This window comes from Muntiacus reevesi, chromosome 5 (genome assembly GCF_963930625.1).
Source record: "Muntiacus reevesi chromosome 5, mMunRee1.1, whole genome shotgun sequence".
In the NCBI taxonomy this organism is placed as follows: Eukaryota; Metazoa; Chordata; class Mammalia; order Artiodactyla; family Cervidae; genus Muntiacus; species Muntiacus reevesi.
Window position 1 is genome coordinate 54,291,150 of NC_089253.1, and position 144,179 is coordinate 54,435,328.

General features: G+C 37.4%; 2 pseudogenes; one reads left to right on the forward strand and one right to left on the reverse strand.

The window, feature by feature from the left end:
* Positions 1-5,860: 5,860 nt before the first annotated feature.
* On the forward strand, positions 5,861-53,861 carry LOC136169336 (complement component receptor 1-like protein; annotated as a pseudogene).
* Positions 53,862-64,613: 10,752 nt separating this feature from the next.
* LOC136169337 (chromobox protein homolog 1 pseudogene) lies at positions 64,614-65,214 on the reverse strand (annotated as a pseudogene).
* Between the last annotated feature and the right edge of the window lie 78,965 nt (positions 65,215-144,179).

Consider the following 144,179-nt stretch of genomic DNA (forward strand, 5'->3'; position numbering starts at 1 on the left):
CAAAGCTATAAGCATATTAAGAACAATGGAGGAGAAGTGAGAGTTCAATGTCAAAAAAAAAAAAAAGATAGTCACTTGGAAGAATCAGAGAGTAAATGGATTAGGTAAGTATAGTAAGAACATCAGTCCACATTACAAAGGTCCACTTGAAATGAGTTGTCATTAAACTAAGACTAGTCCTCATGGACATATATATATATATATATATATATATATTTTTTTTTTTTTTTTCCAGCCACATTCAGTTTCATGAGTACAGGGGCAAAATTGTGGAGAAATGAATCTAAGCAAGATTGTTCATGTAATAAATACAATAAAGTGGAAGAAGGGCAAGGTAACTGAGGCAGTATGCAAGATAGTTTTTATAATGATGGACCATGGAATTGAATTGAATCTGGTCAGGATGAAAGTGAGGATACTAAGGGGGTGTGAAATTGAAAGAAAAGATAAATGGATTTTAGGTACTGAGAGATACCAAGATTGTTGGGATCAAGGTACTAGAGATGAACTAGAAGGATAGGATTGGTGGTTGGACAGTGGGATGGCCAAAATTATGGAGGATCTGTATTTGCTGATGATGCCAGGGTCTAAGATATGGCCATGGGCATAAGTGGCAGAATAGAGGAAAGGAAGAGGTTGTTGAAAAGAGACAAGGTATTTGGAAAATACCATCACTGTGAATAACACATCACTGAGGATTATGACAGAGTGGTAGAGAAGTTTGCCATGAGGTAGGAGCTAAAACCTTCAAGGAAAGAGGGAAGAAAGCAGATGCTAAGAGACTAGTGTAAAAAGAAGTGGTATTGAGTGGCATATTCTAATAGCTTGTGATGGATGTAAGCCTGGGGAGTTGAATCTTCTATTCCTTTTTCCACAGCCTATCTGGCTTCTTCTTCCATTGCTCCATTGAAAATATCTTGAAAGGATGATATCAAATCCTTGAAAGAGTGGTATTAAAGTATTAAAAAGGAAAGTATTAAACTATTAAAAAAGACACAGATGTAAAGAACAGACTTTTGGACACAGTGGAAGGAGAGGGTGTGATGATTTGAGAGAATAGCATTGAATCTTATATATTACCATGTGTAAAATAGAGAGCCACTGGGAATTTGATGTGTGACTAAAGAAACCCAAAGTCGGTGCTCTGTGATGACTTGACCTGTTGGGATGGGGAAGAGAAAGTGGTGGGAGGGGAGTCAGGAGGGAGGCAACACAGGTATGCCAATGGCCATTTCATGTTGATGTATGGCAACATCACAGTATTGCAATTATATTCCAACTAAAATAAATTTATTGATTAAAAAAATAAAAGGGGGCTTGTGATGTGATGTGATCAAAGTTGATTTTATCACAATAGAGCCTTAGGAGGGAGTCTCAGTAGACACGAATGGAAGATGAAAAACATATCTGGCCTTTGGGACACTGCCCTTCTTCACCTAGTGAGGGTAGGAATGGAGACTTTAATAAAAGGACTAATGAAGTAAGACAGTATTTTGGATTGTTTGTGTGAACTAAGGCTGTACATGCTGAGTGATTGCAGGTTTGCTGGACGGTATGTATGTGGGTCTCCAACAGTGAAGAGATAATGAGTAAAGATTAATTTCCAACCTTGAGTGTCTTTATTCCACCATGAACCATATCTATGCACAGAGGAGAGAAGAGCTAACATATTTACTGAAATATCTGCTACAATGTTTTTTCGATCCTCCTACCCCTCCTCCCTCTTTACAACATTTGATATTTGAAATCACTTCACTCTCCATATGACTTGCTCTAACTCTGGCTTCAAAAATAAATGACTTTTGCTTCTACTAATTTTTAAAACTGGGGTTTTTGTCTTGGTCACCACAGAGCTCCAAAAATTCATGACTAAACCTATATTTCCACATAACCAGTTTTATTTGTAATTCTGTGTACTTTATTTTATGCATTTATAAAAACAATTCTGAGAAGAGGTCCTGCTTGATCAAATAGGCAAAGGGTCCATAATACTCAAAAATGTTAAAAACCTCTAGTTGATAAGTTGGACAAAAAAAGGCAAATACTGTATGTGATCATTTGTGTATGGAATTTAGAAAATAAAGCAAAAGAATGAATACAGCAAAACAGAAATAGACTCACAGATATAAGGAACAAACTAGTGGTTTATTTATAAGGAACAAATCAGTGGGGAGAGGGAGAGAGGAGGGACAAGACAGGGGTAGGGGATTAGGAGGTACAAATCACTATGTCTTAATACATAAGGTATAAAGATATTTTATACAGCACAGGAAATATATTGAGCATAGTAATTCTCCTACATATGAACAAGTTCTGTTTCGAGAGTATCTTCATAAGACCAATTTGTTCATAAGTCCCATAAAGTTAGCCTAGGTAACCAACTAATAACCTTCTGTCTAGTATTGCACTGTAATAGGTTTATAATACTTTTCACAAAAAAAAAAAAAAAAAGAAAACACAGAAAATAAACATTTAAAATCTTACAGTATAGTATCTTGAAAAATACAGTAGTACCAACTACACCACTGATGCTTTTACACTTGCTTCTGGACATTCTGGGCTTGAAATAAGGATACTGTACCATTGGACTCTATACCATACTGTACAGTAAAGTACACAAAAAATGCAACCACTTCTAGAGGATGCATGAACATGACAATGTACACCAGACAGGTGGGCTAACTTACATGATTGGACATGTAAATGCATGTTTGCATCTTTGAAAGTTCACAAATTGAAGATTCATATGTAGGGGAATTACCATATAGTAAATATTTTATAATAACTTTAAATAGAATATAGTCCATAAAAATTTGAATTACTATGTTATACACCTGAAACTAAAATAGTATAGTATATCAACTATATTTCAACAAAAAAAAAATTTAAGACCTCTGGATGAATGTGGTTCATATGTTTCTATCCTGATCTATTGTTTATTGTACATTTTCTTCCTTAACAGATCCAACAATTCCTGAGATTTTTTTATTGTCTTCCATCCATTTCCTTTACAAAAGTCCTCTTCATGGGCTTTTCTAGAAGTCTAGTTTTGTAATCAACAAACTAACTATGTTCTCAACTTTTTTCTAGAATATTCTCACATCTTCTGGCCCTCACTAAACTCCATTTATTCCATGGCTACAACTTTCTCAGTTAAAAATCCAAAAAATCTTCAATATTCTACCCTGATCAGGGTATCCCCCTTCCTCCATATTGGTTTCCTGATACTGCTATAACAAATTACCTTGAATCTTGAAACAGTGCATATTTTAAAAACAGTTCTGGAGGCTAGATGTTAAAAATGAGTATTACAGTGCTAAACCAAGGTGTTGGTGGGACTGACTCCTTCTGAAAGTTCCAGGGATAAAGCTGTTCCTTGCCTTTTCCAGATTTTAGAGGTAGCTAGCATTCCTTGACTTGTGATGGCATCACTCTAATTTCTGCTTCAGATGTTGCCTTTTCCCACTCTGTTCTGCTGCCTTACTCTTATAAGAACTCCCTTGATTATACTGCCCACCAAGATAATAGAGTATAACCTCCCTACCTCCAACTCCTTAAACTAATTACACCTGTAAAATCCTTCTTGCCACATAAGGTAACATAGCACAGGTTGTGGGGAATAGGACAGGGACATTTTATGAACCATTATTCTGCCTACCACACACCCCCATTTCTCTCACCTTTGAATTCTTACTTGTCCCTCCCCTGTACTTTTTATTTCAATAAACAGCTTTATCATTCATTTTGAATCCTAGAGCTAACTATTGATTCTCTTCTTTCCCTTACCAGTAATTTTCAGAAATTTGCCAAAATCCAATGCTTGAGCAAATTTTGTTCATTCTATCTCCAATATCCTTCTTAATCATCTACTTTAATCCCAGTCGTGGTTACCACCAAATCTCATCCTGATGATGGTAAAAGCCTCCTTGTTGGTCTCTCCATCCACTATTGCTTTACTCCTATCTAGTCTCTATACTACAGACAAAATTATACTTTTATTTTTTAATTTTTGAACTTCTTATTTTGTATTGAAGTGAAGTGAAGTGAGAGTCGTTCAGCCATGTCTGACTTTTTGCAACCCCATGGACTTGTCCATGGAATTCTCCTGGCCAGAATACTGGAGTGGATAGCCTTTCCCTTCTCCAGGGTATCTTCCCAACCCAGGGATCGAACCCGTGTCTCCCGCATTGCGGGCGGATTCGTTACCAGCTGAACCACAAGGGAAGCAGAATACTGGAGTGGGTAGCCTATCCCTTCTCCAGGAGACCTTCCCGACCCAGGAATCAAACCGGGGTCTCCTGAATTGCAGGCGGATTCTTTACCAGCTGAGCTACCAGGGACATAGCCAATTAGCAAAGTTGTGGTAGTTCCAGGCGAACAGCAAAGGGACTGAGCCATACAAAGGGACCCGATGCATCTCCCATCCAGGCTGTCCCATAATACTGAGCGCAGTTCCATGTTCTATCAGAGTCTTGCTGATTATCCATTTTAAGTATAGCAGTGTGTACAAGTCCATCCCAAACGTCCTAAGAATCCCTTCTCCTGCTCCAACCAGAAGTTCCTTCTCTACGTCTGTGAGTCTCTTTCTGTTTTCTAAGTTCATTTGTATCATTTTTTAGATACCATATATAAGGGGTGTCATATCAGAATCATACTTTTAAAAATGCAAATTTGATTAAGTCACTCTCTTTCAAAAGATCTTTCAATGGCTTGGTGTATCTCAATTCAACAAGAAATTGCTTCTTCATTTTCTGTACACTGTGCATGTTGCCTACAACAGACTCTTCGGCAGAGTGCAGGCATTTCTTTAGCTGACCTACTACCCACGCGGATTCTTGAGAAGGGGAAAAATCGTGCAGGGGTGTATGAAAGCGAAGCTGTGAGAATCCACCGCTTCTGTCCCGAGCTGCCCACCCTCACACGTAGAACACATCAAGGAGATGAAAGCTCTGCCTAATTTTCCTTCTGCACCAGGATCTCTAAGGTGTTCCTTGGGAGCGAGACTTGTTAGAAGCAATGCAAACTCGGAGTAGACAAGACCTCGCTCACCAAGCGGAAGTTGTGGTCAACAGATTTTTGTCGGGAACCTTCGCTGCACTTCTCAAACCCTGGGAGCGGCATCCGGTGTGTGGTCCTTGCCTCCGCTGCACTTTCCCCGACTTCGATTTTCTCCGTGATCGCCTCTGGTTACTTGGGCGCTTGGGACGGATGGGCAATCTCCTCTCCGTGGAAACGGGACCCTCTCCGGCTGCCGTCGCCCGGATCTCCGGCTCGGGAGGAGCACTCCGGGCGGTTCCGGCGCTGCTCGCGCGCCCGGCGGCCGGGGGTGAGGTGCGCGGGCGCGTGTCTCTTTCCAAGGGCTGAGCGCGCGAGAAGGCAGGTCGGCTCTGGGAATCCCCTCGGTTCCGGGCCCCTGGTGGCGCTGCTCCAGTTCCTCTCTTCGCGGGGCTTATGCTGGGCCCCGTGCAGATGATGACCGACTGCCGCACGGAATTCCTTGCGTTTGCCTTATTTGTACAGAGACTGTCTATAGCGCGGGTCATAGGGAAAGAAAAGGGCATTGGGGGATTCGACAGAGGTGAGTTCTAACCTTTGAAACGTGAGGAAAGTTATCTCTTGTGTTTCTTCGTCACCGATCTCTGCACCTCATGGAGTTGCTGCCTAAATAGCATAACGCGTGTCAAAGTTTTAAACATAGTGCCTGCCACTTAATTTCTGTCCTCATTACTTCAGCCCTTTGTACACGAGGGTGTTTGGACAAGCAGTCCCGGGGTGCCAATTATCACCTGCAAAGGGCCTCGCATCTGGTTATATTCACCCCCCACCCCGTTCCGCACCTTAAACCACTGTCATCATTAACATGCCCTTACAGAGCACCTGTGCCAAGACAAATGCCAGGTGCTTGGGCTCAGAAGAGCGAGCGGAGCTGCAGAACCCTCACCAAGTGTAATGACTGCAGGTAGGAGTGGAGAGCAATGTTTACATATTGTCCCAGTTTAGTCGGGTATTTACAACAAAACAAAGCCTATTATAACTGTTATGAAAATTTTGAGGTGGCGTCCTCCCTTCTTTCCTTTCACTTCAAATAGGTAAACAGAGATTAGAACCCTTCTTATTTTTGGCTTCCCTAGAAGTCTTCTGAGTTGGTTCAGCTTCACAGCGACATCTTGGTTGAAGTGACAGTCTTTTTCGTTTTTGTCGAGCCTCTTCTTGACAACTCAGTCTGCTCTTTGTCATCTCTAGGCATTTTGCATTCAATATTTGATCGTGCCTTCCCTTCTAAGAGAGGGAAAAAAGAAGGAAAACTATTTCCGCAGAAATTGTTTAATATTTTATCTCTTTCGACGCCATAGGCTTCCCTGGTGACTCAGTAAACAATCTGCCTGCAATGGGGGATACCCCAGTTCAATCCTTGGGCGGGGAAGACCCTCTGGAGAAGGGAATGGCAACCCACTCCAGTGTTCTTGCCTGGAGAATTAATTCCATGGATAGAGGAGCCTGGTGGGCTACAGTCCATGGGGTTGCAAAGAGTCAGACACGACTGAGCAACTAACACTTACTTAGATGTCATAAAGGAACCTGTCAAGTGAAGAAATGGGATAAAACCTAAAGCTTTATTTTCAGAAGAGAAGCATGCCAAGAAATTTAAGCAATCTGTATTTAGAATTTTTTGTGGACTTTGTGGATACCTGGTCCTCTTCTTATTGAAATGTTGCTATAGCTTGTCTGTGTTAATTAAGTTTACCATTATACTACACTCCCAGACACTATTAATTGCAAAAAAATGTTTCACTAGGATTATTATAATAACTTCAAAATGTGAAACAGCCTAAATTATCTAGCAGTCTACTTGCTAAAGAATTCAGAAAATGATGGTGGAATGCTGACAGTGTACTTTGGAGTTTGTAAGAAATGGAAGAGAGAGCTGTGCCTCCAAGATGTGTGCATAAAGTAGGGTGGCGGGATTTTAGGAAATCTTAACTAAAAGACCAGGGTTCTGGTTTGTCCAGCCTCTGATACTTACTAGCTGGAAACCTTGGACCAACAAGTCAGTAACAGCCCTGATCTCAAGAGTCCACATATATACAATAAACATAATTAATATTCTGCTGAGAGGGTTAGTGTGAAAATCAGATGACTTACTGTATGTGACAGTGTTTCATAACCTGAAAATCCCCACGGGGATCTACAAAACCATGACTAAAAAGTCACACAAGAGTCTGAGGGCCTTGGAGTGATTGAAAAGGGAGAGATCTCAGCTCCAGTGATCTTAGGCAGAGTGGAAGAAGCATGGCTTTAACAACTCTTGAAGAGTGAATCCAAAAAAAAAAAAGATTGTAAAGGATGTTTCATGATTATATTTATTTTATGTAAAAATTAGCATAGCACAAGGCTTGCTAGGACTGTGTTGAAGATAGGGCCGACTCTGGCACCCTCGCTTGGTCCTCAGGTCTCACTGTTACCTTGTGTAAAGATGCAGGTTAGAAAGGAGTTGGCTTTCTATAATTCGTGACTTGTTTCAGTTTACATATGCTCAGATGAGTAGATTTGTGGCTTGTGTTACCTGGTTTTATCTAATATAACTTTCATAATTGGACAAGTAACTCCAACATTTTCCTCTATAGAGATAATGAATAAAATAATTCTAATAGGGCCAACTCAAATAAGCAATTGAGTGGCATGGCTGACCATCCTCTCCACACAGACACTAAGAGGAAGAAATCCTGTTGGTTTAATCATGAAAAGTGATTAAAATTTGACAAAAGTTGACAAAAGTGAAAAAATCTAGAAAGTATTAAGGAGATGAGTTGAAATATAGCTTTACATTCAATATATATTACATAGCATATATAATTATTATATATAGCTTATATAATAATTGTAAATAACTTGCATAATTATTGATATTAATATAATTAAATTATATTAGTATAATTAAACACAGATATAATAGCTTTATTATGTTATATAATACATTATAATTTAGCATCTACTATTAACTTCTTATAGTTTGTATACATAGTTTATATATAACATGTTAATCTATATAATGTATATTATGCATACTAAATATTATATATTATTTAATACCAAACTATACCAAAGTATATGTTATACCATATAGAAAATACAATATATATTATACATTATACCAAAGTATGTGCTGCATAATATTAAATGTTATATAGTACACCAAATGCATAGCATGTAATATACATCATAAAATATATAAATATATTTAAATATAAAATAAATAAAAATGCTTAAGTGCATGCTCTTTTTTTTTTTTTAAATAATAGAATTACTTAAGCAAAACATTTTCAGGTCCCTTTATAAAGAGCAGAATGTGAGGAATGAGGAACAGAGTATACTCTAGGTTCACAGCTCATGTTTGAACAGACATGAAAGAAATAGTGGGTAGTTTGTGCTTATAGTACAGAATGAATCAACCTGCCTCAAATAGGTTTGAATCAGGTGTATTTCAAAGTGGACAGTGACACCCAAGACAAAAATAACAATGAAATGACACTATACACCCACTAGAATGACTTAAATTTTAAAAATTGACTATACCAAGTATTAGCTATAAGGCAAGCTGCAGTTATCAAACATTCTTCATTGTTAAAAGGGTACAACCACTTTGGAAACAAAATTTTGACAGTTTCTTAAAATGTTAAACACACACGTATCTAAGTATTTTACACCTAGGTATTTACTCAAGAGAAATGAAAGCATATGTTCACATAAAGACTTGTTCATGAATTTTTATAGTGGCTTTATCTGTAATAGCCAATAACTAGAAACAACACACATGTCCTTCAACAGCTAAAAGGGTAAACTAAGTTAAGGTGTATTTTTACAACTGAATGTTACTCAGTAAACAAACAAAACCACTTAAATTTTTATGTATAACAATCCAGATGATTCACACAATATTTATGCTTTGTGAAAACTAGATAAAAATAAAAAGTACAAACTGAGTAATTCAGTTTATCCAAAATTCTAGAAGTCAGATCAACTTGTGTAACAGGAAGCAAGTTGGAGTTTGCCTAGAGAAGGAGATAAAGAGATGAATGGATTACAAAGAAACATTAGGACACTGTAGATAGATACTGTGATGGAAAAGTTTGTTGTCTTGACTGTGGTGACCATTTCATGGTGTATACATATGTCGAGTCATCAAATTGTATGATTACTGTATGTAATATAGCTTAATGCATGTTTGCATGCATGCTAAGTTGCATCAGTCATGTCTGACTCTTTTTGACCCCATGGGCTGTAGCCCACCAGACTTCTCTGTCCATGGGATTTTCCAGGCCAGAATACTGAAGTGGGTTGCCACACCCTTCTCCAGGGGATCTTCCCAACCCAGGGATTGAACCTGCATCTCTTTTGTCTTCTGTATTGGCAGACAGGTTCTTTACCACTAGCGCCACCTGGGAAGCCCAATATATATTAATAAAGCTATAAAAAATTTTTTTTAAACTATGGTAGATGTTGAGTTTATAGTTTATATTAATATGTTTGTTGTAGGAACAAGCCATAATTTGAGGGATGGGCAATGAAGAAGGGAAAAGAAACTAAATCAAACTTTCTCAGGTTCATATATTCCTTTTTATTTGGGATATTATCCAAATTTTCAGGCTTCCCTGATAGCTCAGTTGGTAAAGAATCTGCCTTCAATGCAGGAAACCCCAATTTGATTCTTGGTCATGAAGATCCAATGGAGAAGGGATAGGCTACCCACTCCAGTGTTCTTGGGCTTCCCTGATGGCTCAGCTGATAAAGAATCTGCTTACAATGTGGGATACCTGGGTTGATCACTGGGTTGGGAAGAGGCCCTGGAGAAGGAAAAGGCTGGACACTCCAGTATTCTGGCCTGGAGAACTCCAGGACTGTATAGTCCATGGAGTTGTAAAGAGCTGGACATGACTGAGTGACTTTCGCTTTCACTTCATCCAAATTTTCATTTTTAGTTATTACACATGCTATACCAGAACTCAGGTATGGGTTTTAGGTAATGAAAATAAAGGTCATAGCAAACACCCTCTTCCAAAACACAAGAGAAGACTCTACACATGGACATCACCACATGGTCAACAACAAAATCAGATTGATTATATCCTTTGCAGCCAAAGATGGAGAAGCTCTATACAGTCAGCAAAAACAAGACTGGGAGCTCACTGTGGCTCAGATCATGAACTCCTTATTGCCAAATTCAGACTTAAATTGAGGAAAGTGGGGAAAACCACTAGACCATTCAGGTATGACCTAAATCAAATCCCTTATGACTATACAGTGGAAGTGAGAAATAGATTTAAGGGACTAGATCTGATAGAGTATGTGATGGAGTTTTGTGACATTGTACAGGAGACAGGGAGCAAAAGCATCCTGAAGAAAAAGAAATGCAAAACAGCAAAATGCTTGTCTGAGGAGGCCTTACAAATAGCTGTAAAAAGGAGAGAGGCGAAAGGCAAAGGAGAAAAGGAAAGATATACCCATTTGAATGCAGAGTTCCAAAGAATAGCAAGGAGAGATAAGAAAGCCTTCCTCAGCGATCCATGCAAAGAAATAGAGGAAAACAATAGAATGGGAAAGACTAGAGATCTCTTAAAGAAAATTAGATACCAAGGGAACATTTCTTGCAAAGATAGGCTCAATAAAGGACAGAAATGGTATGGATATAATAGAAGCAGAAGATATTAAGAAGAGGTGGCAAGAATACACAGAAGAAGTGTACAAAAAACATCTTCACAACCCAGATAATCATGAAGGTGTGATCACTCACACCCACCTAGAGCCAGACATCCTGGAATGTGAAGTCAAGTGGGCCTTAGAAAACATCACTATGAACAAAACTAGTGGAGGTGATGAAATTCCAGTTGAGCTATTTCAAATCCTGAAAGATGATGCTGTGAAAGTGCTGCACTTAATATGCCAGCAAATTTGAAATGGTCAGCACTGGCCACAGGACTGGAAAAGGTCCGTTTTCATTCCAATCCCTAAGAAAGGCAATCCCAAAGAATGCTCAAACTACTGCACAATTGCACTCATCTCACACGCTAGTACAATAATGCTCAAAATTTTCCAAGCCAGTCTTCAGCAATATGTGAACTGTGAACTTCCAGATGTTCAAGGTAGTTTTAGAAAAGGCAGAGGAACCAGAGATCAAATTGCCAATATCCGCTGGATCATTGAAAAACTAAGAGAGTTCCAGAAAAACATCTATTTCTGCTTTAGTGACTATGCCAAAGCCTTTGACTGTGTGAATCACAATAATCTGTGGAAAATTCTTCAAGAGATGAGAATACCAGAGCACCTGACTTGCCTCTTGAGAAACCTGTATGCAGGTCAGGAAGCAACAGTTAGAACTGGACATGGACCAACAGACTGGTTCCCAATAGGAAAAGGAGTACATCAAGGCTGTATATTGTCACCCTACTTGTTTAACTTATATGCAGAGTAAATCATGAGAAATGCTGGGCTGGAGGAAGCACAAGCTGGAATCAAGATTGCCAGGAGAAATATCAATAACCTCAGATATGCAGATGACACCACCCTTATGGCAGAAAGTGAAGAAGAACTAAAAAGCCTCTTGATGAAAGTGAAAGAGGAGAGTGAAAAAGTGACTTAAAGCTCAACATTCAGAAAACTAAGATCATGTTATCACTTCATGACAAATAGATGAAGAAACAGTGGAAAAGGTGGCTGACTTTTTCTGGGTTCCAAAATCACTGTGGATGGTTTTTGCAGCCATGAAATTAAAAGACGCTTGCTCCTTGGAAGGAGAGTTATGACCAAACTAGATAGCAGATTAAAAAGCAGAGACATTACTTTGCCAACAAAGTTCGTCTGGTCAAGGCTATGGTTTTCCAGTCGTCATGTATGGATGTGAGAGTTGGACTATAAAAAAAAGCTGATCACCGAAGAATTGATGCTTTTGAACTGTGGTGTTGGAGAAGACTCTTGAGAGTCCCTTGGTCTGCAAAAAGATCCAACCAGTTCATCCTAAAGGAGATCAGCCCTGGGTGTTCATTGGAAGGACTGTTGCTGAAGCTGAGACTCCAATACTTTGGCCACCTCATGTGAAGAACTGACTCATTTGAAAAGACCCTGATGCTGGGAAAGATTGAGGGCAGGAGGAGAAGGGGATGACAGAGGATGAGGTGGTTGGATAGTATCACCAACACAATGGACATGGGTTTGGGTGGACTCTGGGAGTTGGTGATAGACAGGGAGGCCTGGTGTGCTGTGGTTCATGGGGTCGCAAATAGTTGGACATGACTGAGCACTGAACTGAACTGAAAGGAAAGGCATGCCATTCCAAGAATAGTTCATTACATTTGCTTTGTTGTTTTATTTATTTATTTTTACTTTTCTTATTAATTTTATTTATTTTTTAAAAATTATTTATTTATTTTACTTTACAACATTGTATTGGTTTTGCCATACATTGACTTGAATCCACCATGGGTGTACATGTGTTCCCCATCCTGAACCCCCCTCCCACCTCCCTCTCCATTCCATCCCTCTGGTTCGTCCCAGTGCACCAGCCCCGAGCATCCTGTATCATGCACCGAATAACTGGTGATTCATTTCACATATATAATTTACAAGTTTCATTACAAGTGCCATTCTCCCATATCATCCCATCCTCGCCCTCTCCCACAGAATCCAAAAGACTGTTCAATACATCTGTGTCTCTCTTGCTGTCTCGCATACAGGGTTATCGTTACCATCTTTCTAAATTCCATATGTATGCGTTAATATACTATATTGGTATTTTTCTTTCTGGCTTACTTCACTCTGTATAATAGGCTCCAGTTTTATCCACCTCATTAGAACTGATTCAAATGTATTCTTTTTAATGGCTGAGTAATATTCCATTGTGTATTGCTTTAATGTTTTAGATCTCTGTCTTCTTGTGAGCTTTTCTGTGACATTCAGCCTCTCCTAGTAAACTTTTGGCACCAGAACCTCCACTTGGAATCTCTTCCCTTGTCCAGAACCAATGGATGAGGTCACTATCAAAATTACATTCATCCTACATACAACTAGAGAAAAGGTGAAGGCATCATATTTGAAGTCACATGAGTTGCTTTTTAGTTTTTGGTAGTTTTGGTAGTTTTTTCCTGTTTGTCACAGTGGTTCTCAAAGTGCTGTTATCTATCAAAATCACCTGGGAAGCTTTTTAAAAAGATAGTTTCTTGGGCCATTACCCACACCTACTGAATCACAGCTTTTAGGGATATAGCCTGATTTCTTGACCTTTTTTAAGTTTTTTGAGGTAATTTGTCATTCATCTATTCTTTGCAGTGAATATGTACTGACTGCTTATAACTGAGTGCTAGATCAAATATCATGGAGTTTCTTGCCTTTATTATATGCATGTCTAATATCTATTGAGAGACATAGATATGTTTAAAAGCATATAAACCTAAAAAAACAACTTAAATGATATAAAAGGAAAAGGAAAGGGTCTAATTAGAAATTATTATGTGATGGGGCAGAGGGAAATAGCTCAGATTTGAAATCCCTGGGAGGGTCAGGGAAGGCTTCAATAAGGAAGCAGCATTTTAGTTTATTTTGGAATGTGTTATCTTGTGTTGGGGCATAGCTGATTAACAATGTTGTCATAGTTTCAGGTGAATAGCAAAGGGACTCAACCATATATAAGGGAGCAGCATTTTAGCAGACATCTGGAAGAAGAGTGAAAGTTACAGTGAAGATCAAAGCAATCACATGGAGGGAATAAAGAACAAATAAATAACAAATAAATAACAAAATAAAGAACAAAAAGACAAGACAAAGAGCAAATATCTTAAAGAAGAGGTAAAAGGGTTTTGATGGGAAGGATTATAGCTCAGTCAGAGGACTAAGATGATACAAGATGAAGAAAGAAACATGGACAAGGACACTCTAGCTTAACAGCTGCTATTTAATAAAGAGAATGTGTAGTAATAGATATAAAACTGTCTAATATTAGAAAAAGATAAGTAAGAAATGTGTGCTTTCTTGGCTCACCATCCTTTGCTCAGATAGGATACACAGATTAAATCCCTTAATTTTGATAAAAGCCATTAAATAGGAAAAAATGTATCATAGCAACTATGCAGACCTAATGGCTAGTTCAATCCAATTTCTTCAGGAAGTCTCATGTTTGTCAGTGGTTTGGTGGGAACCATGAAAGAACTAATGGGTTTCAAAGATTAAATCTTAGGCTGAATCTAGAACACACTCATTCAGGAGAACTCTGATCGCTGGTCACCAAGGTCCTTCAGGACTTTTCCAAGGTAAGTTTATCCTAAATTACCTCTGTACATGTAGGCAGAAAATATACTCTTGGAAGCAAAGTGAGCATGCCCATTTTGCAGGAAATATCTTGTTAGCATTTTCCTTTTTCAATAGATTAACTATAACAACAACTTACCAAGTATCTTCCATATCTAAGATACTACTAAATGCTTTGCATCTTTGACTTTTCCAGAAAAATTACTAGGTAAATACTATCATCACTATGATGAAGATGAAACTCAGGCTCAGAGAAATTTAAGCAGCTCATCTGAGACCTCAGCTAGTAAGTAGAAGACATTGGGTTCCAGGCCAAGTCTCTACAAATTCAAACCTTTTAATACCATGTGCCATTATCTTTTGTATTGGTTTCTTATTGCTGCTATAAAATGAGTTACCACAAACTCAGTGGCTTAAAACAACAGAAATTTATTCTCTTACAGTTCTGGAGGTCAAAATCTACAATGGGTCCATAGCATTGTGTTCTTTCTAGATGCTCAAGAGGAGTTTAGGTTTCTTTGCTCTTTTTTATCTTCCAGAGGCAGCCTACATCCTTTGGCTCATGGCCCCCTTTCTCTACGTTTGAAGTCAGTAGTGTCCCGTCTTCATATCTTCTGTCTTCTTGATGCTTCGCTTCCTTCATATAAAGACTTTTGTGAGTAAATTTAAGACCCATCCAAATAATCTAGGATGATCTTCCCATTTTAAGGTTTTTAAGTGAGTCACATCTTCAAAGCACTGTTGCCATAGTAGGTAATGTTCACAGTTTTCAAGGATTAGGACATGGATATCTTTGGGAGCTCATTATCTGGCCTACTGCATATTTCCACACAGATTTTCAAACTCTTAGCTGAGGGAGTCCATTCCCATTAGAGCCCAGGTTAGCAGAAAGTGGTAACAGTCTAGTAAACAGCCTGTGTTGTGTACATTGATTATGACTAGAGTTAGTTTAAAATGTATGTAGAATTTAAATACATGATAATGATAGCACAAAAGACAGGAGGGAAGTAAATGAAGTTAACATTTTCTGTGGTTCTTGCATTGTTGGGGAAGTTATAACTGTTAATTACCTTTCCTATGTTCAGGATGCACATTACCTTTAAATAACATTAAAATTAAATTATTATTATATTAATAATTTAATAATAAAGAGAAATGAGTAAAATAATAAATATAATTGATAACAAGAAGGCAACAGAGAAGAAAATAATGAATATAGAAACATAGGACAAATTAAAAACACATAGTAAAATGATTACTAGAATCCCAAATATATCAATAATTATATTAAATACAAACAGACAATTCCATTTTAAAGATGAAGATTGTCATAGTACTGCATTTCCAAAACTGTGGACTGAGGTGCCATGGAGGCCTTTATAAATTCACAAGGGACCTATGGAATATTTTAAATGTTCAGTGGAAGCACAGCAATATTTTATATCTCTCACATATTTTGCAAATTGCTAGCTCAGAGTAGCTCCCAGTTATGTTGGATTGCAGTAAGTTCTATTTGATGACATCAAATCTTTGCAAAACTGGATTTTCAGCAATGACTGTGATAAAGAAAAAGTACCAAGTGAAAGTTAATCTGGAATCAGAAATTAAGTGGTGGTTTGCAATCTGATTTCAAGGTTTGCCAAGCTGAGCAATTAAGAATTATGGTGGACACAAGACTTACTGAACTGTTTGGGCCTAGTTATTTAGTAAATAAACTGTTAAGTATTTTTCTTTTGGCTAGGCATGACGTGAAAAAATTACTAAGACTCTAAGAGCACTGTGAACTTAATAAGTTTGGGGACTCTATCATAATTAGAAACTATAGAATAGCATTGACACATGTATATTGCCATATGTAAAGTAGATGACTGGTGTGAGTGCGATGTGTGAAGCACAGCACACAAAGTCGGATGTATGGTGCTCTGGGACAACCCAGAGCGGGAGAGGGTAGGGAGGGAGGGGGAAAGGGGGTCAGGATGGCGGGACTCATGGGCACCCGGGGGTGATTCAAGTCGATGGATGGCAAAAACCAGCACAGTATTGTAAATAAATTATCCTCCAATTAAAATAAGTAAGTTACTTATAAAACAAAAAACTATAGGGAATTCCCTGGTAGTCCAGTGGTTAGGACTCTGTGCTTTCACTGCCTGGGCCCATGTTCAACTCCTGGCTGAGGAACTAAGATCCCACAAGGCAGGCCAAGCAGACTGCCTAAATAAATAAAAATAAAAAACTATTTGTTTCATACAAAACAAGTAATATACATGTTCACAGACAATGAAAGTGAAAGTTGCTCATTCGTGTCCGACTCTTTGCAACCCCATGGACTATACAGTCTATGGAATTCTTCAGGTCAGAACACTAGAGTGGGTAGCCTTTCCCTTCTGCAGGGGATCTTCCCAATCCTGGAATCGAACCCAGGTCTTCCACATTGCAAGAGGAGTCTTTACCAGCTGAGACACAAGAGAAGCCTCAGAGATAGAATGAATGAATATAAAAAGACGGAAAAACATGCTATGCAAAAATGAACCCAAAGAAAGCTGATTTGACCAATGTGGTGTTATGACAATCTTCATCTTTGAATTATCATTCTGTGCTTTTATTTAAAATAGTGATAGTAACTTCCCTGGAGGTCCAGTGGTTAAGACTTGACCTTCCAATGCATAGATGTGAGTTTAATTCTTGGTTAGCAAGCTAATATTCCACAAGTCACATGGCCAAAAAACCAAAACATAAAACAGAAGCAGTTCAGTTCAGTTCAGTCTCTCAGTCATGTCCAACTCTTTGTGACCCCGTGGACTACAGCATGCCAGGCTTCCCTGTCTATCATGGACCCCTGGAGCTTGCTTAAACTCATGTCCATCGAGTTGGTGATGCCATCCAACCACCTCATCCTCTGTCATACTCTTCTCCTCCTGCCTTCAATCTTTCCCAGCACCAGGGTCTTTTCCAAGGAGTCAGTTCTTCACATCAGGTGGCCAAAGTATTGGAGCTTCAGCTTCAGCATCAGTCCTTCCAGTGAATATTCAGGACTGACTTCTTTTAGGATGGACTGGTTGGATCTCCTTGCAGTCCAAGGGACTCTCAAGCGTCTTCTCCAACACCAGAGTTCAAAAGCATCAATTCTTTGGTGTTCAGCTTTCTTTATAGTTCAATTCTCAAATTCACAGATGACTACTGGAAAAACCATAGCTTTGACTAGACAGACCTTTGTTGGCAAAGTGATGTTTCTCCTTTTTTAATATGCTGTCTAGGTTGGCCATAGCTTTCCTTCCAAGGAGCAAGCGCTTTTTAATTTCATGGCTGCAGTCACCATCTGCAGTGATTTTGGAGCCCCCCAAAATAAAGTCTGTCACCGTTTCTACTGTTTCCCCATCTATTTGCGATGAAGTGGTGGGACCAGATGCCATGATCTTTGTTCTGAATGTTGAGTTTTAAGCCAACTTTTTCACTCTCCTCTTTCAATTTCATCAAAAGGCTCTTTAGTTTTTCTTCACTTTCTGCGATAAGGGTGGTGTCATCTGTGTATCAGGTTATTGATACTTCTCCTGGAAGTCTTGATTTCAGCTTGTGCTTCCTCCAGCCCAGTGTTTCGCATGATGTATTCTGCATATAAGTTAAATAAGCAGGGTAACAATATACAGTCTTAATGTACTCCTTTCTCAATTTGGAACCAATCTGTTGTTCCATGTCCGGTTCTAACTGTTGCTTCTTGATCTGCATACAGGTTTCTCAAGAGGCAGGTAAGGTGGTCAGGGATTCCCATCTCTTGAAGAATATTCCACAGTTTGTTGTGATCTACACAGTCAAAGGCTTTGGCATAATCAATAAAGCAGAAGTAGATGTTTTTCTGGTATTTTGTTGCTTTTTTGATGATCCAATGGATCCATTGAAAACAGAAGTGATGTTGTAACAAATTCCATAAAGATTTTAATAATAGTGCACATTAGAAAAACAAAACAAAAATTATAGGTATGTTGTTGTTCAGTCACCAAGTCATGTCTTACTTTTTGTGACCCCATGGACTGCAGCATACCAGGCCTCCCTGTACCTCACCATCTCCCTCAGTTTACTGAGGATTAAGTCTGTAAACTTGTTATTTGTTTGTTATTTGCCTTACAAGTAAAGTAGAGAAAATATAATTTGAGGCAAGATTTATTACTAGAGATAAAGAGAGATATGTTCTAATAATAAAAGAGTCTATCTACTAGGGAATATAATTTTAAAATATATAAAGGTACATAAGTATGCCTAAATAAAAATGTTAAAATATGTATAGTAAAAAAAGAGCAGAGTTAGAAAAATAAGACAAATGTACAATAGACAGAACATTATCTGGTAGAATAAGCAGACCCCCACAAATCAGTACGTATCCAGAAGATTTAAACAAATATGATTTTGCCTCACTGATACACCTAGAGCACTGCACCCGTTATCACAGACACACATTTTTTATAAATATATACACATACAGTTGTCTCAGTTGATCATATACTAAGCCACAAAACAAACTCAATTAACCTCAAAGCTTGGTAATAAATATATAGCCAAAGACATTTCCTCAAATGTGTGTAAATTCTACAAAACTATTCTAAGTAAACCATGGGTCAGTGAGGAAACAATGGTCATCATCAAATGTTTAAAGTGAAGAAAAGCACATTATAACTCATGGAACACTGTTATACTGTTAAAAATACTGCTTTCTTTTTTTTTTTAGAAACTATGAACAGCTGAAAATTTAAAAAATTATAAGTAATTATCTCTGGCTTCCCAGGTGGCTCAGTGTTAAAGAATCTCCCTGCCAATGCAGGAGATGCTGAGAGTTCAGTCCTTGGGTTGGGAAGATCCCCTGGCAAGGAAATAGTAACCTATGCCAGTATTCTTTGTGGAAGATTCCATGGACAGAGGAGCCTGAGGGACTCCAGTGCCTGGGGTCACAAGAGTCGGACATGCCTGAGTGACAGAGCACATGCACACACACACACACGCACACATACATGAGGTTTTAAGGTATAGTAACCGAGTCCAATATTTAAAATATGCATTAAAATATTACTTCATATTTGTTGAGTTTTGTGTACAAACCAAGTGCTAAAATTTCTTTGTGCTGAATAATTCACTTGGCAACAAACTTTCAACAGTGGTTACTGCTACATCTATGAAACACATTGGAGAGAAAAAAGAGAAGTTATACTAGAAGTTTCTCCACTAACTTTGATGTCAATGTGGTCTTTCTCTCTGGGTCAATGCAAAGCCCCAGTGGAGCTTCCATTCACCATACAGTGCTGATGGACAAAGATGAGTTTCCTGTTGGGACAACTTTGAAGTATAAATGCCGCCTTGGTGATTATGGAAATGTTCTCTATCACCTGTCTACAAAACTTTATCTGGTCAAGCCCTGAAAACAACTGTATACATAACAATGTATATAGGGATTTCCTTTATCTCTATCTGGATTGAAAACTGCTCTGTATTAGTCAATAATCCTTAAGATCTGATCAACTGTTCAAATCTTGAAACGTAGACACAAGTCTTGGTAACTTTGCCTAAAGTATAACAGATGTAAGATTTATTTTTGTAGGTTATATCTTCCTACTGTTTGAGTTCCTACCATGTTCAATACAAACTCATTTCATGGGAAATGACCATCAGAAGGCATGACAGGGAAAATTTGCTAGGGGACGTCCCATTTATACAACTGAAACTAAGTAATGAATGACTCAGGAAAGGAAAGAAAAGTGTAGGTGGGGAGAGAATCCCAAACTTCAAGTCTTTTTATTTACACTGGTTGAATTACAGAGTAAGCATTTTAGTAATAAACAAAGTTTACTTTTTTTTTTTTTTTTTTTGACAGGCAAAAAATATGAGGATGAGACAGATCTGGAAGTGAGGTCTTTTGGAAAATGATGCTTGGTAGGCACCTGATTCTGAGGCAGTCTTGTGAGTTTCCCAAGGTAACAAATCTGTGGAACTATAAATGCCTTTCAGTAATCTATGGCCAGGTTGAGACCTTATGTATTAATAGAAGTTCAGAGTATTTTATACCCAAGTTCCCATGTTCTGCTTCTTTCCCATAGGTAAATCATGTGGATCTTTTCTAGAGCTCATAAATGGCAAAATGAAGATCAACAAAGACACTCGGTTTGGATCAACTTTTAATTATTTTTGTAATAAAGGATGAGTTGGCAGTAACATTGTTTGGGATAACAGTTCTAGAACTGTAACAGTAGTCTTTAAATAATAGTCTCAGAGTCAAACTACTTATTCATTCAAAATATAACTTTAAGTTTTCTAAGTAGAGATGGTGACTTGAACCCAGGCATTTAACTACCCTTGTAATGACTAAACAAATATTTGAAAAAAATAGGAAAAAGCCGTATCCAAGATAGAAATTGGAGGGGTGAATGTAGTCTTTTCATACTAAATTAATGTACCTAAAGCAGAGTGAAATATTCACTAGATGAGATGGACGAGGCTTCTAAAAATGCAAATGAAACAAGCATACATACATTCTTAAAGCAATAAGATTTAGAAATGTTGGAATCAGGAAAAAGTAGGAAAAGCCTCTTTATTTGGGATGATGGAGTAGATGTGGTGGATGGGCAAATCTTAATTGTTATAGAACCCCTACAAAAGTGTACACTATGCAGGTATCTTGCAGCGGACATACTCTTGGCTTATTGTTGTGGGAGACAACCAATTTAGGAAAGAGAAGGAAGACCTTATATCTTAAGTTCTGGTCTGCTTTTATTACTTATTGCTTACTTACAATACATACACAATAACACAAGTGAAACATAAAAATAGTAATAAAATGAAATGAATTTCAGTGCATATGCCACTAACCTTAAAAACATCACTAGTCCCTTTGATTACTAAGTACTTGAGTACTAAGGAAAAAATGAAAGATATACCCAGTTGAATGCAGAGTTCCAAAGAATAGCAAGAAGAGATAAGAAAGTCAGTCTTGGTGATCAATGAAAAGAAATGGAAGAAAGTAATAAAATGGGAAATACTAGAGAGCTCTTCAAGAAAATTAGAAATATGAGGGGAACATTTCACACAAAGATGGGCTCAATAAAGGACAGAAATGGTATGGGCCTAACAGAAGCAGAAGATATTAAGAGGTGGCAATAATACACAGAAGAACTGTACAAAAAAGATATGAATGACCCAGATAAGCATGATGGTGTGATCACTCACCTAGACCCAGACATCTTGGAATGCAAAGTCAAGTGGACCTTAGGAAGCATCACTATAAACAAAGCTAGTGGAGGTGATGGAATTCCAGTTGAGCTATTTCAAATCCTAAAAGATGATGCTCTGAAAGTGCAGCCCTCAATATGTCAGCAAATTTGGAGAACTCAACAGTGGCTGCACGACAAGAAAAGGCCAGTTTTCATTTCAATCCCAAAGAAAGGCAATGGCAAAGAATGCTCAAACTACTACACAATCACACTCATCTCACACGCTTGTAAAGTAATGCTCAAAATTCTCCAAGACAGGCTTCAACAATACGTGAACTATGAACTTACAGATGTTCAAGCTGGATTTAGAAAAGGCAGAGGAACCAGAGATCAAATTGTCAACAACTGCTGGATCATTGAAAAAGAGAGTTCCAGAAAAATAGCTACTTTGGCTTTATTGACTACATCAAAACATTTGATTGTGTGGATCACAATAAACTATGGAAAATTCTTCAAGAGATGGGAATACCAGGCCACCTTACCTCCCTTATGAGAAGTCTGTATGCAGGTCAAGAAGGAACAGTTAGAACTGGGCGTGGAACAATGGACTGGTTCCAAATCGGGAAAGGAGTACATCAAGGCTGTATATTGTCACCCTGCTTATTTAACTTCTGTGCAGAGTACATCATGCGAAATGCTGGGCTGGATGAAGCACAAGTGGAATCAAGATTGCCAGGAGAAATATCAATAACTTCAGATATGCAAATGACACCACCCTTATGGCAAAAAATGAACTAAAGAGCCTCTTGATGAAAGTGAAAAAGGAGAGTGAAGTTCAGTTCAGTTCAGTCTCTCAGTCATGTCCGACTCTTTGCGTCCCCCTGGACGGCAGCACTGCCAGGCTTCCCTGTCTATCACCAACTCCCGGAGTTTACTCAAACTCATGTCCATTGAGTTGGTAATGACATCCAACCATCTCGTCCTCTGCTGCCTCCTTCTCCTCCCGCCCTCAATCTCTCCCAGCATCAGGATCTTTTCAGATGAGTCAGTTCTTCTCATCAGGTGGCCAAAGTATTGGAGTTTCAGCTTCAGCATCAGTCCTTCCAATGAATATTCAGGACTAATTTCCTTTAGGATGGACTGACTGGATCTCCTTGCAGTCCAAGGGACTCTCAAAAGTCTTCTCCAACACCACAGTTCAAAAGCATCAATTCTTCGGTGCTCAGCTTTCTTTACAGTCCAACCCTCACATCCATACATGACTACCGGAAAAACCAAAGCTTCAACTAGACGGACTTTTGTTGGCAAAGTAATGTCTTTGCTTTTTAATATGCTGTCTAGTTTGGTCATAACTTTTCTTCCAAAGAGCAAGTGTCTTAATTTCATGGCTGCAGTCACCATCTGCAGTGATTTTCAGTTCAGTTCAGTCGCTCAGTCGTGTCTGACTCTTTGCGACCCCATGAATCAGTGCAGTGATTTTGGAGCCCCCCAAAATAAAGTATCTCACTGTTTCCATTGTTTTCCCATCTATCTGCCACGATGTGATGGGACCAGATGCCATGATCCTAGTTTTCTGAATATTGTGTTTTAAGCCAAATTTTCACTCTCCTCTTTCACTTTCATCAAGAGGCACTTTAGTTCTTCACTTTCTGCCATAAGGGTGGTGCCATCTGTGTATCTGAGGTTATTAATATTTCTTCCAGAAGTCTTGATTCCAGCTTGTGCTTCATCCAGTCCAGCATTCCTCATGATGTACTCTGCATATAAGTTAAATAAGCATTTTGACAGTAATTGGCCTTGATGTATTCCTTTCACAACTGGAACTAATCTATTACATATTCAGCTCTAACTGTTGCTTCCTGACCTGTATACAGATTCCTCAAGAGGCAGGTCAGGTACTCTTGATATTCTCTTCTCTTTAAGAAATTTCCACAATTTGTTGTGATCCACACAGTCAAAGGCTTTGGCATAGTCAATAAAGCAGAAATAGATATTTTTCTGGAACTCTCTTGCTTTTTCGATGATCCAATGGATGTTGGCAATTTGATCTCTGGTTCCTCTGCCTTTTCTAAATCCAGCTAAACATCTGAAATTTCACAGTTCATGTACTGTTGACACCTGGCTTGGAGAATTTTGAGCATTACTTTACTAGTGTGTGAGATGAGTGCAATTGTGTGGTAGTTTGATCCTTCTTTGCCATTGCCTTTCTTTGGGATTGGAATGAAAGCTGGTCTTCTCCAGTTCTGTGGCCACTGTTGAGTTTTCCAAATTTGCTGGTATATTGAGTGCAGCACTTTCAGAGCATCATGTTTTAGGATTTGAAATAGTTCAACAGGAATTCCATCACCTCTGCTAGCTTTGTTCATAGTGATGCTTCCTAAGGTCCACTTGACTTTACATTCCAGGATGTCTGGCTCTAGGTGAGTATGAGTGATTACACCACCGTGATTATCTGGGTCTTGAAGATCAAAGTTAGCTTAAAACTCAACATTCCAAAATCTAAAATCAAGGCATCTGGTCCCATCACTTCATGGCAAATAGATGGAAAAACAGTGGAAACAGTGTCAGACTTTATTTTGGGGGGCTCCAAACTACTGCAAACGGTGACTGCAGGCATGAAATTAAAAGACGCTTGCTACTTGGAATAAAAGCTATGACCAACCTAGACAGCATATTAAATATCAGAGACATTACTTTTCCAACAAAAGTCCATCTAGTCAAAGCTATGGTTTTTCAAGTAGTCATGTATGGATGTGAGAGTTGAACTATAAAGAAAGCTGAGTGCCGAAGAGTTGATGCTTTTGAACTGTGGTGTTGGAGAAGACTCTTGGACTGCAAGAAGATTCGACCAGTTCATCCTAAAGGAAATCAGTCCTGATTATTCATTGGAAGGACTGATGTTGAAACTGAAACTCCAGTACTTTGGCCACCTGATGTGAAGGACTGACTCCTGGAAAATACCCTAATGCTGGTAAAGATTGAAGGTGGGAGAAGGGGACAACAGAGAATGAAATGGTTGGAAGGCATCACCGACTGGGTGGAAGTGAGTTTGAGTAAACTGTGGGAGTTGGTGATGGACAGGGAAGCCTGGCATGATGCAGTCCATGGGGTCGCAAAGAATCAGACATGACTGAGCAAGTGAACTAAACTGAACCTACTTCCTTTAATGCTGTGTGCTCTTTTCTATTTTCTTCCCTTCCCCCTCCAAAACTTCCCCAGAAATAACCACCATCCTGAGTTTTGTGTACCCCTTACATTTGTTTTTTATTTCTCTCATACATAGTCATAATCATTATAATTTTCATTATACATAATTTGAACTTTATATAAATGACATAATTTGTATGTACTTTTCTACATCTTGCTTTTGCTTTAATGTTTTTTTTCTGACATTTATTCAGGTGATTGTGGTTAACTCAATTTCACTTAGATTGGTACTCCCTTATATACATACAATACAGTTTATTTCTTTGTTCTTTTTATTAGATATTTGGATTATTTCTAGTTTGTTTTGCTTTGTTTTGTTTGGTTTTTATAAGCATCCTTGATATAAACATTCTTATATAGGTTTCCTAGTGCACATGGGCAAAAGCTTCTATAAAACAGTGGTTTTCAAACATTTTATCATGATCAACAGCTAAAAATATATTTCTACAGTACATACACACACACATAGAAACATCACATACACATTTATATAAATTCAAGTGTCACACAACTATTCAACATTAAACTAGAAATTTTAGCCAGGACAGTTAGTGAAGAAAAATAAATAAAAGGCATCTATATTGGAAATGAGAATTAAAGCAATCTCTGGAATTAAGACAGTCTGTGTTTGGAGGCTTGATCAAGATGGTGAAGTAGAAAAGTCCTAAGCATGCCTTTTCTTACAGGCATACCAAATCTATAACTACATATAGAATAATTATCTCTGAAAACTAATGGAACAGATTTTCAACAACTAAATATATATATAAATATATTTATATATATATTATGGTTATATATATATATATATTTATATATTTATAAAAGGCCACATTGAGATGCAGAGGAGGAAAAGAGATGTGTTCTCATCAGAACCCACATCCCCAGTACAGTGACCAACGGCCAGAAGAAAATCACAACCGTGGGGTTCCCCCCTGAGGAGTGAGGTGCCCAAGTCTCACATTGAGCTCTGCAGCCTGTGTCATCTGCACCAGAAAGAAAATTACCATGGTGTCTGACTTTGAAAGCCAGCAGGCTTGTGTTTGGGAGATCCAGAGGGCAATGGGAGTCTGCTCTTAAAGGGTTCACTTGTTCTGAGTCCCACACAGACAGAGCAGCAGTTTAAGCATGACTGGATTTTATGAGAAGGTGATTTATTGTCTAATTTTAGGGCACTAGGGGATGTGCCAGAGGTACATGTACCAGGGGATGAAAGTGCTGGGAGGTGCCATTTTTTTTTTCTCTCCTTCCATACAGCTGGCCCAGTACTGGTATTCCTTTCTGCCACTCTCTGTAAACATAAGTAATACTGTGTGCCCTATCCCAACATTCCAGTCAGAATCTGCTCTACCCAACCCTCCAGCCTCAACCAATTCCTCTAAAGATGCTCCCACCCCATCCTACCCATTACTTGTCTCTGGTCAGGACAAGTGCCTCTCCAAAGTGACCCACATTCTGGGGGCCTAGTCCCTCCCACCAGCAAGTCTACAGTAATTGCAACCAGGCCTCACAGACACCTGGGCTGGGGATCAGTCCTTCCCACCAGTGTGTTTGTAGAAGTCATGACCTAAACACAACAGAAGGATGCAGGTATCCCATGCAGGGGATACTCTTGAATGCCTGGCTCTGGTGACCAGAAGGGACTATGTCACTGGACTCTACAGGACACCATCTACATAAAGCCACTCTTTCAAGGTTGGCACAGGTAGCTGATGTCTCTAATAAATAAAAACAAATTCAGAGAGGTAGGCAAAATAGGAAACAAGGGAATACCTTTCAAGTGAAAGAACAAGACAAAAGCCCAGAAAAAGAACTATACAAAATGGAGATAGGCATTTATCAGATAAAAAGTTCAAAATAATAGTCATAAAAATGCTCATCAAATTCAGGAGAAGAATGGATGAACATAGTGACAATTTCAATAAAGAGACAGAAAATACAAACAAGAAACATCAGAACTGAAGAATACAATAACTGAAATGAAAAATTAATGAGAGGGACTCAATTACAGAATAGAAAATACAGAAGAAGAGATCAGTGATCTGGAAGACAGAATAGTGGAAACAGACCCAAATTTGTAAAAGAGGGAATCATGTGATATGAAGGTATCATGTAGCGTTTCAAAGCAGTAAGCAGACTAGTATTTTTTAATAATATTTAATACTTACTGAGTTTTATGTACCACAATAAATTTCATATTGATCAAAGAAATAAATGTTATACATGACTCCTAGATAAAGATAAATAAAAAGGAATAAATGTATCAAATTTAAGAATATTCCAAGTTAATGGGTTTATCTCAAGCAAAGGCAGAATTCACTGAGAGATTAATAGAATTGACACATATACTATTACTAAAAACAAATGAAATTCAAATAAAAAAAAATGGAAAGTCCTTATAAACAAAATATGAATATTTAAATAGAGAAATGATCAAAAGATACAAAGTGGCAATTAACAAAAGAAAAAGGTATAAATTGTCAATACATGTGGAAGGGTCTAGCCTTGCTATTAATAGAATACAAATGAAAATAGCAATAATATCCTATTTGACCACTTATTCAATACAAAAGTATTTATTCAGAGCCCACAAATATTAAGAATAGCAATAAACAAAACAGACAAAAATCCCTATCTATAGCTGCTATTGATGAAGTTCAGTGTAATGGGTATTGACATAAACTTCTAGTAACAGTACTGTTATTGTTTACTGTTAAGTCAAGTCCACTTCTTTGCGACACCGTGGACTGCAGAGGCCAGGCCTCCCTGTCCTTCACCATCTTCTGGAGTTTGCCCAAATTCATGTTTGTTGCATCAGTGATGCCATCCAGCCTTCTCATCCTCTGATGCCTTCTTGTGCTCTCGATCTTTTCCATGATGAGGGACTTTTCCAATGAGTCATTTGTTGGCATCGGCATCAGATGACCCAAACACTGGAACTTCAACATCAATCCTTCCAATGAATATTCAGGGTTGATCTCCCTTAACACTGACTGGTTTGGTCTTAAATTTAGCACAATTTAAGCAATGTACTTTTGCCAAGAAGTTAAACTTATCAGAAGAGCCTATGTGTGCTGTGCTTAGTCGCTCAGTTGTGTCTGACTCTTGCAACCCCACAGACTGTAGCCTGCCAGACTCCTCTGTCCATGGAATTCTCCAGGCAAGAATACTGGAGTGGGTTTCCATTTCCTTCTCTAGGGCATCTTTCCCACCCAGGAATCAAACCTGGGTCTCCTGTATTGCAGGCAGGTTCTTTACCAACTGAGCTATGAGGGAAGCCCTCTGAAGGGTCTAAAAGAGTCTAAAGGTTTGGAGAGGTTGGAAAACATCCTAATATTCACAATAGAGGATTATTTGAGTAAACTGTCATCCATTTCAGGTGATGGAATATTATTCTACAATAAAATATTGGGGAACTGATCATAGTATATTTGCTAGAGTTTGCAAGAAGGATTCCAGTAAGCAATTCACTTATCTTTACCACCAAATTTCTGGACCAACTGAGGAATCAGACAGATGGAGCTCAAATTATATCTTTATTGCTGAAAGGGATTGGTAGAGAATATAACTTTAGGTCAGGGATCAATGAACTAATTTTTAAAATCCCACAATTAAATGTACTTTCCTGTTCTCAGGCACAGCTGAACGACAGTCAGCTTCCCCCATCCACCCCCACTCACCACAGGGATAGGAGAGGCACTTTAGCATATGGCAGGGAAGGAACCAGAATGCATCCTCTCTGCAGGCACGAAGAGTGGGAGTGTGATGCAAGATGAAGAAGTTTGAAATTAATTGCCCTCATCTTTCTCCCAAACTCACCAACCTGAGAACTCATGATGGACAGGTAGAGACAAAGAGAGAACCCAGGAGTGTCAGTCTCAATAAGGCCCCAAAAGGAAATCTGAAGAACAAATGTAGGTGCGCTACCCGGCAATATTGTGTATAATGAAGATGGTTTTAGGATAGAGGTTATATTTAAAGAAGGTGAGACTCCAAACAGCCTGTTCTATGTAAGGCAAGGAGACAAAGTTGCTTGTTATTTCAGAGAAGGAGGAGGAGAAAGACAAGTGAGGGATGGAATAAAATGACTGATGGCATTCATTTCCCAGGGTAACACTCTCTAAAACTTGCCCAAAATGCAACAACAAATGCCTTGCACAAGTGGATTTGGGGGAGAAACCCACAAAATCCTGGGCTTTGCTGCTAGATGAAATGTAGTACAGAACCCAAAGCCAGCAGGGACAGACACAACAGAGTGGAAGCAGAAAGAAGTGTGGGGAAATAAGTCCTAAGACACACAGACATCATGTGGGTGAAGGAGAACTTTCACACAGCCGTGAAATATCGGTCCCAGGCAAGTTTAACCACAACCACCTGACAGCTAACATTCATGTTACACATGTATTTCTTCACATAAGAGACTGAAAGAACTTCCTGTAAGTTCTGAACCCAAAGTATGGTGCACAGACCAGCAAGGTCAGCATCTCCTGGAATCTTGTTAAAAATGCAAAATCTTCATACCCACTGAATCAGAATTACATTTTCACAAGTTCCCCTGGTGATTTCCATGCAAATGAGAATTTTGAGAAGCTCTTCTCTAAACCATTAACTATGCTGTAAGATAGATTTTAGGTAATTTTTTGTCATTACTGGAATTTTCTGTGTCTTTCAGTTTTTTCTACAATGACTGATTATCAACTTTTATAAATGGTTTTTAAAGACCTGTTACTGAACTTCTAGTTCCAGCTTCATTTTTCCCTGCTTCTTTCTATACATATGAATAAATACCCTGGAAACTGTTCAACATACAACCATAAGAGAACCACAAAAGGTGAAAGAAAGTGGGTTGGTTAGGGGCACCAGACCATAAAGAATGATCCTGTGGTGAGTTCCCTGGTTTTTCCTTTTACCTCTCAAGATGAGTGCTATAGAAGACTGTAAGCCAGAATAGTCAACAAGCAGAGAGAGAGAAGCCTACTCTCCCATTAAAGGACTGGAGGAGGGGAAGCACAGCAGGGATGTAGTGAAGAGACCCATACTTAGGGATAGCATTGGCCCAGTCTGCCTAGCAGCATGGGGAGAAATCAGGGATGGGAAAAGTCTGTCCTTCCCACGTCCCACCCATCAGAAACAGCAGGTCTCAGTCCACCAGCAGCCGTGTCAATAGCAGAACCTGGGTGACTGACATATCTCATACCCTACAACATCAGTGAGTTAATTCTCTGCTTCCAATGGTAGCACCAGGAGAACCTGGTTGGTGAGACCTAGACTTCAAGATAGCAGCAGGGAGACTCCTCCACTCACATCAGACATGCCAGAAGGCCCAGGGTGCCAGCCTTCCACACTGCAGCAGAAAAGAGACCAGGGTCAGTATCTCTTGACCCTATACCCGTGCTAGTGCACCACTAATCCAGCAGCAGAAGATGAACCAGCCTCAGGGTCTCATGATCCTCCATATGGTGGGAAAAAGTGCCCAGACTCAAGTCTCCTGGGCTTCTGCATGCTAAGATGTTCCAGTCATGTCTGACTCTGTGACACTCTTTGGATTGTAAACTGACAGGCTCCTCTGTTCATGGGATTCTCCAGGCAAACATACTGGAGTGGGTTGCCATTCCCTCCTGCAGGGCAACTTCCTGACGCAAGGGTAGAACCCAAGTCTCTTATGTCTCCTACGTTGGTGAGTGTGTTCTTTTCCCCTAATGCCACCTGGGAAGCCCTAGTCTTCTACCCAGCAGGAAAAGGCAGCCTTATTAGATGCTTCCCTCCCCTGGCACTAACACTGGTGAAGGGGGAAGCCCACCCTTAGCAAGTAGCCAGAGAGCAGGCCAGAGAATTTACTATCTCAAGGTTTCAATATCCCCCATTCCACACCCAGCAACAACAGACAGCCCAGGGAAACACTTTTATTCTTACAGGCAGTATCAGCAGAGATACACTGAGGATTTAAGTGGGAGCCAGAAAAATAAAGCAGATCAGAATACCATTGCAAGACTTAGAAAACTCAAACTAAATTGGAACTAAATCTCATAAAAGTAGTCCAGAATCTACACACTAACCTAAAGAAGATGGTTGCCTAATAAAATAGGTTTAAATAAGATCAAGAATCTTATAATATCCAACATGTCTAGGATACAGTAGAAAACCGTCATGTTAAGAACCAGGAAGCTCACAACTTGAATGAGAAAAGATATCAACTGATGTCAATAACAAGATGAATTAGATGTTGGAACCATTATAAATACTTTAAAGCAGCCATCACAAAATTATTTCAACAAGTTATTATAAACCCTCTTGAAAAAAAAAAATCTTTAAAGCAGCCAGAGAGAACAGACACCTTATCTTTAGGGGAACACCAGTTGGAATGAGAGTGATGGCATTTTCTTATCTGAAAATGTGGAGATAAGAGAGATTCGGCACAACTTATTTCAACTACTGAAAGAAAAGAACTTACCACATGTGAAATCTATGTCTGTAAAAAATGTCCATTGCATGCCTGAAAACTGCTATTTCTGCCTCTATCTCCCATCTCACACACCCGTCTTCCTTCTGTGTCCAAATTTACCTCTTCTTCCTGAGGACACCAGTCATTGTGGGTAGGGCCCACCCTAACTGAAGCCTTAACATATTACATCTGCAAAGATCTTATTTCCAAGTAAAGTCACATTCTGAGGTTTCAGGTGGATGCAAATTTGGGGGCACACTGTAAAATCAAGTATAGACACAAATATATATTTCACTGAAGAGAATATACAGGAATATATATTCATATATATATGAAGAGAATGTACAGGAAAACAAGCACATGAAAAGATATTCAACTTCATTAGCCATTAGGAAAGTGCAAATTAAAGCAACAATGGGACAGCATTGCACATCTATCTGCATGACTATTATAAAAACAGTAAAAATACCAAATGCTAGCACGGATATAGAGGAAATAGATGACTCATATATTGTTGATAAGAATATAAAATGGGAAATTCACTTTGGAAAACGTAAATGAGCTATCAAACCATGAAAAGAAAATGGAAGAAGCTTACATGTATTTTACTAAGTGAAAGCAGCCGATCTAGAAAGGCTAGCTACTGTATGGTTCTGTTTATATGACATTCTGGAAAAGGCAAAACTGTGGAGTAATAATATGATTTGCAGAGACTGAGGGTAGGGACAGATGAATCAGCTGAGCTCAGAAGATTTTTAGAGCAGTGAAACTACTCCGTGTGATACTACAATGGTGAGTGCATTTCATTATATACTTATCCAAATCCATAGATTGTACAACACCTCTGAGTGATAATGATGTATCAATGTAAGCATCCATAGCTCTGAGGGAGTAAGTGAAAGTCCCTCAGTTGTGTCTGACTCTTTGTGACCGCATGGACTATACAGTCCATGGAATTCTCCAGGCCAGAATACTGAAGTGGATAGCTATCCCCTTCTCCAGTGGATATTCCCAACCCAGGGATCAAACCCAGGTCTCTCACGCTGCAGGGAGTTTGTTTATTTGTTTGTTTTTGCTTTTTTTTTTTTTTTTAATCAGCTGAGCCATCAAGGAAGCTTGCACAACTCTAGTGGAGATGCTGGAAATGTGGGAGGCTATGCATGTGTCAAAGCAGGGAGTATATTGTAAATTCCTGTACCTTCTGGTCAGTCTACCTTCAACTGCTCTTAAAAATAGTCTACTAAAAATTGCATAGATATAAATACATATGGAAGCATGTGCATTCATACACACAGATAAATACAAATAAAATGTATATTCTTGCCTCCTTTGTTGAAGATAAGGTTTCCATATGTATGTGAATTTATCTCTGGGATTTATTTTGTTCCATTGATCTATATTTCTGTCTTTGTGCCAGTACCATACTGTCTTGATGACTGTGGCTTTGTAGTAGAGCCCGAAGTCAGGCAGATTGATTCTTCCAGCTCCATTCTTCTTTCTCAAGATTGCTTTGGCTATTTGAGGTTTTTTGTATTTCCAAACAAACTGTAAAATTATTTGTTCTAGTTCTGTGAAGAATACCGTTGGTAGCTTAGTAGGGATTGCATTGAATCTATAGATTGCTTTGGGCACTATACTCATTTTCACAATATTGATTCCTCTAACCCATGAACACGGTAATTTCTCCATCTATTTGTGTCCTCTTTGATTTCTTTCATCAGTGTTTTATAATGTTCTATGTATAGGTCTTTTGTTTCTTTAGGTAGATATACTCCTAAGTATTTTATTCTTTTTATTGCAATGGTGAATGGTATTGTTTCCTTAATTTCTCTTTCTGTTTTCTCATTGTTAGTGTGTAGGAATGCAAGGGATTTCTCTGTGTTAATTTTATATCCTGCAACTTTACTATATTCACTGATTAGCTCTAGTAATTTTCTGGTAGAGTCTTTAGGGTTTTCTATGTAGAAGATCATGTCATCTGCAAGCAGTGAGAATTTCACTTCTTCTTTTCCTATCTGGCTTCCTTTTATTTCTCTTTCTGCTCTGATTGCTGTGGCCAAAACTTCCAAAACTATGTTGAATAGTAGTGGTGAAAGTGGGCACCCTTGTCTTGTTCCTGATTTCAGGGGAAATGCTTTCAATTTTTCACCATTGAGGATAATGTTTGCTGTGGGTTTGTCATATATAGCTTTTATTATATTGGGGTATGTTCCTTCTATTCCTGCTTTCTGGAGAGTTTTAATCATAAAGGGATGTTGAATTTTGTCAAAGGCTTTTTCTGCATCTATTGAGATAATCATATGGTTTTTATCTTTCAATTTGTTAATGTGGTGTATTATATTGATTGATTTGCAGATATTAAAGAATCCTTGCATTCCTGGGATAAAGCCCACTTGGTCATGGTGTATGATCTTTTTAATATGTTGTTGGATTCTGTTTGCTAGAATTTTGTTAAGGATTCTTGCATCTATATTCATCAGTGATATTGGCCTGTAGTTTCTAACAAGTGGTGCTGGGAAAACTGGTCAACCACTTGTAAAAGAATGAAACTAGAACACTTTCTAACACCATACACAAAAATAAACTCAAAATGGATTAAAGGTCTAAATGTAAGACCAGAAACTATAAAACTCCTAGAGGAGAACATAGGCAAAACACTCTCCGACATAAATCACAGCAAGATCTTCTATGACCCACCTCCCAGAATATTGGAAATAAAAGCAAAAATAAACAAATGGGACCTAATGAAACTTAAAAGCTTTTGCACAACAAAGGAAACTATAAGTAAGGTGAAAAGACAGCCCTCAGATTGGGAGAAAATAATAGCAAATGAGGAAACAGACAAAGGATTAATCTAAAAAATATACAAGCAACTCCTGAAGCTCAATTCCAGAAAAACAAATGACCCAATCAAAAAATGGGCCAAAGATGTAAACAGACATTTCTCCAAAGAAGACATACAGATGGCTAACAAACACATGAAAAGATGCTCAACATCACTCATTAACAGAGAAATGCAAATCAAAACCTCAATGAGGTACCATTATACGCCAGTCAGAATGGCTGCTATCCAAAAGTCCACAAGCAATAAATGCTGGAGAGGGTGTGGAGAAAGGGAACCCTCTTACACTGTTGGTGGGAATGCTAACTAGTACAGCCACTATGGAGAACAGTGTGGAGATTCCTTAAAAAAAACCTGGAAATAGAATGGCCATATGACCCAGCAATCCCACTCCTGGGCATACACACCAAGGAAACCAAATCTGAAAGAGACACATGTACCCTAATGTTCATCACAGCACTGTTTATAATAGCCAGGACATGGAAGCAGCCTAGATGCCCATCAGCAGACAAATGGATAAGAAAGCTGTGGTATATATACACAATGGAATATTACTCAGCCATTAAAAAGAATACATTTGAATCAGCTAACTGGAGCCCATTATACAGAGTGAAGTAAGCCAGAAAGATAAATACCAATACAGTATACTAACGCTTATATATGGAATTTAGAAAGATGGTAACGATAACCTTATATGCAAGGCAGAAAAAGAAACACAGATGTATAGAAGAGACATTTGGGTTCTATGGAAGAAGGCGAGGGTGGGATGATCTGAGAGAACAGCATCGAAACATGTATATTATCAAGTGTGAAACAGATCGCCATTCCAGGTTGGATGCATAAAACAAGTGCTCGGGGCTGGTGACTTGGGATGACCCAGAGGGATGTGATGGGGAGGGAGGTGGGATGGGGGTTCAGGATGGGGAACACATGTAAATCCATGGCTAATTCATGTCAATGTATGGCAAAAACCACTACAATATTTTGAAGTAATTAGCCTCCAACTAATAAAAATAAATGGAAAAAAATTGATACAAATAAAACAAAAAGTATGATAAAATTAATGAATCATATATATGTCAATATCCAGGTTTTAACATAATACCATAGTTTTGCAAGATGTTACCAATGGGAAAAAGTGAGTAGAGTGTACCTGAGATATCTCTGTATTATTTCCTACAACTGCATATGAATCTATGATTATCTCAAAATAAAAAGGTTTTCTTTTGAAGTTACTATTAAGTTGCTAAAAAGAGGGTCTTCTTACCAAAGATTTCAATGTTCTAACCTAAATAATTCACAGAGTTTTTTTCTTTTTTTTTTCTTATTTTTTCCCTAACTCATCTATCTGGTTCATGTATGCGTAGATTTAAAAGTAATTAAAAAAAAGAACTGACACAAATATCAAAGGCTCTCTCTGTTCCACTCCTGGCTGTATGTAGAAGATTATCAAATATCTAGATACATTTACTTACAGACTGTTGGTGGCTTCTGGCACTGAATTTGTCATGACTTTTCCTGAACTGTGACTTAGCTGATATCACCCTACAATTCCCTCTTCTCCAGGAGAGCCAAGAAGGCCTAGGGTGGATGTAAAGGCTTCAGACTGTTAAGATGGATATAAAAATTCTGGATTCCTCTTTTAAAAAGAGGCATGGGTTTTATCTCTCTTTCTTTCTCAACATCATGAAAGGGAAGAAATCTGGTTATTATTTACTCAGTTGTTTAATGTATTTTGGGAGACAAATTTATTAAATGAAAACATTCTCTGAGGGTCCCCCTAGCCAATGAATACAAGGTTACATTTTGATTCATTCTGTGTTCATTACATAGCACTAAACAATAGTAGCAAGAGGAGAATTGTGGACTCGAGTTAGAACTTCACCATTTTTATCCCAAACGTCATGATTAGAAAATTAAAAACAAACAAACAAACAAACAAAAACAAACAAAAACACTTTCAGAAATAATCTTTGTGAAGTCAAAAGCCAGAAGAGTCTCCATGGTTCTCTGTCTCTGTGGCAAACAGATAGAAGGAGAGGCACCCATAGTGGAAGGACTGCAGCCTTCCTTTCCTCCATTTGTTGTCTATTTGTGTTTATGCGAATTTGCAGAGCAATTTAGAATATTTTCATTTTTGAAGATGTTCCGAAAGACATTAAAAAAACTGAAAACAATCCTGAAGACGTTAATAAAGACAGCACAATCACTGCTTCAACGTCACAGCGCTCCAGGTTTCTCCAAGAACTTCCGCAACTGTCACTCTTTTCATCTGATCTCTATTTGACCTATTTTGTTGCTTGAAAAAAGTTTGTGCCATAGTCTCTTATATATTCAATAAGACAATGTTTTCAGCTACATCAAAGAAACACTTGACTGTTATTTGACATTATTCCTCTTAACCTTTAGTAATATCCAATCTTACTCTCCACCAATTTTCATGAACAATTCAGCCCAACAATCCATGACTACAGAGAACTTCAGTTGAAACAGAAATAAATGTCATCAATTTTTCCAAATTGCGTGGCAAACTTTGGACAGCTTTTGGCACACTAATTGAGAATTTTTGCCTTTAACATTTATGATATGAAATAAGTGCTCAACTATTTTTATCTTGTTTGGATTTCCTTTGATTCTAATTTGATGAATTTTATTTATCTTAGATGTATATAAAAATGTGCCTTAAGCTAATAAAGAAGAGATATCTAATTTAGAAGATCTGATAAAGAAAATTTGTTATTCAGTCACTCAGTCATGTCCGACTGTCTGTGACCCCATGGACTGCAGCATCCCAGGCTTCCCTGTCCTTCACCATCTCCCGGAGCTTACTCAAACTCATGTCCATCGAGTCAGTGATGCCATCCAACAAACTCGTTCTCTGTTGCCCCCTTCTCCTCCTGTCTTCAGTCTTTCCCAGCATCAGGGTCTTTTCTAATGAGTAGGCTTTTCGCATCAGGTGGCCAGAGTATGGACAGAGTCATCTCCTAGATAGGTTGATAAGAAGTCCAGTGTTCCTGAGGAGGAGAAAGGGGTCGAGAGCCCTCAAGAAGGAGAAAGAGGTCTGGGGCTCTCAAGGAGAAAAGGACAAATGTTCTTTTCTACATTGTTTTGTCTTAGTCAATATAACAATGTATCTTGTTTAAGGACATGTTTCTCCTTAACAAGAACTTTCTGACTAATCCTGTCATCTTAAAATGTATATTATGAAAGTGGGTCTGGTAAGATCTTTCTATTGTTCATTCTGATCTTGTTAATTTAAGATGTATGTTGTGGAAGTGAGTCTGAAAAAAATATATAAGGCCTTGATAAGACTAGCTGGAGGGCATTCTCTGTCCCCCTTCTGATATCCATGTCAGAAGCTTTCTCTTTCCCTTTTCTTACTTTAATAAAACTCTGCTACACAAAAGCTCTTGAGTGATCAAGTCTAGTTCCTGGTCCTGAAGCTACATCTTTTGGAGATCATGAATCCAACATCATTCACCGTAAGCTATCAGTACTGGGGCTTCAGCTTCAGCATCAATTCTTCCAGTGAATAATCAGGGTTGATTTCCTTTAGGATTGACTGGTTGGATCTCCTTGCACTCCAGGGGACTTGCAAGAGTCTTCTCCAACACCACAGTTCAAAAGCATCAGTTCTTCAGTGTTCAGCTTTCTTTATGGCCCAGCTCTCACATCCATGCATGACTACTGGAAAAACCATAGTTTTGATTATACAGACTTTTGTCAGCAAAGTAATGCCTTTGCTTTTTAATACACTTTCTATGTTAATGTCCAAATAAAGGCATAAGATTTGAGAAAGTGAATAGTACTTTGATAAATGAAAATTGTCCTTCTGAATTTTCCATGATTGCAGTTTAAGCAGGATTAAGTTTATTTATAGTATTCATTATTCTTTGTCTCTAGATACCAAATAGAGTCAGTACTCTGCTGCACTCATCATCTCTGGCAACTCTGTCACCTGAGATTATAACCCACTGATTTGTGAGAGTGAGTTAAATATTCTTGTCTGTTACTTTACCAATAGATTCTCAATTTCTCCCTGGAGTTATAAAAAAAATCTTAATTGATTTTTTGCATCCTGTCATTCAGATAGCTGAATATAATTATAATGGTCTCAGAAATACATCTGAGGTCCTGGCAACTGTTTTTTAAAGTACTTCTTTATTCTGGGTTGTGCCTTTCTGAACCTAGGGACTTAAATGCATAAAAGCCTTCATATTTCATTTTCACATCAAATAATTTGAAATTATATTTGTTCTGCCAATCCCAGTATAATAACCACTTTGCATAGAAAATTAGTAAAAAAAATTTAAACTTATACTCTTCAAGGCTGATGAAGCTATGGAGTAGTTTGCTTTCATGTAACAAAGGTTTAACACACTTTCTTGAAAGGCATAATGTAATATAAGCCTCAAAAATGAGCTTATATTTTGACCTACTACATATAATTTATGTTGTTGTTCAGTCGCTAAGCTGTGTCTGACTCTTTGTGACCACATGGACTGCAGCACACTAGGCTTCCCTCTCCTTCACTATCTTCCAGAGTTTGCTAAAATTCATGTCCATTTAATTGGTGATGCTATCTATATAACTATCTCATCCTCTTATGAGATTCTTTGCAACCATTTTAGACTATAATCTGCCAGGCTACTCTGTCCATGGTATTTTTCAGGCAAGAATATTGGAGTGAGTTACCATTTTCTCCTCCAAGGAATCTTCCTGACTTAGGGATTGAACCCATGTCCACTGTGTCTCCTGCATTGCAGATGGATTTTTTTACCTTCTGAGCCATAGGGGACCTTAGAATTTATACATAGGAAGTAAAGCAGATTGTAAAATTTTTATTGCAGTATACATTATAGTGGCAAACACATTAAACTAACCTAAATGCATTGCATGGTTCAAATTATGGTTTGGAAATAACCTACTGCAAGGAAAGAGACTTATTAAAAATGACTACAGAGAGTTCCCTAAGAAACATAAAATACCCATGCATAATTAGAAGAAATACCTCCATACATTGGAATTTTATTCAGTCATAACAGGATATCATGAAGACACACTTAGTAATATAAAGATGACTATTATATAAAAATAGTATATTTAGATCTATTTTCATATTTTCATCTCTACAGTTTTGTAACTTTTCCTATATCCAACCCTGGCAAATGGCTTTAAGCCTCCTTGATGAAGGGTAGTGAGGAAACTTAAGAGTACACATTTTGCCTGTGTAGCTCATGCTTCCTCAAGAAGAGCTAGTCAGTCTCCCATTTATTGAAGCTGCTCTAGGTCTCTACATTTGTTCTCAAGTCATATAATTGATAAATAACGACCACTTTCTTTTGTGCTGGTTCAGTCAGACTTCTGTTCACTACATCTAGATCTTCTCTAAAGCTCCAGTACTTTGGCCACCTGATGCAAACAGCTGACACATTGGAAAAGACCCTGATGCTGGGGAAGATTGAGGGCAGGAGGAGAAGGGGGTGAAAGAAGATGAGGTGGTTGAATGGCATCACTTCCTTAATGGACATCAGGAAATAGTAAAGGACAGGGAAGCCTGGCATGCTGTAGTTCATGGGGTACCAAGACTCAGACAGGACTTATTGACTGAACAACAACACAATCTTCTCTGCTCATACAAATCAAATAATACTTTAGACCACTACACATCTCCTTCAGTTTTAGAGATTCCATGATCAATTAGCCAATGCAAAGATCTTTGCAGAAAAATCATTCTGATTTCTGTTTCAATTGTCTCTGGTAGCTAAGTGCTACCACTTGGCCTCTATGATCCTGAAGTCCATTCATCTCCATTCAGAGAACCTCATTTAATAGCTACCATTCCCACTGTCATTCCTGTCCTACAGAGAATAGCCAGCACAGAGTTCCTCAAGAATTCTGAAACTTTTACATAAATGTGTTTCCCAAAGCCTTAGATAAAAGGTCTCACTTTCAACCTATGTGCACCATGGAGATAGGGAGTAGATAAACAGATCTCCATGGGGTCGCAAAGAGTCGGGCACGACTGAGCAGCTAAGTGCACGCACACAAGTGATAAATCCACTCAGGTGTTCCTAAGTCCCCACGCCGCAGGATATCTTCCCCTACAGTACAATGATAATGTCCCGGCATTTCAGTTTCATTCTGTTAAGCCACATTCAAGCTAACATATTGAATTCGTAATCTCAGTTCTTTTGGTGTATTTTGTTCTTCTCACAAGTCATAAGCGTTATTTCTCCTACTCTCCCTGGTCCTACCAGGGCTCAAATCTGGTTAAAGGACTAGAAAAAGTGCAAGGAGGTAGGGGTAGGTTCTGAGGAAAATTAGCAGTCCTTGCAATTTGGGTTGCCAGAGTTAGCACATAAAAATACAAGATGCCCAGTTAAATTTGAATTCAGAGAAGCAGCAGATATTTCTATAGTATAAATATGTGCCATGCAATATTTGGGATATACTTTATACTTAGAAAATTTTCATTATTTTTTCTGAAATTCAGATTTAACTAAGTATTCTGATTCCATGGCAACACTTTTTCAGGAAAGAGGAAGCATCTCTCCTTAGACCAAGGAGGCATGGCTGCTCCTTCTAGCAAAGGAGGCTCAGTAGAATTTCCAGGTTCAAGGTGTTCAGTTTAATTAGAATTTTTCCATATATCTCATCTCAATTTTCAGTCAGTCCTCCTTCTTCTAATCAATGACCAAACTTTAGTGTAATACACTCTGTGAAGCTGTGAATTCAATTTGTATTGCAATTCACTCCCAGTATTATGTGGTGTATTTGGTTTTCAAAAATCTTGGTCCTGTGGCTACAGGATACAAGTGTTTCTTTTAGGGTAGATAGAGAAGCTTTCCTATCCAAACCTTGAGAGTAATTGAAAGCTTTATAACTCAGCATTTTCTTTCTCTTTAGTTCGCTGATGCACTTAGAGGGAAGCAACCAATCCCATTATATGCCTTCCCTCAAATGTTCTAGGACAACAGCCACTTGGTCACCACAAATCTTGATTCTATTGATTATAGGTGTCAGTGGTTGTTGACTGAAATGATTTCCCCCTATACTCCATAAACTACAGGTGTGCCTCTTTCTTGGGCAGCTTTAATTCCTTTAAATCTAATTGTATCAAAGAACCAATCCCAGACTCTGCTGTTACTCTGGGATAAATTTTGGTTCAAATATGAAAGCAGAACTATTATCCTTATTATGCAACAAGAGATTTATTATGGAATTAAACTTTATCCAGTTGCATGAGGAGTTGGTCTAAAAAGATTAGAGAAGTCACTAACCAGCTGTCTTGGGGTTGAAGCTTTTAGCAAACTAAGCACATCTTACAGCTGGGATAGACCTGGGAAGAGGGCTGGTGTAGAAATCTATGAAAGGTTTTTGTTTTTCCTGATTATTGCTTCTGTAAGCTCACAGTGAAGCAACTGAGAGTGGGATGGAATCACTGTAGGTAAGCAGGACAGCAGTTGAAGTGAGCTGGGTGTAGAAATAAAGAGAGCAAGAACAAATGGGAACCTGACCATTTGTTCTATGCATTTATCCCCTTGCCTCGTCTGACCAAGAATGACCTTCAGAGTGGAATGACTGTTGCTTCATTTCTGCCTCAGAATTTCAGGCCGACTTCTCAAGCTCTAACCCCAATCTAGAACCTTCCAGGCAAAGTAAGTCTGGGAAAACCAGCTCCAATTTGGCCTGAATGACATTGCAGAAAAACACTAGATAACTCTAAGTTTCTTATTTCCCTCCCTCCTCTTACTCCTACGTCTTTCTTCTCTTTCTCTGTCCCTTCCTTCCTTGCTCTTTCTTTCTGTTTTGCTGTTGCTTTCCTTTCTTTCTTTGTTTTTTTTTTTTTTTTTTTTTTTTTTACAATTTTTTGCCATGCCACATGGCTTCCAGGATCTTAGTTCTCCAACCAGGGATTGGACCTGGTCTCATGTCAGTGAAAGCACTTAGTCCTAACCACTGAATGTCAGGGAACTTTCCTCCTTTCTTTCTTTCTTCCTTTTCTCTCTCTCTTTCTTCTGTTAGGTTGTTAGAATAGGAAACAGGAGTCCAAAATGGCGGTGGCTAAAAGACAAGGAAGGGAAAAGTCCGCGAAAATAGAACAAAGGAAGGTCCAAGGACCAGAGTGAGGGCACTCCTGGTTAGCCCAGTTTGCATAGGGCAGGCCCAGGGGGAGGAAAAACATAAAAGGAGAAGCCAAAGCGCTGTCTCCTTTTCTCTCCCCTTCTCTCTCCCACATGCGTGTGCTCTTTCTCCCCCGCCCCCCACCATCTCTCTCTCTCTCTCTCTCTCTCTCTCTCTCTCTCTCTGTGTCTGTCTCTCTCTCCCTCCTGCACGCTGGCATGCTCCTTCACTCTCTTCTCTTCATGTCTGTGGGTCGGCATGCCCTCACGCTTCGAGGATGGATTCTCCTGCTATCTTCTAAATGAAATAGAGCTGTAACACTGATTTGTCTAAGAGTTACAACATGGTTTGTTCAAGACCTGAGAGCTGTGATGCACCGAGGACTCTAATGTCCGTCGCTCCAAATGTTTGTTGTGATGAGACAGAACCAAGGAGCATAGACTCGCCTGACAGTTCCCTTCCCTTCCTTTTGTCCCTTCTTCCCCACCATTCTTTTTTTTTCTGTCTCCTTCCTCCCTCGCTTCCTTTCTTTCTCTCTTTTACTAGGTAGGACTACTAGTATGTCTCACACTGATGGAATCCTTGTCTTATTCCTCATCTCAAAGGGAAAAATTCAATCAAATAATTCATTATTAATCTGATATTTGTTGTAGACATTTTGTAAATAGCCATTTAGATTATGAAAGTTCCTTTATATTTTATATTTTTCATTGCTAAGAATTTTTGAAAAAACTGATTCAAATTCCAATTTTACATTCTTGAAATAAATCAACTTGGTCATAATATTTTATAATTTTTATTTGTTGTTTAATATGCTTTTGTAACACATTTTATATATATTTGAGGCATAATTCACATTAAAAAAGTCTCTTGAAGAATAGAGTTCAATGATTTTTAGTAAAATCACATTTGTGTAACCAGCACCATTAATTTTAGAACACTTTTATTACTCTATCCTTAATATCTTTTAGAGAGAGTAGACTGTAATTTTCTTTCTTGTAATTTTTTATATCATATTTCAGTATTAAACTTATGATAATCTCATAAAACCATCTGGTAATGTCCCATGTATTTGTTTTCCTGTAGAATTTAGGTGAGAATGGCATTACTTCTCTTTTAGATGTTTGAAAGAATTAACCAGTGAAGCCATGTGGCCTGGAATTTACTTTGTTATATGATCTCCTCCCCCCATTTTTTTTACACGATGTAGACTTTTTATTGAAGTTTAACACATATAAAGTAAGGCATACAATCTTTTTTTCCGTCTTTTATTTATTTATATTGCTTGGAGGCGAATTACTTTACAATATTGTAGTGGTTTTTGCCATACATTGATATGAATCAGCCATGGATTTACATGCGCTCCCCATCCAGAACCCCCCTCCCACCTCCTTCCCCATCTCATCCCTCTGGGTCATCCTAGTTCACCAGCCCTGAGCACTTGTCTCATGCATCAAACCTGAACTGGCAATCTGTTTCACAATTGACAATATACATGTTTCGATGCTGTTCTCTCAGATCATCCCACCCTCACCTTCTCCCACAGAGTCCAAAAGTCTGTTCTGTACTTCTGTGTCTCTTTTTCTGTCTTGCATATAGGGTTATCGTTACCATCTTTCTAAATTCCATATATATGTGTTAGTATACTGTACTGTGTTGAATGGCATCACTGACTCTATTGGACATGGGTTTGAGTAAATTCTGGGAGTTGGTGATGGACAGGGAGACCTGACGTGCTGTGATTCATGGGATCACAAAGAGTCAGACACGACTGAGTGACTGAACTGAACTGAAGTGATACTGTATTGGTGTTTTTCTTTCTGGCTTACTTCACTCTGTATAATAGGCTCCAGTTTCATCCACCTTATTAGAACTGATTCAAATGTATTCTTTTTAATGGCTGAGTAATATTCCATTGTGTATATGTACCACAGCTTTCTTATCCATTCGTCTGCTGATGGACATCTAGGTTGTTTCCATGTCCTGGCTATTATAAACAGTGCTGTGATGAATGTTGGGGTGCATTTGTCTCTTTCAGTTCTGGTTTCCTTGGTGTGTCTGCCCAGGAGTGGGATTGCTGGGTCATATGGCAGTTCTATTTCCAGTTTTTTTAAGGAATCCCCACATTGTTCTCCATAGTGGCTGTACTAGTTTGCATTCCCACCAACAATGTAACCTTAATCATTCAGTTCAATGATTGTTTATACAGTGACACACCCGTGTAAATAGCATTCAGATAAGATATAGAACATTATCAACAGCTCAGGCTCCCCCTATTGACTTTTCTCAATTATTATCTTCCCAAAGTAACTATTATTCTGACTTTTATCACCAAAGGTTAGCTTTGCCTCCTCTTAAGTTTTATGTAAAAGGGGTCAAAAAATGTTTATTCTTGTGTCCAGCTTCTAATCAGTGTTATACTTAGGAGACTCATCCTTGTTGTTGCATATAAGATTAATTGTATCTTTTCTATTACTGTATATTTTATTGTAAGAATTTAATTAATTTGTAAATTTAACTGTTTAAATATCAGCAGATTTCTTGCATGTACATATGGAAATCTATACAAATTTGCAAATCCTTGTATATGTCCAAATCTATACATGCAAATCTGTACAAATTTTTAAATATTTCTATATGTGGAATTGATGGGTATAAACCTATTCAGTTTTAGTAGATACTGTCAAAAGATTTTATTAAATGGTTATACAAATTTACACTTCTATCAGAAGCATATGAAATGTCCAGCTGCTCCACATCCTTGGAAACTATCATGACTATGTGTTCTAATTTATCACTCTGCATCTATTGAGATAATCATATCTATTTCTCCTTTGTTGATATTTTGTATTGTACTGATTGATCATTAGAAAACTAAAATAGAGTTACTAGAATAAATCCATCTTTCTAATAATGTGTTATAAGTGAATATGTTGTGTATGGTGTATTTGTGTGGTTGCTAATATTTTTACTGCAATATTATAACATTGGATTGATATTTTAAAATTTGTCAATAAAAATTCTATTTTGACCATTATACTATCCTTTATAAATACTGCTACATTCAATTTCTTAATATTATGTTTAGAAAATTTGCATTTATGTTCTCAAGAGGTGTTGAACTCTAATTTTTTTTTTTTTTAATGCCATTGTCAGTTTGGGGTATCAAGATTATGCTTGTCTTAGAAAATGTTTTGGAAAGTATTCATCCTTTTCTATTCTCTGGAATTATTTATGTAATGTTAATATTATTTTTCTTTATATCTTTGGAATAATTCAGCAGTAAAGCAATCTGGATGGGAGTTTTTGTTGTTAGGTTTTTAATTACTGACTTAACTTCTTTACTAGCTATGATCTTTTAAGATTTTTAATATCTTATTTAATAAGCTATGACAGGTTATATTTTTCAATGAATGTATTCATTTATATTTGCTAAGCTATTGGTATAATATTGTTTATTATAGCCTCTTATTATGCTTTAATATCTATGAGATATGTAGTGATATCCCTATTTTAATTCTTGGTAATGATAACATTTAACGTTTACTTTTTCTTGATTATTTCTACTGAGTTTATCAATTTTACTAAGATTTATTGAAAAATAACTTGTAATTTTCTATAGTGTATAATTTTTTTTATTTTATTGATTTATGATTTATAAGTTCCTTTCTGATACTTTCTTTGAGCTTAATTTGGTATTCTCTGTTCATTAATTCTTGATATACAAGCTTAGATACATTTCTTTTTTACTTTCTTTTTACAAAAGGTACATTTAAATATATAAATTTTTCTCAAAAATTTCTGTATTTGCTTCCCACAATCTTTATATTTTCATTATTACTGTATGAAAAAATTGCCTAATTTCCCTTTTGATCTCTTCTACTATCAATAGTTTATTTACAGTGTGTTACATAATTTGCAAACACTTGGAGATTTTTTATTCATTGTTCTTTTCATTTAATCCTTTGAAATTTATTGAAAAATGTTTTATAGCCCCAAATATTGACAGTTTCAGAAAAATGTTATGTATACCCTAGAAAAGAAGATGTAGTTGTTTTCTGACATTTTCTATAACTTTCTCTTAGGGAAATATTATTTACTATGCTTTTTTTTCTCCCCTTGTATTCTCAGTTATTGAGAGGAATGTGTAAAATATATGTTACCTTCCTAGGACTGCCAAAACAAATTACCACAAATTTTGTTGTTGTTGTTCAGTAGCTCAGTCAGGTCTGACTTTTTCTGGCTCCAGTGGACTGCAGCACTCCAGGCCTCCCTGTCCATCATCAACTGCTGGAGTTTACTTAAACTCATGCCCATTGAGTCAGTGATGTCATCCAACCATGTCATCCTCGGTCATCCCCTTCTCCTCTCGCTTTCAATCTTTCACAGCACCAGGGTCTTTTCAAATGAGTCAGCTAGTTGCATTAGGTAGCCAAAGTGTTGGAGCTTCAATATCAACATCAGTCCTTTCAATGAATATTCAAGACTGATTTCCTATAGGATGGACTGGTTTGATCTTCTTGCAGTCCAAGGGATTCTCAAGAGTCTTCAACACCACAGTTCAAAAGCATCAATTTTTCAGTGCTTAGCCTTCTTTATGGTCCAGTTCTCACATCCATACATGACTACACGAAAAATCATAGCTTTGACTCTACGGACTTTTGTCGGCAAAGTATGTCATTACTTTTTAATACACTATCTAGGTTTGTCATAGCTTTTCTTCCAAGGAGCATGCATTTTTAAATTTCATGACTGCAGTCACTGTCGGAGATTTTGGAATCCAAGAAAATAAAGTCTGTCACTATTTCCATTGTTTCCCCGTCTATTTGAAATGAAGTAATGGGAAGAAAGTAGGGGTAACCACTAGAACATTCAGGTATGACCTAAATCAAATCCCTTATGACTATACAGTGGAAGTGAGAAATAGATTTAAGAAACTAGATCTGATAGACAGAGAACCTGATGAACTATGGACAGAGGTTCGTGACTTTGTACAGGAGACAGGGATCAAGACCATCCTCATGGAAAAGAAATGCAAAAAGGCAAAATGGTTGTCTGAGGAGGCCTTATAAATAGCTGTGAAATGAAGAGAAGTGAAAAGCAAAGGAGAAAAGGAAAGACATTTCCATTTGAATGTAGAGTTCCAAAGAATAGTCAGGAGAGATAAGAAAGCCTTCCTCAGTGATCAATGCAAAGAAATAGAGGAAAACAACAGAATGGGAAAGACTAGAGATCTCTTCAAGAAAACTAGAGATACCAAGGGAACATTTCATGCAAAAATGGGCTCAATAAAGGACAGAAACGGTATGGACCTAACAGAAGCAGAAGATATTAAGAAGAGGTGGCAAGAATACACAGAAGAACTGTACAAAACAGATCTTCACAACCCAGATAATCACGGTGGTGTGATCACTCACCTAGAGCCAGACATCCTGGAATGTGAAGTCATGTGGGCCTTAAGTAGCATAACTATGAACAAAGTTAGTGGAGGTGATGGAATTCCAGTTGAGCTCTTTCAAATCCTGAAAGATGATGCTGTGAAAGTGCTGCATTCAATATGCCAGCAAATTTGGAAAACTCAGCAGTGGCCACAGGACTGGAAAAGGTCAGTTTTCATTCCAATCCCTAAGAAAGACAATCCCAAAGAATGCTCAAACTACCACACAATTGCACTCATCTCACACACTAGTAAAGTAATGCTCAAAATTCTCCAAGCCAGGCTTCAGCAATACGTGAACCGAGAACTTCCAGATGTTCAAGCTGGTATTAGAAAAGGCAGAGGAACCAGAGATCAAATTGCCAACATCCGCTGGATCATTGAAAAATCAAGAGAGTTCCAGAAAAACATCTACTTCTGCTTTATTGACTATGCCAAAGCCTTGAATGTGTGGATCACAATCAACTGTGGAAAATTCTGAAGGAGATGGGAATACCAGACCACCTGACCTGCCTCTTGAGAAACCTGTATGCAAGTCAGGAAGCAACAGTTAGAACTGAACATTAAACAACAGACTGTTTCCAAATAGGAAAAGGAGTGTCAAAGGCTGTATATTGTCACCCTGCTTATTTAACTTATATGCAGAGTACATCATGAGAAACGCTGGGCTGGAAGAAGCACAAGCTGGATTCAAGACTACAGGGAGAAATATCAATAACCTTTGATATGCAGATGACAACACCCTTATGTCAGAGAGTGAAGAGGAACTAAAAAGCCTCTTGATGAAAGTGAAAGAGGAGAGTGAAGAAGTTGGCTTAAAGCTCAACATTCAGAAAACTAAGATCATGGCATTCAGTCTCATCACTTCAGGGCAAATAGATGGGGAAACAGTGACTGACTTTATTGGGTCCAAAATCACTGCAGATGGTGATTACAGCCATGAAATTAAAAGACGCTTACTCCTTGAAAGAAAAGTTATGATCAACCTAAATGGCATATTGAAAAGCAGAGACATTACTTTGTCAACAAAGGTCAGTCTGGTCAAGGCTATGGTTTTTCCAGTAGTCATGCATGGATTAAGAGTTGGACAATAAAGAAAGCTGAGTGCCAAAAAATTGATTCTTTTGAGCTGTGGTTTTGGAGATGACTCTTGAGAGTCCCTTGGACTGCAAGGATATCCAACCAGTCCATCCTAAAGGAAATCAGTCCTGAATATTCATTGGAAGGACTGATGTTGAAGCTGAGACTCCAATACTTTGGCCACCTGATGCAATGAGCTGACTCATTGGAAAAGACCCTGATGCTGGGAGGGATTGGGGGAAGGAGGAGAAGGGGATGACAGAGGATGAGATGTTGGGTGGCCTCACCGACTCGATGGACATGGATTTGGGTGGACTCCAGGAGTTGGTGGTGGACAGGGAGGCCTGACACGCTGTGGTTCATGGGTTCGCAAATAGTTGGACATGACTGAGCGACTGAACTGAAGTGAACTATGGGGAGGACCAGAACCCAAGTTTACCTGATTCTAGAGCTGGGAAAAAAAAAAAAAAAAAAAAAAAACTAGTCTATATATGTCAAGGAGTGAGGGGTTTAGTGCAGGTAATAAGTGTTAAAATGGCAGGAAGAGCTCAAGGAGGCAGGAAATGTTACCAGAGCTCAGGAACCTGCTATTTCCTCTGCACTAGCTCACAGGTGCCTGAAACTGTCAGTGAGCAGGTATTTCCTTCAGCTGCTCATGCTGCAGAAGCTGCCGCTGCTGCTGGAAGGTAACAGGTTGTGGAGCATGCAGTCATTGCTACTGCTGGAATTAAAGCTGCTGCTACTAAGAAAGGGCCATCAATTGCCACTTCCTGTGCCCATCTACAAGGTGACTTCTATCATCTTCCTGCCTTTTAATTCAGTATATATGCCTCCAACTGCCAGCTTAACCAGTACACAGCTGGCAAGAAAGACAATCAATTTTAGCTTTCAGGCTTGTAGCCTCAGCAGTCAAAGGAGAATACAGAAGTGTGAGGCTTAGTCAACAGAGATTTAACAAATACGGTACTTAAATATCACACCACAGTGCACTTATTAATCAAGGGAAACGAGGGACTGATTAGCCCTGAAATTCGATATTACAGCATCAGAGTATTTACAAAGTCCTTAAAGGGGTAATTTATTCTAGTGCAATGCCCCATTTTATTCTTGAGAAAGTTAAAGTCTAGGTAGGGAAATTGACCTGATTTAAGCCAAACAGAAATGATTTTTCACATTACTACAGTTTTACATAATTTAAGAGTTTCAAGTGTATTCTGATTCTGGGTTCAAACCAACTGTATATAGAGACAGAGACTCAGATACAAATTACAGTTTGGAATATGCAGTCTTATTGTGAGGACTGTAGGCTTTTTAGAAGATTTCATTCAGATTATATCTCATTGGAATGAAATGAATTGTTGAGGAGGACTTGTCTCTATAGAGTGCAGAGAGGAGACCGATTTTCTCTGCCAAACCATGGCAGGTGGACACTGCAGACTTGGAAAGAGATGTCTGAATTTTGTTGGTCACAGCATAGTGTGATAAATGACTGGGCAATATGTTGGATGAGATTTGGGCACAAGCATTTCTTACTGCCAAAAATGTGGATGTAAATTGGTGATGCCTTTCTAGAAAGGAGGTATGAAGATATAAAAATCCATCAATCTAACAACCATGTACTGAGTGAACAGTGATATTAATAGAACATACTGTGGATGGGAACTGCGTGCTATGTTATCTCAGGAGTGTACTTTAGATGGAAAACCATGAACCGAGGTTGTCTCAGTTCTAGTCACTGTTCTGAAGTGTATCAGTTCTTTTAACAAGAGTCTCTCTCTCTCTCTCTCTGTTTAAATTTGCCATCAATAAAATGTTAGTCTACCACAACTGTTAAAACATATAGACATGATTATGAGTCTCTTGGCTAGCTCATCAATGAGGAGAAGTTATTTTCCCACAATTAAGAGCACTTTGTTTCTCTTTCTTCAGTATGTCAGCCACCTCCAGAAATTCTGCATGGCAAAAACACTCCAAACCACAAGGATGACTGTTCTCCTGGACAGGAGGTGTTCTGTAGCCTGGCTATGATCCCAAGGGTCTGCTTCTCTGTGCTGAACATCCTAGGGAGACTGGAGCCCGACAGACCCCCAATGTGCCCCTACTCTCTGGTTTGCAGACCAATCTCTTTGTTCCTCATAGGAAAATCCCATTCCTGTGGTTTTATTATTATCTTTTTTTCCCTAGTGAAATCTTGTGCTGACTTTCTGGACTAACTTCCTAATGGAAGTGTACTTTTTGTGCTTAATTTCCACCTTGTAGCCAAAGTATCCTTCATTTGTGATGAGGGGTGAGTGTGAGCTGATTGGCCTGCTGAATGCTGAAACTGAGCTTCATATAAAAAAAGGGTTTAGTGTGATTTTGAAAAAAAAAGGAAATATTCAGGGATACTAAATTTGGGAAGTGTATATGGAAAATAAGAGTGAGGAACAGGTGGAACTAATAACATGAGATATGAAGGAAAACCTGAAACATAAGTTAAATGGCAAGTTCAAAAACACAAGTACAGCTAATAGTTATGAGCATATATAGGTGACACATTAAGTGAAGAAATCATACTCTCCAAGCATAAAAGAAAAAGAGCAATTTTCAGAGATCCAGAAAAAGATTGTTATGTGGGAAAACTTATTAAAAATAACTGAGACCATTTAAGAATTGTTTCAGAAATCTTTTAACCATCAAAAATAAATTTTATAGTAGGAATGGAAGTATAATCATAGTTCATTCAATCATATGTCACCTGGTTAGTAATAGGCTAAGGGCTCTAAAATGGGATTATGGTGGTTGATGTTAATGTTTTAAGTAAGGTCATTTGCTTGTTTATCAGAATATTAGGCCTTTCACAGAATGCACATCTCTACATGGGAAGTATAAGCCAAGAGCAATAAAGTGCCTGATCTCAAAATTCCAAAGAATCCTTGCCAGCAGCCAAATACCAGCAACTAATAAATTTAGGAGCCATGAGGGCCCAGTCTTACCTGGTGGCTCAGTGATAAAGAATCTACTTGCAATGCAAGTGATGCAAGAGTCATAGGTTTGATCCTGGGTCAGGAGGATCCCTTGGTTGAGGAAATAGAAACCCACTCCAGTATTCTTGCCAGGGAAAAATCCCATGGACAGAGGAGCCTGGTGGGCTACAGTCCATAGGGTTGCAAAGAGTTGGACATGACTGAGCGACTGAACACACACACACACACACACACACACACAAGGGTCCAACATACATTGAGAATTTTGGAGGATTTTGTACCAGAATTATTTCCAATCTCCTTTCATTTTTGCTCCCAGGATATTCACATTTACTCTTTTGTAGCCCAACATGCTGTTGTGAACTTTCTACATCACCACCACAAATATAGAGATGAAAGAATAGTCATTGTTCTCTTTCCAGTTATTTGTTGCTTTATTAATCCAAACTGGGGGCTGTTTTACTAGCTGTTCCAGTGCCTTCAGTTGGAGGATGTTTTATTCTAATAATGACTATGAGACGATTTATCAGCATTACCATGGGATGCTTAGAGAGAGACTGATTTCTCTGAGTCTGGATCCAGATTCAAGGAGATGGCAGCTATGCTACAAGTGCCTTCTTCATCTTAGGCTGGGTCTGTATAATGTGACCATTTAACTGTGCTTTGCTCTTATCCCTCACCGCTCCGGAAGCTGTGACTGTTCAAGACTGATGTGGCCTCTGCACCCCTGCCACCTGCTGGTTTCGCATCCTCAAAATGACGAGATTTTTGCAAACAAAATGGCATTTTGGTTTAAAATGTTCCTATAGTCACAAATATTTACTTCCTTAGATTCCAATTAAAAGGCAGTTCTGCTAGTTACTGTGTCTTGGTTGGAATGGAAAGCCTTTGAAATGGCAGTGCTTCAGTGAATGTGCATAGAAGGGATAACACTGAAGGCCAATCTCTCCCTTTAATCTGTTTGTAATTTGACTCCTGGCCTCTCCAGCAGTTATTTCTCTATTTTCTAATTCTAATTATGACAAGTATTTTCTTGTTTTATGAGTATTTTATTGTGATTCAATTTGTTGTAATTCACTTTCAAGTGCATCATATGTTTTGGGAACCCTCTGATCAGGCTCTGCCATTTAGAATTCTTTGTTTGACATGACAAATCCTGCTGTAGTTTGCCTCTAAATCAGGAAAGATTAGCTAATGTGAAGCTTTGACCAATTTCTTTTTCCTTTCTTTTGTTTAATCTCATCAAAGTACTCTATGGTTTTTGCATTGCTAATATACAAGTATAAACCATTCATTCATTTAATTCAATTTATTGAGCATATATGCTGTGTTTGATGTTCTTCCAGGGACTGGTGCTATAGCAGTGAACAAAATGAGCAAACTCCCTGTCCTGTGTTATTTATACTTAAGTGGAGAGGTGGCACAAGAAAAAAAAAAATTACAGTAATTTTTATGGAGATGGTAGATCAGAGCAGTGAAGGAATAAGGGGAAAATGGGGAACAGCATTATACAGGCTGAGCTGTTTAAGACTCCTTAAATTCTTGGAACTCATATCTAGGTAATTATGTTGAAAGATTCAGAAACAATAATCTGATTAAAACATGAGTCTCCAATATGCAATGATTAGATGATTAGTATATGTAGAATACATATGTAGAAATCTTTCCTGAGAATGTAAGCTCCTGGGAGGACAAGGAATTTATCTGTATGCTTCACCATTTTATCACCAGACCCTGATGAATGACTGACATAAAATAAGTACTCAATTAATATACATTGAGTAAATGAATGACTTATCCTCCAAGAGATCATTTTGCTTCTTTAAAAGTTTTGGTACTTAAATAAAGGTGTAAATTTCTCTTATTCAGAATACTTAAAAGCCTGGAAGATTTAGGATAAGCAAATTCTTTTATATAGTTTTGATTAAAAATTGAGATTGAAATCTCAGTTGATCTAGTCCTTTCTGTGTTTTTAGGTAGAACCAGCCATAGCATCCTATGAATGCAGATTACCTCTGGTGAAAACTCTTCAACAAAACCTACCTTTTACCTTCTTCACAGAAATTTTCTGTCCACATCAACCTGATATCCTTAGTTGGAGACATAGAAGAAAACCTCTGGAAGTCTTTCCTTTTGGAAAAGAAGTAACATATGTGTGACCTGCACCTAGAAAGGGATGGGCTTCAGCCCCACTGGGGAGAGCACCATCTGCCGCACCAGTGACAGTCAGGGGAGAGGAATCTGGAGAGGTCCTGTCCCTCGTTGTGCACTTCCAGCTTAGTGCTCACTACCCCACATTCCAAAAGACTTCAGAATATCTAAATAAGACTCTCCAAATTTCCGTAATTACAAGGTGGTGTTTATTTGTGCACTTGGCAAAATTAAATGCTAGACCAATAATAAATAGTTTTAAGAGACATCGACATGTAAGATTCTGATGATTTTGGTTCTAGTCACTCAGTCGTGTCTCTCTGTGAACCCATGGACTATAGCCCACCAGGGTCCTCTCTCCATGGAATTCTCCAGGCAAGAATACTGAAGGGGGTTGCCATTTCCTCCATCAGGAGACCCTGACCCAGGGATCGACCTAGACCTCCTGCATTGCAGATTGAGGAAGCAGGAGTTGTGCTATACAATACATCCTTTTAGATGATTTTATTTGTATATAGCCCTGGCGGATCTTGGTTGCAGCATGAGGAATCTTTGTAGGGTCAGGGGTATCTTTTGCTGTCATGCAGAAGCTCTTTCGTTGTGGAGCCACGGCTCAATAGCTGCTGTGCTGGGCCCCAGAGCACAGGGTTTCGCTAGCTGTGATAAGCAGTCTCTCTAGTTGTGGCACGTGGGCTCCAGAGACACATGCTCAGTGATGTTGGTGTTCAGCCTTGTTGTTTCACGGTGTGTGGATCATAGTTCCCCAATCAGGGATGGAACCCGAATCCCCTGTATTGCAAGGGTGATTCTTAACCACTGGACCACCAGGAAAGTCCATCTAATTAGAATTAGAAGGAAAATGTTGTCAAAGTATAGGAACTGAAAGGAAATATCTTTGAACCTAAATTGGCATAAACTGACCATCTTCGTAGATTTTGGAGAGAAACACAAATCAGCAGAAAACAAAGTCTGCAAAATTGCTATTAATAGCCTATTTGGCTGAAGAGCACTGTGCATTCCCTGTGAAAATTGGGCTACATTGTAAACTAAACACAAAGATTGTTTTAGCCAATATGGGCTATGTGTGTGCATGCTCAGTCGTGTCTGACAGACTGTAGCCAACCAGGCTCCTCTGTCCATGGAATGCTTCAGACAAGAATACTGGAGTGGGTACCAATTTCCTTCTCCAGGGGATCATCCTGACTCAGGGACAGAACCTGAGTCTTTTGCATCTTGTGAGTTGGCAGACAGGTTCTTTACCATCTGAGACAAATTCTAAGTGAAGAGAAGGCTGAATTACTTCTTAGCTTCACACTAATTTCAGCTGTTGAAGTTTTCCTTCTCTGGTGAAAAGGAAAAAAAACAAAAAAACAGAGAAATATAAACTCAATCAGAAAATGCAAAAGAGAGTGTGTTTCTAAGGAGTGGAGAAGGTTTCCTAAGGTAATCAACACAACAAAGATATGAACATTCAGAAAGCAAAGACAGAAGGAGACAGGAAATTTTTGAAGTGACTCTTTCACATAACATATTCACTGCTAAGATCTCTGAAAGAAAAGAGCAGTTCTTGAAGGAAACAGGCCAAGAACAGACACTCAAGTCATTTTTGTCCTCACTCTTCTCCAGAAACACCATGGTTTCAACTTGGGGTTTTCTAATGTTCAGCTCAGTTCAGTTGAGTCACTCCGTCGTGTCTGACTCTTTGGGACTCCATGACCTGCAGCATGCCAGGCCTCCCTGTCCATCACCAAACCCTGGAATCCACCTAAACCCATGTCCACTGAGTCAGTGATGCCATCCAACCATCTCATCCTCTGTCATCCCCTTCTCCTCCTGCCCCCAATCTTTCCCAGCATCACGGACTTTTCAAATGAGTCAGCTCTTCGCATGAGGTGGCCAAAGTTTTGGAGTTTCAGCTTCAACATCAGTCCTTCCAATGAATATTCAGGACTTATTTCCTTTAGGATGGACTGGTTGGATCTCCTTGCAGTCCAAGGGTCTCTCAAGAGTCTTCTCCAATACCACAGTTTAAAAGCATCAATTCTTTGGCGCTCAGCCTTCATTATAGTCCAACTCTCACATCCATACATAACCACTGGAAAAACCATAGCCTTGACTAGACTGACATTTGTTGACAAAGTAATGTCTCTGCTTTTCAATATACTGTCTAGTTTGGTCATAAATTTCCTTCCAAGGAGTGTGTTTAATTTCATGGCTGTGATTACCATCTGCAGTGAATTTGGAGCCCAGAAAAATAAAGTCAGCCATTGTTTCCACTGTTTCCCCATCTATTTGCCATGAAGTAATGGGACTGGATGCCATGATCTTAGTTTTCTGAATGTTGAGGTTTAAGTGAGCTTTTTCACTCTCCCTTTTCACTTTCATCAAGAGCCTTTTTAGTTCCTCTTCACTTTCTGCCATAAGCGTGGTGTCATCTGCATATCTGATGTCATTGATATTTCTCCTGGCAATCTTGATTCCAGCTTGTGTTTCATCCAGCCCAGCGTTTCTCATAATGTACTCTGCATATAAGTTAAATAAGCAGTGTGACAATATACAGACTTGATGTACTTCTTTTCCTATTTGGAAACAGTCTGTTGCTCCATGTCCAGTTCTAACTGTTGATTCCTGACCTGCATACAGGTTTCTCAAGAGGCAGGTCAGGTGGTCTTGGTATTCCCATCTCCTTCAGAATTTTCCACAGTTTATTGTGATCCACACAGTCAAAGGATTTAGTATAGTCAATAAAGCAGAAATAGATTTTCTTTGGAACTTTCTTGCTGTTTCAATGATCCATCGGATGTTGGCAATTTGACCTCTGGTTCCTCTGCCGTTTCTAAACCCAGCTTGAACATCTGGAAGTTCACGGCTCACGTATTGTTGAAGCCTGGCTTGGAGAATTTTGAGCATTACTTTACTAGTGTGTGAGATGAGTGTAATTGTGAGGTAGTTTGAGGATTCTTTGGGATTGCCTTTCTTAGGGATTAGAATGAAAATGGACCTTTTCCAGTCCTGTGGCCACTGCTGAGTTTTCCAAATTTGCTGGTAGCACTTTTTTATTGAGTGCAGCACTTTCACAGCATCATCTTTCAGGATTTGAAATAGCTCAACTGGAATTCCATCACCTCCACTAGCTTTGTTTGTAGTTATGCTTCCTAAGGCCCACATGACTTCACATTCCAGGATACTCAAGGCCAAATTTGCCTGTTATTCCAGGTGTTATTTGACTTCTTACTTTTGCATTCCAGTCCCCTATAATGAAAGGGACATCTTTTGGGGATGTTAGTTCTAAAAGGTCTTGTAAGTCTTCATAGCATTGTTCAACTTCAGCTTCTTCAGCATTACTAGTTGTGGCATAGACTTGGATTACGATGATATTGAATGGTTTGCCTTGGAAACGATCAGAGATCATTCTGTTGTTTTTGAAATTGCATCCAAGTATTGCATTTAGGACTCTTTTGTTGATTATGATGGCTACTCCATTTCTTCTAAGGAGTTCCTCCCCACAGTAGTAGATATAATGGTCATCTGAGTTCAATTCACCCATTTCAGTCCATCTTAGTTTGCTGATTCCTAGAATGTCGATGTTCACTCTTGTCATCTCCTATTTGACCAGTTCCAATTTGCCTTGATTCATGGACCTAACATTCCAGGTTCCGATGCAATATTGCTCTTTACAGCTTTGGATCTTGCTTCTATCACCAGTCCCATCCACAACTGGGTGTTGTTTTTGCTTTGGCTCCATCCCTTCATTTTTTCTGGAGTTATTTCTCCACTGATCTCCAGTAGCATATTGGGCACCTAGCGACCTGGGGAGTTCATCTTTCAGTGCCCTATCTTTTTGCCTTTTCATACTGTTCATGGGATTCTCAAGGCAAGAATACTGAAGTGGTTTGCTATTCCCTTCTCCAGTGGGCCACATTGTCAGATCTCTCCATCATGACCCGTCCGTCTTAGGTGGCCCCACAAGGCATGGCTTAGTTTCATTGAGTTAGATAAGGCTGTGGTTTGTGTGATCAGATTGGCTAGTTGTCTGTGATTGTTTCCTAATGTGCCTGTTTACAAATACAGAGACCTAGTTTCGATTCACTGAATTAACAGCAAGAGGCAGTCACCTAAATTCTGAGATTTTTTTTTTTTCCCCACCAGATTGAGGGCAAATGGAGAAGAGGGAGTCAGATGAGATGGTTGGATGGCATCACTGATGCAATGAACATGAACTTGGGCAAGCTTCGGGAGATGGTGAGGGACAGGGAGGCAAAGAGTCAGACGTGACTGGACAGCTGAATAGCAACAATCACCTGTACTGAGATGGCAGCCATCGTTTTATCAGGTAGACTTTCTAGACCGGAGATCTGCCAGACCATCTTCATGTTCATTTGGCCTTTGGTAGTCGTGGTTTAGCCACTAATTCATGTCCGATTCTTGCGACCCCATGGACTAGGAACCTACCAGGCTCCTCTGTCCAGTAGGTTTTATTTATAAGGGGGAACTCCTTGAACTAGAATCTATTTATACCTAATATTCAAGTTCTAAGTTAAAAAAGAAACTGGCAATACAGATCAAAATATATCCTGTAAAGGATAAATAAATTGAAATATATTGAAAATAAATCAAATTTTAATATTAAGGGAAAGTATTTAATTATGTTGAAGAGATGAGAAATTGGTTTGCAGATCTTCAGACAGAATTGTCTAGGTGCAAAATTGTATCTAGCATAACTTTCACTATATGAAAAAAAATGGAAAGAGAAGAAGAAGAGAGCTCAATAGAAACTAAAGGAGAAATTATCAAAGCAAAGAGGAAATGATTTCTATTTTTCAAAGTATATATACATTTTTTGATTTCCTTCTAATTGAATACAAAGTGAGTCTTTACTCATTGAGCCTAGAGCTATAGGCACAGGGTTTTAAAGCTAAAGCTAGACTTTGATTCAACATACACATCAAACAATATTTTCTTATAATAACTGTTGATTTGTTGGTGGTGGTAGTTTTATTTCGAGGAGATGACATTTATTATCGTATTGTTTTGCAATGACCTTCCTAGGAATCAGACCTAGAAAGCTAGTGATTGCTTCAAAGTTTCAGAAAACATCTTGAGTTCTGCATTCATGCTTATAAGTCCTCTACTGGGGTTTTGATGCACTGAAGTACACAGACACCAAACCAGGTGGAAGCTGGGCAGAAACACTCTCCCTGTCTCCCTGAAAATGTGAAACATTGAATGGGAGCTGTCTTTTACAGCAAATGATATAAATAGAAGGTCCAGATAGCAAAATAGACTTCCAGATAGTTTGTTTTCTAATGGATATGTGCTAATGGAAATTTCCCTTCAAAGATCACAAGAACATTATCTTTCCAAAATAAAAGTTTATTTTGTGTGACCTCAAATCTAATACTAGAGAAAGAAGAATGGCATTAGGTATATATTTTTTTAACTCTTATGTTGTTTACATTTTGGTCCCTAGGTCACTGTAATGCCCTAGGTCATTTCCAATTTGCCAAATTGAATATCCAAACCAATGAAACAGAGTTTCCCATTGGGACATCATTAATGTATGAATGCTATCCTGAGTACCACAGGAAATCATTCTCTATCATGTGTCTACAAATTTTCACATGGTCAAGTGCCAAAGACGTCTGTAAATGTGAGTAAACCCATCTTTGGAGTGTTCCCATGGTGTCAAAGTATCAATAAGATCATATATATTTTTCCAAATTTTAGTGATAAGGGGATTTTGTTAAACATGTGCAATCAGGTGGATGTAAGAGTTGGTCTTACAGGTTATCTCTAATGATTTGCTTAAATGCTTATTTCATAAGAAAGTTTCAAGAAATATTTGCAGGAAAGCTCCATTTGCTACAGGGAAGTAAATAATGAATTACTCAAGATAAGGAAAAACATATTTCAGGGGATGCAAACTGTTTGAATAACTGGGAAAGAAAAATTACACTGGTGGGACATAAGTCCACAAATAACTTTATATTTTAATAAGAGATTAGAGGCAAATCTAGAGTTGAGATCTTTTTGAAAGTGATGCTTAGTGGGTGGCTAATTCTGAGGCAGTCTGGCGAGGTTCTGTAGGATGTAAAAATCTATAGAGCCATCAGAATTCCATGTGCTCTTCTGAAAGTAATAGACAGATGGGAATAACTTGTTATACACTATCAAAAGTTCAGATTAGTCTACCTGACTCCAATTCTGTTTGCTTCCCAAGGAAAATCATATTAAACTCCTCCAGATCCTGTGAATGGTGTGGCTCACAGAGATATAGACACCCACTTGGATCCAGAGTCAATTTTTCTTGTAATAGAAGGTGATTTGCAAACAACAGCTCTTGGTTCAAGAGTAGCAGGGCAGAAATTCTACTTTCTGGGCATATCTCAGCAAGGAGGACTAGGCTGTTTCCATCTGCTCTTAACCAAGTTGAAGACAGATTTTCAATACCTAATTGAAATGAATAAAGGTATGATAAGATTTGAGAAAAAAATCTGTATCCTTGCTGGAAACCAGAGCAGTGCATACAACGAAAGTCAGGTATTCACTAGGTAGAAAGAGAAAGAGAAGATCGTGAAGCAACTGTGTAGAAGGCAGATCTTAAAGTTGATGTCCTGCTTGTTTGCTAGGGCTGCAATAACAACGTGTGACAAACTGGGTAGCTCAGATCAACAATAAATTTTATTCTTGTACAGTTTTGGAATCTAGAAGTAAAAAATCAATGTGTCAGCAGAGCATGTTCCCTCCAAAGCCTCTGAGGGAGGATCCCTTCTTGATTTTTTTTGGATCATGGTAATCCCCCCTTGGCCTTTTACATCACTCAGGGTTTTGTCTCCATCTTCCCATAGCCATCTTTGCTCTGTGTCTGTACCTTCACATGACTCTCTCCTCTCTCTGTGGGTCTTGATGTCCAAGTTTCTTTTTTTTAATAAGCACTCCAATCTTTTCAATTAGGGTCCATCCCAATGACATCATATTAATATGATTATGTCTACAACTACCTTATTTCCAAATGATGTCACATTCACGGGCATTGGGGGTTAGATTTTCAACACACATTTTTAGGGACCACTATTCAACCCACAGCAGAGATCCTGTGAAAATGTCAGGCCTTATGTTTTCTGGGCAGCAGTCCCACCTTTGGTGCTTATTATTGCTTAGCATATGGTACAATCTCAATCTCACTCCCAGTGGGAGCTGCTGAACTAGTTAGAGAAAACTGGTGGATCTATACTGTCCTGATGAACACCCCAGAATAGCTTATGGCCTTCAGCAACATTGCTAGCAAAGGCTTTACCGATCATAGAATCTATAACCCCACAAAATAAAATTAGGATAAATGTAAACACTTCTTTCTCCAAGTGCAATGTATACATTCTCTGACAGTACCCTGTGTGTGTTAGTGAATAAGAGTGACCCTCTAATTGGTATAAAATAAAAACCATTGATCTTATGATATTTTACAGATTTGCATATGAACAAAAAACACAAACGTCAGACTAAAAAAATCTGAATAAACACACTGAATATTGTAGAATATTGGAGACTAATAAAAAAAATCAAATTCTCCTAGAATTAAGCAAAAGGACAAAGAAGAAAAGAGAAGCTATGTATAAAAGAGTAATATGATTCAAAATACATGTAACAAAAGTTCCAGAAGGGAAAACAGTAAGTCCATACCTAGCCATTACTAGAGAATATTCTGTATCTCAGAAAAATGAGAAAAAAAATTGAGTGCAGATGGAAAATTAATAAACATAATATCTGCAAAAGAAATTAGTATACATTGACATCACATCAATCCTTCACAGCACTAATTTGCAGAAGATAGAGTTTCTAATGTTTTATTAACATCTAGAGGCTACATATGTACATTAAAATATAAGCAAGGACCCAAAAATAACACCTGAATACTTTCCAGGAAGCATACTTCCTGGGATAAAGAAAAGATAAATTCATGCAGTCATAAGTATTTTTAAAGGATAATGATGAGTACTGGTTATATAGAAAATTGACAAAAACAAAACTGGCAGAAACAAATTTCAAAAAATGTTATATTTTCATCAAAGTTATAAAAGTAAATACAATAACAGAACTAGTTGTTAAATAGTGAAACTTTGCAACATAATCATAATTTTAAAAACCATTTCTAAAGTCATACACTATATCCATAAAACTAGAAAATGAAAGTAAAAAAAAAAAAAAACAAAGAACACTTTTATTATATAAAAGATGGATTGTTGCTGAGGTTCAGTCACTAAGTCATGTCCGACTATCTGAGACTCCATGGACTGCAGCACACCAGGCTTCCCTATCTCTCATTATCTTTCCAAGTCTGAACAAGCTTATGTCCATTAAACTGGTGATGCCATCCAACTATCTCATCCATGGTCACCCTCTACTCTTTTTGCCTTCAGTCTTTCCCAGCGTCAGGGTCTTTTCCAATGAGTCGGTTGTTCTCATCAAGTGGCCAAAGTATTGGTGCTTCAGTTTCAGCTTAAGTTCTTCCAATGTGTATTCAGGGGTTGCTTTCCTTTGGGGTTGACTGGTTTGATCTCCTTGTTGTGCAAGAAACTCTCAAGATTCTTCTCCAGCACCACGATTCAAAAACATGAATTCTTTGGTGCTCAGCCTTCCTTATGTTCCAACTCTCTTGTACATACATGACTACTGGAAAGACCATAGCTTTAACTAGATGGATCTTTGTCAGCAAAGTGATGTCTTTGCTTTTTAATATGCTCTCTATGTTTATATAGCTTTCTAATCAAGAAGCAAATGATTTTTAAATTTCATGGCTGCAGTCACTATCCGCAGTGACTTTGGAGCCCAAGAAGAGAAAATCTGTCCCTGCTTCCAATTTTCCCCCCTTTTATTTGCCATAAAATGAAGGGGCCAGATGGCACAATCTTGTTTATCTGAATGTTGAGTTATAAGCCAGCTTTTCATTCTACTCTTTCACTTTCATCAAGATGGTCTTTAGTTCCTCTTTGCTTTCTGCCATTACAGTGGTGTCATCTGCATATCTGAGGTTATTGATATTTCTCCCAGCAATCTTTCTTTTTTATAAATCTATATAGCTTTATTAAGACAAAAAACTGACAGTGTTGATATGAAGTTTACATTTAAACAAAAGTTTTCACAGAAACCTAACACATGTGGTGCAGACGGTAAAGAATCTGCCAGCAATGTGGGTAACCCGGGTTCAATCCTGGGTTGGGAAGATCTCCTGGAGAAAGAAATGGCACCCCACTCCACTACTCTTGCCTGGAGAATCCCATGGACTGAGGAGCCTGGTAGGTTACAGTCCATGGGGTCGCAAAGAGTTGGACATGACTGAGAGACTTCACTTTTCACTTTTCAGTTTTTTTTTTTCTAGATGCAGGTCTAGATGATGTCAAGAACTGATGGATCTCATGATTCAAGACAGAGTTTTGGATTTTAGTTAATTCTTAGGATTAAAAATTTTGTTTTGTTTTAAAGTGAACCACTGCCCCAGTATGAAAATTAAATCTTCTCCTGAGACCAGGGCTTTTGAAATCATTCAACTCTTGAACTTGTGCTGTCAGTGACTGAACCCTGCCACAAATGGTTTCAAAGTTCAAAAAATAGAGGTTCCAAGAGTTTTCCACCTTATGATCAATGGCCCTTGTCTTTCCCTACTCACCTCCCTCCTATACCACTCTCTGTCCTTCCCTAAATACTTCACCAGTGGCTTGGATGGAGAAGCTGATATTTATAACTTCAAAATAGGAAGAGAAAGGGTCTTGTCAATTTCATGAATTAGCACCTCTAAGACAGAATGATCTGCCTGTGTATACACTCCAGTAAGACTTTTCCTCCTCAATCAGTTTCCATCCACCAAGTTGCAGCTTTGGTAGCTTCTTAGTCCTTTGTTTGGAACAGCATTAATCTCAGGCAGGGAATACCTTGGCTTCTAAGTTTCAGGCATTCACAGCTTTTAAACAGTCTTTCACACTCATTTAGGTTGCCAATGACATTTTTTTGAAGGGATACAATATTATGGACACAGAACCCACTCATCATTAGTTGTTCTTTCCTTTGTTTCACCGTTTCCCCAAATTTTAACAAAAATGATACTAACCCATCTCCCTTCTTTCCCACCCCATCCCACCTACTCCAAATAATACACCAGTAATAGATAAAAAGTACACACATGCTGTGCTGTACAAATGCAGTGTTAACACTGTCGGGAAGAAGGCTGTGTGGGTTCTGGAGATGCTCTTTGAAGATCTACAGTATCTCTTGCTCTCCCATATCCCATTCTGCATTTTGTCCTTCATAGGAGGCCCTTTGCTTTTTTTCTTTTTTTTTTTAAGCAAACTTCAGAACAGGTTGCCTTGAAACACTGATGCTCCTTCCTCTCCACCAGGATGGGTGTGCAAACTATACAGCATGGAACAGCTTTTTTTTTTCCCCCCATTTATTTTTATTAGTTGGAGGCTAATTACTTTATAATATTGTAGTGGTTTTTGTCATACATTGACATGAATCAGCCATGGATTTACATGTGTTCCTCATCCCGATCCCCCCTCCCACCTCCCTCTCTACCCGATTCCTCTGGGTCTCCCCAGTGCACCAGGCCTGAGCACTTGTCTCATGCATCCAGCCTGGGCTGGTGATCTGTTTCACCCTAGATAATATACATGTTTCGATGCTGTTCTCTCGAAACATCCCACCCTCATCTTCTCCAACAGAGTGCAAAAGTCTGTTCTGTACATCTGTGTCTCTTTCTGTTTAGCATATAGGGTTATCATTACCATCTTTCTAAATTCCATATATATGTGTTAGTATACTGCATTGGTAAAGCACTTGGGCTGCTGTAGGGCACAGAAACTGTACTGGCTCTTCAAAGGACATCTTCTCAAAACAAGTAGAATTCCTTATTTCCCCACTTTAAACTGATAGTCAGATGTGACAGGGGCTGGTATTCAAGAGAGTTAATTCTTGTCATTTTTTTGTCAACATCCTCTGAGGGGCAAGAATGCCATGTCAGCCTTTCCTCAGAGGAAGGATATGACAACCTGTGGGCACTTGACATTGGCTTCCTGGCAGGGACCAGGTCAGCCTCATTAGAGTTCATTTCATCAGGAACGTGAGTTCCCCACTGGAGTCTGTATCTCCAGTCATCCACTCTGGTTCCAAGGCTTTCCTGACTCTCTTTTTTCTTCTCTGGTTTGCTCTCCTCCCCCTCATCTTCCGAATCAGAACCGGCTTTGTGCTTGCCTCCTACTGATTTCTCTGTCTCGTGTGCTGTTTTTTGTGACTGCAGAAACTCAGCAGTGAGGTCAGGGCAATCCGGGCTCTCTTCTGGCTCCCACGTGTTATCCTCACCTGAGAACCCTTCCACTTTAGGAGACACTCCACTGCCCTTTGCCACTCGATGGTCTAGAACTTTTCCACCACTATTCTTCCTCTTCTTTTAGCACCTCCTCCACTTTCTTCTTGTTCTGCTTTTTCCCCATAGTGCCCACCAGCTTTCTGGTATAAAGGATGCTGCTGCTTGGGTCTTGCATTCATCAACCCTCCCTACGTTGGTTCAAGCGTCCAGACTGTCCCATCAGTCCTCTTCCCAATTTACTATGTTTCCTCTCCAGCCCAATCCCCCAGCCATCCACCCAACCCACGTAGCATTGTCTTGGTCTACTCAGGCCAAAGAGCTGCCTTCCTTTTCCCAGCAATCTTGATTCCAACTTCTAACTTCCAATCTGTCATTTTGCATGATGTACTCTGCATATAAGTTAAATAAACAGGGTGACAGTACCCAGCCTTATTATATTTCTTTCCCAGTTTTGTACCAGTTAGTGTTCTATGTAGGGTTCTAACCATTGCTTCTTGATCTGCATACAGGTTTCTCAGAAGACAGGTAAAATGGTCTAGCACTCCCATCTCTTTAAGGATTTTCCAGTTTGTTGTGATCCATAGTCAAAGGCTTTTACATCGTCAATGAAACAGAAGTAGATATTTTCTGGAATTCCCTTGCTTTTTCTATGATCCAACAGATGCTGGCAATTTGATCTCTGATTCCTCTGCCTTTTCGAAACCCAATTTGTACATCTGGAAATTCTCAACTCAAGTACTGCTGGAGCCTAAGCTTGAAGGATTTTGAGCATAACCTTACTAGCATGTGAGGTGAGCACAATAGTTCATTAGTTTGAAAAATCTTTAGCCCTGCCCTTCTTTGCAACTGGGATGAAAACTGACTTTTTCTGGTCCTGTGGTCACTGCTGAGTTTTTCAAATTTGCTGACATACTAAGTGCAACACTTTAATAGCATCATCTTTTAGGATTATATCTCAGTGGGAATTCCATCACTTCTACTACCCTTAATGATAGAAATGCTTCCTAAGGCACACTTAGTTTCACACTCCAGGATGTCTGGCTCTAGGTGAGTGATCACATCATTGTGTGTGATCTTTAAGACCTTTTCTGTACAGTTCTTCTGTGTATTCTTGTGACTTCTTCTTAATCTCATCTGCCTCTTTTAGGCCCTTACCATTTCTGTCCTTTATTATGCCTGTCCTTGCATGAAATATTCCTTTGATATCTCCATTTTTCTTGAAGAAATCTCTAGTCTTTCCCATTCTATTGTTTCCCTCTATTTCTTTGCATTGTTCATTGAAGACAGCCTTCTTATCCCTCCTTGCTCTTCTCTGAAACTCTGCATTCAGTTGGGTATATCTTTCCCTTTCTCCTTTGCTTTTCACTTCTCTTCTTTCTTAATACATTTGTAAAGCCTCCTCAGGCAACCACTTGCCTTCCTGCATTTCTTTATCTTTGGGATGGTTTTCCACACTACCTATTGTACAATGTTATGAATCTCCACCCATAATTCTTCAGGCACTGTCTACCATATCTAATTCCTTGAATCTATTTGTCTCCTCTACTGTATAATCAAAAGGGAGTGGTTTACATTAAACCTGAATGGCCTAGTGGTTTTCCCCACTTTCTTTGGTTTTTGATTTTGCTATAAGTAGTTGATAATCGGAGCCACAGTCAGCTCCCAGTGTTGTTTTTTTCTGACTGTATAGAACTTCTCCATCTTCAGCTGCAAACAATGTAATCAATCTGATTTCAGTATTGACCATCTGGTGATGTTTGTTTGTAGAGTTGTCTCTTGTGTTGTTGGAAGAGGGTGTTTGCTACAGCCCATGTGTTCTCTTGGCAAAACTCTGTTAGCCTTTTCCCTGCTTCATTTTGTACTATCAAGCCAGATTCACCTGTTACTCCAAGTATCTCTTGACTTCCTACTTTTGCATTCCAATCCCCTATGATGAAAAGGATATTTATATATTTTGGTGTTAGTTCTAGACTAGACCTAGAAGGTCTTCTAGGTCCTCATAGAACCATTCAACTTCAGTTTGTTTGGTGTTAGTAGTTGGGGTATAGACTTGGATTACTATAGTGTTGAATAGTTTGCCTTGGAAATGAACCGAGATCATTCTGTCATTTTTGAAATTGCACCCAAAAGTGTGCATTTTGTAGTCTTGTTCATTATGAGTGCTACTCCATTTCTTCTATGGATTTCTTGTCCACAGTAGTAGGTTTATGGTCATCTTAATTAAATTCACCCATTAAATTAAATTAAATCCCCACCCATTCCCCATTCAACCATTAGTTCACTGATTCCTAAGATATCAATATTTACTCTTGCCATCTCCGGCTTGACCACATACAATTTGCCTTGATTCATGGACCTATCATTCCAGACACGGATAGACAATATATATTTGGACACCAAAATGGAGAAAATAGGTGAATACCTGTGTCGTTTGTGTAAATAGCACACATGAAATAAATTCCTAATGGAAGAAAAAATGGGTTATCTATCTTCCAAATTATTAGAGCAACTAAAAGAGGTACCTATTTGCTTCAGGTAGGAAATAAGAAAGAAAAGAGAATACCATGGATAGTATCTGTCACTTTTGCCAGAAATAAGCCCTTTTATTGTTTGGGGGCAAATCTGCTTTTCGTTGCTACATGCTTACCATTGACTGTTATTCAGGAGCATAATGAAGTGATGACATAATCAAGGTAAAACATATCATTCAGTTCAATATATTGGTATGGTTTAAAATCGTTGTTGAAAAACAAAATTTTCCAAGTAGGATCAGAAAAGTATCACAAATCTTGTTGCATTTACAAGAAACTTGCCGAAACTAAAATGATATAGCAGTGTTAGTATACAATATATTCAGAACATGCAAAAAAATGAGGGGAAAGTGGCAATTCTACTGTAAGAAAAAACAGATTTTAAGGAGAAAATTTTCAGAGAGTTCTATCTACAAAAGGATTGTTTTATTTTGGAACTGGGTACAATCCAAATGAAACCAAGAAATTAAGAAGCAGAGTGAGCCATAGGAAATTAAAGATGAAATATTTCTTTAATTATGAGAGGATAGAAAAAGAGAAATAATAAAAGCCAGATAAAATACATGGAGTTCAGTCTAGTTCTTGAACTTTTTTCAGACTGTAGCCTTTCACATTTGTCATGGAGATATGCATGCTGAGGAAGTTAATGGAGTGTGTACAACATAGTTTTTTTTTTTTTTTTTTTTTTTAATCTTTGCCTCTAGCTATCAACTCATTGGTCCATCAGATGCTGAATGTATTCTCTCAGGCAATACTGTCTTTTGGGATTTGGAGACACCAATTCTGAACATGAGTTGAAATCCCTAGCCCATTTTATTCCATGCTCTATTCTAGAGCTTCCCTCTTGAATTACAAATAAATTACATTCCTTTTGGCAATAGTATCTCTCCATATTTGAAGAAAACACTCGCATCCTTAAAGGTACTCACAAAGTCCCTAGCATCTAGTTCCTCCTGTTTTTTCCACATTCTGGGGTATCATTAATTTTAAACAGTCTTGAACTTTTTAAGAACAGCCCCCAAACTCCTCTTTTGTTGGTTGAACAGCTTCCAGTTTGATACTTATTCTCTCCAGTGAAGGAAATGAATCCAAGACTAGTGAAACTGTCTTGCCTCCTCTCTGTCAACTCTTAATCCCAACACATCTGTTCAAGCCCTGGGCTCTCCCTGCTCTCTTATTCTTTGTCTAAACAGTGACATGATATCTCTCCTATGAGCGGTTTGAAATATGAACTCCTTACACTTCAAGACATATAAAGGAAGAAGTACTTTGCACATTAACAAAGGGTATAAAGAGGATATAAGTCTGGGTTTGGTGATAATGTAAAGATAATAATGTAAAGAAATCAACATTCTCTCTCAACTGGTAGTAGCATGGTTGGTGATGAATTTTCTAACAGGCCAGGACACAGTATATATCAAAAAGCCTTAACTGTATGCCTGTTGTTAATCCAGAAATTCTACAATCTATGACTTTAAGAAATCGCCATGAGTTTTTACAAGGACAAGTTTTATCTCCATTATTATTTTATGATAGTGAAAAAGTAAACAGCATTGAAATATTATGCACATTCTAAACAATGTCTGGAAATGATCTGCTAGAAGAAATAACGCACATGTTTTAATAAAAATTTAAAATATATGTGTATGGCTGTGTCCCTTCACTGTTCACCTGAAACTACCACAGCATTGTTAATTGGCTATACCCCAATATAAAATAAAAAGTCTAAAGTTTGGAGAGAAAAAATAAATAAATAAAAATGAGACTTCAGAAGCAACCCTTAAAAAAAATGAGGAACTTCACTAGACGAGAGAGAGAACTATTCCAAATGTAATCAGACAGTATGATTGTACTCTTAAACAGTCCTCCGGTTCAGTTCAGTTGCTCAGTCATGTCCAACTCTTTGTGACCACATGGAGTGCAGCACTGCCAGGCTTCCCTGTCCATCACTAACTCCTGGAGTTTACGCAAACACATGTCCATTGAGTCAGTGATGCCATCCAACCATCTCCTCCTCTGTTGTCCTGTTATTCTCCTACCTTCAGTATTTCTCAACATCAGGGTCCTTTCCAAGGAGTCAGTTCTTCACAACAGGCGGCCAAAGTATTGGAGTTTCAGCTTCAGCATCAGTCCATCCAATGAATATTCAGGACTGCTTTCCTTTAGGATTGACTGGTTAGATCTCCTTGCAGTCCAAGGGACCATCAAGAGTCTTCTCCAAAAGCACAGTTCCAAAGCATCAATTCTTCAGTGCTCAGCTTTCTTTCTAGTCCAACTCCCACATGTATACATGACTACTGGAAAAACCATAGCTTTGAGTAGATGAACTTTTGTTGGGTAAGTAATGTCTGCTTTTTAATATTCCTTAGGCGACAAATATATTCTAAAAGTATGTTATCTGTATGTGTTTGTCTACTTAAGATTACACATTAAATATATTTGATATGTAAATAAGACTGCACATTATGTAATATGATATAATAGTTAGCAATGTTTCTTTCTAGATAATGGACTTAGCATTGATATTTATTTAAATTTTATAAATTTTCCACAGTAATTATGAAAATTTTTTGCAGTATAAAATATTTTCTCAACCAAAAATAAGCAAATGTCTGCTTTAAGATATTCATGCCAAATGTGATAGAAATATTTTATATGCTCTTGAATGATTTAAATTAACTAAGAATTGTCTGTTACTTAAATATTATGTGAAACCTGCTGATAGCCTTATCTGTGTTTCATATCTTTTCAGCAGTAGTTTTTGATGTAATTTTTTCCCTCTTTTTATATGCTACCTCATCTTGAGTCAATACTGGGAAAATATATTTTTATTTCTAACATCCTTATTTTGAAAATTAAGCAAAGTGGAAACATTCAATCATTTTTATTATTCTGAATCTGTAATTGTTGTGTTTGTCCTGTATAATGCTGTGTATTTGTGCTTTATCTATTTTTATTAGTCATGCTAGAGCTTTTGATTTTTATATATTTGATAATCTATGCTATATGTTATACATATTAAAAACCAATAGAATAAATCCAAATGCTCTCTACAGAGAGAGAATTAAATTTTAAAAAGTTAAATAACATACAAATTCTCACCTAAAATAAGAAGTATGTGGATTATAGTAATATGTGGACCCATTTATTGAAATAGCAATACTTAGAAGATCAGAGATCACAATATTGAGGTTACCTAATCTGCAATCTTGTAAAAACATATCTGTACATTAGCAAATATTATACAAGTGCAGAAATGTTCTCAATATTGACATTTGATCACTTTTTAAGCTAGTTACCCAAATTTGTAATTAAATATAGCAACAACAACAACAGAAAAACCCCCATGAAGTTTTAACTTGCCTCTCTGTTTCCTAGACATCCTTAAGGGCCACCCTCAGCCATCATCAGTGGAAATTTCATTAGCCCCAACAGAGAATATTTTTGATGCAGAACAGTGGTAACCTACCACTGCAATCTTGGAGAGAGTAGGAAAAAACTGTTTGACCTGATGGATAAGATGTCAATATACTGCACCAGCAAAGACAATCAAGTGGACATCTGGAGTGGACCTCCCACTCAGTGCATTGTACCTAATAAAGGCACACATCCAGTCATTGAGACTCGATGGACATGAGTTTGAGAAAGCTCCAGGAGCTGGTGATGGGCAGGGAAGCCTGGTGAGCTGCAGTCCATGAGGTTGCAGAGTTAGACATAACTGAGCGACTAAATTGAACTAGTCATTGAAAATGGAATAAAGATGTCTGAGAACAAAAGCTTATTTTCCTTACATGAAACTCTGAGTTTTAGGTGTCAGTCTGGCTTTACCATGAAAGGACCCCCCAAGGGGGCTAGAGTTGCCCAGTTGCTCCAGGGGTGAGTCTGACTGAGGCTGTGAAGGGCCTAGGAATGTCATTAAGTTATAGGAGGGTTGGGAGATTCATGTTTGCTCTGGGGTATGGATGTACGGTGAGCAGTGAGAGTAAATGTGGGGAGAAGAAAAATGAAATTAAGAAAACTAGTGCACTTATGTGTAAATGCTTTCATTTTTTGAAGCAAATGCTTAATGAATCAAAGAAGGATTTATTCAGGGACTATCATATTGGGGAATTCTCAAGGCAAAGTATCAGCGCAAATATCTCTCAGTTGTATTGAAGAATGATGTGGACTTTCTGGTCAGCCTTGTAACAAATAATCTTGAATCTTGAGCATTGCTTTAGTAACATGTGAGATAAGTGCAATTGTGTGGTAGTTTGAGCATTCTTTGGCATTTCCTTTCTTTGGGAGTGGAATGAAAACTGTCCTTTTCCAGTCCTGTGGCCACTGCTGAGTTTGCCAAATTCATTGACATATTGAGGGCAGCACTTTCACAGCATCGTCTTTTAGGATTTGAAAGGTTGTTGCTGAACGATAAGATGAGTTTTATTAAAGTATAAAGGAGATAGAGAAAGCTTCTGACATAGGCATCAGAAGGGGGCAGAAAGAGTACGCCCCTGCTAGTCTTCAGCTGTATGTTATATAGTCACTTGCCGTCTGTTAATGAAAAGAAAAGAATGTCTTAAAATTCAGAATGGCACCAGGCCCTTCATCCATAAGTTGCATTTTGTGAAAATTTTGGCACCAGATAATTCATCCCAGGCCATAAAATGATTGACTTGAATCTTGTAGAAGGGCAGATTACCACACAAATAGTTTCATTTACATAGATTAGGGGAACAATGCCTGAGTATAACATATTGGTTTGTCAAGTAGTTTGAGTCATTTGGTGGAACTTAGAGTCTGGGGTAAATGCATAGCACATTAACATAGTTTTAAGATAAACATTTCCATAAGAAAAATGTATTGGTTAACTCAAGGTTTGAGAATAGTTAGCTTCAGGTGAAACCAGGTGTTATGGCAACACAGCATTTTAAGAAAAACCTCCTTTTAAATTTGTATAGAGAAGAAAAAAAAATATCGCGAATTTGTTTCCTCCTGCTTCTTAAGAGAGATAAAAATGTCTGACACCTGCAGCCTATTTCCTCTGTTTGGAGACCCCTAACCTTCGTACCTGTTACCCTGTCAGATTTGAAATAGCTCAACTGGAATTCCATCACCTCGACTAATTTTGTTGAAATAGTGCTATTCTTTTATCCACAACAGCAAAATTAGCTTCGACATTCAGAGATTAAATAAATTATCTAAATTATGTGCTGCTACTGCTACTGCTGTCACTTCAGTCGTGTCCGACTCTGTGCGACCCCATTCCTGGAATTCTCCAGGCAAGAACACTGGAGTGGGTTGCCATTTCCTTCTCCAAAATTATGTGCTACTAAGTGGCATACCCAGAAATAGAATGCAGTGTGTCAGCCCCTGGAAGTTGAATCCTCTTGTTCTGGAAATATTTTTACTTTCACAGAAAGAAACTGGCTTATGAAAAAAGATATCATAGCCTCAGAATAGTGACAAGAATTTAGAGATTGTCTGTTTTGGTCCATTTCCTGCATTACATCATTAGGAATCTGAAATAGAAGGTGCAAGTAACTTGCTCAAAGATAAACAGATTTTTCTATTCATCTTTAATGTGATACATGTTAATTGAAATTCAAATATGTCCTAATGCCCTGAACACACACTGAAAGGTCTGTGTATGGAGGCAGCTACATTTTGACCTGACTGGTCTCTAAAAAATTTGTCCTCTCATTACAATGATGGGCTTAATTAGGGTTTTTTGTTCTCAATACCTGGTTTTGTCTTTATATGCCACAATAGCTGGCATAAGAAGAACTTGTAGAAGTGGATTGGTAAATGTTGTGGTTGATACAAGGGCAGAGAGGGATCTTATGATTTTTCCACAAACTCATATTAGCCTTGTACAACAAATGAGAGGGCACTGGGGAGGACAAAATTCTAGATATAATATAGATTGTTGCTACACTTTTGTCATAGAAGTGCAAAAAAAGAAAGAGTTAGGGGAAATCTGTCAAAAGACAGGAAACCTTCCCTACCTGTAAGAAGAAGGTATAAATTGGGTTGAATTTCTAGAATATATGTGAGTGGGTTAGCCAATACTAATATTAATACTAATAACTCTATACTGGATAGCCAACAGTGAAAAGAAGAGACAAAGTAAAGGGTTCCAATAAGGTCCCTAATCTCCAGATATAATACCTCAAATGTCCAGAATACAGTTGAAAATCACTCATCATACCAAAAGCCACAAAAACCCTAACAGAAAGAAAACAATCAGCAGAAGACAACACTGAGATGACATAGATTGAAATTACTGGATAACAGTTTTTAAAAATCTAATCCAATTGATAGACCTGGAAAATAGATTAATTTACTAAAAGACCATACAGGATGGCTCAATAATATATTGCAAATGGCAGAAGGATAAATAAATTTGAATATAAGCTAACTTTGAAAATAGTCTGAAAGGAAAATGTACAGAATTTCAAGGACCCATGAGAAATAAGATTCTAAAAGCAAAAATAAAGAAAATAAGATAAAAGAATAATGGCTGAGCCCCCTGTACCTGTGATGACCTAAATGTGAAAGAAATCCAGAAAAGAGGGGATATATGCATATGTATAGCTGATTCACTATAATGCAGAGTAGAAACAAGCACAACATTGTAAAACAAATACTTTTAAAATTATTAAACACAAATAACAGCTGAAGTTTCTCAAATAGGGCATAAGGTATAAATCTATATACTAAAACTGCTGAGTGAATTACAAACAAGATAAATCCTAAAAACTAATGTCAAAATACATCATAATCAGTACCAAACTCTTTTGATGATTAAAGCTTTGTAGTACAGTCTCAAGTCAGGGTGTGTTATTCCTCCAACTCCATTTTTGTTTCTGAAGATTGTTTTGGCTCTTTAGGGTCTTTTGTGTCTCCATACAAATTTTAATTTTGTTTTGTTTTGTTTTGTTTTAGTTCTGTGAAAAAATTTCATTGGTAATTTGATAGGCATTGCATTAAATCTATAGGTTGCCTTGGGTAGTATAGTCATTTTGACAATATTGATTCTTCCAATTGAAGAACATAGTATATCTTTCCATCTGTGTCTTCTTCAATTATTTCATCAGTGTCCTGTAGTTTTCAGATTACAGGTTATTTGTCTCCTTAGGTAGGTCTATTAGTAGGTATTTTATTCTTTTCCAAAAAAGACATATAGATGGCCAAGAGGTACATGAAGATATTGAATGTCACTAATTACTGCTGCTGCTGCTGCTACTAAGTTGCTTCAGTCATGTCCGACTCTGTGCGACCCCATAAATGGCAGCCCACCGGGCTCCACTGTCCCTGGGATTCTCCAGGCAAAAACACTGGAGTTAGTTGCCATTTCTTTCTCCAATGCATAAAAGTGAAAAGTGAAAGTGAAGTCGCTCAGATGTGTCTGACTCTTCCCGACCCCATGGACTACAGCCCACCAGGCTCCTCTGCCCATGGGATAAAATTCAAATCGAAACTATAATACAATATCACCTACCATCAGTCAGAATGATTATCATAAAAAATCCACCAACAATATGCTGGAGAGGGTGTGGAGAGAAGGTAATCCTCTTACACTATTGGTGGGAATGCAAATTGGTACAGTCACTATGGAGAACAGTATGCAGGTTCCCTAAAAAACTAAAAACAGACGTACTCTGTGACCCTGCAATCCCACATCTGGGCATATATCTGGAGAAAAACATGGCCCCAAATGACATTTGTTCCCCAGTATTCATTGCAGCACTGTTTACAATAGCCAAGACATGAAACATGGAATCAATCAAAATGTCCATCAGCAGAGAAATGGATCAAGAGGATGTGAGATATATATATATATGGATTCCCTGATAGCTGAGTTGATAAAGAATCTGCCTGCAATGCAGGAGGCCCCAGTTCGATATCTGGGTTGGGAAGATCCACTGGAGAAGGAAAAAGCTACCCACTCCAGTGTTGGGGCCTAGAGAACTCCATGGACTGTATAGTTGATGGGGTCATATTGTCATCCTGCTTATTTAACTACTATGCAGAGTACATCATGAGAAATGTGTACCTTAATAACTAATACATATAAAATGCAATATTAGTCAACCATTAAAAGAAGTGAAATAATGTCATGTGCAACAATATGGACAGACCTAGAGAGTGTTACACTGAGTGAAGTTAAGTCAAACAGAGAAAGAGAAAAATCATATGATATCCCTTATAAATGGAATCTTAAATGATATAAATGAACTTATTTACAGAACAGAAACAGATTCATAGGCTTAGAGAAGGAACTTACGGTTGCTGGGCTGAACGATGGGGGAAGGGATAGTTAGGGAGTTTGGGATGGACATGAACACATTACTGTATTTGAAATGGATGACCAAAAGGACCTACTGTATAGCCAGGGAACTCTGCTCCATGTAATGTGACAACCCGGGTGGGATGGGAGTTTGAAGGAGAATGGATATATGTATATATATGGCTGAGCCCCTTTGCTGTTCACCTGAAGCTAGCATGGCATTGTCAATTGGCTATACCCTAATACAACATAAAAAAGTTAAAAGAGGAACATCAAAATCAAATTGCCAGAAATTTCAGGGAAAAAAATCTCAATAACTCTTGATAGATATTATGACATGCTTTTTTAGAAAAAGTGTTCAAACATCAGCATCAGTAGAGTTTTCACCCATGACCGTAGAGCCAGGAGGAAGTGACAACAGCTTTCCAATGCTGGATGAAAAGAACCGGCAACTCCAAATTCTATAATGAGTGAACTATACTTTAGGAATAAAAGGAGAAAGAAAGTCATTCCTGGGCAAAAGAAAACTGAGAGAATCTTTCTCCAGCAGACCTGTACTTGAAGAATTCTTCAAATAGAAAGCAAAACAGAAAAAGGAATGAGATTTTAGGAAGGAAAAAAACAATGGAATTGATTTTTTAAAAAAATATGGGCAAATATAATAAGTCTATTATTTCCCTACTGATTTTATTAGATTATGATTGTGCAAAATTATCATTTGGTATGGTGCTCTATGGATGTAGAGAGAATACTACAGATGTTTATGCTAAAATCTTGGGGAGAATAAATAAATGGAAATGGAAGTAAGCTTCCCACATTTCACCTGAAGTGGTAAAATGTCAGCAACAGTAGGGAGTGATAAGCTACCTTTGTGTATCTTAATAACTAATGCACTACTAATAAAATCATGCAAAGTAACACAGATATATCACAGTTAAATTATTTTATAATGTTCAGAAATTCACAGGGAGTACAAGAAAACAAAGTGGGATTGAGAAACAGAGGAAACACATATAAAACCACAGTAAAATGGCAGACATTATCCCTAAAATAGTTAATAGTTACTTTAAATGTAAATGGTCTAAATAGATCAATTAAAAGACTGAAAATGGCAGGGTGGACACATAAACAAGTCTCAGCTGTATGCTGTGTACAAGAAGGTCACTTCAAACATGAAAACATGTCAAGTGGAAGACTACAAAAAATACACTCCAGGCAAAAGCTAACTTGAAAAACTAAAAGTGGCTAATGTATTTCTTGGTTGGATCCCCTCCCTTCCTGAACTCTAAACACTGAAGTGTCCCAGGACCAAGATTCAGACTCTTTATGTTTATGTGTACACTAATTCTCTGAATGAGTCCAGCTAGTTACATATTTTTAAATATTACCCATATGTGAAGATCCCCAATTTATGTCACATTCTGTGACCAGGTCCTGGCTGCCTATTTCATGTCTCAAAGCAGAATTTCTTGGGCTATATTTAAAATGAATGGGCTCCAATTTCTTGGACTCCAATTTCCAGCACTGGAAAACTCTTGTCACTTCCTCCTGGCTCTATGATCATGGGTGAACACTCTATTGATGCTGATGTTTGAGTACTTTTTCCAAAAAAAGTGTAGCATAATATCTATCAAAAGTCAAATGTACTTATACAAGTCAAATGTATCTTTAACATATTTATTCTTCAAGAAGTAACTGTCTTAATATTTAAGATAAGAAATGTTCCATGATGCCAACTGTACAAATCTCGCTAACTCTTTCATGTGAAGTGAAGTGAAGTGAAAGTTGCTCAGCCATGTCTGACTCTTTGCAACCCCCATGGACTATGCACATTTCATCAAATTCTTCAGGCCAGAATACTGGAGTGGGTAGCCTTTCTCTTTTTCAGGGGATCTTTCCAACCCAGGAATCAAACCCAGGTCTCCTGCATTGCAGGCAGATTCTTTACCAGCTGAGCCACAGAGGAAGCTAAAGAATATTGGACTGAGTAGCCTATCCCTTCTTTAGCAGGTCTTCCCAACTCAGGAATGGAACCGGGGTCTCCTGCATTGCAGGAGGATTCTTTACCAACTGAGCTATCAGGGAAGTCCAACTCTTCCATAAAATAAATGTCAAATACTTATTCAGTTCACAATATAACTAGATTTTAAGCACCATCTTTAAATAAATTAATTAAAAAATAAAATTATTACAGAAAAGTTACTTCATCATATATTTATAACAGATTTTTGTCCCTAATATGTATTCTAAGTTGATAATAGGGATCCATAAGATACTTTACCTTTGCACTGAGGTGGTTTTGCCCAAGTTCAGTTTAAACATATCACATCTATCTCCCCCAAGAGGTCATAATTCATGATGCATTCATAACATACTTTCTCACCACTCTGATATCTAGATTCCTGATTTTGTATAATATCATTTTCCACTTGAGGTGGATTCACACAGGAAGCATCTGAATAGAAAGTGGGAAAAAAGTATCTCTAATATAATGATCATCATGAAAAGCAAGGAGGAAATGGGATGTCAAATATATTCCATGGTCATTTAGATTCAATAGTTAATCTGTCATGAAAGACTGCTAGTTTTAATCAGTTTACATGTAAGATTAAGGGAAAGGAAATAAAGCAATGTTTTTCAGTATGAATTAAGTTTCTGTATCTTAAATCTCTCCCTTATTCTCCACTAGAAATTTGATACACATTTTTTAGGCCAGCGAAAATAAGAGCTTTTCTAGACATCTCTTTTTTAAGGATAGTAACATAATTATAAAGTATATAAATTCAATTTGAATTTATAAGCCATAAGAAAAACATAATAAAAAGATCATTTGACATTAGGATTTGGTTGCATTCATCCTGTTTAATAGCTGTAACTTAGTACAGTCACTATGGAGAACAGTGTGCAGATTCCTTAAAAAACTGGAAATAGAACTGCCATATGACCCAGCAATCCTACTGCTGGGCAAACACACCAAGGAAACCAGAACTGAAAGAGACACATGTACCGCGGCATTAATTGCAGCACTGTTTACAATGGCCAGCACAAGGAAGCAACCTGAAAGTCCATCCGCAGATGAATGGATAAGACAGCTGTAGTGCATATACACAATGGAATATTACTCAGCCACTAAAAAGAATGCATTTGAATCAGTTCTAATGAGGTGGATGAAACTGGAGCCTATTATACAGAGTGAAGTAAGTCAGAAAGAAAAACACCAATACAGTATCAGTTCAGTTCAGTTGCTCAGTTGTGTCCGACTCCGTGACGCCATGAACAAAAGCACGCCAGGCCTCCCTGTCCATCACCAACTCCCGGAGTCCACCCAAACCCGTGTCCATTGATGCCATCGGTGATGCCATCCAACCATCTCATCCTTTGTCATCCCCTTCTCCTCCTGCCTTCAATCTTTCCCAGCATCAGGGTCTTATCCAGTGAGTCAGCTCTTCATATCAGGTGGCCAAAGTATTGGAGTTTCAACTTCAACATCAGTCCTTCCAATGAACACCCAGGACTGATCTCCTTTAGGATGGACTGGTTGAATCTCCTTGCAGTCCAAGGGACTCTCCAGAGTCTTCTCCAACACCACAGTTCAAAAGCATCAATTCTTCAATGCTCAGCTTTCTTCATAGTCCAACTCTCACATCCATACATGACCACTGGAAAAACCATAGCCTTGACTAGACGGACCTTTGTTGGCAAAATAATGTCTCTGCTTTTTAATATTCTGTCTAGGTTGGTCATAACTTTCCTTCCAAGGAGTAAGTGTCTTTTAATTTCTTGGCTGTGGTCACCATCTGCGGTGATTTTGGAGCCCAGAAAAATAAAGTTAACCACTGTTTCCACTGTTTCCCCATCTATTTCCCATGAAGTGATGGGACCGGATGCCTTGATCTTAGTTTTCTGAATGTTGAGCTTTAAGCCAACTTTTTCACTCTCCTCTTTCACTTTCATCAAGAAGCTCTTTAGTTCTTCTTCACTTTCTGCCATAAGAGTGATGTCATCTGCATATCTGAGGTTATTGATATTTCTCCCGACAACACTAACACATATATATGGAATTTAGAAAGATGGTAACGATGACCCTATATGCAAGACAGCAAAAGAGACACAGATGTAAAGAACAGACTTTTGGACTCTGTGGGAGAAGGCGAGGGTGGGATGATTTCAGAGAATAGCATTGAAACATGTATATTATCATATGTGAAACAGATCACCAGTCCAGGTTCAATGCATGAGACAGGGTGCTCAGGGATGGTGCACTGGGATGACCCTGAGGGATGGGATGGGGAGGGAGGTGGGAGGGGGGTTCAGGATGGGGAACACATGTACACCCTTGGCTGATTCATGTCAATATATGGCAACAACCACTACAATATTTTAAAGTTATTAGCCTCCAATTAAAATAAATAAATTAATTAAAATTTTAAAAAGAGCTGTAACTTTAGGCCCTTAGAAAAATAAACACAGTAAGTACTCTTTAGAGATTTGATTAAGAATTAACACACTCTGAAGATACCATAGTTGAAGGGAGAAGATGATTAATTAAAAGATCCAAACATAAGATATAGAAAAATAAGTGTAAATTTACAAAACTACTCTTTAATGATATTAATGAGCTTAGTGGCAAATGCTTAAGGACACCCTAGTGAGTGATGTGTAATTCCTCAGTGAGATTAAGAGCATGTAAGGTACAAGAGGCTATTGCCACAACTTCTAGACTGAAATGTGCACAGAATCCCTTGGGAATCATTAAAATAGTGTCAGAATTGCAGTCCCAGTGGTTTTGATTCATCAGATCTCAGTGAACCTGTGAATCTGCTTGCATATCCAACAGTTTACAGAATATGCTGGGATTGCTGTGCCTGGACCGTGTACTGGGCTATAGAATTATTGGGCTGTAGATATAATTCCACCAACAGTGCACAAAGACTCCCTTTTTGCCACATTTAGCCAATGAGTGCTATTGTCCTTATGATATTAGTTATTGTGACCAGTGTGAAGGGACATCTCACTATAGTTTTAATATACATTGTCTTGAAGATTAATGATGTTGAGCATCTTTTCACGGGTCTGTTGGCCATCTCTATGTTTTCTTGGAAAAATAATCTATTTAGGTCTTCTGGCCATTTTTTTTTTTTTTTTTTAGTTGAGTTGGTTTAATTTAATTTATTTTTTCTGATGTTGAATTGCATGAATTCTTTGTATAATTTGAATATTAATTGGATATATCCTTTGCAAAATATCTTCTCCCACTCAGTAGGCTGCTGTTTTCATTTTATTGATAGTTTTCTGTGCTATGGGAAAGCTTTTTAGTTTGATGTACTCTCGTTTGCTAACTTTTACTTTTGCTTCCCTTGCCTGAGGAGACATATCCCCTCCAGATCAGTTCAGTTCAGTCACTCAGTTGTGTCCAACTCTTTGCAACCCCATGGACTGCAGCACGCCAGGCTTCCCTGTCCAGCACGAATTCCTGGAGCTTGCTCAAACTCATTTTCATCGAATCGGTGATGCCATTCAACTATTTCATCCTCTGTTGTCCCCTTCTCCTCCCTCCTTCAATATTTCCCAACATCAGGGTCTTTTCAGATGAATCAGTTCTTCACATCAGGTGGCTAAAGTATTGAAGTTTCAACTTCAGCATCAATCCTTCCAATGAAAAATCAGGACAGATTTCCTTTAGGATTTAGAGGTTGGATCTCATTGCAGTCCAAGGGACTCTCAAGAGTCTTCTCCAACATCATAGTTCAAAAGCATCAGTTCTTCAGCACTCAGCTTTCTGGTAGTCCAACTCTCACACCCATACATGACTACTGGAAAACCCATAGCTTTTGTTAAACAGACTTTTGTTGGCAAAGTAATATTCTCTGCTTTTTAATATGCTGTCTAGGTTGGTCATAGCTTTTCTTCCAAGGAGCAAGAGTCTTTCAATTTCATGGCTGCAGTCACCATCTGCAGTGATTTCAGAGCCCCCCCAAAATAAAATCTTTCACTGGTTCCATTGTTTCCCCATCTATTTGCCATGAAATAATAGGACCAGATGCCATGATCTTAGTTTTCTGAATGTTAAGTCAACTTTTTCACTCTGCTCTTTCACTTTCATCTTGAGGCCCTTTAGTTCTTCTTCACTTTTAAAACTGATGTCAAAGAGTATATTGCCTATGATTTATTCTAGTTTTATGGATTCAAGAGTTACAATTAAGTCTTTAATTCATTTTTAGTTTATTTTTGTATATTGTGTGAGAAAGTTAGCCAAGATTGATTCTTTGGAATGTAACTCTCCAGTTTTCCTAACACCAGTTATTAAAGAGGCAATCACTTTCCCATTATATTCTTGCCTCTTTTGTCATAGATTAATTGGCCATATAAGTGTGAGCATATCTCTGGGCTTTCTATTCTGTTCCATAGATATATGTGTCTGTTTTTGTGCCAGTGTCATACTATTTTAATTATCACAGCTTTGTAACGGAGTTTGAAGCCAGGGAGTTTGATTCCTCCAGTTCCATTTTCCTTTTTCAAGATTGCTTTGGCTATTCTGGGTCTTTCATGCTTCTGTACAAATTGCAAAACTTTTTCTTCTAATTCTGTGAAATATGCCATTGACAATTTAAGAGGGGTTGCATTGTCTGTAGATTGCCTTGGGTGGCAAGGTGATTTTGACTATACTAATTCTTCAAATTCATGAAGATGATTTCTTTCCATTTGCTTTGTCATTTTCAGTTTTTTTTCATCAATATCTTATAGTTTTCAGAGTACAAATCTTTTACCTCCGTGGTTAGATTTGTTACTAGCTATTTGTTACTAGCTATTTTTATGCATCTTTTGATGCAGTTGTAAATGGGGTTGCTTTCTTGATTTCCTTTTCTAAAAATTTGATGTTCAAGAATAGAAATGTGACATATTTCTGTATATTAATTTTTATCCTTCAAATTTAATGAATTCATTTACTAGTTCTAATAGCTTTTGATGGTGTTTTTTTATGTACAGTATTATGATAGCTACAAATAGTGACAGTTTCATTTTTTTCTTTCCAATTTGAATTCCTTTAATTTATTTTCTTGTGTTATTGCTGTGTTTAGGACTTCCAATACTGTGTTGAATAAAAGTGGAGCGATGGCCATCCTCATCTTTTCCCTGGTTTTTAGGCAATGCCCCTCAGCTTTTCACTGTTGAATGTGATGTTGGCTGGATGTTTCTCATGCGTGGCCTTTATTATGTTTAGGTATGTTTCCCCACTACCCGCTACATGGAGAGTTTTAACATAAACAGATATTGAATTTTATCAAGAGGTTTGCTTGCATCTATTGAGATATTCATATTGTTTTTATTCTTCAATTTGTTGGTATATATCACATTGATTTGCTGATATTGAAACATACTTGAATCCCTGAGAAAAGTCACAGTTGCTCATGGTGTGCAATCCTCTCAATGTATTGTTGAATTTGGTTTGCTAATATTTGATTGAAGTTTTTTATACCTATGTTCATAAATGATATGGACTGTAATTTTCTTTTTATGTAATGTCTTTGGTTTTGGCATCAGGATGATACTGACCGTGCAAAATAAGTTCAGAAGTGTCCTTCTTCTTCAATTTCTTTTGGGAATATTTTGAGAAGAATAAGTGTTAATTCTTTTGTAAATGGCAGAATTCACCTGTGAATCTGTTTGGTTATGGATTTTTGTTTCTTGGGTTTTCAAATTACTAATTCAATTTTAATATCAGTAATCAGTCTGTTTATATTTTCTATTTTTTTCCTGATTTAGTTTTGAGAAATTGCATATTTCAAGGAATTTATCAATTTCTTCTTGGCTGTCCATTTTATTTGTGTGTAATTTTCACAGTAATCTCTTATAATTCTCTATATTTCTGTGGCATCAGTTGTAACCTTTCCTCATTTGTTTCTGATCTTATTGATTCAAACCCTCTTCTTTTTCTTGATGAATCTTTCTAAAGGTTTAGCAACTGTGTTTATCTTTTCAAATGATTAGCTCTTGGTTTCATTGATATTTTCTATTTTTTTAGTCTCTCATTCATTTTTCTTCTGATCTTTATTGTTTCTTTCCTTCTATAAACTTTGGGTTGTGTTTATATTTCTCATTCTAGTTTCTTTAGATTTATATTAGATTGCTTATTTGAGATTTTTCTTCTTTTCTGAGGTAGGCCTGTATCACTATAAATTTCCCTCTTAGAATTTCTTTTGTTGAGTCTCATATATATTGGATCATTTAATTTCCATTTTCATTTGTTTGCAGGTATTTTTTATATCCTCTTGGATTTCTTCAGTGACCCCTTGGTTGTTTGGTAAAATATTGTTTAACCTCTAGCTGGTTGTACTTCTGGCAGGTTTTTTTCTCTGATAGTTGATTTTTAGTCTTGTACATTTGTACAACAAAAGACTCTTGTTATGATTTCAGTGTTCTAATAACTCTCCATTTCTGTTCCCCACCTCATATTTTATATCCTTCTGTTTTGTGTTTCTATTAACTTATTGTGGATACAGATAATGTTACTGTTTATTTTTTAATATTCCCACTAGCACCTACTACCTTTACTCTAAGTTTGCTTTTACCAGTAAACTTCTTTCTTTTGTAATTTTCTTATGTCTAGTTGCAATCTTTTCTTTTCATCTTAGAAAGTCCCTTTCATATCTATTGTAAAGTGAGTTTAATGCTGCTGAACACATTATTTGCAGATTTCTAAAACTGTTGATCTATCTTATGATAGTCTTGCTAGATATGGTAGTTTTGGTTGGAATTTTTTTTTTTTCCTTTCATCACTTTGCATATGTTGCGTCAGTCCCTTATGGCCTGCAAAGTTTCTGCAGAAACTGCTGATGGTCTTATGAGTCTCATTGTATGTAACTAGTGGCTTTTCTCTTGATGCTTTTAAGATTCTCTATTTTTACATCTTTCTATTTAAATTACAATGTGTTTTGGTTAGATCTCTTTTGGTTCATCTTATTTGGGAATCTGATTTCCAGGCCTGTAAGTCTGTTTAGTTCTTTAGGTTAGAACGTTTCAGCTATTATTTCTTCAAATAAGACTCTCTCTCTCTCCATTTGGGATTCTTATAATGAGAATTTTGCTGCATTGCTTTTTCCCAAATGTCCTCCATTTTGTTTAGTGTTACTTCTGAGATTTCATCTTGTTCCTTCTTTTGGAATGTATTTCTTTGTCTCCTCATTTTACCTAATTCTCTGTGTTTTTTTCTAAGCATTAGGTATGTTCCTGAGCTTGGAGAAATGGTCTTGTAGGAAAAGTCTTTGGGGCCCTGCAGCATGCTCCCCTCTGTAGGGTGTGTACAGAAGATCTAAATGTTATAAGGATGTCCTTCTGTTGCAGCAAAACCAACTACTGTGGGGACACTGGTAGGCAGGGCAACACCCCAACCTGGTCGGCTATCAGACTGCATTATGCAGTGGCTGCAGCCTGCTATTTGGCAGGATGAGGTCCTGGGAAATCTGGCTGCAGGGCCCAAAGGTACCTGGGCTGGTGCTGTCATGCCCAGGAGCAGGATGAGATCCAGGTGTAGCAGCTGGGACCCAGTGGGGCCGGGGATTGGCGCTGTCAAACTCGTGGGTTGGTAAGACTCTGGTGCTAGTAATCTACAAGAAGAACTCCAAAGTGGCACTTGGCAATGGCATTTTCATAGTAAAATGAGCTTTCAGAATGGCTGGCACCAACATCTATGTCCCCAAAATTGCCCACCCCCACCCCCCGACTCTCTGGGAGGTTCACAAAGACCAGCCAGTCAATCTAACCCAGGCTTCTTTCCAATTACTGCCTCTGCCTTGGGACATGGAGCATGAGAGATTTTTGTGTGCCTGTTAAGAACAGGATCTCTGTTTCCTATAACCTTCTGGCTTTCCTGTATACAAGCTACACTGTACTTCTATGTCAGATATTCTGTGGACTCATCTCCCAGGTCAACAACTCCCATACTAAGAAGACAAATTGGTCCTTTATTCTTGCCTTTTTGATCATTAAGGAAAAAAAATGCATAAGTGTAAATTTTACCTGGTATTTACATAGTAGCCCCCAAATTTTGTCCCTATTCATTTCACACTAGAAGTAAAAGAATTTTCATTAATTTATATATTTAAACTGTGATTTATTGTTTCAAGGTAAAGAGACCTTCATCTTGCTGATCCATACAAAGCTTCAGTTCAGTTCAGTCACTCAGTCGTGTCCAACTCTTTGAGACCCCATGGACCACAGCACGCCAGGCCTCCCTGTCCTGGAGGAGGAAAACTCATGGAGTTTACCCAAACTCAAGTCCATTGAGTTGGTGATGCCATCAAACCATATCATCCTGTGTTTTCCCATTCTCCTTCTGCCCTCAGTCTTTCCTGGCATGAGTCAGTTCTTCACATCAGGTGGCCAAAATATTGGAGTTTCCGCTCCAACATCAGTCCTTCCAATGAAACCAAATGACTGGTCTCTTTTAGGATGGACTGGTTGGATGTCCTTGCAGGCCAAGGGACTCTCCAGTGTCTTCTCCAACACCACAGTTCAAAAGCACCAATTCTTTGGTGCTCAGTTTTCTTTCTAGTCCAACTCTCACATCCATACATGACCACTGGAAAAACCATACTCTTGACTAGATGGACCTTTGTTGGCAAAGTAATATCTCTGCTTTTCAATATGCTGTCTAAGTTGGTCATAACCTTCCTTCCAAGGAAGCATCTTTTAATTTCATGGCTACAATCACCATCTGCAGTGATTTTGGAGCCCAGAAAAATAGTCAACCACTGTTTCCCCATCTGTTTGCCGTGAATTGATGGGACCAGATGCATGATCTTAGTTTTCTGAATGTTGAGCTTTAAGCCAACTTTTTCACTCTCCTCTTTCACTTTCATCAAGATGCTCTTTAGTTCTTCTTCAGTTTCTGCCATAAGGGTGGCATCATCTGCATATCTGAGGTTATTGATATTTCTCCTGGCAATCCTGATTCCAGCTTTTACAAAGCTTAGAGAAATATAAATCTTATTTAAAAGAGTGTTATAAAGCAAGTTATGTATTGTTGACCAATACAGTGTAGGATTGACTGCCATCTACCATCCTTACGTACAATTTCTTCTGCATCTTGAATTGGTAATTTTCTTCACAGAGAATAGATATTTTTTCTCCATCCTGATGTTTCATTGTAGTTATCATATCTTGAGTATTGGAAATATGAAATGGAGGTGAGCATTGCTGTATTTGTGCTCCTAAAAGTATTAAAATTTGATTTATTGATTAAAAATCCTAAGTTAAAATATTAAAGGAATAATTTTCAATAAAAAAGTACTAATAGTATAACATAAATAATAGAACAACAATAATGTTTATATATATCATATTCTTAAGCTTATTTAGCACCCTAATATATCATATTTTGTTTATAGTGTTATGGTCTTCCTTGTATATTCTTCCTTTTATTCTTCCTTTGGTCCATTTTGTGTAATATGTGTAAAACTGATTTTAATTATTTCTAATCATTAGGATGTTCTGAGTGAACTTCTCACTCAATTACAGGCACTAAGTAAAAACTGATATTAGGTTCTTTAAAAAAACAAAACAAAACAGGTATCTATGATCAGATATATTGGTATTGGGTTAAAGCCCTCACAATATTTTCTATCTGTGGGAGCTGATTATCTAAAGGGGAAATTACACTTAGTCAATAATCAATTAATTGGATTCAGATTCTTGACAAAGGTAAGAACTAGATTTGTTCGCTGGTACTGTTCACAGAGTGTACTGTTTACAGTTTAGAATGCCCATGGCATTACAGTTTACTAACTTGCCTACACTGTTAAGGGATATATACATTGATGAATGCACCTGCTTTAACAGATTAGAGATCCTGACTTTATTTATGTGACCAGCAGGGTATAAATGATCCTTCAGTGGACTGTGGGCTTCACAGGGGGCACTAGTGATAATGAACCCTCCTGCTAATGCAGGAGACATAAGAGTTGCAGGTTCAACCCTTGGGTAGGGAAGATCCCATGAAGTGGAAAATGGCAACCCACTCCTGTGTTCTTATATGAAAAATTCTACAGACAGAGGAGCATGATGGGCTGTACAATCAATGGGGTGACAAAGAGTCAGACAAAACTGAGCAACTGAACACACACACATAGATGAGTGTTATTCATTTTATAAACAATATTTTTCTTATTTATCTTTTGGATATCTTGCAATATTTTTGCAGTGTATTCTCAAGGATTTATTTTCTTCTATGTCTGATGTTTACCCATTTTTGTCTAAATAATCTTAGTTTGTACTTTCTTTTAAGTCTTTCCAGAAGCTGAACTATCTACTAAATTTCCTTAAAAGCTGAGTTATTATGCAGATAAGTTATTTATGTTCTTATCTTTTTAAAAATAATAGTTGGTGCTTTAGTCATTTTTTCTTACATGTTTTTTGGGTTATATTCTTTTCTAGATTCTAGACTGTAATGCCTGTTTCTTTTAGTTTACTTTATTTTTATAGCATGGTCTAAAGCTATAAACATCATTGCTTTTTTCTGTATGCCATTGATTTCAATGTGTAGTGCTATTATTGCCATTTTCTTTTTCTGTTAGTAAATAACTGAAAAAAAAATTTTTTTTGGCTTCCCCAGATTTGTGAGATGAGTGAATAAGCTTGTAACTAGCCTGCTTTTATTATTTTATTTTTGCCTCTAATTTAGAGAGAATGATTTTAGAAGATTAATTACTTCAAATATCAGGAGAATTTATTACATAATAGCAATCCATTGTTTTAAATTAACTGTATTATTATAAGGCAATGTAGACTTCGAGACAAGGAATATTAAAAATTATAAAGAAATAGTTTATACTTATAAAAAGATTAATTCACAAAGATGAGCATTCATAGAAGTATACATATCCAAAAATAAATGAAGCAAAAATGGATAGAACTAAAGGAAGAAATAGACAAATTCACAATCCTGGTTAATCATACTGAGAGCTGTCTTACTTTGATTGATAGAACAATTATAAAAATATTTAAAGACATAGATAAATTTGAAGAACATATGAACCTCTTTAACCTGGTCCAGCAGTTGGAGTATACATATGCTTTTATCTAAAAATGGAACTATCACGAAGATAGAAAGTATGCTGTGCAATAACAAAACATGAAAAAAGGCAAAATATTGAAATTTTACAGTGTGTTCTGTGACAACAAAATTAGACTAGAAACAATTAAGAATGAATTATTTCTGCAAACACCTACTATACTTATTAAATTGGATACAAGAATTATGTGTAGTAAGTTATATAAAAATCATACTGCATCAAAGCTCTTTAAAAGAGAGCAAATGATTTTACATAGATTTAAATAGAAAAAAGTGGATGTAAAGTTTTTTGAGATACAGCTAAAGAGTACTTAAAGAAAAATATAATTTTACAGGTTATATTTTTAAAATAATTGTTTAAATGCATGTGTCAATTTTCTGTCTTATGACATGAGAGAGTAATATTTTTTAAAAAAAGTAATTTTATGGAAGGAAATAATAAGTCCACAGAATAGAAAATATTGTATACCATCTACCAGTGTAAGGAATAGGACAAAGATTTTTATAGTCATTACTTTCTTCAACAGTTTACTTAAAGTCCTAACCCATGTAATAAAAGTTAAAGGAATCAAAGTAAAAATGAATTGGCAGAATAAAAATCTTTTATTTACAATGATATAATTGCCAGGAGAAAGACTGTTAACAGATCCACAAAACAATTCCTAAGATGAATAAGGCAATATAATACAGAGTATAAAATCTATATACAAAACTCAAGTGCATTTCTTCATATTTGCATGGAAAACAGAAAATGTAACATTGAAGAACTGTATTTGTAATGTTATAAATAAAATATGAATAATTTTTAGAAGTGTAATTTTATATATTTAAGACATTTCTAGGAAAACAGGAATAGAAACAAATGATTGAAGAGACACATCATGCTTATGGATTGAACACTCGATATGGTTAACATGTCAATTCTCACTAACTTGTCTTTCCTTATACAATACCATCCCTTTAATTATATAAACAGATATTTTATAGAAATTAATAAGCTTTCCTTAACATTTCTATGTTACTGAAAAGACCTGAATAACTAAAACTAAAACTAAATCTTGAATAAGAACACAATTGAAAATATGCAGCATACTCCAAGACTTACTACAAAACTGTAGTTATCAAGACAAAGTGGTTAGGAGTAAGAAGAGATAAATGGATAAATGGACTAAATAGAGAACCAGAAATAAATCAACATTTCCATAGTGAGTTGATTTTCATTTCAAAGTCTATTCCTTTCACGTTGTTAGAACTGACTACCCATAATTTAAAAAATAACATTAACTCCCACTTACTGAAAAATTAATATAAGGTAGATAGAATCCATAAATAGATATTCTAAAACTATAAATCTTCTAGAAGAAAATGTAGTACATATGCATTTTACTACCAGTAAATGTGACTTGCTTCCTTTAAAAAAGAACTCTGTAAACATGTTGAATGGTACATAGTAGATTTCTTTTTGTATTGAAATCAAACTACTTTCCCTCAAAATTGATAAAAGTATTGAAGATAGTGAGTCAAGGTATCCTACAGTTGCAGAAGAGAAATACATATGTGAAAAGCGGAAAACTGGAATGAACCCTGTGCTATTCAGTTGGAATTGGTGGTGTCAGTGCAACTCAGAATTTTTTAGACAGCTATAAATAAGTAGATGTCTAGATAGATAGATGCATAGGAAGATAGATGCATAGATAAATGTATAATATTTTCCGGCATAGGCACAATTGTGTGTAATATGTCAAATAGGAAACATTGATTTTCCTATAGTAATGAGCACACTTACTGCTCAGATGTTAATTTAAAACCACCAAATTTCTGGATGGTTCGTTACATAATTGACTAGCGCACATGATGCAGTTAATATTTAGAGACAGTGTTTTGGAGTTTCTAAATTATCTTCCAACTTGATAAATAATTAGATGTCTTTAAAAGACACAAAACACTACTTGTAAAAGTTAGAAAGAAATAGAATGAATTTTTGTAAATATTATAAGCAAGAGTTTACCTCTGCAGGTTGCTTCAGGGTCCCATCTTCCATTTATACAGATTGAATGTTTGTGTTTTCCTGGACATCTTTACCTTATTTTGGTATTATGATCAAATTCATCTCATCTGACAGGCTTGCCTCATGTACACTTAATCTTAATGATTTACACTTCTGAAGTTCATCTGTTGCTATAAAAGGAAAATAGTCACTTGAAAGGACTAACCAAAGCATCTACTGCTACAAAAAGTAACTATGGAGTAAAGAGTATGATTAAATTAGAATGTTTGTCTATAAAGTCCACCAACCAAGTTTATCCTGATCATAATGCATGAAATGGGATATTATGTATGCACATAAGTACTGCAATCAGTCTGTGAAGTTTCAAAGAAAGTACCCATTATAAAGTTATTGTGCACTGTGGGACTGAAAAAGCATCAGAGATTCACTTTTGGAATGATCTACACAGTAAATAGTCATCATCTGACCAAATTGGGTCCTATACTTGATTCTGTGTAAAAGTTCACATTCATTTGTTTTTTGATCTCAAGCAGTTCTACATTATTTTTAATTCAATCTTAAAACATGAAAAATGATTATCTATAGAAATAAAATATATAGTTTCTTATTTAAATGTATTTTTTCAAGAAAGAAGGTGTAATTAAAAAGGAAAATACCTATATTGTGTATTTTATTGAATGTATCCAAGCAGATCTTTTGCACGATTCCCAAAAAAACAATACAGACTTGAAATGAGAAACTAGGGCTTAAAGTTGTCACCTTTTTCCAGTATATACTCTTGAGACTCGGTGAGAAACTGTTTTTCACTCCAGGTTATCCTATAACCTGGGTTTCCCAGGTGGCTTAGATGTTAAAGAATCTGCCTACAATGCGGGATACCCAGGTTTGATCCCTGGGTCAGGAAGATCCTCTGGAGAACTGAATGGCAACCCACTCCAGTATTCTTGCCTGGGGAATTCCATGAGCAGATGAGCCTGGTGGGCTATAGTCCGTAGGGTTGCAATGAGTCAAAACACGACTGAGCAGCTAACACTAACTAGCAAGAAATTTTTGCTGGCCCTTTCAGGAGTTCAGCATGGACTATGAAAGTATTTTATATAGCTATATATTTCAAAAATTCAATGCATTTGGGAGTTCTCTTAGAATTTAACAAAATATCAGTGTAGGTCTTTGGTTCAGTTCAGTTCAGTTGCTCAGTCATGTCCGGCTCTTTGCGACCTCATGAATTGCAGCACGCCAGGCCTCCCTGTCCATGTCCAACTCCTGGAGTTTACTCAAACTCATGCCCATCAAGTCGGTGATGCAATTCAACCATCTCATCTTCTGTCGTCCCCTTCTCCTCCTGCCCCCAATCCCTCCCAACATCAGGGTCTTTTCCAATGAGTCAACTCTTTGCATGAGGTTGCCAAAGTATTGGAGTTTCAGCTTCAGCATCAGTCCTTCCAATGAACATCCAGGACTGATCTCCTTTAGGAGGGACTGGTTGGATCTCCTTGTAGTCCAAGGAACTCTCAAAAGTCTTCTATCAAAAGGTCTTTGGTAGTGTTCCTTAATTAAACTGTTAATGATCCGAGTCAAGGGAGGATGAACAGCATAAAGAAAAGTCAGGTGACTGGCCAAAGAAAGTAATGATTTCAAAATTCAACCCTGAAAAAATAAAATAAAGGGATGAATTCAAAACACACTAAAGGCTTAAGAAACTCCCTGTTTTTAGAAACTCCCTGTTTTTAGGAGTAGTCCAGAATACTGGGGGAGACAAAACAAAGTAGCAATCTTCAAGAAGTGGTAGCTGAAGGAAGGTCCAGTTGTTTCGGGAAGGAAAACCAATTTGCTTCTTCAGAGAATATAAACATATGGGAAGAGTGAAAAGCTAGACTAGAGGGAGGTACAAAATAGGCATAGAGAGGGTAATAAAGCCTGTTATAGCTGAAAGAGATTGTTTCACACTGAATACAGGTATAGGATTAATCTTAAGAAGGAAAACTCTGAGATCTGAAAACTCTGAGAGTAATAATTGAAAGCAGAAGTTGCGGTGTAAGGTAGAAAGAACAGTTGATAATTTTCTTGCCTAATGTTACCCTGGGTTTTTCTGACAGGAAATGAGGTGAGCTCATTTGCAGAGAGAGAAGAGGGGGAAAATGAGGTTTGATTTTGAAAAACTGGAAATATCATTGACAAAAATGTGTTTAGCAAAAGCAAAGATAAATCAGCATTGAAATTTATTGACTGACTCAATAAACTCCTATTGAAGATCTCCCATCTGTCAGCCTGTTTTGGAGTATAGACAATATGTCATGGAACAAAACAGCTGTGAGTCCTCAGTCTCATGGAGCCTGAGCCTAAGCCCTACCTTCTTCTTGCAATAACTAATGACTAGAAATCTGATGAGAAAATAAGTCTGGACAGCCAGGGCTCTCTTTGAATGCAGAACCCAGGAAAACCACAGGGAAGAATTTATTCTAAGAGAAAAGTGAATAGAAGGTAACTAAGATTCTCCTGGTCAGTCACCAAGACGGTCATCCAAAGGTCAGGACAAGTCACTTGCAGGGAAATGTGTCAGTCAGGGCAGATTCCTGGCCCCACCCAAAGTGCCTCCAATGACAGAGTTATCTACTGACAGGGAGGGCTTGAGCCCATACTCCCCCAACACAGTAACTTCTTTTTGCTGTATTTAAAACAGACTGAGAAATTATAGTAATCAGAAGCTTTGAGAGAGGTAAAACCCCTATAGGAAGGTATCAAATGGATATTTTCTCAACTATAATTCCTGATTTCAAAGGTCCTAAAAGAAAGAGTGTCGGGTGGGGAGGGAGGTGGGAGGGGGGATCGGGATGGGGAATACGTGTAACTATATGGCTGATTCATGTCAATGTATGACAAAACCCACTGAAATGTTGTAAAGTGATTGGCCTCCAACTAATAAAATAATATTTAAAAAAAAAAAAGAAAGAGTATCATATAAAAACAAAACTGGTATTTCTGCAATGCTAGTTGTATTTCCCTGGTAACTAGTACTCACATTTTGATCACATGAGTATCTATCAATCAGTAAGATATAGTTTCACACTAGTCAAGATAAGTGATGTTAATATCAGGACAGAAATATTCATAAAATTCTATTGCTAGTTTATCTTTTTCCTCTTTAGACACATATTGAACTATAAACAACATGCTTGCAATGATTATAATCTAAGATCTTACATTTTCAAGGGTAACTCTAAATTTCAACAGTATGGCTGCAAATTCTAAATGTCAAATTGAAATATGAAACAAAATGAGTAAACACATTCAAGGTCACATAGGCAAATTCTAGGTGTCTTTATTATGTATATGATATATAAATATCTTTATATTTAAAGATATATGATATATAAATATCTTCTTGCTGTACCTCTAAGTATTGGAGAAGGAAATGGCAACCCACTCCAGTGTTCTTGCCTGGAGAATCCCAGGGATGGCGGAGCCTGGTGGGCTGCCATCTATGGGGTCTCACAGAGACACGACTGATGTGACTTAGCAGCAGCAGCAGTACCTCTAAGTATCTTCTCTTGCTGTACTTTAACTATTAATACTTTTTACTTATTCTGATTCAATTTATAAATGCATAAAATTGTCCCTGAAATTTTTTAAAATTTATGAAATTTGTGACATTGCTACATAGTATCAACAATTGCATTATTCTTATTTAGAGTCTTCCTATTTTGTTAAGTAATTTATAAAATTCAAAACCGGAATTTAAAAATTAGATTCTTTCCAAGATAGAACATTCACACTATCTAAAAGTCAATGATTATTACCTAATCATGGGTTTGGTTAGACTCCGGCAGTAGGTGATGGATAGGAGGGCCTGGCATGCTGTGGTTCATGAGGTTGCAGAGTCGGGCACAACTGAGTGACTGAACTGAACTGATTACCTAATCATAAAGTTGCTGTTGCTTAGTCTCTAAGTTGTGTTCAACTCTTTGTGAGTCCATGGACTGTAGTCTGCCAGGCCTCTCTGTCCATGCAATTTCCCAGGCAAGAATACTGGAGTGGATTGCCATTTCCTTCTCCAGGTAATTGCCCCGACCCAGGGATCAAACCTGAGTCTCCTGCATCGGCAGGTATATTCTTTACCACTGAGCCACCAGGGAAGCCCAATCATAATGCTAAATGTAAGTTAATGATTTTTTAAAAGTAATGTCACAAAAAAAACTCAATAAATTTGTTTTAGTTTTAATGTTGAGTTTTGTAACTTAGTTGAAAAGATCACTCTTGATGAGAACTTTTGGGATTCCTTTTCTAAAATGCTATTCCAAACTTCCACACGGTAATACTTCTATTGGTATGTGTTTTCCTTTATATATTTTGTGCTTACCTTTATTTTTGGCAGTGCTAGGTCTTCATTGCTGTGCACAGACTTTCTCTAGTTGTGGCGAGTGGGGCGAGATATGATCCTCAGGCTTCTAATTGCAGTGCTTCTTTTGCTGGGTAGCACGGACTCTTGGCATGCAGGCTTTAGTGGTTGCAACATTTGGCTCAGCAGTTGTGGCACATGAGATTAGTTGCCTCAGAGCATGTGGAATCTTCCAGGACTAGGAACCCAACCCAGGTTTCCCGCAGTGGCAGGAGGATTCTTATTTGCTGGTCCTCCAGGTAAGTCTTTTGTGCTTATCTTATATAACATTCTTATTTTATTGTAATGTATTATATTTATTATTATTTATTGCAATTGTAACAAAAAAAGAAAACATCTTGGCTGTAAGTTATTTTCCAACTGCTGTCTTCACAAAAAAGAGTGCCTGTAAGAAAGCCATAATGATCTGAAAAACTTCCCCTTAGAATAAATTTCAAGTTTTATAATATAAATTTCTTGCCTACATGTCCAATGTCATCCATCTCCACCTGGAATCCATTCAAAATTTTAAAAAGAGGTCAATTTCTTTGCTGCCTCAACTGCTGCACAGACTCCTGTCTCTAGGCTGATGAACGCTTTTCACTCTTTCATAGATATCTTCCTACATGAACTAGAGACTCAGCCCCTCCTATTTTGAAATGCTTGGATATTTTTGTTCTTCGAGTACACTTGCTTGAAAAATATAGAAGTATCGTTACCTTTCAATTCATTATTTACCTTAATTCGTTGTTTTGTTTTGTTTTTCATACTAGACTGATAATTCTTGAAAGGCAGATTCCTGGCTTGTGTCTTTCACCATTTTCTCTTGGTCTAGTTAGTTAATTAGTTAGTTTGTTAGTTCAGTCACTCAGTCGTATCTGACTCTGTGACCCCATGGACTGAAGTGTGCCAGGCTAACCTGTCCATCATCAACTGCCAGAGCTTACTCAAACGCAAGTCCATTGAGTCAGTGATACCATCAAACCATTTCATCCTCTGTCGTCCCCTTCTCCTCCTGCCTTCAATCTTTCCCAGCGTCAGGGTTTTTTTGAGTGAGTCCTTTCTTTGCATCAGGTGGCCAAAGTATTGGAGTTTCAGCTTCAGCATCAGTCCTTCCAATGAATATTCAGGAATGATTTCCTTTAGGATGGACTGGTTGGGTCTCCTTGCAGTCCAAGGGACTCTCCAGAGTCTTCTCCAACACCACAGCTCAAAAGCATCAATTCTTCAGTGCTCAGCTTTCTTTATCATCCAACTCTCATATCCATACATGACTACTGGAAAAACCATAGCCGTGACTAGACAGACCTTTATTGACAAAGTAATGTCTCTGCTTTTTAATATACTGTCTAAGTTGGTCATAACTTTTCTTCCAAGAAGTAAGTGTCTTTTAATTTCAAGGCTTCAGTCACCATCCACAGTGATTTTGGAACCCCCCCAAAATAAAGTCTCTTACTCTTTCCCCATCTATTTGCCATGAAGTGATGGAGCCAGATGCCATGATCAAAGTTTTCTGAATGTTGAGCTTTAAGACAACTTTTTCACTTTCATCAAGAGGCCCTTTAGTTCTTCTTCACTTTCTGCCATAAGTGTGGTGTCATCTGCATATCTGAGGTTATTGATGTTTCTCCCGGCAATCCTGATTCCAACTTGCACTTCATCCAGCCCAGCATTTCTCATGATGTACTCTGCATATAAGTTAAATAAGCAGGGTAACAATATACAGCCTTGATGTACTCCTTTCCCTATTTGGAACCAGTCTGCTGTTCCATGTCCAGTTCTAACTGTTGCTTCTTGACCTGCATATAGACCTCTCAGGAGATAGGTCAGGTGGTCTGGTATTCCCATTTTTCCAGTTTGTTGTGATTCACATAGTTAAAGGCTTTGACATAGTCAATAAAGCAGAAGTAGTTGTTCTTCTGGAACTCTCTTGTTTTTTCAATAATCCAGTGGATGTTGGCAATTTGACCTCTGGTTCCTCTGCCTTTTCTAAATCCAACTTGAACATCTGGAAGTTCATGGTTCGCATACTGTTGAAGCCTGGCTTGGAGAATTTTGAGAATTACTTTACTAGCATGTGAGATGAGTGCAATTGTGCAGGAGTTTGAGCATTCTTTGCATTGCCTTTCTTTGGGATTGGAATGAAAACTGACCTTTTCCACATATGAGGTGTTTGTTGACAGCCTGAAAAGTAAAATTTACCTGGGCCCTAAAACTGTTGAATAAACCCATCTCATTTCTATAATATGCTCACCCTGTGTGTCTGTCTGAAATAGATATTTTCAGGCTTTCTTCTGTACTCAGAGTTCCTTCTCCTTCTTCCCCTGTGCACCACTCAGTCTCACAAGACCTTGTTTCCTTTCTCAAAGGAAAATAGGAACCATCAGCACCTGCTTCTTTTCAGCGTTAGATTTACATACTCATTTTCCTTCCTTCCTCCTGACAGAGAGCTGTAAGTAGAGCAGTTGTCACCAAAGCCCAGCACTGTCTCAGCCCCCCGGTTCCTCTCCCACCTCCTTCTCAGGGAGCCAGTGTTCTGCCTCTGCCCACTTCCCTTTCTAGCTCACTCTCTTCAGTGTTCAATACACGCTCATCTTTCCCATTAAAATGATACTTCATTCAGTGCACAATTCTCCAAGCAATACCTCCTGAACCTCCCGTTCTCTGCCACAACCAAACCTTTGAAAGAGTTATGTCTGCATGCTAAATTAAGTTTCTAACTCATTTTCTCAGCAGGTTCTACGTAGGTTTTGCTGTATTTACTCCATCCAAAACCATCTCTGTTACATTTGTTGTTGACCTCTATATAGCCAAATTCATCACATTTTTACAGTCTTCTAACTGGACATATCAACTGAATTAGAAATATTTACCACTGTTCACTATTCTCATGATGTAATTATGTTACAATTTCTTTATATTAATTGTATGACATAAGTATGTGTGTGCTAAGTTGCTTCACTCGTGTCCCACCCTTTGCAACTCCATGAACTGTAGCCCACCAGGCTCTTCTATCCATGGGATTCTCCGGCCAAGAATTCTGTAGTGGGTGGCCATGCCCTCATCCAGGGGGTCTTCCAGACCCAGGGTTGGAACGCCGGTCTCTTTATGTCTGCTGCCTTGGCAGGTGGGTCCTTTGCCAATAGCGCCACCTAGGAATCCTAGTTGTATGACAGGCATTGCCAAAATAACTTGAAATGAATAATTTAATAACTAAAAAATCCTTTGAAATATTAGAGCATTTTTAAATATGAAATCATTTTACATATTAGGAAGAATGAACAGGCTTAAAATAAATTTGGTTGTTACCCTAAGATTCATACTTAGCAAGAGTCATTTCAGCCTGATTCCTCAAGAACCAGTATTAATCAATCTACTGTACTTTGTCTTTCTTAAATCATTTTCTTCTCTCCACATTTATGAAACATTAACTCTGACATGTCTCCCCTAAATTCTCTGGGTCCTCAATTTTTCTGTCTACTTTGCCATCTATTCCTCTTCTGTCAGATACCTCAGTGTCAGAATGCTTCAGGGCTCAGTCTTGCGCTCTCTTCTATTTTCATTTCACGTTCTTTTCCAACTTGATGTCACCTTTTACAGAGTGAAACTCTCCCATGCATATCTCCTGAGTAGACTCATGTATTAACACTGTAGTTGGCATATCCAGTGTTTATGGTCCATGGGCAGCCCAACCACAAGGTGTTCAGGTCAAAGCTGTGATGCTTTTCCCAAAGTCTTCTCTGTCCTGCCAACCTACAAAGTTATTTCCATTTACTTTCTTGCTTATTAAAAAATGGTAAACGAATATGTAAATGCCTTCACCTTTTCATCTCCCTGACACTCAGTGTTTAGTAACATTATCTATGCTCTCTACCAGGGAAATATATACCAAATCTATGCCCTCTCTGCATCTCTCCAGTCATGACCCTATACAATCCCCACTCTTTCTCACCCTATGAGTCTTCTCTTGTCCATCATAGGTATAGCACACAGAAAAACTTTCAAAAACCCAAATAAAATTATATCCCTCCTTTCCTTAAAATTCCTTATGGCTTTTCATCAATCATAAAAGCAATCCAAATGTTAATATTCCTTGAAATAACTCAGATAATCTTTCCTTTGCCTCCTATCAGCCTCAGTTCATAAAATTCTCCTGCATCTTGAGTAGAATCCATTCAACTTGACATTTTCCAAATATTGGTTTGTTGCCAAAGCTCTGCACAAGACTCTTCCCTTGCCTTGGGACGCGCATCATCGACTCAACTTCCCAGAGGCTGAAACTCTGTTTCTAGCTGGTTGGCAAACATGAAAGAGACCCATGTCACTGTCTTCAGTTCTTGTCCAAGATGGAAAATAAAGAGTTACTCTCAGGGCCTGCAGAAATTAACACTCAAAGTAGGAGGTATAAACAGAAACTCAGGAGCAAAATAGTTGAAAAGGTTGAAAGACACTATCATTCTGGTAATGAGTGAGTTTTGGACTTCAAAACATCCCCTCCTTCCAGTTTACATCAAGTTAGAAGGAAAAACCTTAATTTCAATAATTATTCTTTAAAAATGACTTTAGACCAGTCAAATTTATTAAAAAACAAACTATTTCTGACAATTAATGTTAATCCTCTTTATCTTGAAGAAAAGAACATCAGAAAAAGAGCACTTAGCATAAGACGCATGTTTATCAGGCCAGCTGTCCTCACCACACACAGTGGAGCCTGCAGTGCCTCCATCTCGGTTCTCATACCATCCAGGCATTAGTAATTTAGCCTGTCATTCAGCATGAACCACATGCCATCACTCTTGGCTCGTTCAGTTCAGTCACTCATTCTTGTCCAACTCTTTGTGGCCCCATGTACTGCAGCATGCCAGACTTCCCTGTCCATCACCAACTCCCTGAGCTTATTCAAACTCATGTCCATTGAGTCGGTGATGCCATCCAACCATCTCATCCTCTGTCATCCCCTTCTCCTCCTGCCTTCAATCTTTCCCAGAATCAGGGTCTTTTCCAGTGAGTCAGTTCTTCACATCAGGTGGCCAAAGTACTGGAATTTCAGCTTCAGCATCAGTCTTTCCAATGACTATTCGATACTGATCTCCTTTAGGATGGACTGGTTTGATCTCCTTGCAGTCAAAGGTACTCTCAAGGGTCTTTTCCAACACCACTTTTCTTGGCTCTGGAATTCTCAAATACTGGCCTGTCACAGGACTCTAAGGGATAATGGGATCAAAAATTCATTTCTAATATTAATTAGTTGGCAGTCTGACTGAGACACACCTCAAGGGGAAAGGGACTTTCCAATTAGTATGTGCTAAGGATAAAAATCCCTTATGACTATACAGTGGGAGTGAGAAATAGATCTAAGAGACTAGATCTGATAGACGGAGTGCCTGATGAACTATGGATGGAGGCTCGTGATATTGTACAGGAGACAGGGATCAAGACCATCCCCAAGGAAAAGAAATGCAAAAAGGCAAAATGGTTGTCTGAGGAGGCCTTACAAATAGCTGTGAAAAAAGAGAAGCAAAAAGCAAAGGAGAATGCATTTGAATGCAGAGTTCCAAAGAATAGCCAGGAGAGATAAGAAAGCCATCCTCAGCGATCAATGAAAAGAAATAGAGGAAAACAACAGAATGGGAAAGACTAGAGATCTCTTGAAGAAAACTAGAGTTACCAAGGGAATATTTCATGCAAAGATGGGTTCGATAAAGGACAGAAATGGTAGGGACCTAACAGAAGCAGAAGATATTAAGAAGAGGTGGCAAGAATACACAGAACTGTACAAAAAATAACTTCCTGACTCAGATAATCACGATGATGTGATCACTCACCTAGAGCCACACATCCTGGGATGTGAAGTCAGGTGGACCTTAGAAAGCAACACTACGAACAAAGTTAGTGGAGGTGATGGAATTCCAGTTGAGCTATTTCAAATCCTGAAAGATGATGCTGTGAAAGTGATGCACTCAATAAAAAAGTGCTGCCAGCAAATTTGGAAAACTCAGCAGTGACCACAAGACTGGAAAAGGTCAGTTTTCATTCCAATCCCAAAGAAAGACAATCCCAAAGAATGCTCAAACTACTGCACAATTGCACTCATCTCACATGCTAGTAAAGTAATGCTCAAAATTCTCCAAGCAAGGCTTCAGCAATATGTGAACCATGAACTTGCAGATGTTCAAGCTGGTTTTAGAAAAGGCAGAGGAACCAGAGATCAAATTGCAAATTCCACTGGATGATCGAAAAAGCAACAGGGTTCCAGAAAAACAGCTATTTCTGCTTTATTGACTATACCAAAACCTTTGACTCTGTGCATCACAATAAACTATGGAAAATTCTGAAAGAGATGGGATTACCAGACTACCTGACTCACCTCTTGAGAAACCTATATGCAGGTCAGGAAGCAACAGTTAGAACTGGACATGAAACAACAGACTGGTTCCAAATAGGAAAAGGAGTACATCAAGGCTGTATATTGTCACCCTGCTTATTTAACTTATATGCAGAGTACATCATGAGAAACACTGGACTGGAAGAAGCCCAAGCTGGAATCAAGATTGCCAGGAGAAATATCAATAATATCAGATATGCAGATGACACCACCCTTATGGCAGAGAGTGAAGAGGAACTAAAAAGCCTCTTGATGAAAGTGAAAGACGAGAGTGAAAAAATTGGCTTAAAGCTCAACATTCAGAAAACTAAGATCATGGGATCTGGTCCCATCACTTCATGGGAAATAGATGGGGAAACAGTGGAAACAGAGTCAGACTTTATTTGGGGGGGGGGGGCTCCAAAATCACTGCAGATGGTGATTGCATCTGTGAAATTAAGAGATGCTTACTCCTTGGAAGGAAAGTTATGACCAACCTAGACAACATATTAAAAAGCAGAGACACTGCTTTGCTAACAAAGGTTTGTCTGGTCAAGGTTGTGGTTTTTCCAGTGGTCATGTATGGATGTGAGAGCTGGACTGTGAAGAAAGCTGAGTGCAGAAAAATTGATGTTTTTGAACTGTGGTGTTGGAGAAGACTCTTGAGAGTCCCTTGCACTGCAAGGAGATCCAACCAGTCCATCCTAAAGGAGATCAGTCCTGGGTGTTCACTGGAAAGACTGATGCTGAAGCTGAAACTCCAATACTTTTGTCACCTCATGCGAAGTGTTGACTCATTGGAAAAAACCCTGATGCTAGGAGGGATAGGGGTAGGAGGAGAAAGGGCGACAGAGGATGAGATGGCTGGATGGCATCAGCGACTCAATGGACATGAGTTTGAGTAAACTCCGGGAGTTGGTGATGGACGGGGAGGCCTGGTGTGCTGCGACTCATGGGGTCACAAACAGTCGGACACATCTGAGTGACTGAACTGATTGAAGGATAAAAAGAAACCCAAGAATATTAGTTATAGATCACTGTTGTGAAATAGTTATGCAAAATAAAAAAATATATATATTTCTACACATTTTTCTCAAAGCTTTATGTCTCTGAAATATTTATTTTTTGAATATTTTTCTCAATTTAATTATACTTTTGCATTTTCCGTGCTAGTAATAAAATAAGCCTTTACAGATGTATTATATTGCTTTATAACAGTATTTTCTGAATTAATATGCAAAACTTAGCAGCTGTGACATATACTCCAAAGAAAACTTAAATGAGAAAAAGAATAATTTTCAACAACGCAAGTAAATTTTTAAAGATTAAATAAAACTCTACTGTAAAACACTTAATTTTTGAAGTTCATGTGCTGAATTTGCTTTCCCAAATATATTTCTAATGGTTGTATATTCTTTTATTCTTATCAAGATCAAATGCAAAGATAGTTTTATTGTTTATAACTAGTTACAAGAAAGTAAAATGTTAAAGCATGGTCTTAATTTTCACTAATACTGTATAGAGTGATATTAACAAAGATTTAAATAATTTACTTCAAATTTCATAGTGTATCACATACCCAGCTAGCTTAAAACTTTAAGAATTTAAAGCAAAACTATACAAGTTAAAAAATAATAATAGACACCTCCTCTCTTCTATAAGAGAGGGTTAGAGTGAATTGGTCACAAAGTAGTATAAAATGAGTTTAATATGGGGTCAAAGTGCCCCAACTTCAAAAATGCCATTGTGTGGCTTTGCAATGAATAAGATAAACTCAGCAAGTTGTTCTTAGAAAATCTTCATTAACATCTGTGTGGCGGTACAGGAAAACCTTTCAGTGCAGCAGAATTTGGTCCACTCTAAAAGTGTTCCTCTATCTCCATTAACTAGATGTTTATGAACACTTCATGAGAGAGAATTTTTCACAAGTGTATCTATCCTAGAGTTTCAAACATATAAATTATACATCATATTATTTGAAGATTATGCACTATGCACTCATGCCTTTGCTTAAAAACATAACTTTTAGGCTTAGGAGGAAAGACTCTGACATAAAAGTCTCCTAAGATAGAAGCAGATACAATTGGCATAAAGGTCTCAGCTAGAAATAAATGAGTTTATTTATGTCAGAAAACAGGTAAGACTCCTAGCTAAATTAGTTTTTAATCACAGGATGTTTTAAAGTGAAAAAGCCTTGAACTGAAGGGTGTGATGATATTTCAACCTACTAGGAATTAATCTGGGAGGAGGAGACCAGCCTTTCTCTGTTCAGCTTATTGTGTTCTGATTATTTTGAAGACTGTAGCCATCATAACAGCAAAATCCTTACAGTTTTACCCTATAAATAATTTTCTTCATGACTTGGGTTATATACATTTTCCAAAGAATTGAAAGTATATTGTCTTAAGGATCAAAAATATAATATGAAAGAAAAATTAACATGAATTTGGTAAAGTAGCACATCTTAAATTAACTTTATAGTACTTATACAAGAATGCATTAGTATTCAAATATAACATGTAACTTAATAGAAATGAAAAATACTGCCACATGTTTGTTAAAAATTAAATATCAACATTCCATGTTATTTATCTTCAGTTTTTGTGATTAAAATATGTATAAATGATGCAGATATAATTGGCATGTGATTTCCATGAAGAGCTCCTTATGAAAGGAAGAACTACTTGGGTGTTTTTGCTCATAGAACTTATCCCTTGGCCTTATTTTTCTTTTGACAATAGTATAAACCCACATGTACTGTTGTGTCTCTCTCTTTGAAAGATTTATACATTAAATTATACATTAAATACATTAAAAAGATTTACTTATTGAGGCATGGTACTTATGGAAACCAACCTTATGTTGTGCAAATCATGAAATCACAGGAACTTTGTGAAGAAATCACAAAATACTGATCACAGCAATAAGAAAACTGTTGACCTACATGAGCTGGAAAGTATCCTCTATATAGTCTTCCATGTTTTATTACTGGAAAATCACAGGATTTGATGTGGAATAAAAATTAAAGTATGAATAATGGTTTACCTTACTAAACAATCAAATTAGAAATTGTTTCATCTATTAATATATTCTCTTATTAACTTAATTGCTCATTGCATTAGGATTTCTAGGTAAAGAAAAGTTATAGAAAATTCAGATGACTGAGTTTTATAAGGAGGCCTTTGTTAATGAAGATTAAACTATGTCTTGTGGGTTGTATTATGTAAAATTTGTATGTGGGCTTTCTTGAAAGAAAACTATAGACATATTGAATGAATTCTCCATGGGCTAGGCTTGGTTGATTAAATTAATATTCTAAGAGATGAAAGTACAGACTTTATCCTACAACTCATCTGCTTTCTTTTTCTTTCTTTCCCATTCTATTCAGAATTCAGAATCCTGATGTCTATTTTCAGATCAAGTCAATTGTCAGAAGAAAACAGGTTTCTTTTGCTGTTGTTTTTTAAATAATATCATTCTATTTACTAGAAATTTGTGATAAATACAGAGAAGCACAATTTTCCATTGATCACATCACACAGAAAAATGACATCCTTATTTATTCCTCAAACAAGACATTAAGATATATTTTACCTTCTTACCTAATCAGAGAAACAAACAATGAATACTTCTTAATATCCAAATGATTGAGGTCAGGGGAATTATTTGAATGTTTATATCTAACTTTAATCGGAGAATGATGCATTTTTCACTATTTCTTTTTTTTTTTTTCTTTTATTTTTATTAGTTGGAGGCTAATTACTTTACAATATTGTAGTGGTTTTTGTCATACATTGACATGAATCAGCCATGGATTTACATGTATTCCCCATCCCGATCCTCACTATTTCTTATGAATATTTAAAATGAGGTGTAGTATAATTACATTTTACTGTTATTCTTACTGAGTAATTTTCACATGTATGCTTGCTATGTGAATTATAAACTTTGAATTTTTGCATATCTTAGTCCCTTTCTTTAACAAAGACTGATCAATGATAACTTCTCTGGTCCTATACTCTGTTTCTTTCATCACTGATAGATTTTCTACACTTTTTTGAAGCTTCGCCACACTTTTAGGTTTGAAATACTTATTTAGTCTCATTCCTTTTAAGTAACAGTCTAGCTTTTTTTTTTTTTTTCAAGTTAATTTAAGAGATTTAGAATATTTTCTCTTCATCCTTGGATTTTGCAAATTTTATCATGTATGTCAAGATATGTGTATTTAGCAGTAATTCTATGTTGGGCAAGCTTGAGTCTTTGTATTTTCAAGAACCAAGTCTTAATGAACTCAGTTAACTTTACCATTAAGATATAGAGAAAAGATTTGAATCCTGGTCTTCTGACTTCAGAACTAGTATGTTTCTCCACCTCATGATGCTTCATAGAATATGCATACAGTAAAATAATCCACTGTGATTCATTTCCAGGAGGTGTAATAAGCCTTTGTTTACAAAAAAAGGCACAGGGCTGGACTTTACCTGGGGGTATAGTGTGCTACCCCTGGACATAGTCTTTTCTGATTTAAAGCTTTACTCAGTTATTTACATTAACCTTGCTGTATTGCAACAAGGAACAATTTGCATTATTTTTAAAATAAGATACCATGCCTTTTTAACTATTGCAGAAATGTGACATAGCCATCTATATTGGTGCCATGTTGTACTTTGGCCTAAAAACTTGTGAAGGACATTCAACATTGCCTGAAACTCACTTATATGCTTGTAATTTACTTTTGTTTCCATTTCCCAAAGTCAGTGATGCACATTCTCCTCACTTTGCTCCAGGCACCTAACACAATTGCTCCTTCATCAAGACAACAAGTCCTTGCTTTCACAGCAAACAATTGAGACAACCAGTGGTGAGTTCCCTAGATTTCTATCCTACATTCTTTCAATTTTACCTGTATATATGAGTGCTCAGTTGCTCAGTCATGTCCAATTCAGTGTGACCCCATGGTCTATAGCTTTCCAGGCTCCTCAATCCATGGGATTTTTAAGGCAAGAACACTGGAGTGGGTTGCCATTTCCCACTCCAAAGGATCTTCTCAAGACAGGGATTGAACCCAAACCTCTTGCATCTCCTGCCATTGGCAAGTGGATTCTTTACCACTGACTCACCTGGGAAGCCCCTCCTTTGACTTTAGCTGCATCTATTCTGGACATAAGCTTTTCAATTGGTTTGTGATAATAAGGTATTTTTTGTTTTTGTTGTTTGTTTCTTTGTTCAAAGTCAAGATAGCTTCTCAAGTCACTCATTTGCCACAGATGTTGCACTACTATTTATTTCTTCCCTCTCTCACATTTGCTCAGCCACTCTGTCTTAAATGGACATGCAGGTTTCTTCAATTTTAAACTCCTTGTCTCTACCCTTTGTCCCAGTTTAGGCAATTGCTGCAATATTCCCAGCCTACACTAGCGACGCTGTCACCGGGCTGTCTGAGGCACCTACCTGGGATATAGTACTTGTGTGGCGCCCCCACAGACTTTTCCTGAAAGGAGTCAATGCTGCGGTTGTCAGTCCTGTGGTTCTTGTTACACTTGTAAGAAGCATCATGACAACAAACATCATGAAACTCTGAAGAACAAGATTTATTACTCACAGCTCCTGGAGTGTACTTAGCACCCTGGAGGAGGTCCACACAGTGAGGTCAAGGGTAGAAAAAGAGAGGAACAATGAACTTGGAGCTGTGGCTTTACTAGGGTCTGAGAGTGGGTGCCTATGATTTTCAGGTTCACTCTTTACTGGTGAATTTAAAGTGCAAGAATGGAAATTAGGGGCAAGGGAAGGGGAAAGAAGTCAGTTACCTAGGGCACTCTTGGACCAAAAAGGAGCCTTGTCCACACATGCATCAGGTGAAGGGCAGACAGATGTCTGTTCTGACTGGTGCCTGCAGTGGGCCCTGAATTACTCTAGCATCTCTCAGTCATATTCCAGGAGCCCGTGGAACCACCATCATAGACAATCACCCACAGAGGAGAGTCCTTATGTGAAAGTTAAGGTTTTCACAGGAGAAGTTCCAGCACAGCATTGGAGAAAGAAGAATATGAGTTTGAACTCATGAACTGGGTAATAGGAATGGTTCGACCTTACATACATTGCCCTCCTAAACAAGGAAGAGCAGTTTAAGGCTAATAGAAAACTTTGAAGGCCTGCCTGATTTCTCCCACAGGGGAAATGGAGAGTATGTGAATGATCTTGTAGCTTCCCCAGCTATGTGGGATCTGCCCAAATGCCCATTTCCCTCTGACTCCATCCAGAGTACTTAATACTGAGCTATACGACTGGTAGTTATGAAGAGGCTATGAAATTAGTAGACAGGACACTTACAGATCATTGAAGGGAGGCTGATCCTACTAACCACATTGTCAACTCCATCGGAGCACTCACTCAAAAGCTGCTGGGATTGCCTCACCTTCATTGGTCCTTTGAATGCTTTGTCTTCCTCACTCATCCCCACCTCCCTTACCATGGTGTGTCTCCTGTAGGCACAACTAACATTATAGGCAAAAGAAACTCTGATGGACAGCTCCTGAGCATGCACAGAAATTTGGGTCAAATCTTTGGGCCAGGAAGAGAACAGAAAATTAAGAAGCAGTGCTCTCTTGAGAGGCTGTCAGAACCCATCCTGGTGCATTGTAGCATCTAGACAAGGGACATGAGCTCAGAAATTCTACCAAAAGATGGAGAAGCAGCATGAGCAGGTGTCCGCATAGAACTGAGACATACTTGGATTATCTAACAGAGCTGAAGAAAGCTGTCTCTCTCAGAAAGCAGACTAGTTTCTTCACTGCAAACACAAAACAGATGTCAAGGAACATGAAATCAAAAGATCAAGATACCAGGATTCACCCCGAGATTGGAGGTTTGTGATTTACCCATTGGAGAATTCAAATAAGCTGCTTTAAATAACTCAGTGTGCTGGAAAAAAATACAGGAAGACAATTGAAGAAAACCAGGAAAAAAAATACATGAACAAAATGAGCAGTTTAATTAAAAGGAAGAAAAATTAAAAAAAAAAAAACCAAAACACCAAACAGAAATTCTAGTGCTAAAGAATCCAAGGATGAAATGAAAATGCATTGACCACAGGATAAAACAAGTGGAGTCTGTGAGATAGATGACAGATACATTGAAGTTATCCATTCATAGGAGAAAAAAAATCAAGACACACACCCCTCAAAAAACTTTAAAACAAATGAAAAACATGAAGAAAAGCTACAAGATCTATGGTACATCATCAGCAAAGCCAGTTTGTGAAATATTGATGTTCTAAATGGAGAAAAGAGGGATATGGGGGGAGAAAGCATATTTAAAGAAAGAATGACTGAAAACTTCTCAAGTCAAGAGTTTGCATGTCTAAATTCATGAGGTTTTTAGGTGACCAAACAAAAACAATATAAAAAGTTCCTCCCCAACACATATTATAATAAAGATGCAACAATCAAAGAAAAAAATGTTTTAAAAGCATCATGAGAAATAAACCTTGGAACTTACAAAGTAATATGACTTTAAGCAAATTTCTCAGCAGAAACCTAACAGGCCAGGAGAGAAAGGGATTACATATTGCAGGTGCTTGAAGTGAAAACTGCCAACCAAAAATACTTCATCTGGAATATATCATTCAGGAATAAATAGAAGATGAAGACTTCCCAGAGCAACACATACTGAGAGAATTGAGCACAACTAGACATTCTTCACTAGAAACGCCAAAAGGAGGTATTCAAGCTGAAGGAAAAGAATGTTAATTAATATCATGAAGATACAAACTACTCAGGTAAATGTAAATGTGCAGTCATATTCAGAACACTGCAATGCTGTAATATGCTGTAATGTTAGATTTTTTCCCTCCACTCTTCTGTTGCATGCATGTTGAGAATCAACTACCAATTTAGCCTCATTCCTTTTAGTTAATATTCCAGTGTGTGTTTCCAACACTGTTGGAGATTTGAAATGATGTTACTTTACCCTGAGATTTTGCAATTTTCAGCACATATAATAGGATAAGTGTCATTCAGCAATGCAGATGGATCATAAACACGGGTGACTAGTCTATTGCTGTAACTTTCAGTTTAAATTGAGGAAAAGATATGACTTTCTGTTTCTATCACATGGAGAAGTAGATCCCCTAAGAAATCTATGATTTTGAAATACCTATCAATTATTAAAAATAACTGTTCATAAATATTCAGAACATTTAGCTTTAAGACTACTTTTAGAAAGAATTCACTTTTTAATGAGAAGACAAATGTCCCACTGGAGTATAAGCGAAGATTTGTCCAAGTTTCCCATTTCTCTTTCATGCTTGCACACTCTTCTGCTGTCTCTCTTGGTTAGAAATATGCCTATAGTCCTATCTCTAACTGATTAATAAACCATCTCCTGTATATCTGGGAATCAGGAAAAACTGAATTAAATAATGTGTCTGTCTGATCCTCAGAAAGAACACTGGTGATGGAGCTTTTCTTATAAGCAATCTGGGGCCTGAGCTGCTTTTAATTGTGACACTTAGGACTGGACAGTAAGCTTCATTGTGTTGTAAATGTTGTTCACAAAGAAAATTGCCAAACAGACTTAAATAACATTGAACAAATTATGAGATGGATAATGCAGAATGATGCATATTCTTTTCACTCCTTGTATTTTGTGACATATCATAAAACTCATTAGAGGTTTCATTTACAAGAAGATGAATGAATTATTAAAGAAAATGACAGACAAAAACATCAAGATGAATAACTTATAAGTTTATGCTTTTGGAATAAAATTTTTGTTTTTAATATGACTTAGCTACTTGATACATTTATATAATTTAATTTTTTGCTTTTTATTAATTTTTATTGGAGTGTAGTTGCTTTACAATGTTGTGTTAGCTTCTGCTGTACAGTAAATCGAGTCAGTTGTATGTTATATTCCCCTTTGGGGGATTTCCCTCCTATTTCAGTCACCAGAGAGCACTGAATGGAGCTCCCTATGCTATACAGTAGGTCTCACTAGTTATCTATTTTATGTACAACAGCCAGGACATGGAACCTACCTAAATGCCCATAAACAGTAAAAAGGATACAGAAGATGTGATGCATATATACAATGAAGTGTTACTCAGTCATAAAAAGCAATGGGGTTGTGCAATTTGCAGAGACGTGGGTAGACCTAAAGCCTGTCATACAGAGTAAGGCAAGTCAGAAAGAGAAAAATAAATATTGTATAATATTGCTTATACATGTAATATAGAAAATTACACAGATGAACTTATTTGCAAAGCAGAAATAGAGACACAGGCATAGAGAACAGATGTATGGATACTGAGGGGAGGTGGGATGAATTGGGAGATTGGTCTTGATATACATACACTATTGTGTAAAAAATAGGTAACTGGTGAAAACTTATAAGTTTAAAAATAAAAGTGACAAGTTTTTTCAAGGTTTTACACATTTTCATTGATTTCTGAAAATAACTAAATGTATTGGCATTACACTGGAAACTAAGAGAATTTTCCACATTTTGTAAAAGGAAAATATATCTTCTACCTATAGCTGATTTTTTAAAAACCTGAAACTAACAGTGATATCAATGCTTTATTAAGCTGTAACTGGAAAACAGTCAACTGAATGTAGTTAAAATGAGGTTTGAATCTGAAAAACATCACCATATGTAAAATTATGAAAATAACGATTCTCCCCAAGTTTCTTCATAATACAAGTAAGACTCTTCTAAACATTCTGGAGCTATAATCTAGCTTTTCTGTGACATATTTTCTATTCACATTTTCATGAGCATATTCATATGGCCCATAATCTACATACAATGACTTTTTGCACTGTGGAACTCAAGAGGCATAGAAAACTATTCACTTTCTCCTTTTAGGTGACTATCTGATAATTTTTTCATTAAGATATTCTTATGGTTATCTCATGTGCAGACGATTTTAACCAGTCGATTCAATAAAAAAAAATACACACACTCTGCACACTTGGGCCCACCAGGGTTCCTGCAAGCCAAGCAACTGCACAACCTTCACGCCCAACTCTCTCTGGGGCAGAGATGCCACAGGCAACAAAATCTTGGGCTATGCGCACAGGGTCGCTTCGGTCAGGTCCAACTCTTTGTGACCCTGCAGACTCTGACCTGCCAGGCTTCTCTGTCCGGGGGGTTCTCCAGGCAAGAATATTGGAGTGTACTGGCCAATACTAGTTGCTATACCCTTCTAGAGCACCATATTTCCTGCTGCCCTATATGCCAACTCCCCTGAGTACCTGGTGCTGCCAGAATCCCTGTGACCCAAGCAGCTGCACCATCCACATCTGGCCCTCACAGGGGCCAAGTCCTCCTTGCCTCAGTAGCAAACCCCAGTGGACGACCCACAAGCAGAGGTAGAAATAAAACCACAGTTGAAACCCAGGGGTAGTGTGGCTAAGGAAGAAGACCCAAAATCTTCCCACCAGCTGTACAACCTGCGCATTAAATCCACATGATCAACTAGGCAGACTCTGCATCTATGGAACATATAAAAAGAGATTGAGAGCTCCCACAAAAGAAAACTGACTAGTTCTGATAGCTGTAGATGTTGGAGTCAAGAACACACAGGAGTAGGACCAGATTAGAATCTGAGATGCCCTCACAACAGGTCCAGAGATCAGTACAGAGTTGGAGGGCATCCTAGGGAAGTGAGGTGGACTGTGACTCCTAGAGAGGGAAAGGACTCTGACAGCACTGACTCATGAAAAACATTTATTATTCTTATGTTTTGACTAGTTTTGTAGAATCTTTTGGATTTTTTTCCCTCCCCCCCATTGTAGTTATCAATTTGATTGGCACTACGAAATATAATCTAATTGCAAGCACTGAAATTGAAGCTATGATCAAAAATCTCCCAAAAAACAAAAGCCCAGTACCAGATGACTTCACAGGAGAATAATATCAAACATTTAGCAAACATTTATACTTCTAAAACTCTGCCAAAAAATTGCAGAGGAAGGAACACTTCCAAAGTCATTCTCGAGACCACCATCACCCTGAAAGCAAAACCAGACAAAGACAATACAAAAAAAGAAAACTACAGGCCAATAAAACTGATAAAAATAGATGCAAACATCCTCAACAAAATTTTAGCAAACAGAATTCAGCAAGACCTCAAAAAAAAACTCATACACCATGATCAAGTTAGGTTTATTCCATGGATGTGAACATTCTTCAATATATGCAGATCAATCAATGTGATACACCATACTAACAAATTGAAAGATCAAAACCATATGATCATCTCAATAGATGCATAAAAAGCCTTTGACAAAATTCAGCACCCATTTATTAATAAAACTCTTCAAAAAAAGGAACCTACCTCAACACAGTAAAGGCAATGTATGATAAGACTACAGTAAACATTATTCTCAATGGTGAAAAACTGAAAGCATTCCCCTTAAGATCAGAAACAAGATGAGGGTGTCCACTTTCACCACTATTATTCAACATAGTTCTGGAAGTCTTAACTACAGCTATCAGAGAAGAAAAAGAAATAAAAAGGATCCAGACTGGAGAAGAAGAAGTAAAGCTCTCACTGTTTGCAGATGACATGATACTGTACATAGAAAACCCTAAAGACAGTATCAAAAAATTACTAGAGCTAATCAGTGAAGTGAGCAAAGCTGCAGGATACAAAATCAATACACAGAAATCACTTGTATTTCTATATACTAGCAATGAAAAATCAGAAAGAGAAAGTAAGTAATTGATCCCATTCACCACTGCAACAAAAAGAATTAAATATCTGGGAATAAACTTATCTAAGGAGACAAAATAACTGTACACAGAAAATTGTAAGACATTGATGAAAGAAATCAAAGGTGACATAAGCAGATGGAGAGATATACCATGTTCCTGGATAAGATGCATCAATATTGTGAAAATGACTATACTATCAAATGCAATCTACAGATTCAATGCTATCCCTATCAAATTGCCAGTGGCATTTTTCACAGAAATAAAACAAAAAATTTCACAATTCATATGAAAACACAAAAGAAACCCAAATAGCCAAAGCAGTCTTGAGAAAGAAGAATGGAACTGGAGGAATCAACCTTTCTGACTTCAGGTTATACTACAAAGTACAGTCATCAAGACAGTATGGTACTGGCACAAAAACAGAAGTGTAGACCAATGGAATAAGATAGAACCCCCAGAAATAAAGCCATGCATCTATGGGTAAAGGAGGCAAGAATATACAATGGGGCAAAGACAGCCTCTTTAATAATAGGTGCTGGGAAAACTGGATAACTACATGTAAAAGAATGAAATTAGACACTTCCTAATACCAGACACAAAGATAAAATCAAAATGGATTAAAGACCTAAATGTAGGACCAGAAACTATAAAACTCTTAGAGGGAAACATAGGCAGAACACTTGATGATATAAATCAAAGCAAGATCCTCTATGACCCACCTCCTAGAGTAACAGAAATAAAAGCAAAAGTAAACAAGTGGGACCTGCTTAAACTTAAAAGCTTTTGCACAACAAAGGAAACTATAAGCAAGGTGGAAAGGCAACCCTCAGAACAGGAGAAAATAATAGCAAATGAAACAACTGACAAAGGATTAATTTCCAAAATATACAAGCAGCTCATACAACTCAATGCCAGAAAGACAAACAACCCAATAGAAAAGCAGGGAAGATACCTAAACAGACGTTTTTCCAAAGAAGACATACAGATGGCTAACAAACACATGAAAAGATACTCAATATCACTAATTATTAGAGAAATGCAAATCAAAACTACAATGAGATATCATCTCACACTGGTCAAAATAACTCTTATCAAAAAGTCTACAAACTAGAAATGCTGGAGAGAGTGTGGAAAAAAGAGAACACTCTTGCACTGTTGGTGGGAATGTAAATTCATACAGCCACTATGGAAGACAGTATGGTGATTTCTTAAGAAACTAGGAATAAAACCACCATATGACCCAGGAATCCCACACATAGGCATATACCCTGAGGAAAATAAAACTGAAAAAGACACATGTATCCCATTGTTCATTGCAGCACTATTTCCAATAGCTAGAACACGGAAGCAACCTAGATGTCCATCGACAGATGAATGGATAAAGAAGTTGTGGTTCATATACACAATGGAATATTACTCAGCCATAAAAAGGAACACATTTGAGTCAGTTCTGATGAGGCAGATGAACCTAGAACCTATTATACAGACTGAAGTGAGTCAGAAGAAGAAAGATAAACATCATATTCTAACACACATATACCAAATCTAGAAAAATGGTACTGAAGAATTTATTTACAGGGCAGCAGTGGAGAAACATACCTAGAGAATAGACTTATGGGCATGGGGAGAGGAGAGGAAAGGGTGAGATGTATGGACAGAGTAACATGGAAACTTACATTACTATATGTACCACAACTTCCTTATCATTGATTAAATATATAAATATATAATTTTATTTTAATATATTAATGACCTATAAATAGAAAAGCAATCTGATATATTTAGAAATCTGAAGGATCCTGTCTCATGACTCTGATGACAATTGATTTGTTCTGATAAGTGGTACTGAAAATAGAAATTTGGTTTGTATAGTGTCCTCACCTACTCACTGAGGTGGAGAGCTCCACTTTCCCATATGGCCTGTTATCACATCTTCTTCAGATGTCCTGAAGCCTTCATCACAAGTATAACTTAACTTCGTGCTGCATGCATGCAGCCTTTGTTCATGTATTTCTCCCCTTTTGTCTGCAGAGTTAGATGATTTAATGGCTCCATAGTCTATTTGAGATGGTTGAGAACATCCATTTTTTTTCCTATATGAAGTACAGAGATCAAAGAGTAAAGTACAAATATAATCTTTAAATTAAAAATATTAACACAATCAAGTATTACTTTAGATTTTAATATAAGAACAATTTGAACCAGTTAAAGAATTTAAAACTGGCAAGTATTTGAAACTTGAAAGCTATTTGTCTCCACAAACACTATATATGCTACTATCCACTTGTTCAATATCTCCCTTTATCCTTTTTTAAATAAATTTTTTATTGAAATACTGGATGTATAACAGTATGCTAGCTTCAAATATGTTATAAAATCATTTTGCTTTTATATACATTATAAAATGACTACCAGTATATCTAGTAACAACCTGTCCCTAATAAATTTATTACAGTATTATTGACCATATTCTGTATCCTGTATATTACATCCCTCTCGTTCCTTTACTACATAACTGGAGTTTGTATTTCTAAATCCCCTGCAACTATTTTTCCAACCCCACCTCCCTTCTTGCAACAACATTAATTTTTTTGTGTCTGTATGAGCCTGTTTTCCTTTGATTTTGTTTTATTTTTAGATTCCACAAACAAGTGAGATCATGTGGCATTTGTCTTTTTATATCTTATCTACTTCACTTAGAATAATACATCCTAGACACATTCATATTGCTGCAAATGGAAACGTTTCATATTTTATGGCTCAGTCATAGTTCATTTTGTGTGTATATGTAAAGCGTCTACTTTATCTATTCATGTATCAGTGGTCTCAGGTTGCTTCCTAGCCTTGGTTATTGTACATAATGAACATTGGAGTGCATATATCTTTTCAGATTAGTGTTTTTTGGTTCCTCTGAATAAATACCCAGAAGTGGAATTGCTGGATCATATGGCAATTCTATGTTTAATTTTTAAAGGAAACTCCAGGCTCTTTTCCATAGTGACACTACCGATTTCCAATCCCACCAACAGTGCACAAAGATTCCCTTTTCTCCACATCTTTGCAAACACTTGATGTTCTTTTCATGATAGACATTATGACAGGTGTGAAGGGTCATCACACTATGGCTGAAATATGCTTTTCCTGGATACTGTAGTTTTGGTTGTAAGTTTTTTTCCCTTCATTACTTTGTGTATGTTGTACAGTCCCTTGTGATCTGACAAGATTCTTCAGTAGCTGCTGTTACTTGTAAAGTTCCCCTTGTATGTAGCTAGTGGTTTCTCTCTTGATGGAGAAGAGGGTGACAGAGGATGAGATGGTTGGACGACATCACCAATTCAATGGGCATGAACTTGGGCAAACTTTGGGAGATAGTAAGAGACAGGGAAGCATCACATGTTGCAGTCCATGGAGTCGCGAAGAGTCAGACATGACTTGGCAACTGAATAACAATAACATTTTTTTCCCATTTAAATGATAATGTGTCCTGATGTGGACTTATTTGGGTTCATCTATTTTGGGGACTCTGATTTCTGGACCTGGAAGACTGTTTCCTTCCTGAGGTTAGAAAGGTTCAGTTATTATTTCTTCAAATAAGACTCTGTCTCTCTCTATAATTGAGAAAGGTACTACACTTGATGTTTTCTCACATGTCCCTTAACCTATCCTCATTTTTAAAATTCTTTTTTCTTTTTCCTATGCTGTTTGGGAAGCTTCCACTATCCTGTCTTCTAGGTGTCTGATTCATTCTTCTGAATCATTGCTGATTTTCTCTGATGTATTTTTCATTTCAGCTATTGTATCCTTCAGCTCTGTTTAGTTCCTTATATTTTCTTATTTTTAAAATTCTTACTGTTTTCATCTATTCTTCTCTAGAGTCAATTGAACATCTTTATGACCATTACCTTGAATGCTTTATTGGGTAGATTGCTTATCTTAACTTTGTTTAGTGTGGTTTTTTTTTTCTCCTGAGATTTTTGTCTTGTTCCTTCATTTGGAATGCATTTCTCTATCTCTTCATTTTACCTGTTTATTTCTAAGCATTAGGTATGTTCTTGATCTTGGACAAGTGGTATTATGTAGGAGAAGTCTTTGGGGCCCAGCAGAATGCTCTTCTCTGTAGGATCTGGGCAGCAGATCTACATGCTATAAGGGAGTTCTTCTGTTGTATCAAGGCTAACTAAACTGTGCACTGGTAGGCAAGGCTCCCACCTCCTCCCCAGTTGGCTGTCAGCCCCTTCCTCATGTGGCAGCTACCAGCCCACTCATAGGCAGGATGAAGTGCTGATGGAGCTGGCTTCAGGCCCTAAGCATACTTGGGCTGATGTCACACCCAAGAGCAGGGTGAGATGCAGGTGTAGCAGCTGTGGAGCCCAGCAGAGTCTGGGGCTGGTGCTGTCATGCTGGTGAGTTGTTAAGCCTCTGGTGCTAGTAAGCTATGTGTGTGTGTTGGGGAGAACTCTAAAGTGGCACTTGTCTCTCACAATGGCTGGCACCAGCATCCATGATCCCAAGTGTCTCCTATCCCTCTAGGAGTTTCACAAAGATATGCAAATTAGTCTAACCCAAGCCTCTTTCCCATTGATGCCTCTTCACTGGGACACAGAGCATGTGAGACTTCTGTGTGCCTTTAAAGAACAGAAACTCTGTTTCCTACAGCCCTCTGGCTTTCTTGTGCACAAGTTACACTGGACTCCTAGGCCAGAATTTCTGGGGCTTATCTTTCAGGACCATGACTCCCCAGCTGGGCAGCCCAGTTGCCCTTCATTCTTGTCCTTTTGATCATTAGAAATAAAATTTGCATAGATAAAAATTTTATCTGTTATTTACACAGTAGCCCAGAGAGTTTGTCTGTGTTTCACATCAGAAGTGAAAGAAGATTCATCAGTTTATATATCTAAAGTGTGATTTACTCTTTCAAGATGAATTGGAAGAGATAGAGAGGTCTTCATCTTGCTGATCCATACAAAGCTTGTATGCATGCTCAGTCTCTTAATCATGTCCAACTCTTTGCGCCCACCAGGTTCCTCTGTCCATGGGATTACCCCAGCAAGAACACTGGAGTGGGTTGCCATTATCTCCTGCAGGGGATCTTCCTGACCTAGGGCTTGACTCCTTGTCTCCTGCATCTCCTGTATTGCAAGAGGATTCTTTACCACCAAGCCACCACAGAAGGATACAAAGCTTAGAGGAGTATTAATCTTCTTTAAAGAATGTTTAAAGCAAACTTGTGCACTACTTACCAATGCAAAGTGGATTTGACTACCATTTCCCATCCTTGCACACAATTTCTTCTGCATCTTGAATTAGATATTTTTCTTTACATAGAATAGATATTTTTTCTCCATCCTGATATTTCACTGTATTTTTCATATCTTGAACATTTGGAATCTTAGGTGGAGGTGGGTATTTGTGCTTCTGAAAATATTAAAATTGATTTATTGATTAAAAATTATGTTAAGTATTAAAGGAGTAATTTTAAATAAACAGAAATCTCTAAAAATATATCTTAAATGATTAACAATATAACACTCTTAAGTAAATTTTAAAGCTTGTTTAGCACTTTAATATATCACATTTGGTTCACAGCTTGTGATTTTCTTGTAGTTTCTTCCTTTTGTCCTTCCTGTGGTCAATCTTACATGCTTTATATAAAACGGATTTTAATTATTTGTAACATTTAGGAAGTTCTAAGTGAATTTCTCACTCAATTATAGGCAGTAAGGAAGAATTAATATCAGGGTCTTTTTCTTAAAATGGGTATCCATGATCAGATATATTGGAATTGGACTGAAGCACTCACAAGATTTTCTACCTGTGGGAACTGGTTAGCCAGAAAAGAAACAAGATTATTTAACAATCAATTAATCTGATACATATTCTTGACCAAAGTAAGAATCAGATATGTTCACTGGATTTTAGAGTGTATTGTTTAGAGTTTAGAACTCTCCTGGAGGTACAAATTACTAGTTTGCCTGCACTGTTAAAGGATATATATACATTGATGAATGCACCTGCTTTAACAGATCAGCAAGACTGGCTTTTGGTACGTGACCAGAGTGTGTAAAATATCCCTCTGTAAACTGTATCTGAGACCTTCAAATAGAGATACCTCAGATATCCAATTCATAATTCGAAGACAAAACCTGTTCTACTCAGCTGAAGGAAGACTGCATGAATACACCTGGAAGATTTTGGAGCCCTCTATGACCCCTTGGTTTTGCTTTCTCCTGTCATACTGCACTTTTTTTCATTAGAGGCCTTATACAAGTATAGACTGGAAAGTCTTATAAATCCTTTCAGGTATCAAACAATTTGTATTGAATTAAGGGAAATATTTGATGAAATACAATTTATTCACCATTAGTAATATCATCAGATTTTCTATTTTGATGTAATTCAATAGGAGAATTTTATATTTCATAAAAAATATTTTTTCTTATTTCTGCCTTAACTATCTTGACATTTTTATCAGTGTATTCTCTATGACTTATTTTCTTTTGTGTCAGATGTTTAAACATTTTTGTCCTAATAATCTTTGACTTATTAAAAAGGTTTGAAAATTTGGTCTATCCATGACATTTCCTTGTAAACAGAATATTTTGCAAATATGCTATTTATGCTTTTAATCTTATTATAAAAATGACTTCAATTTTAATTTTATTTTTTTCTTTCCTTTATGTTCTTTGGGTGTATGTTCTTTTCTAGTTTCTAGATTGTACTTCCTATTACTTAATTTCCATTTTTTGGTAAAGCATGTTTTAATCTATTGATATCTTTGGTTTTGCTGTATACCATAGATTTCAAAGTATACTGTTTTCATTTTACTTAATTTAACATATTTTCTGTTGATAAATCAGAATTTTTTTTAATTTTTAGGATATGTGATATGAGTATATAAGTTATGTAGTTAACTCTCTTCTAATTTTGCAATTGTTTTTAATATATAGAGAATTAGAGGACATTGATTACTTGAAGTTTATGATTTTCACATGAAAATCATGTTTTAAATTAGTTAACTATGTTTCAATAAATTAATGTAGACTTCCAGAGAAGGCATATTACAAAAAATAAGAACACATCTTTTGTCATTAGAAAAAGTTAATTCACAAGGACTAAGCAATTACAAATGTATAATGTATCTAAAAATATATTAAGATATATGAAACTAGGATGGATAGAAATGAAAAAAGAAATAGACACATCCACAACCCTTGTTAGCAATTCTAAGGGCCTTCCTCCTCTGACTGATAGTACAACTAGAAATAAACATTTTAAGACATAGATACATTTTCAGAACACTATGAATCATGTTAACCTGATCAAGCAACTAGAATAAGCATATACTTTATAAGAAAATGGATACATCACAAAAATAGACAACATGTTGTGCAACAAAGAAAGAACAAATTTCAAAATATTAAAAATTTACAGTGTTTCTATGACAAGTGAATTAGATTAGAAATCAATAAGAATAAATTATCTATGCAAACACGCATGATACTCACAAACTGTATACAGTAAATACATATAGTTCTCCAAATAAAAATCATATTACAGTTATAGTTGTTAATGGAGAACAAATTATTTAGAATATCTTAAATATGTGAGAACTATTAAACAAACTTCTTTTTAATGGCTGAGTAATATTCTATTGTACTCAGCCATTAAAAAGAATATATTTGAATCAGTTCTAATGAGATGGATGAAACTGGAGCCCATTATACAGAGTGAAGTAAGCCAGAAAAATAAACACCAATACAGTATACTAACGCATACATATGGAATTTAAAAAGATGGTAACGATAACCCTATATGCAGGACAGTAAAAGAGACACATATGTATAGAACAGACTTTTGGACTCTGTGGGAGAAGGCGAGGGTGGGATGATCTGAGAGAATAGCATTGAAACATGTATATTATCAAGTGTGAAACAGATCGCCAGCCCAGGTTGGATGCATGAGACATTTGCTCAGGGATGCTGCACTCGGAAGACCCAAAGGGATGGGATGGGGAGAGAGGTGAGTGGGGGGATCAGGATGGGGAACACATGTAAATCCATGGCTGATTCATTTCAAAGTATGGCAAAAACCACTACAATATCGTAAAGTAATTCAGTTCAGTTCAGTCGCTCAGTCGTGTCCGACTCTTTGCGACCCCATGAATCACAGCACGCCAGGCCTCCCTGTCCATCACCAACTCCCAGAGTTTATTCAAACTCATGCCCATCGAGTCGGTGATGCCATCCAGCCATCTCATCCTGTGTCGTCCCCTTCTCCTCCTGCCCCCAATCCCATCCACCATCAGGGTCTTTTCCAATGAGTCAACTCTTCATATGAGGTGGCCAAAGTACTGGAGTTTCAGCTTCAGCATCAGTCCTTCCAATGAACACCCAGGACTGATCTCCTTTAGGATAGACTGGTTGGATCTCCTTGCAGTCCAAGGGACTCTAAAGAGTCTTCTCCAATACCATAGTTCAAAAGCATCAAGTTTTCGGCTCTCAGCTTTCTTCGCAGTCCAACTCTCACATCCATGCATGACCACTGGAAAAACCATAGCCTTGACCAGGAGGACCTTTGTTGGCAAAGTAATGTCTCTGCTTTTTAATATGTTGTCTAGGTTGGTCATAAGTTTCCTTCCAAGGAAGAAGCGTCTTTTAATTTCATAGCTGTAGTTACCATCTGCAGTAATTTTGGAGTCCCTCAAAAAAAATAAAGTCTAACACTGTTGCCACTGTCTCCCCATCTATTTCCCATGAAGTGATGGGACCAAATGCCATGATCTTAGTTTTCTAAATGTTGAGCTTTAAGCCAACTTTTTCGCTCTCCTCTTTCACTTTCATCAAGGGGCTTTTTAGTTCCTCTTCACTCTGCCACAAGGGTGGTGTCATCTGCATATCTGAGGTTATTGATATTTCTCCCAGCAATCTTGATTCCAGCTTGTGCTTCTACCAGCCCACCATTTCTCATGATGTACTCTGCATATAAATTAAATAAATAGTGTGACAATATACAGCCTTGATGTACTCCTTTTCCTATTTGGAACCAGTCTGTTGTTCTATGTCCAGTTCTAACTGTTGCTTCCTGACCTGCATACAGGTTTCTCAAGAAGCAGGTCAGGTGGTCTGGTATTCCCATCTCTTTCAGAATTTTCCACAGTTTATTGTGATCCACACAGTCAAAGGCTTTGGTGTAGTCAATAAAGCAGAAATGTAAAGTAAATGGCCTCCAAGTAATAAAAAATAAATGAAAAAAATAAATTAATAAATAAAAAATAAAAACCACACTTCTAAACAACTGTCATGTCAAAGAAGTCACTAGGAACATTAGAAAATATTTCACATAGAATCAAATGAAAATAAGTGATATATATTTATAATTTTTGTGGCACAGGTAAAGCAATACTTAGAAGTGAAAAAGGTTTGCATTTTAAAAAGTAGGATGGTTTAAGTCAAGGTTTTAATTTATATCTTTAGAAATGAGAGAGTAAAATTAAAATCAAGTGATTAGAAAAAAGGAAAATTAAATCCACAAAAGAGAAAAAATTGAGAAAGATTAATAGAAAAGAGAAAACAGAGGAAATTAACATAATTAAAAATCATAAATATTAACAAAGAAAAATTAGAGAAGAGAGAAAATGGAAGAAATTAAGAGTGTTATAAATGGTTATTTGAAAATAATAATATTGAAAAATAAAACTCTGATCTCAAAATAAAGGAGGGAATCAATACCAAGAATGAAAGAAGCAAAAAATATAGAATTAAAAGAAAAATAGAAGGTTCAGTGACTATTAGAAATGATTTTACATCAATCAATTTCATAAGTTAGGTAAAATGGAGATATTTCTTGAAAAATACAACTTTGACACAGTGATAAGACAATGTAGAAAATGTGAACAGCATACTCCCTTCATCAAGGGAATGTTTCAAAGAAGCAAATTGCTCATCAGATGTTGTGTGTGCTCAGTTGTGTCAGACTATTTCCAACCCCATGGACTGCAGCCTGCCAGGTTTCTCTGACCGTGGGATTCTACAAGCAAGAATACTTGGGGAGTGGATAGGCATTCCCTTCTCTGGGGGATCTTCCCAATCCAGGGATTGACCATGGATCTCCCGCATTGGAAGCAGATTCTTTACTGCCTGAGCCCCCAGGGAAGCTTACTGGTATGTCTGGAAAAACAGAAGTAGAAATAAATAAAGAGATATACCGTGCTTATGATTTGAAAATTCAATATGCTAAAGATGTCAATTCTCCATAATTTATTTCTCATTACAAAGCCATCCCTCTCCATACACAAACCAGTATTTTAATTTTTAAAATATATGTTTTCCCTGAAATTTCTATGTTAAAGACCAGAATAACTAAAGTGATTTTGAGTGAGAGGAACTTGGAAACAGCAACCAGAATTCCAGTCTACTAAAAAGCTAGTTATGAAGGTAATTTGGCAAGAGTGAAGATAGATAAATGACAGTCAAAAGTTCAGAAATAAATCAACATTTTCATAGTTAACTGATTTTCATTTCAAAGTCTTTCCCACACATATTGCTAAAATAATCGACAATCCATCCATAAAAATCAACTCCTAATTTATGCACTTCTCAAATGTTAACATAAGACAGATAATATACTTAAATATATTCACATAAAACTATAAAGTTTCTAAAAGAAAATGTGGAACATATGTACTTCATCACCTGTAAATGATACTTGTTTCCTTAAAGATGCAATTGTGTAGTGAGCTCTCTTTTAAGTTTATATTTGCTATAAATTTAGAATAATTTGCAGACACAAATTCCCTGAAATTTGTTGGGAACTCCTTCATCATATGAAATGATAAATTGTTTTAAATTAACTATATCTAATAAGCTAATATATTTCCAGACAAGGTGTATGACAAAATTAAAAAATATTTTTATAATTGTAAACATTAATTCACAAGAACTAAGCAATCATAGATATATAATGTATAATATACAATTCTGTGCTTAGTCACTCAGTCGTGTCCAACTCTTTGTGACCCCATGGACTGCTCTGTCTTTGGGGATTCTCCAGACAAGAATATTGGAGTGGGCTGCCATGTCCTTCTTCAGGGGATCTTCCCATACCAGGGATTGAACCCAGGTCTCCCACATTGCAGGCAGATTCTTTACCAGTTGAGCTACCAGGGAAGCCCATAATACACAGTATACATTTTGTATTGAAATGGCAGTTTTTTAGAAGATTGTTGTTTAACTCCTAAATAGTTATGTTTTTCTAAATAATTTATTTTCCATTAACAGATTGACTGTGGTATAATTTTATATAGGGAACTGTATATAAGGAAGAACTATAAGAGGTTGAATACTAGACGGTAGACTTAGTTTTATATTGGTTTGAAGCTTCTTTCTGAGTATTCTAGGCTTGTAGAAATTGGTAAAGTGTTGTGGATAGGGAATCAAGATGTCATAGAGTTGAAGAAGAGAAATACAGATCTGAAAAGTGGAAAACTGAAATGAACCTATTCAACTGGAATTCGTGGTATCAATATTACTCAAGACTTTACAAGATAGCTAAACAAACAGATGACTAGATAGATACATACATATATATATATATATATATAGATGCAGAGATTGATACATAGACAGATACATGCACAAATATATAATAGTTCAGCATAGGCATAAGCACATTTATGTGTAATACACAAAATCAGAAGCAATGGCTTTCCCGTGGAAAGGAGCACATCTTTTGCCCAAATGTAAATTTAAAGTCACAAAGTCCCTGAGTGATTTGTCACATAGCTGACTAAAGCACATTAATTAATATTTAGAAACAGTGTTTTGGTTAGCTTCTAAATTGCATTTTGGATGGAAAATGATTTGTAATGATAACTAAATTTCCTTGAATGAAACAAAGATGCTACATTTAGAAGTAAGAAAGAAATAGATTAAATTTTTGAAAACATTACAGACAAGAGTTTACCTTCTTTGTAGGTTGGTTTAGGATCCCATTCTCCATTTATACAGATTGAATGTTTGTGTTCTGATTTTCCTCAACATTGGTAATTTTTCAATCTTATATTCAATCTTATATGATGGTTTTCCCTCAGGTGAAAATAATATTGACCCTTTACATTTCTTAAGTTCATCTGTTGCTATAAAATGAAAACATTCCCTTCAAAAGACTAATTTTAAGAACCAAATAGCTAATTTAAAAAAAATAGCTATGGAGTCACTAATATAATGAAATTAGAATTTGTGCTTACAAATTCCCCCAAGCAAGTTACTACTGATCAAAGTTCATGAGATGAAAAATTACATATGAACCTGAGTCCTGCACCCAATTTTTGAAATTTCAGAGAAAATACCCATCCTAAAGATTTCTGTCTTTTGGATTGGAATAATTTGCTTGATCTACATAGCAAATAGTCATCACATGAATGAATTTGGTCCCAAACTTGAAATCTGTGCAAATGTTCACATTCATTTGCCTGTTGACCTTAAGCATCCCTGCATTATTAATTCACAATCTTAAAATGTTAAAATAAAAACAATTATCTGTGGACATATAATTCCAAGTTGCTAGTTAATATATTTTTTTAAGAAATGTAATGAAACACAAAAAAACTAAATCCAAAGTGCTTTGTATAGAATATTAACTTTTAAGCAAATCATTTACCTGATCAGCAAAAGTCAACAAATACTTGAAATAAGAAAATGGGTACTTAAAGTTACAACATGTTTCCTATATATATACTTAGAGTCTTTGAGACACTGTGTTATATATCAAATCATTCTGTAATCCAATATAATGCCATGATAACAATTTTTTTCTAGCTCCAGGATAAGTTAAATATTGACTAAAACAGCATTTTAGTCAATAGAGTCAATTTAACACTGAAATAGTACCTATTTCAAAAATTCAGTGCAAGTGGATGTTCTTTATGAATTTGACAAAATATCAGTATAGGTCTTTGGTAGTATTTGTTAATGATTTATTAGTGATAATAGTTAAGTGAGATAACCAGAATAAGGAAAAGTCAAGTATTAGTCAAAGAAAAGTGATGATTTCAAAATGAAACTCTGAAAAGATAAAATGAAATAAGGAGATGAATTCAAAACACACTAGAGGTTTGAGAATTAGCCCTATTTTTAAGACTTGTTCAGAGTGTTGCGGTGTCAGGAAGCATTTAACAGGAGGCTTCCTGTGTGCTGTTTTGGATCTGTCATGAATCCTCTGTTCCTTATTAATTCCTGAATATTCAGGAATTAAGAGGAGAGGCAAGCCTCTCCCAGGGCTGAAGAATCCATGCATTTCCTTCGTTAGTTTTTCCATATCGTGATAAATAACTATTTACAACCCTCTTTAGATATGGATCACCTTTTGGCCTTATGGCCTCTATTGCTGTTTGCTTTCTTGGTAAACTTGTAAAGTCTGGTCTCTTGATCTTTATCTAAAGAAGCTACAGATACATATACTCTTACAGAATTCAACAAAGCTCCCTTGTTCCATCAGAGTTTGGGTCCCCGTGTCTTTCTTTTTTTTTTTCCCCCATTTATTTTTATTTGTTGGAGGCTAATTATTTTACAATATTGTAGTGGTCTTTGTCATACACTGACATGAATCAGCCATGGATTTACATGTATTCCCCATCCTGATCCTCCCTCCCACCTCCCTCTCCACCCGACTCCTCTGGGTCTTCCCAGTGCACCAGGCCCGAGCACTTGTCTCATGCATCCGTGTCTTTCTTTCTCTCTCTCTGTCTCTCTATTTCTGGCTGATTCCCTGGAGCATGAAGGCCGGCTGCATAACCCAGGGAATATCAGCCACTTTCCTTCTTTCGCTTTCTCATCGTCGACTCTGGACCACCAGGTTCCGGTCCATTAAAGGACCCCAACATTGAGGGACACAAAACCAGTAGTATTCTTCAAGGAATGGTGGCCGAAGGAAGATGTATATTCAAAAGGAGAAGAGGTGGCTGCTGGCAAGATCCTTTGATGGACTGGTTTCTGGAAGGAAAGCAACTTTTTTTTTAGGAGAAAATAAGCATAGTAGGAAGAATGACAAGCTAGACTAGACAGAGTTACAAAATAAACCTTGAGAGAAGAAAACTGGAATAAGGTCTATTATAGCAAAGGGGGACTACATTAAACTGAATACAGGTAGAGGATTAACCTTTGCAAGGAAAACTCTGAGATCAAAAGAGTAATAATTGAAGCAACATTTTGGCATAAGATAGAATGAAAAGTTAAATGAGGTGAGGTCATTTGAGGAGATAAAAGAGGACAAAGATGAAGTTTGGTCTTGAAGAACTGGCAATACCTAAGACAGGAACGTGTTCATAAAAATGTAGGGATTAATAAGCAATGAAATTTACTGATAGACTAGATAAACTCCTATTGAATGCCTTCCATCTGTCATCTTGAAGGAGGAAACAGACAGAGCTGGACTCCATCGTAGGCCAGGCTGCGTACATTAGGCTACACGCGTGTTCACCCTTCCCAGTGGACTCTGAACTTTGTGCCTGGTGTCTATAGAAATGGCATACCAATGGAAAACCAGATCCTCCCCCCCAACCCCCCAGGATAAAAGAGCCTCAGGGCTTGTACTTGGACTCTCCGTCGCCTAAAAGAATATGCTAATTATCTCTGTAATGGAAAAAAGTGGTAGATTCCACTATGTTTATCGGGATATGACCACAGGCCTATTGATAAATATCCACTGTTTATCTAGTCTTGTGACACAGGCATCATGGGTTAACTTTGATCATATCTCTCTTTTATCTTGTCCAGACTAGTTTCAAGGAATTTGGGGAGGCAGGTTTGAGCAAGTACACTTAAGGTATATAAGGTTTTAACAAAAACTGGTCAGGGTCCTTGACTGAGAGGATACTCTGCCTTGGGCCTGCTGGTGTAATCAACTACACTCCATTATCTGCATTGTCCTTCTGAGTGAGTGTGTTTCCCGGAACACGTGGCTACAACAACCTCATCTTTTGAGCATGGAAAATATGTCAGGGAACAAAACAGCTATGGACCCCCAACCTCACAGAGCTTGAGCCGAAGCCCTGCCTTCTTTTTGGAATAATTTATAACGAGAAATATAGTGAACAAGTAAGACTGGACATTCAGGGCTCTCTTCAAATGCAAAACCCAGAAAAACTCCAGAAAAGAGTCCATTCCAAGAGAAAAATGACAGAGGGCAGGTAAGATTAATTCTCCTGGTCAGTTATCAAAGACTTAGTCATTCAAAGGTCAGGAGGAGTCTCTTACAAAGAAATGTGTCAGTCAGGGCAGGTTCCTAGTCTCCTAATTGCATCCTGTGACAGAGTTACCTACTGACAGGGAGGGCTTGAACCCACCCTCCCCCAAGCACAGGAACTTCTCTTTGCTGCTTTTGAAACAGATTTAGAAATGATCCTTGTTAAAAGCTTTGAGAGAGGCAAAATTCCTACAGGAATGTATCAAATGGGTATTTTCTCAACTGTAGTTTCTTATATCACAGGTTCTAAAAGAAAGAGTATCATATCAAAGCAAAAATAGTATTTCTGCAATGATAGCTATATTTTTCTTGCAACTATTACTCACATTTTAATCACATGAGTACCTATCAGTAAGATATAGCTTTATAATTGTTAAGATACATGACGTTCATATCAGGACAGAGGTGTATAAAATTCTATTGCTAGTTACTCTTTTTCCTCTTTAGACACATATTGAATGATAAACAGTTGTTTTCAATCATAATAATTTAAGATCTGACATTTGCAAGGATAACTCTAAATTTTAACATTATGGTGCAAATACTAAATGTCAACTTGAGACGTGTATTCTGATCAACCTGCTGAGGAATTTGGGTCCACCTCCATTAACACACGTGATTAATCTGGGTCCAGTCAATAACTTCAGGTATGCAGATGACACCATTCTTATGGCAGAAAGTGAAGAAGAACTAAAGAGCCTCTCGATGAAAGAGAAAAAGGAGAGTGAAAAGGTTGGCTTCAAGCTCAACATTCAGAAAACTAAGATCATGGCATCTGGCCCCATCACTTCATGGGAAACAGATGGGGAAAGAGTGGGAACAATGGCAGACTTTTTTTGGGGGGAGGGGGGGCTCCAAAGTCACTGCAGATGGTGACTACAGCCATGAAGTTAAAAGAACTTATTCCTTGGAAGGAAAGTTATGACCAACCTAGACAGCACATTAAAAAGCAGAGACATTACTTTGCCAACAAAGGTCCATCTAGTCAAGGCTATGGTCTTTCCAGTAGTCATGTATGGATGTGAGAGTTGGACTATAAAGAAATCTGAGCACCGAAGAATGGATGCTTTTGAATTGCTGTGTTGGAGAAGACTCTTGAGAGTCCCTTGAGCTGCAAGAAAATCCAACCAGTCCATTCTAAAAGAGATCAGTCCTGAGCATTCATTGGAAGGACTGATGTTGAAGCTGAAACTCAAATACTTGGCCACCTGATGTGAAGAACTGACTCATTTGAAAAGACTCTAACGTTGGGAAAGATTAAAGGTGGGAGGAGAAGGGGACCAGAGAGGATGAGACGGTTGCATGGCATCACTGACTCAATGGACATGAGTTTGGGTGAACTCCGGGAGTTGGTGTTGGACAAGGAGGCCTGACTTACTGCAGTCCATGGGGGTCACAAAGAGTCAGACATGACTGAGACTGAACTGTACTGAACTGAATCATTGTAAATGCTTCTCTGCAACTGAACTCTTCCCAGTCTCCATGGTGAGAGCGAGGAGCAGGAGGCTTGATATCGCTGAGATCAAGGTCAGGTTTATCTCCACAGGTGCACTCCTTCTCTGAAAATTCACAAAAATATGTTTGTCTTTAAAATATTATTTAAAAGTACACATGGATACAAAGAAAGTGTTGATTTACCTTAAATATTACTATTTAATACATTACCAATCAGTCAGTTCAGTCACTCAGTCCTGTTCAACTCTTTGTGACCCCATGAATTGCAGCACGCCAGGACTCCCTGTCCATCACCAACTCCCGGAGTTTACTCAAACTCATGTCCATCGAGTCGGTGATGCCATCCAACCATCTCATCCTTTGTCGTCCCTTTCTCCTCCTGCCCCCAATCCCTCCTAGCATCAGGGTCCTTTCCAATGAGTCAACTCTTCACATGGGGTGGCCAAAGTTTTAGTCTCAGCTTCAGCATCAGTCCTTCCAATGAACAACCAGGACTGATCTCATCTAGGATGGATTGGTTGGATCTCCTTGCAGTCCAAGGGACTCTCAGGAGTGTTCTCCAACACCACAATTCAAAAGCATCAATTCTTCAGTGCTCAGCTTTCTTCACAGTTCAACTCTCACATCCATACATGACCACCGGAAAAACCATAGCCGTGATTAGATGGACCTCAGTTGGCAAAGTAATGTCTCTGTTTTTTAGTATGCTATCCAGGTTGGTCATAACTTTCCTTCCAGAGAGTGTCTTTTAATTTCATGGCTGCAGTCACCATCTGCAGTGATTTTGGAGCCCCCCAAAATAAAGTCTGACACTGTTTCCACTGTTTCCCCATCTATTTCCCATGAAGTGATGGGACCAGATGCCATGATCTTAGTTTTCAGAATGTTGAGCTTTAAGCCAACTTTTTCACTCTCCTCTTTCACTTTCATCAAGAGGCTTTAGTTCTTCTTCACTTTCTGCCGTAAGGGTGGTGTCATCTGCATATCTGAGGTTATTGATATTTCTCCTGGCAATCTTGATTCCAGCTTGCGCTTCTTCCAGTCCAGCGTTTCTCATGATGTACTCGGTATGCAAGTTGAATAAGCAGGGTGACAATATACAGCCTTGATGTACTCCTTTTCCTATTTGGAACCAGCCTGTTGTTTCATGTCCAGTACTAACTGTTGCTTCCTGACCAGGTTTCTCAAGAGGCAGGTCAGGTGGTCTGGTGTTCCCATCTCTTTCAGAATTTTCCACAGTTTATTGTGATCCACACAGTCAAAGGCTTTGGCATAGTCAATAAAGCAGAAATAGATATTTTTCTGGAATTCTCTTGCTTTTTTGATTACCCAGTGGATGTATGCAATTTGATCTCTGGTTCCTCTTCCTTTTCTAAAACCAGCTTTAACATCTAGAAGTTCATGGCTCACATATTGCTGAAGCCTGATTTGGAGAATTTTGAGCATTACTTTTCTAGCATGTGAGATGAGTGCAACTGTACAGTAGTTTGAGCATTCTTTGGGATTGCCTTTCTTTGGGATTGGAATGAAAACTGACCTTTTCCAGTCCTGCGGCCACTGCTGAGTTTTCCAAATTTGCTGAAATCAGATTGATTATATTCTTTGCTACTAAAGATGGAGAAGCTCTATACAGTCAGGAAAAACAAGACCAGGAGATGACTGTGGCTCAGATCATGAACTCCTTATTGCCAAATTCAGACTTAAATTGAAGAAAGTAGGGAAAACCATTAGGTCATTCAGGTATGACCTAAATCAAATCCCTTATGAAGTGAGAAGTGAGAAATAGATTTAAAGGACTAGATCTGATTGACAGAGTGCCTGATGAACTATAGACAGAGGTTCATGACATTGTACAGGAGACAGGGATCAAGACCATCTCCATGGAAAAGAAATGCAAAACAGCAAAATGACTGTCTGAGGAGGCCTTACAAATAGCTGTGAAAAGAAGAGAAGTGAAAAGCAATGGAGAAAAGGAAAGATATTCCCATTTGAATGCAGAGTTCCAGAGAATAGCAAGGAGAGATAAGAAAGCCTTCCTCAGCTATCAATGCAAAGTAATAGAGCAAAACAATAGAATGGGAAGGGCTAGAGATCTCTTCCAGAAATTTAGAATTACCAAGGGAACATTTCATGCAAAGACAAGCTCAATAAAGGAAAGAAATGGTGTGGACCTAACAGAAGCAGAAGATAATAAGAGAGGTGGCAAGAATGTATAGAAGAACTGTACAAAATAGATCTTCCTGACCCAGATAATCACGATGGTGTGATCATGCAAGTAGAGCCAGACATCCTGGAATGTGAAGTCAAATGGGCCTTAGAAAGCATCACTACGAACAAAGCTAGTGGAAGTGATGGAATTCCAGTTGAGCTATTTCAAATTCTGAAAGATGATGCTGTGAAAGTGCTGCACTCAATATGCCAGCAAATTTGGAAAACTCAGCAGTAACCACAGGACTGGAAAAGGTCAGTTTTCAGCCCAATCCTAAAGTAAGGCAATGCCAAAGAACGCTCAAACATTACCAGTACACATAGGTAAAGTTGTCCATTCTCCATTAACACCCTGAATTTCATGAGAACCATTCATTAGAAATCTGGGGATGCAAGCATATTTCACCACTTCATTGTGTCCATATTCTTTTTTGTGTATTTCTTTCCCTTTCCTACTGAGGAGTTTAGGAGGTGTAGCACACGATTTTACTTTCCCTATTGTAGAAATATTGTGCAAATAGTGATCAGATTTTCTGTTTTATAACTGAAGACTCCAGCTAATGCAGAGATTTATAGAATTAAATTGTCTTTTACTTATTAGATGATTTATTTTGACATTCTTAAGCAATTAAAAAGAATGAAAAAATTTTACACAAGACTCATATTTCCTAATCCTATTATTCATCCTGAACTAGCATATTGAAGCCCATGTAAGCCCAGAAAGCATATTCAACAATCTAGACTATCTAAATAAGCATACAAATGAATTACTCAGTCTGGGTGTATAAATTTTAGCAATATTCTTATCCCACAGAAACATTGGGAAGCTTTTGAAAAAATATCATTTGAGACAAGCATTTGAACAATATAACTTTGATTCAAATGATTTAATACATATGATTGAACTGGCAATAAGCTAATTGAATACTGTTTAGACACATTTGACGGTACGAGATAAAATTCATATATATAAACTGTGTTCAATATTAATGGTGGAATCGTAGGAAAAAGGAAAACTAATGAGAAGTCCTGCCAGTGTTGGTTCCTCATGCGTTTCTGTGGATACTCCACCATACATTTCAAGAAGCACCTGGAGATTAATTTCTTAAATAAAGAAAACTGAATTATCTACTACTCAACACACGTCCTTGGTGTTTCTGGTTTACAGCATTAGATTATAGATACACTGGAAGTGGACAGAAAATTAAGAGAGGGAAATAAAGCAGTTGATATCTGAAATCCCAACTCTTGTTCCAGCAACTGTCAGATGAATATTTATCTTTACACGTTGGAGGTTTAGGTAACAATCCAAAGTGGTAACACTGAACTGAATTTGCTCCGACCATAATACATCCTTGTCTGCAAGAGAATTTCAGCACATCTCCAACCTTAAATGTGTCTTTCTTGGGATAAACATCTAAATATATATCTATTCCTGGAATCCTGCATTCTCTTTTTATAGAAAAAGACAAAAAATTTAATAAGAATATTTAATCATTGCAAAATGGATATTATTTGTGTTGTGTAGAATGAGGCTCTGCATACCGTATACACAGAAGGACAGCACATTAATGCTCTTTCTTGAAAAATATTACATACTAGGTTTTATACACCCTCTCACTTATCAGGGACTGTTTGATAAATATTAAGTTATTGAGCAGCAACATATATGTCCCAATAATTCATTTGTAAAGTCAACTTGTTAATATCGGATGCAATTTTATCACTGACATTTACAAAATGTAATGGCACTTTTTTTGTCTCAAAGTGTAAAAATATTGATTCAGAATTTAAAAAAAAGAATGTTGTAATTTAAAAAATGCTATTTTAAATAATATAATTGGGAAGACACATTTGTATTTGAGTCATAGCAACATTAAAAATCACTTAATTTTATCTACAAGTGTAGAAATCAAATTGAAACATGATCAAATTGAAACATGAAGCAAAATGAGTAAACATATTCAAGATCACATAGGCTTATTTTAAGTGTCTTCATTACATATATGATATACACACATCTTATCTTACTTTACCTATAAATGATCTTAAATATTATTATATGTTTAATTATTCTGATTCATTTAAAAAATGTGTAAACTTATCCTTGAACATTTGTAAAATCTATGAAATTTGTGACATTGCTTAATGTGTGTTAGTCACTCAGTCCTGTCTGATGCTTTGTGACCTTATGGATTGTAGCCAGCCAGACTCCTCTGTCTGTTGATTTCTCCAGCCAAGAATACTGGAAAGGGTAGCCATTCCTTTCTCCAGGGGATCTTGCTAAACCAGGAATCAAACCTGGCTCTCCCACATTTCAGGCAGATTCTTTTCATCTCAGTCACCAAAGATTGCTACATATTATCAAAAATTGCACTATTCTTATTTGGAATGTTCCTATTTTGGTAAGTAATTTGAAAAATTCAAAATTGGAATTTAAGAATTAGAATCTCACCAAAAAGAAAGATCATACTATCTAAAAGTCTAAGACTTATCATAAAATTATATATAAGCTAACTAGCTTTAAAAGTAATGCCACCAAAAACAAACAAACAAACCACTCAATAAATTTGGTTTGGCTTTAGTTTAACTGTTGAGTTTTGTAGTTTAACTGAGAGATTACTCTTGACGAGAACCATTGGGATTCCTTTCCTAAAATTATATTCCAAACTTCCACATAGCAATAATTTTATTGTTAAGTGATTTTGTTTACATATTTTTGGCTTATATAATGTTCCTATTTTAGCATATTGTGTGAAATGGTGCTTTAAAAACAACAACAAAAGATTTTGGCCTTAGGCTATTTTCCAACTGCTGTCTTAACAGAGTGACTGTAAAAAACCCATTTACATCTTAAAAGCCTTTGCCTTTACTTAGAATTGTTAGTTGCTTAATCCTGTGTCCAAATCTTTACGGCCCCATGAACTGCAGCCCTCCAAAATTACATGGAATTCTTCAGACAAGAATATTGCTGTGGGTAGCCATTCCCTTCTCCAAGGGTTCGTCCTGACCCAGGAATACAACCCAGGTCTCCTGCATTGCATGTGGATTCTGTCTGCACCACAGGCAGCTCAGAATTTTTGAAAGTGAAAGTGTAGAGTCTCAGTGTGGCTGATTCTCTCCCATCCCATGAACTGTAGCCCGCCTGGCTCCTCTGTTCAAGGAATTCTCCAGGCAAGAATCCTGCAGTGGGTTGCCATTCCCTTCTCCAGGAGATATTTTGAACCCAGGGATCGAACCTGGTTCTCCTGCATTTCATGTAGATTCGTTAAGGTGTGAGCTTTTTTAATATAGGCCAATTTCTTTGCTGCCTTGGCTGCTGCAAAGGCATTGTTTCTCTGCTGATGAATGGTTCCCAGCCCTTTTGTTTGTTTGTTTGCATACACATCTTCCTACGTGAATGTGAACCTTAGTTCTTTCTATTTTCTAACTACTTGAATTCTTTTGTTCTTTGAATATACTTATTTGAAAAATATAATAGAAATATTTTTACTTTTTGGTTCATTATTTACCTTAATTTATTATTATTATTTTTTCCCCCATACCAGAATGAAAGGTCTTAAAAGGCATTCCCCCTTTCCCGTGCTTGCATCTTTCATCATTCTCTCTTAGTCTTCTTCTGGCACATATTAGGTCTTTGCTGACAGCCTGAAAAGTGAAATTTAGCTGGACTCTGGACACTATTGCACAGAAAACTAATCAAACTGATCACGTGGACCACAGCCTTGTCTAACTCCATGAAACTATGAGCCATGCCTTGTAGGGCCACCCAAGATGGACAGGTAGTGGTGGAGAGTTCTGGCAAAATGTGGTCCACTGGAGAGGAGAATAGCAAACTGCTTCAGTATTCTTGCCTTGAGAAGCCCATAAACATTATGAAAAGGGAAAAAGATGGGACACTGAAAGATGAACTCCCCAGGTTGGTAGGTGCCCAATATGCTACTGGAGAAGAATGGAGAAATAACTCCAGAAAGAATGAAGAGTCAGAGCCAAAGCGAAAACAACACCCAGTTGTGAATGAAACATGTGGCGGGTGATGGAAGTAAAGTCTGATTCTGTAAAGAATATTGCATGGGAACCTGGAATGTTAGGTCCTTGAATCAAGACAAATTGGAAGTGGTCAAACAGGAGATGGCAAGAGTGAACATCGACATTTTAGGAAATTAGTGAACTAAAATGGACTGGAATGGGTGAATTTAACTCAGATGACCATTATATCTACTACTGTGGGCAAGAATTCTTTAAAAGAAATGGAGTAGCCATTGTAGTCAACAAAAGAGTCTGAAATGCAGTACTTGGGTGCAATCTCAAAAGCGACAGAATGATCTCTGTTTGTTTCCAAGGCAAACCATTCAATTTCACAGTAATCCAAGTCTATGCCCCGACCAGTAATTCTGAAGAAGCTGAAGCTGAATGGTTGTATGAAGACCTACAAGACCTTCTAGAGCTAACACCCAAAAAAGATATCCATTTCATTATAGCGGAATGGAATGCAGAAGTGGGAAGTCAAGAGATACCTGGAGTAATAGCAAATTTGGCCTTGGAGTACAAAACGAAGCAGGCTAAAGGCTAACAGAGTTTTGCCAAGAGAATGCACTGGTCATAGTAAACACCCCCTTCCAACAACACAAGAGAAGACTCTACACATGGATATCACCAGATGGCCAATACCGAAATCAGATTGATTATATTATTTGCAGCCAAAGATGGAGAAGCTCTAGTCAGCAAAAACTAGACCGGGGGATGACTGTGGCTCAGATTATGAACTCCTTATTGCCAAATTCAGACTTAAATTGAAGAAAGAAAGGAAAACCACTAGACCACTCAGGTATGACCTAAATCAAATCCCTTACGATTATACAGTGGACATGAGAAATAGATTTAAGGGACTAGATGTGACAGACAGAATGCCTGAATAACTATGGATGGAGGTTTGTAATTTTGTACAGAAGGCAGTGATCAAGACTATCCCCAGAAAAAGAAATGTAAAAAGGCAAAATGGTTGTCTGAAGAGGCCTTAAAATAATCCAGAAAAGAAGAGACACTAAAGGCAAAGGAGAAAAGAAAAGATAAACCCATTTAAATGCAGAGTTCCAAGGAATAGCAAGGAGAGATAAGAAAGCTTCTCAGTGATCAATGCAAAGAAACAAATGAAAACAATAGAATGGGAAAGACTAGAGATCTCTTCAAGAAAATTAGAGTTACCAAGGGAACATTTCATGCAAAGATGGGCACAATAAAGAACAGAAATTGTATGGACCTAATGGAAGCAGAAGATATAAGAAGAGGTGGCAAGAATACACAGAAGAACTGTAGAGAAAGGATCTTGATGACCCAGATAACCATGATGGTGTGATCACCCACTTATAGGTTTGTTGCCAAAGCTTTGCACATAACTATTCCCTTGACTTAGGACACTCAACATCTACTCAGCTTACCAAAGACAGAAGCCCTGCTTTTAATCCTGGAAACAACACAGCTGACTGGCAAACATAAAAGAGATCCATGTTATTGCCCTCAGAACTTGCCAACGTCAGAAAAGAAAAGCTCCTGTCAGGACCTGAAAAAATTAACACTCTAGATAGGAGGTATAAACAGAAACTCAGGAGCAAAATAGTTGAAGAGGTTGTAAAACCCTGTCTTTTTTGCATTGAGTGAGTCTTTGGACTTTAAAACTTCCCCTCCTTCCAGTTTTACATTAAAGTAAAAGGAAGCCTCATTCTTTAAAGATGACTCTAGATAAGTCAGATTTGGTCAAACAAACAAACAAACAACCAAAAAAAAAAAAAAAACCCACTTCTGACAATTGCAGTGAATTTTTTATCTTGAGGAAAAGAGCACTCACCATAACATTCAGGCTTCTCAGACCAGCCGTCTTTACCACACACTCTGGGGCCTGTGGTGTGTCCATCTCTGTCCTCATATCCATTGAGACATTCATAATCCAGCCTGTTATTCAGTCTGAACTACATGCTGTCATTTTTAGCTCTGGCATTCTCAAATACTGGTCTGTCACCATATTCTAAGGGATAATGGGACCAAGATTTCATTTCTAATTTTATTTAGTGGGCAAACTGCTTGAGCCTCATCTCAAAGAAAAAGTGGCTTCACCAATTGCTATGTGCTAACAATAAAAAGAATAACAAGGAGAGATAAGAAAGCCTTCCTCAGCAATCAATGCAAAGAAATAGAGCAAAACAATAGAATTGGAAAGACTAGAAATCTCTTCAAGAAAATTAGAGATACCAAGGGAACATTTCATGCAAAGATGGGCTCAATAAAGGACAGAAATGGTAGGGACCTAACAGAAGGGGAAGATATTAAGAAGAGGTGGCAAGAAAACACAGAAGGACTGTACAAAAAAGATCTTCACGACCCAGATAATCACGATGGTGTGATCACTTACCTAGAGCCAGATATCCTGGATGTGAAGTCAAGTGGGCCTTAGGAAGCATCACTACGAACAAAGCTAGTGTAGGTGATAGAATTCCAGGTGAGCTATTTCAAATCCTGAAAGATGATGCTGTGAGAGTGCTGCACTCAGTATGCCAGCAAATTTGGAAAACTCAGCAGTGGCCACAGGACTGGAAAAGATCAGTTTTCATTCCAATCCCAAAGAAAGGCAATCCCAAAGAATGCTCAAACTACTGCACAATTGCACTCATCTCACATGCTAGAAAAGTAATGCTCAAAATTCTCCAAGCCAGGCTTCAGCAATATGTGAACTGTGAACTTCCAGATGTTCAAGCTGGTTTTAGAAAAGGCAGAGGAACCAGAGATGGAATTGCATACATCCTCTGGATCATCAAAAAAACAAGAGTGTTTCAGAAAAACATCTATTTCTGCTTTATTGACTATGCCAAAGCCTTGAATGTGTGGATCACAATAAACTGTGGAAAATTCTGAAGGAGATGGGAACACCAGACCACCTGACCTGCCTCTTGAGAAACCTATATGCAGGTCAGGAAGCAACAGTTAGAACTGGACATGGAACAACGGATTGGTTCCAAATAGGAAAAGGAGTACGTAAAGGCTGTATATTGTCACCCTGCTTATTTAACTTATATGTAGAGTACATCATGAGAAACAGTGGGCTGGTAGAAGCACAAGCTGGAATCAAGATTGCTGGGAGAAATATCAATAACTTCAGATATGCAGATGACACCACCCTTATGGCAGAAAGTGAAGAGGAACTAAAAAGCCTCTTGATGAAAGTGAAAGAGGAGAGTGAACAAGTTGTCCTAAAGCTCAACATTCTGAAAACTGAGATCATGGCATCCAGTCCCATCACTTCATGGCAAATAGATGGGGAAACAGTGGAAACAGTGAAAGACTTTATTTTTCTGGGTTCCAAAATCACTGCAGATGGTGACTGCAGCCATGAAATTAAAAGACACTCTCTGGAAGGAAAGTTATGGCCAACCTAGACAGCATATTAAAAAGCAGAGACATTACTTTGCCAACAAAGGTCCATCTAGTCAAGGTTATGGTTTTTCCGGTGGTCATGTATGGATGTGAGAGTTGGACAATGAATAAATCTGAGCTCTGAAGAATTGATGCTTTTGAACAGTGGTATTGGAGAAGACTCTTGAGATTCCTTTGGACTGCAAGGATATCCAACCAGTCCATCCTAAAGAGATCAGTCCTGGTTGTTCATTGGAAGGACTGATGTTGACACTGAAACTCCAGTACTTTGGCCACCTGATGCGAAGAGCTGACTCATTTGAAAAGATCCTGATGCTGGCAAAGATGGAAGGCAGGAGGAGAAGGGGATGAAAGAGGATGAGATGGTTGGATGGCATCACCAACTCAGTGGACACGAGTTTGGGTGAACTCCAGGACTTGGTGATGGCTAGGGAGGCCTGGTGTGCTGCATTTCATGGCATATCAAAGAATTGGACAGGACTGAGTGACTGAACTGAACTGAACTGAAAGTTAAAAAAATAAGCCAAGAATACCAGTGATGTATCACTGTACTGAAATAATTACTCAAGATAAGAAAAGGTGTTATTTCTACACAGCATTTTTCTCAACCATTAATGTCTCTGAATTATTTATTTTATGAACATTTTCCTGAATTTAGTTATACTTATGCATTTTTCTGATGCTAGTGATAAAATACACAATTACATATGTACTCTCCTCATAACAGCATTTTCTGAATTAATATGCCAAACTTATTAGCAGTTGTGGCATATTTATCAGAGAAAAGGTAATTGAAGAAAAGAGTAATTTTCAACAAGAGTAAATTTTTAAAGACTCTAAAATTTTTAAGTTCACATGCAGATTGTCCTTTCCCAACTATATTTCTAATGACTGCATAGCCTTTTGTTCTTGTCAAAGTTGAATGCAGATGTAATTCTATTATTTTTAACTATTTACAAGAGAATAAATATTAATGAACAATATCAGTTTTCACTAACACCATAAGAGTACTGTTAATAAAGTTTTAAATATTTTACCTCAAATTTCATATTGTGTTTTATAAAGTAAAACTATGCTAACAAATAATAATAATAGAGACCCTTTTCATAAAAAGGGTCTTAGAATGGATAACTATAATATATTACTATAAAATAAGTCTGATATTGGGCAACTTTTATCACTTTGGAAGTATAGTGCTTGTAGCAAACATAGACATTGTAAAAAATAAAATGAAATAGTAAAAATGAATGTCTTAAATATCTACTTCAATTTAAGTTAATATGCAAAATATCACTTCCAAAATATCACTGTGTGACTTTGGGATGAATAGGATAAACTCAGCAAATTTTTCTTAGAAAATCTTCATAAACCGCTGTGTGGTGCTACAGGAAAAACTTTCAGCACAGAAGAATTTGGTTCCTTCTAGAAGTGTTTCTGTCTCCACTAACTAGATGTTCATGAAGATTTTCTAAAAGAGAATTTTTCACAAGTGTATCTACCCTAAAGTTTCACACATATAAATTCTAGGTCATATTATTTGAAGTTTTTGCACTATGGACTCATATTTTTGCTTAAAAACAACTTTTATGTTTAGTAGGAAAGACTCTAGCATAAGTCTCCTAAGATAAAAGCAAATGCAATCATCATAAAAGTCTCAACTAAGAACAAATGAGTTTATCCCAGAATACAGGTAAGGCTCCTAGCGAAATTAGTTTTTAGTCATGGGATGATTTAAAGTGAAAAATCCTTGAACTAAAGGGTACAGTGATAGTCTACTCTACTAGTAATTAATCATAAAAGGGAGAAAATGATACATGTTTTCCAAAGTTTTGTAATTGATCTTTTCACACAGTCATGGAAACACATCAACACTTCATATGATCCTGTCCCAGCAAAAAAGAAAAAAGAAAGGATAAAAAGAACAAAGTCAAAGAATACTTCCTTACAATTATCATGAGGATAATGAATGCTAAGATAATGAATTTCTTCTTAATGCATACAGGTTGAGTTGACCATCCATTTTGCAGACATGTAATTAATCCTGATGTCTTACCATCTGCTGTTACATATCCTGGATAACACTTATATTCTGTTTTGTTTATTTAGGGTATATGTAAAGGCAGATTCAGGAAAAAAAATCCATTCTCAATCTATATCTTGTATTTTGAACATGTTTCTAAAAGGGAGAAAGCATAAAGACAAGGTGAGCATATTTTAAAAACACATTTCATGAGGACACAAATAACATAAAGATACAGAAAAAGGAAGCATTTATGAATGTAAACCAAGAAAAATTCTAACCATCTAAGTCCCTGTGCAAGGGAAAAAAAAACTATGAGTTTCAAATGATATTTTAAAAAGACATTTTATTTCTATTTTTTAGAACAAAGCAAGATTTAAAGTACTCAGAATCCCCCTAGGAAATTATTAGAAATCTGTTTGTCTAAAGAATCTGTAGTCCCACAGCATGTCAGAGCTCTACTAGCAATGGGTTTCCTTTCCTGGGACTTGTTGAAAGTATTCCCTAGTCTAGATCTCTTAAGGAACCCAGAGCACAGATCAGGTGATGATTACGGAATCGTCTATATTTGACTCTGAAAATTTGAAATGTTGTCATCAAAACTGAGTGCTTAAAGCCATATAAGCCATTGAAGTTCAATGAAGACAGCAAACATCAATACATGGATTCATTATACTAAAGACAAAATGATGATCCTTCAAACTACGAATAAAGAAGCTTAGAAAAGTACATTTCTACCACCTACTAGATCTCTTCATAGAACTCAGCTTAATTTATTAAATAATTCATGGATGAAGATGAAATCAAAAGAGAAAACTTTGTATATTTTGAATTCAATGAAAATAAAACCATGATAAGTTTTATAAGATTTATGAGATGACACAAGAGTGTACTGAAGGGAATTTTAAAATTACATAGCAACAGTAGAAAATGATATTGAAAATGAAGAATTGTTTTTACTCAAATTTAAGAATAGAAAAGCAAACAAGCCCAACACATATAACTTTGAAACAATGCAGCAATATTAGCAAGATAGTGGAATAGGCCACCTTGGCCTCTCCTTATCCCCACAGACACAATGAATTAACAGCTGTATGTCTATCAGCTCCTTTTATTTGAAATATAAACACTAGATGAGAAGCTCCTGCATTCAAGGCAAGTGAGAAAATGCCAAAATCCTAACTGGTAGGGAAAACTAAGACACACCCTCACAGTAAAATCCATCCAGCAGAGCACCATACAATTTGAAGAGAACACTCAACTCCCAACGTCTCCTGGAGGAGCAAAGAGTTTAATCCACAGTCTAGGCTCCAGTTTCCCAACTGCTAGTCCAGGGTTCAGCATCCAACTTGCCTGCCTCTGGGAGGCCCAGCATTTCCAGTCTCCTGGGATTACAGAAATGAAGTGGCAGTTATGATTTGTTGTGCCATCATTTCTTATAGGTCATCCATTAGCTTAATTCAGAGTGAACAACACCAATTTTCTCCATGGAAGGAGTCAGATGGCACATCTGGACCTTCATCTTTTCCAGCTGCTCCTTGAGGAATTGGCTTCTAACCTGTCCCTGAGAACTGATGAAGTCCAAAATTTGCATGGTGCCTGCAGACTACAGAGAGCTAAATCATGGTTCAGAAGGCACATGGTTTGAAGTAGAATGAAGGCATTTGCCACAGCTCTTCTCCCCAGCTTATGACAGAGTGAGTGAAGTGATAACCTCTAGTTCCCATCTTCACCAACTATTCTGACCTGTAATTCACCTGTCTCAGGACAATCCTGGGAGTTGGCATACTCGAGAGCCCTGGAGGATGCTAACTACAAAGACAGCAGTTTGGATGAACAGAGAGGTTAGGGAGGCACCTAGAATCTCTGCCAGGCTGATTGACTACTTTAGAGGCCAGTCTGTGAAGACTAGGAGAAGGGAATATTTAATCTAATGCACAGGTATGAACACAGAGAGTCAAGAAAAATGATAAAATGAGAAATACATTCAAAAGAGAAGAATAAGACATCCATGGCTTTTGCTCCTGACCTAACAACAGAAATTGTACATTCATCTACAGAGAAACTTGCCTTGGAGTGAGGTGTAGGACTCAGTACCATACGCCAAGATCCAAGATGGCAGAGGAGCAGGTGGACATGGAAGAATACACCTGCAGACACAGAAGATCTTGCAGAACACCAACTGAGAGCCACCAGGAGTACCTGACCACAGGAAAAGAATGTATAGAACCACACAGAACTCTGTAAGACAAAGAAAGGGAGGTGAAAGAGAAGGAGTGAACAAGACTGGATCCGCACCTGCAGGGTAGGAGAACTGAAGCAGGGGTCAGAGTCCTACATAGGGGCAACTGTTTGTGACAGCGGTGAAGCATTTGAGGCTGTTGGAAAGTGAAGCAGCTGA